A 144179-nucleotide genomic window follows, 5' to 3' on the forward strand; every position below is an offset into this window, starting at 1 on the left:
CTTTTTTTTCTTATTGAGGATTTTGGGTTATAATTTGGCGCTTTATACATATAGCACTACAACCTACAGAGATCTATGTGCTTCGGAGTAATTGTTGCTTTTGTTTATAAATTTTATAATTTTTACACCAACCAGCTTGTTACTCTAAAGCCTGTTTCAGACCGGGAGAGAGCGAGTTTGCAGCATCTGTACGATCTATGCAATCCCATAAATCCTCATAGTTTAGGATCATACGCATATACTTCCATTGACTGTAATTTGAAAGCCCATTCTACTTTTCTACAGCCCGAGCAGCAGCAGAAGTAATATTCGCAGTTCTTCTTCTAATTACAGTTTCGAATTTATATCTTCGAAAATATCACCGTTCTTATTGTATTTATTGCAGAAGGCGAAGAAATATTGCCTTCTATATTCTATGTACACATCAGCGTGTTGGACCTTACCCAAAAATAAGTTTAATAGTTGCAATCGAGCATTGCAGTGGACAATTATTGACGTGACTTGTGCGCACAAGCACAAGTACCACCGCAGTTGCAAACAGTCGGTCGGAAACAAAGAGTTCCTAAAAATTTGTTTTTAATCAAAGTTCATAGACATAGATATAGATATATGAATTAGAATAATAAGGATATACATTGCAATTTACTAACATAGTTTATAAGTTCTTTACTTAGATAATATGGATGAATCCTAATTAAATGTATAAAATTTTCAAAAGTGCAACACACAAGTTTCTTGCTCATTCTTCTTGTGATGAATCTGTGTTGCTGGAGGAATATTGCAGTGGTTGATTTGTTTTAATTGTAATAAATAAAATATCTAGAATATATTGTACACAGATTTTAATAATGACGCCACGGAATGTTCGAGAAGGAGTGCAAAATTGTATATAAAATAACATCGATGTTCTGTGCCTGACGTTCGAAATTTGAAATTTTATTTTTAAATAAAGTAAAGGGCTATTTGCGATCGCAAACACTCTGCCTTCCAAATGAGTGGCAGAATCAAAATATGACTATTCAAAAGTGCTTGTAATGAGTTTGTTTGAATAAATATTATTTCTATATGTATTTAAAAAAAAAAAATCGCTGTTGTAATCGTCATTTGAACCATGAATTACCAACTTAATACAATAAACTCTCATTATCTCAGAGAAAGCTATAGAATTCAACGGTTGAGTGAGAGATCACAAATTGTGCAACTACATACAAACTCGTCTATTCGTTTGCACAATCGTTATCCAACATAACAAATATACCGGTTGTCCGTCCATCTTGCTGTAATGATCATCTAATAAGTATTACTAGTGTCGCCTAATGCCCTAAATTTGACCTTAATTTTAATTTATTTGACCCTAATATATTAGTACTAGTTGGTAGTTTGTGTTTAGTCGAAACGTGTGAAACGTTTCGACTTGAAAAATGTAAACTTACAAGGATTATTTATAGGAGCAACACACAAGTTTCTTGCTCGTTCTTCTTGTAATGAGACAGATTTCAGATTCCGAATTTCCTGAATCCGAGCGGTGGATTAAAAAAAATGTTATGACTATTCAAAAGTGCTTAATTTGAGTTTGTTTGAATGAAGGAGCGTCGCGGCCGAGATATCTATTCTTGCGACTTGGACATAAACACGAGATGGAATCTGTTCCACACGAAAAACTTTACAGGTACATAAACAGTAGATATTGGGGGTAAGAGGATTGTTAGTAATAGTAGGGGACAGTTGACCCCATAGCTAGCAATGTACCATGTCAGGTTGACCGTCACGCATCCCATTCCCTCGTCGATAAAAAGGAGTAACAGAAATTGTTGTGTAAATAATATTAATTATTATAATAGAACTTTAATTTTGAACGCATGGTATTATTAAGTCGAAATTTTCCGAAATTCATTATTAGCGGATGATGACGTTATAAGAATGAAAATCATCAAATTGCAGCTTTTTAGTCTTTGTAATTTTATCTTAAGAGTTAATACCTCATTATAATATATCCTGATATATACTATTTTACAATCAGAGACAAAGAAATTGACAAAGTTTGAGACCATAGACTTCAAACTTGTTCACCTTTTTTTAATCAGCCAATAAAACGCTAAACCAACATTTTTTATTGTTTACAACAAAAGAATAAAAGATCACTGTATATGAAAATTAGCGATTTCGACCCACATAGTTCCATTTCACCACAAAAATCTATTAATATTTCAATTAAGTTTATTCATATATGCGCAGCCCGTGACCCAATATGCCGAAATACTTTTTTTTCTAAAACTGGTATAACTAGATACTTATTATTGTGTTGTAACGTAGAAAGCAGACGACCGTACCGGTTCCGCTGGTCATGCCCCGGGTCTTGTTTCGCGGGAAACTGTAATACACCGCTTGGTTGATAATCAAAGCTTGTCACTGACGATGCACATATACGCACGTCGCGGCGACGCGTCGCCAAGTCAAGTAAAAAAAATACGCGACCGTAAAACAAAAAATAGGATAATTATTTTATCACTTACATTAACGAAACAATAATCTTTATATACTAATATTTTGTTAATACATGATGATGATAGATGATAACAGATGATGATGATAATGGAATGGTGCTTCCGCCTGCGCTAATGATATACGCTAGCGGGGCACCAGTGGAGAATCATAAAGTGAGCATGAAATCAGATCAGTCAGCTCGTAGTGATAAATTCACCAGGAAATTATCACGTTAGTTTAGTTAAGTGGCAAACTTTAACCTGGTGGTCAGTGATAAATTCACCAGGAAATTATTACGACAGTTTAGTTAAGGGGCAAACCAACCAACCTGACATGGTACATTGTTAGCAACAGATTTACTAGTCGATATTACTAACAATCCCCTTAATCTTTATTACTTTTCACGGGTAAATAGCTGAACGAATCTCAATGAAAGGCGTGAATAGACTGTACAATGAGGACAGATATATATCTTAAGAAATAACCTGGAAGGGGCTGATTATTTGTACACACGAAGTCGCTCGCAACAGCTTGTGTGTATAAAAGATAATAATAATAATAACTCTGAAGAAACCACAGCGCCATCTAAATCTAGAAGGCATCACAGCTAACAATTTCACTTGGGAACATTTTCTTGTTTCAATACTTTTTAGGGCATACATCAATAGACTTCTTATATTTCGATCTTTATTTTTAGTAGTGAGTAAGTGGAATGCCATGCAAGCTGAGGACCCACCGGATAGAAAGTGGCAACAGTCGCTAAAAGTATGAATAGCACCACGGTCATGTTATGTGGCGTCCGTTAAAGTCTTATGTATTGGTATTGTCGAGAACTGAAGTGTCATACCTACGTACTTACTCGTTAATTTACTATATCATCATATACCATATCATCATTGGACAAAACAAGCTTTTTAATGTGCGAACAGATGAAACGGAGGCCTCCTTACCAGTGCTTAGCAATAGATAGAGTGATTTAAGAAGGTTTATATGTATAATATATGTACACCCGTGTGAAGCCGGGATGAGTAGCTAATTATAGTTATGTTAGCCGAGGTTTTCTCCATAGACTATAGTAAAGGATTTTTCAAGAAATTGGTATTAAGGTTCAAGAAGTCTGTAACGTACATGTGACTCGGCACTCCTGGTGATTCAGATGTCCTTATGTATTGGTATCGTCGAGAACTGAAGTGTCATACTTACGTACTTACCCATTAATTTTCTGCCAAATCTCATCATCGGACAAAACAAGCTGTTTAATGTCCGAACAGATGCAACGAAGGCATCCACGCAGATAACCGTTTCAAAAAATTTAGATTCCAATTTGAAGCGCGAAAATCGCGGGCACATCCGTTTGATAGCATCGTCGATGCTAGCCTTAAAAGATTAGTTAAAAGTTGAGTATTTAAAAGATAAAAACTATATGGTTTAAACAACCAGCTTTTACTAGAAGGAGGTCATCAAATAGTATAATTATCGTGTGATTATGGTTAAAAGGTTAAAGGAGTATTAAAACTTTCAGTTAAAACATAACTAATGGTATAATCAACCTACTTCAAAACAGACATCTAAATTTCACTGTATTTTCTTTGTGTATATTTTTGGAATAAATAAATTTAAACTCTATTATTATATATATATAAGAAAGTTTGTACATAAAAATGGATACAGGTGACTTACTACTCTTGTATAATATGTACTTTTCAATATTGTCCACGTATAACTAACAAACTGTCACTACTCTGCCATTGATGTAACCTCCCTGATGCCTATCAATCTAAAAAAATGGATAAATCTTCTGCCCCTTATACTATTCTATCTATTCTGGCCTATACACTATCTTTACATAGTATAAAATGAAGTTCGTTGTCTGTGCGCTTAGATTTTTTTCCTTATCAGTGTTTAGCAATAGATAGAGTGATTGAAGAAGGTTTATATGTATAATATATGCGTACTACACCCGTGCGAAGCCGGGGTGAGTAGCTAATTATAGTTAAGTTAGCTGAGGTTTTCTCCAGAGGCTATAATATAGGATTTTTCAAGAAATTGGTATTAAGGTTCAAGAGTCTGTAACGTACACGTGACTCGGCACTCCTGGTGATTCAGATGTCCTTAGGCTACGGATCGTTTACTATAACCATTTTCATATAAAAAAAATGTGTAATAAAATATATATTCAATTGAGTTGCTAGCCAGTTCTTCTCAATTGGATCTATATACTGAACTGTAAGTAGGGATAAAATTAAAATTATAATGTAAAAAATTTGACGTTCATAAGCGGCAAAAATGTCCTACATGATTAAATGATTTTTGAATTTGAATTAAATACATTGCCAGCTTTGTATCGACGGCACATCCTGAACACATCTGACCACACGCACGCGCCCACTGACCGACATTATTTACATAATTATTCTGAGTTCCGACGCAAAACTCTCTGTTACCTGCTGGCAGGTTTTTAATTCATTGATTGTCTATTATAATCGAAAAAGAAAGTTTCTAATTTTGTCTCTGTTAAATATAAAATTTCGGCTTCGTGCCGGAGGAAATTCTAAATTCAAATATTAATATACGATACGCTCATCCAGTGGCATAAAGCTTATTTTTAATTCATTATATTATGTTTTATATTATTTTGAAATTCGAAGAATCTAAGGTATCCAGTGCCATAAATTTTATTATTAATTCATCATATGCTTTATATTATTTCGAAATTCGAAAAGTCTAAGGTCAAATTTCATCTCTTGTCTATGTTAAATAAAAAAATAGACTTCTAAATTCAAATGTCTTTTGTGATCGAGTGGCATATCGCACCATTGCAACAAAATTACAAAATTGCAGTAATATTTTTATTCTTGTTATGACCAACCAGTAATATTACTGAAGACTAGTTGGCAGAACATTGACACGACACTGGATTTGAGTGCTTTCTCTTTATTAAATTCAAATTCTTTATATGTGAAGGGAACACCGAACAAAGGTCTTAGAATAAATCATTAGTCTTTTTTTGGGACACATTACTTTATGTTTCGGCTTTAAAATACACACAACCCTAAATTTCATGTCATTTTACAATTAACTCCTATTTTTTAATGGCGATATTGGTACTTTAATAAATTTCTCTTATCGGCGGTTGATAACAAGCAAAAATGTTTACCAATCTAAGTGAGCACGGGTCAGCTTGCTCATCTTGTTAATCATTAATATTATAAACGTGAAAGTTTGCTAGTACAGATGGATGTTTGTTACTCTTTCACACAAAAACTGAACGGATTTTGTTGAAACTTTACAGCAATATAGCTTATAATATCAGAATAACATATCCTTACTAATATTATAAATGTGAAAGTAGGAATGTTTGTTACGCTTTCACGTAAAAACTACTGAAACGATCACCATGAAATATTGCACACATGTTCTTAAATGTATTAGAATGAACATGAGAAACTTTTTATTAAAAAAAACAAATTAAAAAAAAAACTAAATATCTATATTTTTTACTCCAACGCCATTTAACAGCCAGTAATGAAGTTATGCGAGCGAAGCCGCAAGTAAAAGCTAATAGGCTATAAATTTCATAGGCGGATGAAACCGCAGGCACAGCTAGTGATACAATAATAAACAATACAACAGACGTCACAGTATATGTATTGTGACATCTTGAACCTATTAGTCTCGTATTACAAGTTGTCTTTGCGAAGCTTCACTCCACCAACCAATATAGATCAAATTTCGTTGACATACGGGAGGCTGTGTTTTTTGCACTAAATATGGCATTCTAAAGTATTCTAGAGGTATTTGAAGGTTTTCTGTACTGATAGGTGTATTAAGGCGGCATCTCGATGCTTTCGATGCGGGGTTTTGCTGTGAAATTCTGACTCAGTCGGCATATAAATTTAAACTGCGCCAAATTTTATAGGATTCATGCTGTGGCAGAGAGGATTTCATTTATATTTATAGATTCGCCATATAAATTTAAACTGCGCCAATTTCAATGGTGTGGCAGAGAGGGAAACTCTTAGCAGTTTTCGGGATTTGACCCGGATATAGGTTTAAGGGGTCACCACTCACCTTCATGTTATAATATATATTATAATATTCGCCATATAAATTTAAACTGCGCCAAATTCCATGGTGTGGCAGAGAGGGAAACTCTTAGCAGTTTTCGGGATTTGACCCGGGTGTAGGTTTAAGGGGTCACCACTCACCTTCATGTTATAATATGTATTATAATATTCGCCATATAAATTTAAAGTGCGCCAAATTCCATGGAGTGGCAGAGAGGGAAACTCTTAGCAGTTTTCGGGATTTGACCCGGGTGTAGGTTTAAGGGGTCAACACTCACCTTCACTGCTCGTGTTTCTCTTGCTGCCCAGCCAAATTTGGTATCCAAATTGGCCTGCTGGTGCAGCTCTTGATACATGTTCTAGTGTAGAACTTACTACAGTTTTAGATAGGCCAGGTTCTTTTAGAAGATTGTAGAGAGATCCGCTGGTATATCTCTCGCTCTTCGACCGCATATAAATTAACTACATAGCGATTTTTAGTTAATAAACAATCACGGTAACGTTTTTATACATCCATCACTTTCTAAATAGAGATGCTTATGGCCCGTGTCTATGGTTTTGGGATGCTAGCGGTGTATCTATTACTTACATGTATTGTTTCCGTAGTGGGCTATAGTAATATTACTTATGGTTGTGTCTATGGTTTTGAGATTCTAGCGGCGTATCTATTACTTACGTCTTTGACTCTATGGTTTCCGTACTCGTCTATAGTACCATTACTTACGTTCTATCTCCAAGCAAGTAGGTGGTACGCATAGAAATTGCTCTTGACAGCTCCGAGGAAAAGTTGTCGGGTTTGTTTGTCTATCCATTACCGATAACGATGTATTTATTGATAATACACCTTGGGGAATGGCTGTTTAAGTTTCAATTTTCATTGTCAAATCGTATTTAGTAATTTATGGCAGGTTGCAAGTAGAAATGAGACTATGGAGGGTATTACATTATCAAATATATCTGCATTTGTGGTCATAAATTCGAAATAGGGACGAAACGAAATTTGAATTTGACAAAATCTAACTATATTTGACAAGCTCGGCATTTTGGCAGTCTATTTGTTTGTGAGTATAGATGGATGTTTGTTACTCTTTCACGCAAAAACTACATAACGGATTTTGATGAAACTTTACAATAACATAGCTTATATATCAGAATAATTCATCAGCATTAATTTAAAAAGTTATTATGTATATTGGGCGATACATAATTATAAGTGTGATGTAGATGAAGTCGCGCGAGTCAGATAGTATATAAATTATATTAAATTTTAATAACGTTTAATTTTGTTCCTACGCCCTGTAACCCTACGTGCTCCGACCCTGGCCTAGGCCGTTCATTTAAGAGGAATGCCCGGTCAAACTAATAAACAGCATTAGATATACAACCCACGTGCGTCGAGTTAAAGTTCAATTTCCGTGTTGTTTTAATATTATACAATAGTGGTATATCCCGACTTTGCTTGGGTTAAACATAATAATAAACATCTAAACTGTGAGCGAAGGATTATATTATCGGCCTAATGTACAGTATATTAGGCTGGTAATATAATTCTGGAAAGACGGTTTTTAGACTGAAATAGTGTAATTGTAGGTATGAAAAGTAAAACATATAACAGAAGAATTATTATGTCAAAATATCGTCGATTAAATAGAAAAATGACATTTTTCAAAATTATATAAATGAATACGCCGTCTTAATCATAATCTAAATACTATTAATATGATAATATAATACTTTTGTGTAAAACTTTAAAGGATAAAATAATTTAAATAAATTAAAAAAAACTTTAAATGCTTGTCTTGTAAAAAATGTACATTATTAATACTGCCGTTTTTCTATATCAAAAGACAATAAAAAATATATATAATATATAAAAAGGTGCGTTGTGCACATAAAGTACTATTATAGTATATATAGTAATAAAATAATATATAAAGCTTTTTTTTATGTACATAAACTTTTATATTTTGTTTTAATTCTATCACCTATACACTTACATCAGCGAGTATTTTAATTAAAAATAATAACATCCCTTCAATAGCACATGATAAACTCCTCCTCATTTTTGAAAACCATTAATAACCTCTGCAACTAAAAATAGCCCTTACATATAGAAATAACGACGTGAAAGTACATGCATACCTATTCCAGAAAAGTATAGGGACCGCTATTCGATTCCCGGCTCAAGACGCGAAGGATCGATTACGAGAACTATAAAAATCGGTCAAGTGCCATTGGCTGGAACGTGTTAGGGTGCCGTATATGGATACCGTAAGTTAAGCATAGTAACACATAAGTATATACATATGTACAGTCTGTGTCAACAATTCATGACAAAACAAAGCGGTACAACAAGAAGTATACAGACCGACTCTTTAGCCATCCTGATCAATTGGCAGCACAGCTCTTAGAGCCTTCTCACACAGTCAAGAGACTGGAGACGAGGAATATGCTATAGAAAAACAGAAGTGGTGCTGACCACTTCGCCTACATAACAAGCAGCATTCAACATACCTGCTTATAGACTTGCGACTGATCGCCGATTAAAATAAAGAAAAAATATATATACATGTACAGTCAAATTCAATTCAGTCACAGTACAAATTGAATTTAATTGAATAATCTTATATCTATTTTTATAAGATAATATTTTAAAGAAATAATTACATTTGAATGTGGATATGAAGGACAGAGGAAGGCCGATACAGTGGACTGTGTGATATATAATACGACAAGAAAGAGTCAATAACGAGATGACTCCGAACATGGATAAATTGAAAATAAAAACATTACGCCGACTATAAATGAATTGGATAAGGAAGAAGCAGATGATGGTGATATTTTTTTAAGCTAACTGAATGGCATACGATCAATGATCCATGTGATGAAAGGTGACAACCGTCGGTCATAGACACGAACTATGGAATGCCAAAAACAATTTATGACACCTGCTGACACTTTGTCATGCAATTGTAACCTGTATTTTTATCCTTCATATTGGAACATAGAACAGAAAATAATTTATTCATATAAACTTAATTTAAGCACTTTTGAATAGTCAACAATTTATTTTAATCTACCGCTCATTCGGAAAGCTGTCTCATCACAAGAAGAATAAGCAAGAAACTTGTGTGTTGATCTTTTAAACAATCCTTGTAAGTTCACATTTTACAAGTCGAAACGCGTGAATATAAACTACAGCCAGCACTAATTTATTTAGGCTCAAATATAAAAACATAATAAAATTAAATCAGTCGTAGTGATAAGAACAGACCAGTCCCTACAAGCAGCACTCGTTCACGAGTTTGACGGATGATCCAGCCATCAATGCGCTCGACCATATTTTAGGGAGCCCAATGACCCGGGAACACTAACATGAGAAGCAAGCTATTTGTGGCACTAGGTAAGACAGTGCGGCATCACTGATTAGACTCATAATAAATAGGGAAGCTAAGCTTAATCCATATTTTGCATAGTGGTCTACAGTGATATTATTGGTTTTGGGCTAGACTTCATAATTATTAGAATCTGTTCAAGTGCCGGTTCCAAAGCTTTGGGAGCCATCAGTTGCCTACCATAACGCATGACCTGCGCCCCCGAGACCCTTTTGGAACGCTATATGTCGGGAAAGCAAAGCCCTTGGCTTTCGGCACTTGGGCAAACGATCCTACGAATGAAGTATATCCCAAAACCAATAATTTTACTGTACACCACTATACAAAACACGGGCAAAATTATATGGGGACTTTGACGTCATTTTTTCCTATTGAGTGAAGAAGTTCTTTTGTGCCAGTGAAGGATGTCACGAAAGTAAAATATCTGGAGACTTTATTTAAAATTTGAATTACCTGTAGTAGTTATGCAGTCTGCGTATTGACTGTAGTCAATATTGGTTGTTGTTTTAAAATTCATTCAATTCAGACAGGCAAAGGACATAAAATCATTATTGGGCTTTATCGGGACGAAGGAATAATTTGAATTTGGAATAAATCAGTATAGTTTTTTTTTTTCTATTTAATTAAGGCCAAATCGTTCTACCAAACTTACGAGTACAATCACACTTTATCAAGTTTTCTCTGAACGAAATTCACGGCAGTTCATAGTACCGCTAGGGGCCATAGCGTTGACCTTCGCGACTCGTTTACCTACCAACCTTATTGTATAAATCATAAAGGCGATTTTTTTATGACGCCCTAACGGTACATACATTACTCGGCGTTTGTGCGAATGTGAGATTTTTTGTTAGAAAACTACGAGCCGTGTAACAATGATAATGAATTTTGGTAATGGAATACAAGCTAACATTATATTGACCAGTACACACTTTAATTTACTGGCGTTTAGTGCTTAGTGTTTAGTAGAAAAAGCAAGTGGAGAGTTTGTTTAGACAAATGACGGCTGCTTGCTTGCAAATTGCAACGTACACCATTTCACGTAAAATGGAGTTTTTATAATAATGTTCTGTTTATCTTCAACATTTAATTCTTATAGTAAACAATAAGTAATTACATACTTAAACAAATAATCCCAAAAAAAAAAATCATTGTAAATCAACGCGGTACATCGAGGCAGCGTTCTTATGAATTTATAGGTTATTTAGTAGTTTGGATACAGATTAACGTTATATTGTACAATACAATGTTTGCTTGAATGTAACACCATTCTTTTTGGTTGAATTTGCATTTCGAACAATGTAAACAAACCGTTAAAATGAAACTATGCAAAACACTGATAGCAAATATGTTTGCCGTGTTAAAAAATTAGTTGTACACTTTCGAACATATTTTTTTCTAAAGTTTTTTTTTATTTGAGTAGTTTTTTTCTAGAACCTAAGCAGTTTGTTGTGTACAAACTGCTTAGGTTTTAGAAAAAAATAAATTTACATAGAGTAGTATACTTACTCCATAACAATTAATGTCATAGAGTATTGTATATTTACTCTATGAAAATAACGTATTGTATAAAAATATTTCGTTTTGTAAAAGGTCTTTGATGTATCTAAAGGAACTCCAACACCTCCGTTTTAGTTACGTGGGCGATCCTAAAATACCGACTTGTGTTGTATCAAAACTGACCATGTCCATGTAACACATGACACGGGCACCGCAGGCGCGTCTCACGTTAATTGACAGCTAACGGAAGCGACAATGAACTTGGCGGGAAGCGGGCGTTCTTAATTTAAAATTTAAACATTTTAAATAGCCGCTAGTACCGGGTATAGGAATAAAATTTATTATGCTATATTTTTTTATGTCTTTAAGGTAAAAGCACTAATGCCCGACACTGAACTAAAAGATGACACTTTCGAAAAAAATCTTTTCTATTAAGAAAACTAATCATTTAAGTAACACCACTACTGGTATTAAAGATAGCTAGGGTCATTTATGATACGTGACCAAAAGCTTGCATACATTGTCAAGCAAATTTCAAAACGGCGTCAGTTGACAACAAACAATATGAGCAGGTTGATAATAAGTGCGTAATTCTTAGCGTTTTTCTTAAGGCGACTGACTTTTAATAGGTATGATTTTGTCTTATATATATATGATTATTGGCTATTGTTGGTTTCGATATTATAAATGTATGAAATTATTGATCTATTAGAACTATTTCCTTGTTATTTTGGCTTGTTTTTTTATGAATTTGAAGTGGTGTTTACTATTAGTACCACAAATCAAACAAAACCTAAAAGATGACATGTGTGTCTTCAATTAGGGTTACATCGAACTGATTTTGTTAGCTTATTTTAATGCAAATTTAGCCTTTACGTTTTAAAACTAATGTTTATATCTGAGTTTCGTTTATTTTACACTAGTCTAACTATAAGTAGACAGTGTTAACTATTAGGGTATACTAGGTGTCAACTATTAGGTATCCATTAATTTCAAATTAAAGTTCGAGTACAATGCAAAGGGTCTGATGTTTCGATACTCCGAAGACAATATGGAAGCAGCTATATAAGAATGCAGGCGGGACGTTCCGACAGCGGAGAAGAAATTCGGAGTCCCCGAGTAACTTTGATAAACAAAGTCAAGGGAAAGACCTATTAGATGTAAAATGGGAAGAAGGTGTTACGTGACCGAAGCGGTGAAAAAATACTCGTAACATGGGCAAAAGCTATGGTCAAACAAGGGTTCCCAATACGAAAAGATAACTTACAAGATAGTGTTAAGAAAATAGTTCAAGACCTTAAGATAGTAAGATAGAATCCAAGAACGGTAGACCAGGGAAGAGATAGTACAACAGCTGTTTAAAGCGTCACCCTGACCTTATAACAAGGTAAATTTGACAGCCTCCAGAGCATCTGTAATGATATCTCAAATAAAAAATTGGTTTTAAGAAATTGGCACTTACCTAAACAGTAATATTCATACAGATATTCTTAATGCACCTCAGCGAGTTTATAACATGGACGAGACTACTTTCTTCGTGAACCCCAAAGGAATAAGGTCCTAGTATCAATAGTTTAGATTTGAATAGTTTAAAGTACTTAATATCATCATCATCATCAACCCAGCCTGGAAGACATCCACTCTGGGCAAAGGCCTCCCCAAAATGCCAAAATCGAATTACTTTTGACAAGCAATATGGCTAAATATTGATTTTCTGACAATTATATTTTCATGTTATTTGATTTGATTATATTTTGTTGCTAATTTAATAATTTTAAAGCACAGGCTGTGCTCGGTATTCATATTAAAGTATTTTTATTGATTTGTTTTGATAAAACACATAATATTAGAGTGATCTTATATATGTCTACTATTAGTTCCAATTGATGTCTATTTTTGGTGGATTTGATTTTTGATGCTGTCATCTTTTAGTGTCTACGACAAACCTAAGAAGAATATTATTCTTAGTTAAAAGTATGTTAGTTTTAAAACATCTTACATGAAAAAGTTAATTTGTAAAAGTTGCTCTAACAGTAAAAAAAATTGTAACTGTAGTTTTTTGATAAATACATTTGCATTTTTGAGAATGAAGTTTGGTTTGTCCTTAATGTGTCTAGCATTAGTGCTTTTACCTTAGTTCATTCATACTATTCATATGATTAGACGATGTTTACTACTTTGGGCCGTAACTTTGATTGTCATATCCAGTTAAATGAAAAGAAATATAGTCAAACATAGGCCTGCATAGACCCTGGGAAAAAGTTACTAAATGGACTTAACTAGGTTTTTTAGATAAATTCAGTACTTCTTAAGTCGTTATATAACGTCTCCAACAGAAACACGTCGTAACTGTTGACTATTACAATTTCATGTCAGTTTTTAACTCGATTTTTTTTTTCGGAGAGAGATCGAAACCTTTACAGCTTCACTGGACAATGGGGGGCAAGTACAGATGGCACTCCTAACCCGCGGAATGACTTATGGAGCAGCTGAAGGCCAACTCGCCCCTGACAGATACGACTTTAGTCTGAGTACACCGCTAGGGTTCGAACCTAGGCTTAGGCCGTCGTAATTTAGATCCCCGTTTGAATTGGACGGGAGATCGATCGGTGCTCTCCGAACTGACGGCAGTTTTTGTCATAAGAGTCTGTAATAGACCTACATGAGTAAAGATATTTTTATTTGATTGTTTATGACTGTATTAAATCGACATTACATTACGTTACATAGATTTTTGTCTTTGCTTGTAGACAAGCATATATAACAATTTTAAATTTATTTAAATTATTTTTCAAAGGTTTAAATGTACACAGAAATATTATATATCATTTTAAAAGTATTTAGATAATGTGATTAAAACTGCGTGGTTAATTTAATTGACTTATTATATAAAAGGAGGCAATTCTGGCTACTAATTTTGAAAAATGTCATTTTTCTATTTATTCGACGAAATGTACGTGGGTAAAATTTAATTAAGACATAATTAATAGAAAGTATATATAATAATATACGTCTACTTACAAATACAATGGATGATTGATGTGATGCATACCTGAAACAATAAATAACATGTCATCTTAAATTACTGTTGTAGTCAGTGCTGCGAAAGTATGTATGACTAGCTGTACCCACACAGTTTTAAAAAACATCACAAAGAATACTTATTAAAAAAACAAATTTTAGGCATTCCACAGAAATTTCTTGGCTAGCGGTTGCAATCTCAAGTAATGATTTTTAATTTTTTTTTCTATATTTTTCTTATTAATATTTTCTTTTTTTTCGTTTAATCCTCACCACTTAGTTAAAATGATATCAAATTACACTCTGAACTATTTGCATTATTTTTATTATACACACACCGCACACACAGTCACCAATAATATTGCTCTTTTTATTTTAATTATTATTTTCACGTACCCTCAAATGGGTTGAAGCTGAAAATCAGTGTTTTGTTCCTTGAACAATGTTCCACGCTGAGCTTCGACCTGTTTGTATTGCTACAAATCACACATAATAACACAATTTTATAAATCTTCTGTCGTATTATGTATTGTCTATTCTTATGAACATGTTGTGTGTGATTAGTAACAAACAAATAAACGATATATCTATCTACCCGCGACTTCGTCCGCGTGGATTTTATCCTTATTTATCTAAAATAAAAGTAGCCTAAGCTACTCCTTATTACATCAGCTGCTTGCCAAAAAAAGTCCCGTCAAAAGCGGCCTAGCCATTTCAGAGATTAACCGGAACACACAGACAAACAGACAGACAGACAAAAATGATATTTTGGTGTACGTACCGTATTTATTTTCATATGCATGTAGTAAAAAACGGTTATTTCAATATTACAAACAGACACGCCGATTTTATTTATAAGTATAGATGTATAGATTAGATGTCCGTTACACTATACGTTTTGTTTGTCCATGAATACGATGCAAGTTTTTTTTTTAATAGATGATAATGGAATGGCGCGATCGCCTGCGCTAACGGTTTACGCTGGCGGGGCAGTGGAGGGTGATAAGATGAGCATGGGGTCAAGTCAGTTAGCTCATTGTGGCAAATTCACTGGGAATTTATCACAATGGTGTGAAGGGGGTACCGCGTGGAGGTCAACCTGACACGATGCAAGTATACATTGACATATATATGTACAAAAGTAGAGAGGAAAGGGGATGAAGTGTAAGAGTACAACGGAATATCAGTTATATCCAAAATTAAAATTTATTATATCAAAATAAAACAAGTATTTTCAACGATGATCGACTACTACAACATATCCTCAGCGCTAAAACAAGAAGCTCAACTTCAAACATGGATTATTTCCTATAAATGATATAAATTGTTATTATTACATTTAATTTTAATTTTGGACATACTTATTATTACTTAGTGTTGGACATTTAACAATATAAATAATTATGACATTCGTTGTTAACATTTAACAAGTTATATTAACATGAATTTAAATTTGCATGCTCAAAATGCAACTGAATATGGAACTGTAAATTAATGTGTAAGAACAATGTAACCTATTCAAAGCAAATAAATAAATAAATAAACACTAGATAGACCTTACACTATAAACAATAGAAACATTAAATTTTGTATTTTAATGTAATATATTTTTTTAATTGTAATATATAAATATTACTTTAAGATTTATTTAATTTATACTAGCTGTGCCCGCGGTTTCACCTGTGATAAATTTCAATACAAAATATAGCCTACGTGTTATTCTGATGGTACTTTGACGGTACTTTTATTGTCAGGTAGCTGATGTAATAAGGAGTAACAGACTACTTTTATTTTAGAAAAATAAAGTTAAATTCCACTAAAGATTTATTATTAAACTGTGATATAATTGCTCAAATTACGGCAGTAATCATATTTATAATATCTTAGGCCAATTCACACAGCGCCACCTAGTTCCAAGCTAAGCAAAGCTTGTATTTGGGTACTAGACAACTGATATTATGCACTTTTTTGTAAATTCATACATTCGTACATATTCTCTATGTACCAATAGAAACAATTATGATCGTGAATACAAATGTTTGTACGGACGAAGTCGCGGGTACAGCTGGTAATATTATATAAAGATTGTGTAACAATTATGTACCCACTGGTATTATCGCGGGGGCAGGCGGAGAACGGAGGGGAGTGCAGGCAACGATAATAATAATAATAATAATAATAATAATAATAATAATAATAATAATAATAATAATAATAATAAAATATTATTACATTAATCCTTTAAAAATTCAATTGTGTTGTATGTAATCGTGATATTAAACTAAACGATAATAATAATAATAATAATAATAAAATAATAATAACTCTTTATTGCGCACAGACAAAGAACAATAAAGTATAATAAAAAAATTCATACATAAGGCAGTCTTATTGCTAACAGCAATTTCTTACAGACAACCTGACTATTGACAGATACTATTTACATAGGGAAGGTAAAAGCTAACTAAATGGTGCTATGTTAAAGAAAATTTTATAAATGTTGATTATCGCATGCCTCTTACTTATTATATATAAAATTCTCGTGTCACAGTTTTCGTTCCCATACTTCTCCGAAACTGCTTGACCGATTCTCATGAAATTTTGTGAGCGTATTGAGTAGGTCTGAGAATCGACCAGCATCTATTTTTCATGCCCTTAAATGTTAGGGTTAGTCCACCCCTAATTTTTTTTTTTATTTTAAGGCAAAGCATCGTTTGCCGGTTCATAATTTATATAAAAAATTAACATATATTAAAAAGAGCAACACACAAGTTTCTTGCTCATTCTTCTTGTGATAAATCTGCATTCCGAATGAGCGGTAGAATCAAAATATAGTCATATTTTGATTCAAAAGTGCTTGTAATGAGTTTATTTGAATAAAGATTATTTCTATTTCTAAAATATTTATCTATATATTAATACATGAAGTAAAAACTTTGTACCCCGTTTTACGAAAATTGCGCATACGAAGCAGAATGAAATTTCGCACACTTATATTTTACTAGATTTTACCCGCGGCTTCGCTCGCGTCAATTTTTCCTCTTAGGAGTGGAATTTATCAAAATACTTTCTTAGGGGATGCCTACGTCATAGTAGCTTTATGCATGCAAAGTCTCAGCCCGATCGGTTTAAAATTGACAAAGTTTCATACCCTATTTTATCCCTCTGGGGGTAGAATTAATCAAAATCCTTTTTTAGCCTACGTCATAACATCTACCTGCAAGCCAAATTTCAGCCCGATCCGTCCAATGGTTTGGGCTGTGCGTTGATAGATCACTACGTCTGTCACCTTTGAGTTATATATATTTAGATATATACAGATGATATATTTTTTGATTATGTATAAAAAAATACATTAAAGTAATTAAAAATTATTACAGTGTGTGTGTGTGTATATGTGTGTGTATGTGTGCACACACATATATATACATATATTATATGTACCAATGTCAAAATGTGTAAATGTAGGTATGTTCATATCAATAATGGTTGTCAATAAATGTTTCTTTACACACTACCGTATTGACACACACACTCACTCATATATCCTCTTTTATTTATCATTAAAGTCTGTGGTCTAATTAATTGAGAATAGATTAATATTGTTTGTCTTTATTAATTGTCTATATTCTTACTGAATGTCAAACATAACCATAATAATTTAATTTACCAGAATTAATTTTATTAGAAACCAATCCGAATAGAAAGTATCCAAATTTTCATATCCATAACCTTCCTGATACATACTACGCATGTATCTATCTATATCTCATCATATTGTATCTAAGAACTTTAAATACAAGCTTAAAGACAGTTAATTAGTGGCCACAATTGCTACTTTAAGCCCAAAATACTTCAAGATACAAGCTAAGAATTTTCTCTCAATTACAAATCTTATTTCTTCAGATAAAATATTTATGTCGCTGAACCGGAATGCTTATTGTAATTTGGGTCAGAGCAGTATTAGCCCGGCTAGCTCAGTCGGTAGAGCATGAGACTCTTAATCTCAGGGTCGTGGGTTCGAGCCCCACGTTGGGCGTTCTCTTTTTGTAGGTTAAAATTATATTATTAAAACATTTAGTTATTATTTTATAATAAATTATCAATTTATTTGTGAAATAGCATATTGTATATTAATATACATTTTAATTCATAAATGATGACGTATTTTATTTGTGTATTAAATTACACTTAATTTAATTTTAATTCATCTACTTCTTCCTTATCCCATTTATTTGTGGTCGGCGTAATATTTTTTTCTCTTTCATAATATTTCATCTCTGTTCGCCGGCATCTCGTTATTTACTTCCTTTCTCACCATATCATCTTTCACACAGTCCATCCATCTCTTTTTCAGCCTTCCTCTGCCCTTATAACCATCCACATTAATATGTAAATAAATTTAAATATTTATCCTTAAAAAATAATAACTCCAATTATGACAATATCTGTATGGAGGCAATATGACACAAAGACTTAGAAAAGAATCATCAAAATAATTTAGGTTTGATGACTTGCCTAACATACACATAGAAAACACAGTCATATTGAGAAACTGCATCATTTCGAAGTCGGTACAAATCTGCCGACTTACGTATTTGTAAATATAACATTAATTATTTCATGCAATAAACATTACTTACTCTATTATAATATAGAAATAGAAATAATCTTTATTCAAATAAACTCAATACAAGCACTTTTGAATAGTCATATTTTGATTCTACCACTCATTCGGAATGTAGACTCATCACAAGACGAATGAGCAAGAAACTCGTGTGTTAGTCTTTTGAATAATGTTATTTTAAATAAATAATTACATAATAACAGGTAAGAGGCATACGATACGATACGCACTCAGCGTAGCAGTTTCTATTTTGAATATCTTATATATCTCTGATTTCTTAGTGCAATCAGATAATATTGTCATCGCTGTGAATTATTTATTTAACTTTAATGCACACAATACAATATATAGTACAGTACATTTGGCGGAGTTAACACCATGCGACATTTTCTACCGGTCAACCATAGGTTACGCAGAGAATAATTATAAGTTTTTTCTACAAAAACATTGTTATCGTTCAGAAACTCTTCAATTTTATAAGCTTTTTTACAAAGCAAGTGTTTTATACAACATTTGAATCTTTTTCAGGCAGATTTAGAACAGACTCTGGTACTTTGTTGTAAAACCTTACGCAATTACCATAAATATTCCTAGACAATTCATACAGAGTTATTTAGACTCAACCATTTAGTTAAAACAGTGCTTGTGATATGGGTACTAGACAACTGACACAAATACTTACACTTTTTAAGTACATACATAATATACATATAAAACACTCAAACCAATATATTCATACTTAAGAATACAAATGTTTGTACGGTGCGACGAATCGAACCCGCGACTGTCGCAAATGAGGCGGTGTTCTAAACCGCTAGATTACTACGTCCGTAAACAAAACTCGATCATGGCGTCTGCCCGTCAGATTGCTACTATAAATACCATAAACCCATGGGGACGGGTACGGAGCACCATTTAGGGGAAAAGGGGTGACGTCACGTCTAGGCGGGAGTCGCGACGGCTAGTCTCACTGTCATTCTACTTGCGCAAGTACCGTCAACATAATATCATTTTATATAAATACTTTAGTAGAAATAGAAATAATCTATCTAAGTATAGATGTAAACAAAATTGGAGTGTCTGTTTGTAATATTGAAATAACAGTTTTTTACTACATGCATATGAATATGAATACTGTACATACACCAAAATAACATTATTTACAATTTTTGTCTGATGTAATAAAGAGTAATGCTCGGACGAAGTGCGGGTACAGCTGGTATTCAAACTAACTTAATACAAGCACTTTTAAATAGTCATATTTTTTTTTATTCTACCACTCATTCGAAATACAGACTAGACAAGGAGAATGAGCAAGAAAATTAATTATGCGTCGTTCTTTTGAATAGATTTTTTAAAAATAAATAATTACACAATAACATGTAAGAGGCATACGATAATCAACATAGAAACCGCTACGCATTCATTCTTAGTACAATCAGATAATATTGTCAGCGCTATGAATTTTATTTAAAATGTTTTCTATAAAAACATTGTTATCTCCTGAGTCTTGACTTGGAACCCGTACTATAAATCAATAGCTCAGTTTGATTATTTATATTATTTATATTGTTAATGGGTATTAAAAAGAATAATTTTATGGTAAACAAAATACTTGCACTAGCAGTGGTCACGAGCTTACTGGAGTAACAGCGATGTCAATGTAGATAGGTGGCAGTAGTTTTTTTCTTTTCTAGTTATTGTTTCAACTGAATTTCTTTTTTTTTTATGGTTTACCTATATAATACTAGCTGTGCCCGCTACTGCGTACGCGTGGTTATAAAACACTTCGCTATTATCTTTTAAATATTCCCCGTTTTTGCAAGTTTGGTGTAGCGTAATGTTATATAGCATAAAGCCTTTTTCGACAAAATAAACTATCCAAGTTGTAGTAGTTCCTGAGATTAGCGCGTTCAAACAAACAATCTCTTCAGGTTTATAAAATGAAAATCCTGTGCATGAACAACCACTGCCATGCACGTTTATCCATTATGAGGAAGTTTTAGTAATGAGTATTTATTAAAAAACATACTGTGATGTTTACATTAACTGCGTTTGAGCGAAGTCGGGGCCAGTCGCTAGATATTTTTTTCACACGCCATCTAGTCCCAAGCTAAGCAGAGCTTGTGTTAGGAGTACTACACAACTGATAATGTGTTTCAATAATTTTTTTTATAATTACATAGCAAACATCCATATTGATACAAATAATCATGCTCAAGAATATAAATGTTTGTGCCGTGCGAGGTATTGAACCTGCGACCATCGGAAGTAAATCGGAGTGCTAAACCACAAGATCACCGAGGGCGTCGAATTAATGGATTCCTCGAATATTTTTCATACCGCTACCGGTGGTGACTAACGCTGTCTGCCGTCGGGGGAGACTGCGCCATCCCCTATTTTCATACTTTTCTCGGAACGTAACAAAGTTTTGTAAACATGTTATTTATCTTCTATTTGAGTCATAGATGACTGTACCATGTTCCAGACAAGCTCAAAGCATTGTACTTGCATATAAACGACATTTTTTGCTATGAGGAAACGCCCAATGTATGTGGTTGTAGCCCACTCATGCATAAACGAAATATCTCCTTTGGAAAGTATATACTCTATCCTGGGAAGATAAAAACATAAAAACCATCGCTCCTAAGAATATCCTTCGATTCTTGTCCCTCACAGGTCTAGGTAGGGAACTATGAAAAAGAGCGAGCACAATAGATCTATACAAGTCGACGTATCACAGGTTTTAACACGTGACAATAGCCCAAAACTCCCAATAAAAGTGCGTGTGTGTGAATTATTTTTTAAATTCTTTATTGTACATTAAGAAGTATACAAAAAACAAACTAAATGCCATATGACATGCTCTGCCATTTAACCTTTACGTAGAAATAGAAAACGTTTCAGGGCGGCAGTCATGGCGGAAAAAAGTGTTTGTTACTATTTCACACAAAACTGGACGGATTCGAATGAAACACAGATAGATCATATCGTAGATGTGAATAGATGCGAACAGTGTCGCGGGGCAAAATTAATAAGAATAACAAATATTAACCATCGCTCCTAAGAATATCCTTCCATTCTCGTCCCTCACGGGTCTAGGTAGCGAACTCTGAAAAAGGGCGAGCACAATAGATCTATGTAGGTCGCAGTGCTACAGGTCCAAGCACCTGACAATAGCCCAAGTAATCCAATAAAAAAACAAATATTAATGCAGTTCCATTAATCCTGACAAACTTTTGCGTTTGTCTCATAATAATATGACTAGTTTTATTGAAGCTAATTCTGGCTCGGAAACGAACCGGTAAGCGAGTCGGCCGCTCCTTAAAGTAAATTTAGGTCAAGGTGCAAGGGTGGGACAGGTGGGATCGTTTACGGAGGGTCTTTATAGTCTTGTGTAGTTTTTTTTATTCAATGACAATGGAATTGTGCACCCGGCTGCACTAACGGTTTACACTACACGTGGTCGAGTGGAATGAGTAGTCATGCTCACTAAAATGTCCAGACATATGGCGGCGTGGTGGCGTCATTGGGTTCCCTAAAATATAATCGAGCGCAGTGATGGCTGACTCATCCGTCATACTCGTGAACGAGTGCTGCTCGTGGGGACTGGTCTGCTCTTATCACTACGACTGATTTAATCTTATTGTGTATTTATATTTTACCCTAATAAATTAGTGCTGGTTGGTAGTCTGTATTCACGCGTTTCGACTTGTAAAATGTGAATTTACAAGGATTATTTAAAAGAGCAACACACGTTTCTTGCACGTTTTTCGTGATGAGACTGCTTTCCGAATAAGCGGTAGATTAAAAAAAATGTTATGACTATTCAAAAGTGTATATAAAAAATTAAGTTTATTTGAATAAATGATTTACTATTCTATTCTATTCTACTAGCGCGGCTCTACTGGAAGATGATGAGAAGAGCATGACGTCAGATCAGTTAATTAGTTAATCTTGGCAAATTCACCACGAATTTGTCACGGACCAGCGTGGGGGTCAGACTGACAAGGTACATTGGTAGCAATGGGGTCATCAGTCCACATTAATACAATAGTTGATCATAGAATATTCTGTTACCTGTATTTATGCCACCAACAGTTCCTTCCTTAATTAGACGGCCTTCCGATGGTCGCGGGTTCGATGCACGCACGGTGAAAACATTTGCATTTATGAATATGACTGTTTGTATCGGTCTGGGTGTTTTCTATGTATATTATGTATGTATTTACAAAAAAAACAAGTATTTATATCAGTTGTCTAGTACCCATAATACAAGCTCTGCTTACCGTGGGACTAGATGGCGCTGTGATAATTTCCAGGGATATTTTTATTATTGTTATATGTTTTATTTTCACAGCGTTTGATGGGTTTTTACTCTTTGTGGCGTATGATTATCTATACATCTATACGTATAAATAAAATTGGAGTGTCTGTTTACAATATTGAAATAACAGTTTTTTACTACATGCATATGAATATAAACATGGTACTTACATCAAAATAACATTTTTTACTATTTTTGTCTGTCTGTTTGTTCCGGCTAATCTCTGAAATGGCTGGACCTATTTTAACAGGCCTTTTTTTGGCAGGTAGCAAATGTAATTAGGAGTTAAAACTTATTACAACTTATAAGAACTTAGGCTACTTTTATTTTAGATAATTTTAATTCCACGCGGACAAAGACGTGGGAACTGCTAGTTATAAATAAATAAAAATAAAAAAAGAACATAATTAGTCTATGACGTTCCTAATTTGAAATTTAGGTACATACTACATTATTTTATGCTTTAGTTGATTCATGAAATTTTATATATAGGTTATATTATCACGATTACATTAGAAGCTTTGCGTCATCATGCGTCACTTGGTAGCAACCCTCTCAGCGACCACACCCCGGCTGACCTCACCCTTATATTTATGACCTCACGATTCTTGCTTCCAATTTTTCCGATCAACCAACTTAAAAAGGGACGGTTACTGAATCTGTAAGGATTAAAATCTATACCACGGCTGGTGCAACCTAGTCGAAACGTCGAGAGGTAAATACCTTTATTTGCCATAAAATTATTCGTGTTAAGACCCGGTTAATAATTTAAATAATGTATATTACTTAAAAGTTTAAAAGTAACTAAAATATGTATGTATAAATATAAAACTATATGATGATTTATAAACGATAAGTTCCGGACTACTTGCTTGATTTATTGAGTGCTTGAGTGTGGACTAAATGCTTACTTGTGTGTACTGAAGGCAAACTGGTATGTTTGGGTGTTTCAGGGATATGGAGCGATGTAAAATGCTTATACACAGCTGTACAGTACAGGCTTTCATTTAAGAAATTACTCACAAATTACTTTTAATTGAAATCAAGTACATATTTAAATCATTATTACATAGTATAAAACAAAGTCGCTGTCGCAGTCTGTCCGTCCCTATGTATGCTTAAATCTTTAAAACTATGCAACGGATTTTGAAGCGTTTTTTTTTTAAATAGATACAAGTGATTCAAGAGGAAGGTTTATATATATAACACATGTACACCCGTGCGAAGCCGGGGCGAGTAGTTAGTAATAGATATAATAATGAATAATTTGTAATGGATAATCTCAAAACAAATACGGCTTTGGGGTCCCGATATTCGCGGGTTCGATTCCTCTCACTGTACAAACATTAGTATTAATGAGTACGATATTTCGTATTGATCTGAGAATGAGTGATTTTTATATATATTAATATGTATTTACAAAAAATGTATCTATATGTTTATATCAGTTGTCTAGTGCCCATAACACAAGCTCTGCTTAACTTGGAACTAGATGGCGCTGTGTAAATTGTTCTGAGATAGTATTATTTAAACTAATTTTACAGAAATATACACTTTGCCAACGAATAACAAAATGCATATTTTATATAGCAAAAATATATATAGGGTCCTATAAAAAAACCAAGGAGGTTCGCTTGTAAGTTTTTAATATTTAATGAACGTGAATACACCTTGTATGTTCGTATGTCCTTCATTTCACATTTACATTCAACCGCACTGTGGTTTAGTTGGTTTTAGGTACTTCAATATCTGTATAACACACTCCGCGACTCAACACAGTGGATTTATCTGATTCTACTACATATTTCTAAGTATAATATGTCCGGCGTCGGTGGTGTAGCGGTTAAACACACATTATTTCCGATGGTTGCGGGTTTGGTTCCTCGTACAGTACAAACATGTATTCATGGATATGATTGATTGTTTTTTGCCCAATTCAATATATTTTCTTATCGATTATAATGGAATGGTGCAACTCCCTGTGCTAACGGTTTATGCTGGCGGGACACCAGTGGAGTATGATGAGATGAGCATGAGGTCAGGTCAGTAGGCCAATTGTGATAAATTCACCATGAATTTATCACAATGGTCTCCAAGGGTAACTGCGTGGAGGTCTACCTGACATAAGTCATCAATCCACATTACTAACAATCACCTTTCCCCCGGGCTAAATTATTATTAACCCGAATAAAATAGAATAGAATAGAATTTATTCAAATAAATTTACATTGAAGCACTTTTGAATAGTCATCAATTTTTTTTAATCTACCGCTCATTCGGAAAGCTATCACATCACAAGAAGAACGAGCAACAAACTTGCGTGTTGCTCTTTGAAATAATTTAATTCTTACTTTACATTTTAAGTTTAAGTGTGTGAATACAAATTACCAATTAGCACTAATTCAATTAAATACTCAAATAGAAAAAATATTAAATATACGACCAACTGGTTAAACAATTAATAAAAGGTAATCAGTTATAGTGATTAGAGCAGACCAGTCCCTACAAGCAACACCCGTTTACGAGTATGACGGATGAGCCAGCCATCACTACATGCCATCCGAGATACAAATACAGCTCTTTATGACTGAACATCTGGTGCACCCGCCTGCGCTAACGGTATACGCTGGCGGGACACCAGTGGAGGATAGGAAGTAGAAAATCCGAATAGACAGTAGCGAGGAATCGAACACGCGACCAATGGAATTAAGGCTAAACCGCTAGAACACCGAATAGAATAGAATAGAAAATCATTTATTCAAATAAACTTAATTTAAGCACTTTTGAATAGTCAACATTTTTTTAAATCTACCGCTTATTCGGAAAGCTGTCTCATCACAAGAAGAATAAGCAAGAAACTTGTGTTGCTCTTTTAAATTATCCTTGTAAGTTCAAATTTTACAAGTCGAAACGTGTGAATACAAACTACCAACCAGCACTAATTTCTTTAGGCTCAAATATAAAAACACAATAAGATTAAATCAGTCGTAGTGATAAGAGCAGACCAGTCCCTACAATCAGCACTCGTTCACGAGTATGACGGATGAGGCAGCCATCACTGCGCTCGACCATATTTTAGGGAGCCCAATGACCCGGCCCACCACGCCGCCACATGTCTGGACATTTTAGTGAGCATGACTACTCATTCCACTCGACCACGTCACAGCTACAAAAATTACTATATGGTAGTTACAGTATTCGCACTTTACATGAGGATCCATGCGGCAATCAATACAAAAGCCGCTACGCTATCATAGCCGATGCAGAGAAATTAGTAAGGTATAGAAATTCCTCTACCTACTGTATCCTTAAACAGCTATAATGTAAATAACATTATAGCTCCCTCAGAAGGGACTTCATCAAAGTTGCAACGCAGTCAAATTTCCTATACACGACAAAACCAATGTTTATTTAATTTCCAATCCATAGACAAGAAACCCTAACCCTATTTGGTAGTACTGTACATGCGGAATACTAATAACCTGTCCGACTGTCCGGTTCACTAATTAGATATACACATCAGATATTGCGTCCACGTATCCTACTCGTTGACACTGCGCTTGCGCCGCGCACCTATTGTTCGCTTCTTGGAAAGTGATATAGATTTGTCAACATTGGATGCAACTGTCAGATCGCAAATCATACGACAAACGAAAGTGGCTTTTGTTTTAGTGACATGTACATATCATTACACAAATAAAGTCGCTGTCTCTGTCTGTCCGTCCCTATCTATGCTTAAATAAATAACAATAAAATTTACATATAATAATAAATAATAATAAATTTAAAACTTGGTTGGTTTTAGGTACTTCAATATCTGTATAACAAGCTCCGAGCCTCAATACAGTGTATTTATCTGATTCTACTACATATTTCTAAGTATAGTATGTCCGACCACGGTGGTGTAGCGGTTAAACACACATTATTTCCGATGACCGCGGGTTCGGTTCCTCGTACAATACAAACATGTATTCATGAAAATGATTGATTGTTTTTTTACCTACGCAACGGATTTTGAAGTGTTTTTTTTTAATAGAGTGATTCAAAAGGAAGGTTTATATGTATAATACATGTACACCCGGGCGAGGCCTGGGAGAGTAGCTAGTATATTATATTATTACGGGGAGCAAAAACTTTGTATACCGTTTTACGAGAATTGCGCGTATGGAGGAGTATGATCTGATTTTATATAAGTTGACTTGCGCTTGCACCGCGCAACGGATTTTGAATGTGTTTTTTTAAATAGTTAGAGTGATTCAAGAGGAAGGTTTATATATATAATACATGAACACCCGGCCGAAGCCGGGGCGAGTTGCTAGTCTTATATATAATATGTCTGTACATCTTATAGAGAACCATAGTGTTTTGACATGTTTCATATAAAAGTTTTATCAAACATTTTTTTATTTTGATAAAAATTTTATATGTAACATGTCAAATCTCTATGGTTCAAAAATTTTTTTTACCAAACTTAAATATACCATATTATATTAGGATAATGATGATGATGATGAAACTCCTATGGATATTAACACTTGTATTTCACTTGTATCAGAAAATATACTATTCTCCATAAGGCTGACCGTTTGTCTTCCATTCACACTATTATGCAAAACACATAAATCACTAATATAAATTCTAAGAAAATCCAGAATAATCTAAAACAAACATAGAAACTTATTACGAATCTCTACGCACGCATACAAGTAGAATACTGCGGCGTGCTTCGCGACTGCTATGAAAGTGGAAAGCGCGGACGTGACTTGTGAAACTTGAAACGTACTACACACACACGTGGCTTTGCCTGCGTTTATAACTATAAATAGCAATAATACTGTGTTTTATAATAGATTTTTCTAAAGTGGAAATACGCCAATGACGCATTAAATAAAAATAATATACTATACTAGCTGACCCGCGCAACATCGTCTGCTGCGTCACACTTACTTGACATTTATCATTATATTTCGCTCAATTTACATAATATCTTTTTACATTATAGCCTATGTATTATTCTGATGTATTATTAAATAGTATAAAATAAAATCTCTGTCGCTGTCTGTCCATCCCTATGTACCTATGCATAAATCTTTAAAAATAAGCAACGGGTTTTGAAGTGGTTTTTTTAATAGATACAGTGAGTCAATAGAAAGGTTTATATATATAATACATGTATACCCGTGCGAAGCCGGGGCAAGAGAAAAATTTTAAAATTTCGTCATATTTCGATCAGTAGTTTTTCGTGAGAAAGTGTAACAACGCGAAAGTTTGTGAGTATGGCTGGATTTGAACTTTCGCGTTTATAACATTAGTAAAGTAATATTTTTCACATATTTTATACTTAGTTATATATGAATTACCTCCTGAGGTATGTATAATGTAAATATCCGTGTTTCAGGAATGAGGAGATTGAGGAATTTCTATACCTTACTGATTTATTCTGCATCGGTGTTCTAGAGGTTAGCACACCGCCTTAATTCCGGTCGCGCGTTCAATACCTCGCTACAGTCTATTTGGAATTTCACAACTCACACAAATATTCGGATTTAGAAAATCCGAATATTTGCAGTTTTCAGCAATAGATAGAGTGATTCAAGAGGAAGGAATATATGTATAAAACGTTTGTGTTATAGTAATATATTTTTAACATTTAAGCATACATAGGGACGGACAGACAGCTACAGCGACTTTATTTTATACTTATTCTATCATTAGGATAGAGCAAATCAAACATTTGTAATACATCCGTGCGAAGCCAGGACGAGTCGCTAGTTGTAAATAAAACGACGCATTTTATCGTCATTGATCATCTCTTTCACGCATTTGTACATATAGCAGTGCATCTCGCTCTTGCACATATGACGCAATACGGTTAACTACTTTCTTTAATCTATCCGGCCAGTAATTGGCCCCAATTGGTTATTGTGGCAGATAAACCCTTTGTTTGGTTGTATGCAAAGACATAGACGTAAATTAATGTAGCAAATGCGCGTAGTTACAAAACTAAAAGTTAAAAACACATCATTTTTATTTAGAACTAGCTGTTCCCGCGCCTTCGTCCGCGTGGATTTATACTTTATTTTTCTAAAATAAACGTTGCCTAAGTTACTCCTTATTACATCAGCTCCCTCCCAAAAAAAGTCCCGTTAAAATCGGTTCAGCCATGTCAGAGATTAGCCGGAACAAACAGACCGACAAACAGACAGACAAAAATTGTAAAAAGTGGTTTTTTGGTGTATGTACCGTATTTATATTCATATGCATGTAGTAAAAAATGGTTATTTCAATATTACAAACAGACACTCCAATTTTATTTATATGTATAGATTACAATAGAGTGTTACAAACAAACAGTCATACTTTGAACTCCCTCCAATTATGCATAAGAAATAAATTAATCAATAACAAAAACATTACAAACATGCCAGGCACCCTTTTGCTTCTTCAAATATGAAATTTAAATTTGTGACAGAGTGAAAATGTTAGGAGGAGAGATTTATTCTGTTCTATTAATCTCATAAGACCTTATGATCTATCAGTCTCTATAACTTACAGATATATAAGATACCATAAGGATATATCTTATAAGGATCCATTCTCCTCCGATCGATCCCCCGTACAATTGAAACGATGATCGAAATTACGACGTCCTGAGCCGAGGTTCGAACCCTAACGGTGCCCTCAGACTAAAGTCGTATCCGTCAGGCGGGAGTTGGCCTTGAGCCGCTCCATAAGTCCATCCGGGTTTGGTGTGCCATCTGCACTATCGTTCGGTGAAGCTGTAAAGCAGCAGCTGCGGCCAACAGCATTAGAGTAGTCCGAAAAAAAAACTTGAACAATGAACGAACGAATAAATGTTTGTATACTTTGTGTGGGATTGAACCTCTACCCGTCGGAAAGTAAGGCAGTGTGCTAAACCACTAGAACGCTGGATCGTCAAATACATGGCTTTTATAAAATTGGTTTAGATAGCAGAATAGTGACATGTATTAGAGTAACTCTAAATTAATATAGTAGAGGTAACATTTATCGTTGTCTCTCGTTGTCTGTCTCGTCGTCGTAGAGGTAACGTTTCATTTCTGCCTTGTAATAGTATACTTGACCTGATTTTTAAAAGAAATATACAGCATTTTCTGACTGAATATGTAATGCCTTCGCTAACGGTATACGCTGACGGGGCACCAGTGGAGGATGATAAAATTAGCATGAAGTTAGGTTAGTTAGCCCATCTTGGCCAACGGCAATTTACCACGATGATTGCCAGGGTAAACCTAATGGAGGTCAACCTGACATGGTACATTGCCAGCAATGGGGTTATTATGCCCCATTACTAACATTTACAATCCCCTGAGAGTATTTTTTAATATCAATGAATGATAATGGAATGGTACACCCGCCTGCGCTAACGTTTATGCTAGCGGGGCACCAGTGCAGGATGATAGGATAGGCATGAAGTTAGACCAGTTAGCCCATCGCGACAAATTCACCAGGAATGAACTACGATTGTTTTTAGAAGTCATCCCAAAGAGGTGGAGGTCGACTTAAAATGGTGAATTGACAATGGGGTTAATATTCCCCGTTGTAACAACCCTTCTCCCAAAAATAGTAGAGAGAATAAGAGTCAACGATTGTTTCCAGGGGGAACAGTATGAAGGTCAACCTGAGATAGTACTAGTAGTAGTAGTAGGGGTAGGACTATTAGACCACATTACTAACAATGGGGAGGAGCCCCAAAAATAGAACAGAAAGTACGACAGTCAGGACCATACACGTCAATACAAACATAATTAACACCCCTAGTAGCCACTTGCATCTGTTAATAAAATCTATATTAAGACCAACCAACCCTCCATGGTCCGCTTGAAATTTATTTGGAAAACAAAGCTATTTCAGTTGGAACTACTGAGTTTATTTGTGTCTCAATCGCCTTGGGGTTTCGTAAATACTGCGGAATGACGGTAAAGCGGAATTGACCTAATACACCATCTATTTACCCTGCACTTATTGGCTCAAAATTTCAGGAAATCATTCGTTTTTAACGATAAAAATGGAACGGTGCACCTTTTTTTTTTTTTGCCTCCTCTACTCTAATGCAGTTGGCTGTATCTGACCTTTGACGATAATAATGGAATGGTGCACCTTATTTCTTTTTTTCCTACTCTACTCTTATGCAGTTGGCTGCAGCTGACCTTTACAGCTTCACCTGACGATAGGGGCGAGTTCAGATGGCACTCCAAATCCGCGGAACCGCGGATAGCGGAATGGAGCGGCCTACTCCCGCCTGACGGAAACGATTTTAGACTGAGGGCACCATTTGGGGTTCGAACCGCGGCTGTGGCGTCGTAACTTCGAACCCGGTTTGTATTAGACGGGGGATTGATCGGAGGGTCACCAATCACCGAGAATTAACTATGTTGGTTTTCAGGGGTCATCGCGTGGAGGTTGACATCACACGGGCATTGATAACATTGCGGCAGTGCCTGGTACTAACAATCCTCTTAACGACAATGTACCGATGTACTCGCCGTACAGGAATAGTGACTAACCGTCGTATCCTAATTGGTCCATAATTAACATAGAGATTTTACTTTTTCGCGAATTCAAAGTTTGATGTTCTACTGAACTTAATAAATTTGCAAAATGAATTAGCAACCACACAAATTTTCATGTGTTACAGATTTAGCAGCTTTCTCTACACTTCCTGTCTATTAAGGATCTAATTAGTACTATTAAATTGTAGATTGCAAGTTGAGAATGCTAATGACTTAAGCCTGCCTATTGTATTAATAATAATTTAATAAAGTTTACATAAATAAATAAATAAATTGCATAGTTAGGTAACTATGTTACTGCAAGGTAAGAATCTCTCACTATATTAATATGGTTCATTTTTAAATGGCATAACAATTGGTTATTAATAATAAATAATCAAGCACCAAATATAAGGCATGCCTTGCTATTCAATCGAAAGAAGCTCTGAAGCTTCTAGCTATTAACCCAACAATAAGACTTAATGCTACATTTACATTCAGCCGCTTCCCCTGCCGCACGCGCTGCCGAGTATTGACGAGCGACAACTGAGCGAGAGGGCTGTATGTAAAAACACGCTGCCACTCGCACACGAAAAACTGACAATCGTGGGAGCGCCAGGCAGCGCCAATGGCATGGGAAGTGTTTACACTGTCACGCTGCTCATTCTCTGCTGCTGCAATTCCCTGCGCACTCGTGCTGAGTGTAAATTGAGCATAAAAGATCAAATATCCTGGAGCTGGATGAAAGATTTCTAACTAGCTGAAACACACATGGGGACCTTGTCAAAGGATAGAGATCCTCCCACACCTACTGCCAACATTTCATCTGCTTATAGTACTAGTACCCACTGCAGATAGCCAAGTTCTAAAAGAAAAAAAGGGATTGTAGCAAAAGTACCCTAACACTAGCGGTAGAAGTTTTTTTAATGGTTTTTCAAATGTAATTGTCATGACCTAAGGAACACTGAAGAATAGTTGTGTAGCAGTGACAGCGGGACATTTTACATAATCTATAGACATAGACTATATTCACAGTAAAAAAAGTTAAAATGTATGTTCCTTCAAATAGAATGGAACAAAGTCTGATTTCATTTTTGCACATTATAATAGTTTGGTTTTTTTACTTATGTATATATATTGAATTGACTATGTAACTAATATCTTTATTTAATTAAATGATTCTTCTAAAACAGCTTTTTTTTTTTAAAGGTGTTCTTCTAATGATGAAATCCAGTTTATTGTGGAGTTGCAATTGCAACTATGTTATTTACTTTACACAGGTTTTAGTTGATTTAAACACATGATTGAATAATTTGAATGGTGCAGGATTGAGTAAATTTAATTGATGCTCAATGATATTCACTATTATTTATAAGAATTTTTTTTTTAAGATAATTCTGTCCATTTCAGTTATTGGTAATTTAGCTTTCTATAGCAGTATTTTTTTTAAATCAGTTGAATAATTCTGCATTTTTAGTTTACATTTAGTTTATTAATTTACAATGTCCCCACTTTGCTTTCCAGATACGTATTTCACACTGTGGTGAGTTCAGGAAAGGTATAGAAAATGTTTAAATTATATTTTTAATATTATTTAAAGCTGGAAAATTACAAATATTAAAAATAAAAAATCGTACACGTACCTTCATGCAAAAGATTTCAATCAATCAAGCATCCACGTTACAATAATCCATAATATAAACACAATTTTTTTTTAAATTTTAAAACACTAGCACTGACCACATTTTTAAACGTCACAATTTTTTTTTCACCGACTTAATGAAAACAATTCAAAAATTCCGTTAAATTATATTGTATAAGCGCAGGAAATAGCGAAAAATCCACAGAAGTTAGTAAACACGATGTTGCGTGAAACAACAAAATGAGAATTTGATTACAATTCACTTTTACACATTTTAACACATTTAAAATTCACAACACCAACGTTCCAGTTACAGAGAATAAAGATGAGAATGATAATAAATTTATAATGTAATAATTATACAGTGTTTATTACATTATTTGGTACTAAAACTGAATAAAATGCTGTAGGAAGGAAGAGTAAACGACAAATACACGAAAAAGTCAACAACCGTTTGACAGATTTATGACGGGAGGTGCCGAAATTGCCAATGCTGAAAATGGTAAAATGGTGTGACCATCATCTAATGACGAATTGTGCTGTTTTTGAACAGAAATCTCGTTAATTTAAAGCAATAAAATTAAAAATACTTTGTCGCTAATGTATACATAGAATAAAAATTTTTTTAGAGTGACTATGTACAACTTTCTTAATTGTATTGTACACATATATTTTTTTTAAATATTCAAATGTTTAAAATGTTATTGCTTATCATAGTAACAGCAATGAAAATTTTCCATTTTTAAAGTCGGTTAAAATATTAAGTACTATTTATATTTTATTTTGCAACGTGCTGCAAGTAAGTGTCAACAATATATATATTTTATCGAAATTTAATAATATACATTATTATGTCACCCAGTAATACATAGTCGAAAATATGAATTGAATACCTCTTTTGTACAGAATCTTATTAATTTTATAGTCACTTCGATAAAAAGAAACATCAAGATTATTTACTGAAGATAAGTTCAAGTTCTATTCCGTTACAAACAAAACGTGCTGTCAAATTATGCTGAAGAAGCTCAAAAATCTTTTATATGTACACACTGTTCATCGGACGCGACGCCATATTAATATTGGTGTTACCTGATTAATTTAAAATTATCCTTAAACTAATTTTTAAAATTATTATGTTTACATAGATTTATATACATAATTTGCTACTATATTATGTGTAATATACTAATTTAAAAAAGTTAAATTTTGAAGAAGCATAGGATTGAGTTAATTTTTACAGAAGCTGTAGGTACTGTTTTGTAGATTTATTATAACAACGGTAGTTTTCATTCAGTTTCGATACAATGCTATACATATAACTAATTCTAAGTGCTAAGTAATATTAAAATATTATTTTATTTAAAATACATTTCTGAATTTGTTTATTGTCAACATGAATTTATATTCTGTGGCTCTATCTATTGACATACGCTAGAACTAATTGCAATTTGGGTGGATTAGTGTAGATGGCATTGGTAAATAATATGTTTTATCTGTGCTTGTATAGATGGCGTTGTTAGAATTCTTATTCTATCTTATTCTGTAAATTGAAAATAATGTTGCAGCAATATGATAGGAATCATGTTGAAAATAAAATGTGAATTTAAATAAAATTTCCAAGACATTTATAATATTATATTTGAATATACTTTTAAGCTAAAACAGCTATTCCAAAGAAAAAGCAGACATATTAGATAACTTTAGCTTAATTAACTGACTAGAGAGTTAATCACAAAACAATCTTACCTATAATAATTTAATTAGTATAATAATATTATCACAGTAACATAAGTCAAAATATAATAACAATATCTTAAACCTAAACGATATAGTTCTACGAATCAATAAAAAAATTTAAAATAAATTATAAGTCAGTCCTTAATGCAATGAAAATCACATTGTATAGGAATGTAATATCAGTATGTAAGTCAAATCCATAAGCGTCAATAAAAAAAAACTGGTGTTTCAGGTGTCCATAGACTACAGTAACCGTTTACTGAAAAGCATCGCTATTTACCGGTCTAATTCTGTATTCAAACCATCCAAGAAACCTTCACCATAGAGGGGTGCGGATGACCTTTGTCAGTCCAGGAACTCATTGAAATATTCATACAAAATTTGATCCAAATTAGTGCAGCAGTATAGAAGGAATTAGGTACAAAAGAACTGGGTGTTGTTTTATACATATGTATATGTTATTATCATACGGCCTCGGTAGTCTAGCGGTTTAGAACGCACACCTCTTTACTTCCGATGGTCACGGGTTCGATTCCTCGCATGGTACCAACATTTGTATTCATAAGTATGATTGTTGTATAAGTCTGGTTGTTTTCTATGTATATTATGTATGTATTTACAAAAAAAAGTATCTATGTATTTATATCAAACACAAGCTCTGCTTATCGTGGGGCTAGATGGTGCTGTGTTAATTGTTCTGGGCTATTTATTTATTTAATCCAAATCAGTCCAGCAGTTTAGTAGATATTAGATATGTTATATCAATTAACATGAAACGTTGATTGTATAACCGTTTGTTAATTGAATACACCGTTACTTCGATAATGACATAGCATACCAATATTAATCAACAAATATAATAAATATAAAAAAGAATATAAGTAAATATCTATAACTTATTTCGTCGATTAACTAGAATTTTGTGTAACGGTTGTTTATTGCAATGACAAATAGTCTAACTGTCTACGTGCCGAAAATGTGGCTTTTATAATGAACTAACTGTTACATGCAACTCCGTCTGCATAACCTGTCAACGCTGGGAGAAGGGGAACGTTAGTTATATGGACTAATAAGCTAGTAACACATGTCAGGTTGAGCTCCACGGAGTGTCCCCTGGAAACCATCGGGATAAATTCATAGTGAATTTACCTACCATGGGTCTGACCTGACCTCATGCTCATCTTATCATCCTCCACTGATGCCCTGTCAGTGGAAACCGTTAGCGTAGGTGGGTGCACCATTCCATTATCATTCTCAAGAACGAGGAAGTTACAACCCCTATAATAAAAGGGATGAACCCTTTTATATTATCGAAATTGCTATTAATATGAAATAACATAAGAGGCATGACATCTTAGATCAGTGATTCCCAAAGTGGTCTATATCGACCCCAGGGGTCTATGACAACGGTCATCTAGTTGTTTTTAAAACTGAACTTTACTACTACATTTAGAAATTTACAAAAATTCAATACCAGGTAAGAATGAGGGGTCTACTCAAAACCGAAAACTATGGCAAGGGATCTACGATACCGAAAAGTTTGGGAACCTCTGTCTTAGATGATTAAAACCATAGATAACATAATATTACATATTAAAACTATTATTGTGGGATTTAGTCTGTCTAATGGTATAATCATAATATGATTATTTTTAGAATTTTTGCCTGCTTGGCTCTACGTGCTAATCATAGAAACAGCTTAACCAATTTAAGTGCGATTTTCACTAATATATTGTAGCAAGTTACTCTTAAAATTGAGCGTTCCTTTTATACGAAAGAGTCTAGAAATAAAGAAGTTAAACGAGTACGAAATCGAGGCTCAGCTGCTAGATAATATATGGGGTACATCCATGAATTACGTCTGACTGATTTTTTATAATTTTTTACTCCCATGTCACAACTTGTGTCATTTGTGAAGATCCCCCTCCCTAGTGTGACGTCACATATTTAGAAAATGTATTATTGTATTTTAAACATATTTTTAATAACTTAATGGATTTACATTATTTTGTTTAATTCCACTAAATTCCACTACCACTAGCATGGGTGGAACCACTAATATTCAGCATCAACCTGACCATCTGCTGGAAGCATTAAAAATTTATGGTCACACACATGCTAATGATAGGGGAATTAAATTCAATAATAAAAATCTATCATGTAATGAAATAAACTTCCGCAAAATAACATCTAATTCGATAATTTTTTTCTTTTATATTGGAACTTTCGAATATTTCTCTTATCTATAGTTGAAATTTCGTACAACTAGAATAAACTATATATTTAAGAAATAACTTAATGGATTTTATTGGAAAATGAATTTATATTATTTGTGTTTAATCCCACTACCAAATACCAAAAACATTCAGCGCGGAAACCTGACCAGCGCAGCGACTGGAAATCTGGAAGCTCTGAATATTTGTGGACTCACACATGCTAATGGTATGGGATTTATACAAAATAATATAAATACATTATGTTATAAAATACTTCCGCTAAATAACCACCTAATTCCATAAAAAAAAAATCTTCAATACTTGAAATTTTGTATAACTAGAATAAACTATATATTTAAAATAGATAATAATAATAATAATATTTTATTCAGCATCATAGTACAGAATAAAAATATTGAAAACTTAAAAACTAATATTTGGCTATGAGCTGAAAGGGCCTCCACTCAGCTGGTGCCGCAGTGTGTCATTGCAGCGCTGATTTTCAGTGGAGCCACTCGAAGAAAATAGCATTCTTGATGATGATATTATTGACTTTAAATATATAAAATGAACAGAGAGTTAAATGGATTATATTACTATATATGTAAAATGTGACGTCACGATATTTAGAATTGCCTCCCTTGTCACACTCTGTCACACTGTCGACATCTCTCTCACCCAGTGACGTAATTTATGGATTATCCCTAAAATTAAAATTAATTTAGGCAACAACCAACGCCATTAGTTTAGAGGACTTCGTGTCTTCCTCGATACCAGGGAACACTATTCCCTTCTTCGCAAGTTCTTCATATGTGATCTCACTCAGGTCCACGAAGCCCGCTTTCCTGGCTACGGCCTGAGACGCCGCAGCTGTGAACACTGTAGCTGTCAACTTGAGGTCCAGCGCTTTACAGAGAGGGATTCTGTAAAGAAAGTATAACATATATCATGACAATTCACACATCGCCATCTGGTCAAAAGCTAAGCAGAACTTGTGTTATCAGTACTAGATAACTGATATAATACGCACTTTTTTTGTCAATACATACATATTAGGAGTAAAAATGAATGAAAGTAGAGAGATGCTTGTATAAACGTTTATTATAGCAGAACACAGTGATAGAAGTAATAATAAAACAATTGTAAATATAAATATTGTAATCACAGATAATATTGTAATATAAAAACTGCCAGTAACTCTCATTGTAGGTCTACATAACATTAGGAAACACCCAGACCCATACAATCATACTCATGAATAATGTTTGTACCGTGCGAGGAATCGAACTCGCGACCATCGGAAATAATGCGGTGTTCTAAAAAGTTAGACATCGATTCCGTCAAGTATATATATAGGTACAAGTTTTATCTAAGGTAGACTAAAAAGTCCTTTGCGTGGGTACCTCACCTATTTCAGTCGCTATGCAGCTTGCTTTGTAAGGTGTGTTTCGGTTGTAGGGTGAGAGAAGGAAGTGAAATTACAGGGTACGATGGCATGGTGTTATAAGGAGTCAAGTTCCACTTTATTTGATCGACCTCCACGTACCCCACATTTCCAACCATCGTTATTAATCTCGGTGAATTCGCCACTATGCGCTAACTGAGCTAACTTCATTCTCATCATATTCCACTTGAATCCCGTCAGCGTATACCTTTATTAGTACTAAATAATAACATCATCAGGAATGGCAAAGCTTGATGGGTATCATGAACATCACATTACATGATGAAATGTTCACGTTCATTTCTATTGGTTGCTATTTTTTATGAGATGCCTTCAATCGACATGTTTGCCATTCCAATAAAAAGCTGTGAATCATTGGTTGCTAGTGCTCCATTTTAAAGTAGGTAGGTAGCTCATCTACTTACTTTAAAATCAATCATAAAGACCTATCTAATCTAATCTAAATAGTGAAAGAAGAAGTGCACATAACAATTTAATATTCAAAATCTACTTCTATCAGTCTTATCTAATTTATGTCTCTGTTTGCAATCAACTATAGTCTTCTTCCTCTCAGTGGCGACATTTCTTTTAATATGATCTATTGGAATTGAGTACCCGTAATCCAATTCACAATAATACAAGTGCTTATTCCTGTCCGCAGGATTTGGGTAATACGCTGCGTGTAAGACCTCATCTACTTCATAAATTTTCACATCAATTGTATGCTGGAATAATACTCCACTTAGAAGCATTCTTTCAATCACCCCGCACGTTACATGACCAAATTTGTTACCCCATATATTTAAAAACCTCAAGAAATAAGGCTTCTTTAATGTATTCAACAAATCGAGAATACCACGATCTGTTATATCGTTTTGTGAGACGTCTAAAGCACGAATTTTAGAAAACGGCAATCCAAAACTTAAAGCTTTTGCTCCTGTATTCTTTATAGAGTTGCCAGCTATATTTAAAAGCAATAATTGCGGTGATTCAGCCAAATATTTAGCTAGTAATTCAGCACCGTAATCTCCGATTCTATTGTATCCCAAATCCAGGTATAACAGAGACTTATTATTTCGCAAACCTCTACACAAGTACTCTACGTCGTGGGATATAAATTGGTTCTTTTGTAAATGAAGTTCTATTATAGAGTGGTTTCTATTTAAAAGATATTCTATGTGATATGCCAACCATTTTGTTTCATACGAGTAACGATTAAATAAAGGTATAATTCTACTCAAATCCAGCACTTTCAGAGTTGTGTTTGCACCGTGATCAATTCGCAGCGCTGTAGTAATATGTGCGAGACCGGATAAAGTCAAATTAGTCTCACCTAAATCACAATATTCCAAGCTTTTGTTATCTCTCAGAAATTTGGCAAAATATTCAGCGCCATTCACTCCGAAATCATTACCATTAAGTCTTAAATATTTTAATTTCACCAATGTTGCTTTGTTAGCAAGATTTAATAAGGATTCCTCAGTAATATGATTGTGCATTATGTTCAAATTTATTATGCTTGAGCGTCCTTTGATTAATAATTTTCTGAGCAATTTGAAGAAACCTTTGTCAGTTATGTTATTATAGCATAAGTCTAGCTTGGTAATTCTTCTTGGCGATCTTTTTATATAAAGGCATATGGCTCTAATATCTTTGTCGTTAATTCTTACACTGTATCTATCATAAATATATTTTCCTTTCAACATTAAAAAGCCCGTTCCATCGGAATTTCTTTCAGTAAACAAATTTAATCGAATTGAGTTTAATTCTGTACGTGGTATAGGCTTCGGAGACCCAGTTATTTTCTTTAACAATTTTTCCGTGTCGCAAATACATTTCTTCTGTTTGTATCTAGGCGATATATGAACCATATTTATCGGAATGGTCAAATTTAGGAATTAATAATTTAAATAAAAAATAAGCATGCGTACTTATTGTGACTAAAATAAGGCGATCGGGTTTGACATTTAAACTGACGAATATTTTTTATATGATTTTAATCTAATTTGATATTTGTTGCATTAAACCTTTTTGGGGTCAGATTTATCTAACAGATAAATTGCAATACCGGACCGGACTATACGTTTTTTTGACACTTGGAAACAAAGCAGCAATTTTTCAAAGTAATGTAGGAATTTGTCGATATCAAATGTCGAATGTCGAATATGTAGGGATCTTAAATTTATTTGAAAATTAAATTCTATTGTATCTATTGTATTGGAATCTTTCCTCTTTTAATATTACATTACACTTGTCTCTGTGTCTAACAGAAATTTCTTTCTCTCTTACTGAAGTCAAGGCTTCAATTCTCATTATGACACCTATATTAATAAAATAAAATTCCATTTCATCAAACAATTCCTTGGCGTATTCAATTATGTGGAAATAATCGAATGCCTGCGGCTGGCAGCGCTCAACGAATGCCGAGAGGGTATAGTTAAGGAACGCTGGGAATGCAGCCCGCCAGCTGAAATGAGACGTGATAGATTTTCCATCAATATTTACTACGTTGATGATATCCTTGTGGATTCGGGCAAAAACTATCCTAGTATAGTATAGTAGTATACTGCCAATGTGATAGTAAATGGCTACCGTAGCCTATAGACGCCTGAAACACCAGGATGTCACATGCGCTTTGCCGACCCAGAATTTGATTACCAACTTCCATTAGAATAGGTCTATGTTATGATATAGTTTTTGAATGAAATAGCAGTAAAATACTAGGTATGGGTATTAATTAAGAACATGACCTATTTGAATGAGAAATCCAATTCGAATAGGTCTAATAGTTTTGGAATGAAAGAGCAACAAATATCAGTCTTCTTTAATTTTTCGAACTATTCTAATAATTTTGGCAGGCTTTTACAACTTCACCGAACGATAGGAGGCGAGTGCAGATGGTACTCCAAACTCGCGGACTTATGGAGCGGCTGAAGGCCAACTTCCGCCTGACGTATACGACTTTAGTCTGAGGGCACCGCTAGGGGTTCGAACCTCGGCTCAGGCCGTCGTAATATCGGTCCCCGTTTGAATTGGACGGGGATCGATCGGAGGAGTTCTTTTTATAGAACTGAAATTAATTTAAGATGCGTATAAAGTTTTATCTACATTTGTAATAGTCAAAAATCATTTATTCATGTAGGACATTTTAACTGTTTGTCTACATTAAACAATAAAAATTAAAATATAATATTACAACTCATATTAAATACAGTTTCTTACAAATAAATTATAAAGAGTCATTTCACAACACTTACTGCAAAAGTCAAATGCATACAATATGGATCATATTAGATACTAAATTACTATTACCACAGATAACATAATATATTTATTATATGTAATATTATGTTATCTGTGATATTACTAAATTATTATGTGCTTGCAGACAAACCCCAATAGGAGTTTTGCAGCATAGTAGTATTATAATAATGTAAAAATTTGAAACATAAAGCTTTTTATCTATCTATCTATAATCTTACATGTAGCATTTGGAATAAAAAGTTTTGGATACTTACGAAAATAGTGACAAAGGTAATAAATATAATGTAATGTTAAAACTCACCGAGCCTCGAGTAACTCTTTACCAATCTTGCAGCCCCTCCAGTCCTCGGCCACAACGAGGCCGTACGCAGTCAGATACTTGTCCACGTTGAAGGTTGTGAAGATGTCCACACTTCGAGTCACCAGGTCCACAGCACCGAACAGTGTCGCCCACACTTTGTCCTCCGTCTGAAGCAATGTATTTTCGACTTAATTCTTAATGGTTTAAGTTTTCAATTCGACTGTAACTGATCGCTGTCTGATTGAAAGTAATTGAAAGTAAAAATTACTACTAGCTGTGCCCGCGACTTCGTCTGTATGGGATATACGACGTGTGACGAATTTTTATATGAACTTTTATTTTATTTTACGGTAATTTTTATACAAACTTTAAAATTCATATTTAATCAACAGCGTAAAAATAAGTTCCAAATGACGATACTTTCATACAGATTTTCATTTGAGAAAATTATCAATGGGGAAATGTATCTATGTAGCAGAACCCAAACCAATGATTGTTAGAATTTATGTGTGTTTGTCTGAACGTATGTGTACGTGTAACCTCAGAAACGGCTAAACACATTTGTGTGTGGTATTCATTACTGTATAGTGACAATTTCAGTCAAATTTAGTGAGTTTTATTTCAATCAGTTTACAAACATAGTAGGTTACACTAATGCGAAGTCGGGATATCAACTAGTAAACAAAGTAAATAGCACTTGTTAACTTAAACAGAACTAACTAAGCAGGAATTTAATTATCATAGAAACTAATACCAAACTAAGCCGTACTTGTACTATAGACACCTATTCACTAAATGCATATCTTGACATAGTATAAAATGAAGTTGTCTCGCTGTCTGTTAGCGTAGATCTTTTAAACTACACAATGGATTGTAATGCATTTTTAGATAGATAAATAGATAAAATCTTTATTCGTATCAAAATATTACAAACAATATAAAATATTCTAAAAACAAGTACCTACATACGTGCAAGAATATTATATGTATATAAGAAAATAATACAAAAAAGAAACACAATACACTTTAACTTCACGTAAAATTAAAACATACCGAGCAACAAATAACTGCAACACAGTTTTTATAAACTAATGTAGTTGTTTACGTTTAACATGTTATTATTAAATTTTGTTTTTGGTTTTTATAAATTCTTTAATACAAATGAACATTTAAAATATATATTTTTAGCAATAGATATGTAGAGTGATTCAAGATGAACTTTTATATTTATAATACGAGTACACACGTGCGAAACCAGGGCGGGTAGCTAGTGTATATATATATGGTATTACACAAAAAAAAATATCTGACTGTCTATTGTTCTTAGTAATCTTTGAGACGGCTGGACCGATTTTGACGAGTCTTTCACTCGCAGATAACTAATACTATAAGGAGAAACATAAACTACTGTAATTTTATAAAATTTATTTTAATAAAAAAAAGGTTAAATTTTATACGAATGAAGTCGCGTGCAACCGCTAGTATAAAGTACAACCTTGAATGGCTCCTCCTGGTCATCCTTACAGGCCACGGTCAAGGCATTCACTCCGACGATGGCAGAGCTGTCGTTGTCCTCCACGCAGACCAGAGACAATTTGTCTTTAATTGTATTTCTCCATAGCTTCTCGAGTTCCGCCATCGCTACCGGGTGCTTACGGATGCCTGTAATGCAACATTTAGGGGGAAGGGGATTGTGAGTAATGGGAACTAGTAACTCCCATTGCTAGCAATGTACCATGTTACCTCCACGAGGTTTTCCCTGGAAACCATCATGATAAAAATTCTTGTTGAATGTGTCACGATGGGCTAACTGACCTGACCTTATGCTCATCTTATCATCCCCAACTGGTGCCCCGCCAGCGTAAACCATTAGCGCAGGCGGACGCACCATTCCATTATCATATATAAAAAAAATGACACATTTTGGCGGGGAAAGGATTGTTAGTAATGATAATTAACCTAACATCTGTCTACTGTAAAATTATATAAAGTTTAAATATAATATAATATAATAGAAAGTTTAAGTTCAATGTCATATTCATAACATTAATACTAGTTTTAAAGACAAACTTGCTGTTCCCAAGTATCGTTTAGAAAAAGTCAATAGGTCTTTTATGGGAATACGTATAAAAAATTTACGATTGGAATTACCCTTAAATAAATTCAAAACATCTGTTAAATCATATTTACTGAGCATAACCTAGGTATTACTCACTAAACGATTACTTGAATGACGAGCGTGCATGGCAATAGTTGTTTATGCACGGGATTTTCAATTAATGTTAGACATAGACACCTATATAGGTAAACATTGTAAATAAATGGCTTTAAAAATAAAGATTTTCAATTGAGTTTCTTGCCAGTTCTTCTTAATTGAATCTGTATGAAAAAATGATAATATAAAGATTTGACATTCATTAGAATATCCTTCAATTCTTGTCCCCGACGGGCCTAGGTTAATCATTCTTAGGAGCGATGGATTTTATATCCACATGATATACATCTATCATGATAATTATAATAATAATCTCAGGACAATTCACACAGCGCCATCTAGACCCAAGTTAAGCTAGCTAAAACTTGTGTTATGGGTACTAGACAACTGACACAAATACATAGATTTTTTTTTTCGTAAATACATACATATCATACATAGAAAATACCCAGATCGATACAAACAATCATACTCATAAATACAAATGTTTGTGCCGTGCAAGGAATCGAACCCTCGACCATTGGAAGTAAAGCAGTGTGCTAGACTGCTAGACCACTGAGGTCGTCATCGCTCCAAAGTTCAAATCTTGTCCCCGACGGGGATAGGTATATCATTCTTAGGAGCGATGGTTTTTATATCCACAGGATATACATCTATCATTAGGAGATAAAAACCATCGCTCCAAAGAGCGATGGTTTTTATATCCACAGGATATACATCTATCATTAGGAGATAAAAACCATCGCTCCAAAGAATATCCTTCAATTCTTGTCCCTGATGTGACTAGGTTACTTTCCAATTTCGTGACTGGGCTACAACTACATAAGACGTGCATTGGGGTTTCCTCTTCCATTTGAACTTAAGACTTACCAATATACTTGCAAGGCGGTTCATCCCTAGTGAAGTACTTGATCAGCAACTGGACAGCAGGTTCGTACATGTCCTCAGTCAGATCCTGGATGCGCAGGTAGGCGGTGGTGCCTCCGCGTTGTACGGAGAAACGGCGCCATACAGTCGGGTAGGAAACCGTGGATGGACGGATGAATACCATAGCCTATATATAATTGTTATATGAACATCTTATGTTCTTATTATTCAAACTAAGTAACATCATCATCTGCTTCTTCCTTATCCCATCTACTTAGTGTCGGCGTAATATGTTTTTCTCTTCCATTCATAACTGTCTGCTTCTTCCTTATCCCATCTACTTAGGGTCGGCGTAATATGTTTTTCTCTTCCATTCATAACTGTTTACTCCCTTTCCTACCATATCATCTTTCACACAGTCCATCCATCTTTTTTTCGGCCGTCCTCTGCCCTTATTACTATCCACATTCATATGTAACACCTATCTTAAGATATTATCTTCATTCCTACGCATTACATGCCCATACCACGATAGACGATTACTTCTCAACCTGTCCGACACCGGCGCCACTTTCATACTTCCTCTAATGTATTAATTTTATATCTTATCTATTCTTGTCACACCACACATCCATCTATATACAAACTGATTCCTACACTGAAAACTTCTATTAAAAACTTTCCCTGTATAAAATCTCAGTGGGAACAAAAGAATTAAAATAAATCCAAATATATACGTATAAAAGAAAAAAGAAAACTGTGAAACAAATAAAAAGGAAATATATATACCTATATACAAACTGAGTATATAAACTAATTTATAATTGATATGGTAAACATGCTGACAGCCCGTTTGATGGTAAACTACGGACATCACGTTGAGGTTATAGGATGCAGGTGTAGGGTGCAACTTGGCAATGAAATTACAGTACATGTATGGAAGAGGATTGTTAGAAATGTAGATTAGAATAGAAATATTATTTATTCAAATAAACTTAATACAAGCAACTTTGAATAGTCACATTTTTTATTCTACCACTCATTCGGAACGCAGACTCATCACAAGCAAGAAACTTGTATGTTGCTCTTTTGAATAAATGTTATTTTAAATAAATAATTACATAAAAACAAGTAAGAGGCATACGATAATTAACATAGATACCGCTACGTACTGATTTCTAGTGCAGTCAGATAATATTATCAGTGCTATGAACTTAAGTTTTTTATGCAAGAACATTGTTTTTATTTATAAAGTTTTAAAAACTGAAGTGCTAATAATCCCAGCTAGCAATGTACCATGTCAGGTCGATCTTTACGCGGTTCCCCCTGGAAATGTTAAATTACCATTTGCAAAGATAGATTAACTGTCCTGACTTCATGCTTATATTGACATCCTCCACTGGTGCCCCGCCATGCCAGCGTAAACCGTTAGCTCAGGCGGGTGCATCATTGTATATCATCCATAAAAAAATACAGTTTAATATTACTAGAATGACAACGTATGAATAGTATCATTGTCACATGTTACACACACATATCATGACACATAAAGTGAGGTCCGTAGTGCTGTTTATGTATATAGGTTTATAAATAGAAATAAAAATGAAGTAACAGATTTCTTAAAATATTTCACCTATACAAAACTACGAGTTCATGGTTTTATTTTGTAAAAAAATTAGAGGCCTACATAATCAACAATATCAACACATAATAATGTGCGACGCAATCCTAGTTCACGCATCATAAATTACATATATATATTATATAATATTATATAATATATCTGTAATTTATTTATTTCCTTATCCCATTTAATTTTGATCTTACAATATAATATAAGTACATGACATGCATTCATCCCGTAGAGATTGGAAATATTGAAATTGATATCATAATTACAATATGTCATTAAATTTCATTAAAACATAATAATAGGTACCACAATAAAATAATATATGTCAATCAATATAATATAATAACTAAAATATATTACTATACTACTATATACTAATATAATATATTACATACTAATTACATTGACATTTATTTGAAACAATTAAACTTGATTATCGAATCAGTAACAAAAGATCGATAAATTTAATTTTCTTCTAAACATACCTGTATGTACAAAATAGGTTATATAGCAGCCTATTAAAAGATACCTTGTAGGTACAAAAATAGAAAACCTTCTCTCTTTTAAATCACAGAATAAAACAGACAAACGAAGGACTCTTAAAATACGTAGTGAATATATGTACGCTACTTAAAAAATAAATAAAAATAAATTTAAATCACTAATTATAAGACAGACAAACGAAAGACTCTTAAAATATGTACTGTATATATGTACGCTACTTAAAAAATAAATAAAAATAAATGTAAATCACTAATTATAAGTCGGATAAACGAATGATTTTAAATATACATGGAATATAGGTATGTAGGCTACTCGAAAAATTAATAAAGTGCAACACACAAGTTTCTTGCTCATTCTTCTTGATGAATGAGTCTACATTCCGAATGAGTGGTAGAATAAAAAATATGACTATTCAAAAGTGCTTCTATTAAGTTTATTGTTGAATATACTTGAAATGTTATTAAAGTGCAACATATAAGTTTCTTGCTCATTCTTCTTGTCATGATTCGACATTCCGAATGAATGGTAGAATAAAAAAAATGACTACTCAAAAGTACTTCTATTAAGTTTATTTGAATATACTGGAAATATTAATAAAGTGTAACACATAAGTTTCTTGTTCATTATTCTTGTGATGAGTCTACATTCCGAATGAGTAGTAGAATAAAAAATATGACTATTCAGAAGTGCCTCTATTAAGTTTACTTGAATAAAGACAATTTCTATTTCTAAAAATAATAGTAACTAAAAACATGATCAAAATTAAAGCCTGGTATTTATGAAATAATAATAAATAATTAAAACAGGGTCGAAATTTAAACCATTGTACTTATTAAGTCGATTACAAAAATGAAAAATCAAACACAGACAAACACATTGACAACTAACCTCGAGTTCCGTAGATTGGGACGTACAAACAGATAGGTAGTGCAGTCACCACCGGAGGCGCGATCTGAGTGAATATTCCCAGGGTGGGTTGAGTTGAGGGCACACCGCGCCCATTGTAGGGGTGCAATATACATCGGCATTGTGGAATTTAGAAGTCTTTTAACAAGTGAGCCTTGCTCAACTTATTTGCGTTATTTTTATATTTTACGATAGTGGCAAACAAGCATACGGCCCTCAAGCATGCTGTTATCTGGTGGTAAATGGTTACCGTAGCCTGTGGACGCCTGAGATACTAGGGATTTTCAAAAATGGTATATTTTTTGAAAAACCCTGTGCTGTAGTCTCGTGAGAAAATACGGATCATTCCACAATCAAAGTGTACGCGGAAGGAAGCTCCTCTGAAACCGCACTGTCCGTGACCACTTAGGTTCAAGTTATCCTATTAATACTATAAATGCGTTTATTAGTTGGATATTTTTTACTCTACCTGTTGTGGACTTCATTATTTATCAATGGCCACTAAAAAATCACTTTTATTACTTAAAAAAATATATTGTTTGTTTATTTTAATTAGTGTAAATGACATCTATCAGTCATCTAGTACCCATAGCACAAGCTCTGCTAAGCTTGGCCCTAGATGGCGCTGTGTAAATTGTCCTGGGTTATTACTTTCTTATAATAATTATTGCATTACTTAAGAGGCCTTTCACATTTTTTGGCATAAAAGTGGGGTCTTTGAGGTTCTGGTTCTAAGAAATTAAGAGTCGGATATACATTTTGATTCCTGAATTATATAGATAGATATCTAATCTAAAAAAACATTATCTAAATGTTAATTATCTCTTTATTAGTCTTCCTAATTTCTAAAATAGGTTATTCAAAAACGCTAAGAGACAGAAGTTTGGGGTATTCGTTCATTAATAAACAAACATAAATTGATATGATATCTTTACTAAAACTTGATAATTAATTTACCTGTGCGACTTCCGGTGTCTGTGATTATAGAAATGTACATCTTTAAGCATAGAACCTTAACAATGATCAATATTATTATAAAAGTGTGGTCTTTGCCAACAGAACCTTAATAATTTAATTAAACTTAAATTTTATATTGTTTGTGGTATAATTTCGACAACTACTATTTTTTAAAACACCAAATGTTTGTAGACTTAGCACGCGGTGTGCCCTCACCCTAACAAGATGCCGTCATCAGCTAATATTTTCCTCTAACGACGTTTAGCTCGGTGGCGACGCGGTGGCGACGCGACGACGACGCGGGGACGATCTGAGTTCATTATGTAATGCAATTGCAGTGGTTTCTAATTATGTAGATAGATTGTTTTATGACCTATTTTATTTACCCTCTGCGCTCCGCTGAAATCAGAGCTTTTGCGTCGGCTGCAGCAATATGCTGATCGGAGTCCTGTTTAGCAAATATTTCATAGTAGAAAAAATAGTGTATTAGTTTTTAATTATTGTTTTACTATGTTGGAGTTGCGGTGTGTACATATATATATATATGTGTTCATTCATGTATTTATACCAATATTGCCAAATGGCCCATTTGGAAATTTAATGTACGGTATGCTCAAGGGAGGCTTGTGATGTTGGCAACTGGCTTTTTGCCCAGCAGTCTACACAAATATATATTATGGGGAAAATATATTATTGAAATTAAAGTTTAAACTTTTTTGCTAAATAAATATATTATATATAATTCAAAGTTTAAACTTCATTATGTACATAAACTGGATATTTACCATGATAATATTAACGGCCTCGGTAGTCTAGCGGTTTAGTACACAGTTTTATTTACGATGGTCGCTGGTTCGATTCCTCGCACGGTACAGACTTCATAAGTATGAATGTTTGTATCGGTCTGTGTATATAATGTACTAGCAGACCCGGCCATAAAATAATATTGCGACTATAAATTGAGATGTGATCTATCATCTAAATCAAGTTGGATCAAATTATATAGAATGTGCAAAATTAATTTGCAATCGATTCAGTAGTTTAGGAGTTCATCGCGGACAAACGCGGTGACACGTAATTTTTATATACAAAAATGTATTTACAAATAGAAATATATCTATGTGTTTTTATCCGTTGTCTAGTACCCATAACACAAGCTCTGCTTAGCTTGGGACGTAAGTGGCGTTGTGTGAATTGCTCTGATATTATATTTACATTGTGGGTACATAGCTTACTTCCGCATACGCAGATTATTAATATAAAACGTGTTGATTGTTTTAGACAAACTTATAAAGCAATCAACATGTTTTATAAAAAAATGCCACCACCCAGTATAAAAAAAAATATATCATTACATAGTATAAAACAAAGTCGCTGGCGCGTTCTGTCCGTCCCTATGTATGCTTAAATCTTTAAAACTACGCAACGGATTTTGAAATTTTTTTAATAGATAGAGTGATTCTAGAGAAAGGTTTATATATAATACATGTACACCCGTGCGGAGCCGGGGCGAGTAGCTAGTAATCTATAATAGATATGCTGAAAATACGAGAATGATTCCACGTAAAAATAGTTTTGTTCTCATTGAACCGCGCTTGCGTATAAGAACAAAACCTTCAAAATGCATGTATCGGAATAATTGCATGTAAATGTGCAATGAAGAAAAATATTTTGCAGTTTCATCTAATATTATATATTTATTATCTAAGCCTGGAGTCCTAGATTTAAAAAAAAAATTATAGAGTTAAAGCTTATCTGTGAAGCAAGTAATGTAAGTTTTTGAAAAAAGAATCTTTGCCGTTCCATAATTAAAAATATAGAACATACAAATAAACGAAAGAGAAGTAAAAAAGAAATTTGAATTTCGAATATACATTTTTAAAATGGCGTAATTAATTTATATACAGCTATAAGTTTAATTACTTATACACAGGACATAATGAGAGAGTTCGTTGCGCTGAAATCTTTGTCCGTCAAAGGCGATGTACAGATTGTATTGGTTTTTATGTTTTTGTTTAGTAGGGTAAGTGGACTTAATGTCGGCTATCAAGAACAGCTCGTATGTCCTTACCTCTTTGTTTCTAATTTATTTTAAAATATATTTATTAAGTTTAAAATAATAAAAAAAAAATTGACAAAGTAAAATAAATATGGATATATATATCTTCTATTGTTATTCAACAATTTATTTATATCTTCTATTGTGTTTTTATATTTCAGCCTAAATAAATTAGTGCTGGTTGGTAGTTTGTATTCACACGTTTCGACTTGAAAAATGTGAACTTACAAGGATTATTTAAAAGAGATATTCTTGCTCGTTCTTCTTGTGATGAGACAGCTTTCCAAATAAGCGGTAGATTTAAAAAAAATTACTATTCAAAAGTGCTTAAATTAAGTTTATTTGAATAAATGATTTTCTATTCTATTCATATAAATCATTCAGTCATACTTATATCCATATTTATTTATATAAGTATGACTGAATGAATTATATGAATAACAATAGAAGATATACTACCGATAATCGTAAGAAAGTTTGTTTCAAACATCTCCATAAAGCTTCGAAGACAAAAGTTTCCTTTGTTCGACCATGCAGAAAAAATACTGCTTATAAAAAAAATATTTGTAATTATAAGGACAATTCTCATTCTCAGGATAATTGACACAGTACCATTTAGTCCAAAGCTAAGCAGAGTTTTTTTTTAAAGGATGATAATGGAAATGTTGCACCCGCCTGCGCTAACGGTGTACGCTGGCGGGTCACCAGTGGAGGATGATAGGATGAACATGAAGTCAGATCAGTTAGCCCAACGTGACAAATTCACCGGGAATATATCACGATGGTTTCCAGGGGGAACCGCGTGGAGGTCGATTTGACATGGTACATTGCTAGCGATGGGATCATTAGTCCACATTACTAACAATCCCCTTGCCCCCCAGCTAAGCAGAGATCGTGTAATGGTTGCTGGATAACTAATCTAAACATATAGATCTATACAATTTTTTTTGTTAATGTAGGCTGTACGGTCTGATGATCTTTGCTTGTTTGTAAAAAAAATATATATTTATATATATAGTTATATTTACAATTGTACTTTTTCAAATACAGATATCATATGCAAGCTGCATATGATATGGAGGAACTATTAAACAGTCGAAACGGGTTCTACGGAAGTACATAGAAGATACAGAAATATATGAATACTCTTTGTAATTACCCATTTGAATTGGAATGGGATCGATTATAATTACTATTTAAAACATACGTTAACGTAAGAAAACAGGCTAAAAACTTTGACTGCTTATAACTTTTTTTTTTTTTTTTATACCACTTAGGTGGCAAACAAGCATACGGCCCATCTGATGGTAAACGGCTACCGTAGCCTATGGACGCCTGAAACACCAGGGGTGTCACATGCGCGTTGCCGACCCTTAAGAAACCTTTAAACCCTTCTTGAAAAAAAAAAAAAAAACTTTTGGTGGTGTCAGTCTACGCTCCTTTAGGAAAGCGATCTATCGTAAAGATACATAGGTTTAACGCTCATATGTAGAAATAGGTGCATGCACCCTACAACTGGACACATGCAACGAACTTCGTACTTGGCGTGGTGCCATCTTGGCTTCCCTCCAGTACTTTTCATTTTCCAACGCTACTTGAAAACAGTTCGCTCATTGCTAGAAAACTGAACACTCGTTGGTTTTGTAGACAGAACGAGACAATACAATTGATTTCTAAACAATTTCTTATTATTATTGCAATTTTATATCAATTTTGAGGTTATAATTTGTAAACGCAAAGCGCGGGAAGAGTCTCAGTCATAAAGTATTTGTTTATTTTTTTCTAAGACAAAGGCATTGTGTTGTACAGTTCGGTGTTTACAGTGAAACGTGCTTCAATTCAAAAGGTAAGTTATTAAACGACTTATAAATACATAATTACTAAGTGCATTAATAAAATAAGTAAATTTAATGTTAATGGAACATTATCCCTGAAATAACACATTTTTATATATTTCACCACAAATATATGAGTCATGGACACAACTGAGCTGGAAAAACTAGAATCTTTATGTAATGAAATATAGTCAATAAACGATAAATAACTATAGGTATATTACATTATTAAAGTTTACATCAAAATAAAAAAACTACATACCTAATTAATTTTATTAATTGTAACTTTTACGTACAGAAAATATAAACAAAATATGCAATATTTCAATTATTTTTATACAATTATGAAATAGTTATTATTACCAAAATCTTGATTGGTTTACCACAAATCCTAAAAAAATACAAATTTAGCTGCCTAGTTAACAGTTTCATTTACTAATCACTGAAGCATAAGGAATTCTTGCGTCTTTCATTTGCTACTAAGATCGCATTTTGGGTTAATGGATTGTGAATAACGCAGATAAGGGGATATGTCGCTTGTTCAATGCGTGTCTGGAGTCGGGACGGTTTCCCAATCAGTGGAAATAAACAAAATATAGTGCTGTTGGACGAGATCGGCAAGCTCTTCGAGAGAATCTTGGCGGGCCGACTCGTCCAACACCTGTCTCAGGTAGGTCCCGATCTCAGCCCGAAGCAGTTCGGGTTCCGAGATTAGACGCGATCTCGCGTGTGCGCTCCCTCTCGGAAGAGGCGACGTCCCAGGGTGGGGTGTTGTTGGCGGTCTCTCTAGACATTAAGAACGCCTTCAACACCCTGCCCTTTGCGACTATTAGGGAGGCGCTGCAGTACCATCGCGCGCCTCCCTACATTCGGGACGTGATCGGGGCCTATCTCGAAGAATCTGCACGGGGCGGAACAGCGTTGTAGTGTCGAGGGAAATGCAACGCGGTGTTCCACAGGGATCGGTTCTGGGCCCGATCCTGTGGAACATCGGGTATGATTGGAACCTGCGAGGCGCCCTTTTAACGGGCACTGACCTCGTGTGTTACGCGGATGACACCTTGGTCACTGCCCGGGGGCGGGACCTACGGGAGGCTACCCGCTTTGCCACGAGCGTGGCGCTGGTCGTTAAGGAGGCTTGGGCTCCAGGTGGCGCTGGAGAAGACCGAGGTCCTAATGCCCAGCTGGTCGTCAGTGGCCAGAGGGTGGGGGTCAAGCCCTGTATTAGGTATTTGGGGCTTGACCTGGACAGCCGTTGGAGCTTCCGCGCTCATTTCCGGAACCTGGTCCCTCGCCTTATGGCAGCCGCCGGCGCTCTTAGCTGGCTGCTGCCAAACGTGAGGGGCCCGGGAGAAGGTTTACCTCGGCGTGGTGCGGTACGGGGCCCCCATCTGGGTGGGGGCCCTTGGTAGGAAAATGTGGCCTGCCTCAACAGGCCACACAGGGTCATGGCCATACGGGCCATAAGAGGCTACCGCACCATATCCGGGGAAGCGGCGGGTCTGCTGGCGGGGTCTCCTCCGTGGGACTTGGTAGCGGAGCTCCACGCGTCAGTGTATCACTGGCGCGCGGAGCGACGTTCCATGGGGGAGGCAACCGCTGGCCATGAGATTGGAGCGCGGAGGTCCGACTTTCGGCGGATCCTCAGGATCAGGTGGAGAGAAAGGCTGGCCAGTCCATCGGCCGGCCTGAGGACCGTCGAGGCTGTCCGTCCCATCCTCAAACGGTGGATGAATAGGAGATGGCCACTGACGTACCGCATGACGCAGATACTAACGGATGCTTCGGGCGGTATCTGTGTCATGTGGCGAGGAAGGAGCCGACGACCGGCTGCCAAGTGCGGAGGTGTTGAGGACACGGCGCAACACACGCTGGACGAATGTCCAGCGTTCGAGAGTGAGCGCCGTGTCCTCACACGAATAGTGGGGGACGATCTCTCGCTGCCGAATTTAGTTCGGAGGATGATCAGTAGCGAGAGATCGTGGCTAATAAGCTCCTTCTGCGAGGAAGTTATCTAGCGGGAAAGCTCGTCCCGCTTCCCTAGCCAGGCCTAGAGGTGGGGGCGTACCCAACTCCGCCCCCCTCTATCCCCCACTGGGGCCGGGGTGACTGCCTTGAGGGAGGCAGTCCCCCCAATCCAAAGGCCCCGGAGGTGTGCGCGTGTACCCACACGCCTCCACAATGGGGTAGGGCGAAATAGGTCGCCCTAACCACTAAACGAGATGGGGCCTGCCCTACAACATCTACAGGGCGGGCCGTCGCCGTCGGAGCTGGGGTAGAATGCACTTGCGAATCCCCTGGCTCCGGCATAGGCGCTCGTAGGTACACCGTGTGGTTTTTAGTGAGTCAAGTCTCACACACCACCTCGCCATCCCTCCGGCGAGGTGACGGTCTTTTGAAGATTTTCCACACGTTAAAAAAAAAAAAAAAAAGATAAGGGGATATGTGAATAATAACTGTTAATTTAGGGTTACCGGGCCAGAAATTTGGAAATGAGACGTAAATTTATTCTTTCATAGCATTACGTTACTTGACCTCTTATCTACATAAAATAATTTAAGTGACTACGCCTATATTTTAATTTTATTGTTTTAAAATTTATTATTCCTTCACTATACGAACCATAGACAAGTAGGTAGAATTAAGAAAATAAATTAAAAACGTGAAGATACGGTATTTATATTACAGATTAAATAGAATACAGAGAAATTTATTTAAAAATAGCGATTAGGTATAATGACCTGTTTTGCACAGAAAAATAACGATTATCTATGACAGATATTCTTCATGCATTTCCCTAAGACATTACCATGATTTGAATTGAACGCCAAAGAAAACAAATAAAAATGCGACTGACTTCATCCCCCATATTGTATTTTTTATGACGTCACATACTGCATCTGTGGTTGTTGTTTAATGTGATTTGTGCCATTAATAATCTGTAATTAATGATGAGATTGACCAGCTATCATGGAAGACGTAGATATAAAACATATGCATCTTAACACGTGTTTGGTTAAGATTGTAGGTAATTATTTTATACTATTTACGTACTATGTATTGAGCCAGAGCCTCGTGGCCAAGTAGCTTTTGATTCCTAGTAATCGACCACAAATCTTGAATTGTATCCAATCTTTAAAAACACTTTTTCTAATATTGGATATTGTCTATGGCTAGAATAAATTTATGAATAAAGGCAATTCCCTTTGTTACATGTCTATGCCTAACTTCTATGTATATCTAATAGATACTTCTATGCTGTTTTTCTTGGAAAAAAAATGTAAATAATTCCTGGACGGTTCACCGCAATGGGTGAACTAATCTAACTTCAACCCATCATCATCATTGATGTCATCTTCCACTAGGCTGCCAGTATACCTGTCTATACTATTATACATTAATCCATTAAAAACAAGTACACCTGAACAGGAAAGCGTGGCGCCACCGGTCGTCAACACTTGATGCGTAGGCGCATGATCCACGGTGATGCGCATAATGAAAACGAAAATAACACAATGTTTACAATCGTTTTATACGCATCAATGAACTGTACTCTTAGTTCTTTGGCCACTTTTATAAAAAAAAAGTACATGAGATTAATTTAAAAAGTATCGAATGAAAGCTTTTCAGCCAGTATTTTACATAGGAAAAATAAACAATTATAAATTGCGGTAGACAGTACGTTGAGGTGATAGAGTCGAAGAGTCGAGGTGTGACGTTATGTCACACATTACGGAGTGGTGATACGGATGGTGATCTCTTATCACATCACATGATGTCACACCTCATGTGACATCATGTGATAAGAGATAGGAAGGTATATATTTTAGTATTACAACTTTAATTATTATAGCCATAATATAACTTTATAAATGAAGTTTGTGTCCAGAATGAATTTCTGTGTCTTCTTACGACTACAATTGTTATTTGTCTAGTCAGTATTATTGGTACTTTATTGCTCACTAAGCTTATTTATCCCACAGTAAATAATAATATATTGTCTATATAAATAATAATGTTTACTAATAATCATGATAATCAATTTAATTAACACATATACAATGAACTACAAATATCATGGTATGAGCGTGGTTTTCCGACATTTTTCCCGCCTGCGGTCAACCGGAAATTACTCGTCTTCTCTATTTTGTTTAATATAATAGTTGATATAGTTGAATATATATCGTTAAATTTTTTTTTTTTTTTAAATAGGTTCTATGATTTAATCGCTATGTAATTTAAGCTATAAATTTTATTTAGAATAGAATAGAATAGAATAGAATAGAAATAAAAAAAAGGCCTTCGCATCCAGCCTTTTCAAATTCAAAAATCATTTATTCATGTAGGACATTTTAGCCGCTTATGAACGTCAAGTTTTTACATTATAATTTTTTTTCCCTACCGTCCAGTTCGGTATATAGATTCAATTGAGAAGAACTGGCAAGAAACTCAATTGAATTACTTTTTTTTTTAAATCCAGTTTATTTACAATGCATAGGTATTTATATAGGTGTCTATGTCTAACATAAAATGAAATCCCGAACATGAAAACTATTGCCATGCACGCTCTTAATTCAAGTAATAGGTTTTAGTATGTCGCCAGAGTATGGTCCCCGATGCCATCCTCTACATGCCCTCATTTATTTATAACCTCAGTTATTAGGGGAAGGGCATTGTCTTATCTGTAGTTATATGGACTTCCGATCCCATCGCTAGCAATGTATGGCACATTGCTATCAGAGAAAATAATCAGTAATTGAAATCATTTTAATAAATTCCTGGTGAAGTTGTCACAATGTGCCAACTGACCTGACCTCATGCATCATATCACTTTCCACTGGTGCTCCGTCAACGAAAACCTTGTGAAAAACAGGTGGGTACACCATTACATTATACATAAAAAAACCTTAGCTATTATAAAAATGTTTAATGCGTTTTCAGCAAAATTTAGTTCATATCTAATACGTTTTAGTTGTAAGCAGGCGATATGTAGTCCTTTGTACTCCCTGTCCCGTCCAGCGGTCGAAACAGTTTCAATATGGCGCGTGAAATTTATCACACCAAAAGTTATGACGTCCTTGGCACCTCTCACCTGAGGATAAAGGTGAATGCCTGATCAACAATCGGCAGATTTTGCCAAGCTAAAGAGGAAACGCCACTACACATCCTATGTGGTTGTAGCCCACTCATGCATAAACGAAATATCCTCCTTTGGAAAGTATACAATCTATCCTGAGCAGATTATTATACGTATTTTTTTTTACTAAAAATGTGACTTTTATTATATAATAGCCTATGTGTTATTCTGATGTATAGGTTATATTGATGTAAAGTTTCATCAAAATCTGTTAAGCAGTCTCTGCGTGAAAGAGCAACAAACATCCTCCATTCATATTATAAACCATCGCTTCTAAGAGTATGCTTCAACTCTTGTCCCTGACGGGTCTAGGTAGCGAACATTGAGGAGCGAGCACAATAGATCTGTGCAGGTCGCAGTCCATCTGAGAAAAGTCCAAAACCGTAAAAAATAATGCCTGGTGTCCATTGACATGGTAATCTTCATGAAGTTTGTAAAGTAAACATATATAACCCCAAGTTAAAAAATCCAGCATATTGAGAGGAAATGGACTATTAAATATGTGGACTAATGATACATTTGCTAGCAATGTACCATTTCAGGTTGACACGCGGTTCCCCTGGGAACTATCGTGATAAATTCCTGGTGAAGTTGCCACGATGGGCAAACTGACCTGACCTCATGCTCATCTTGTCATCGTCCACTGGTGCCCCGACAGCGTAAACTGTAAGCAGCTTCCTGCTGCTAAAAGTTTACGTTGTCAATTATTGTTCTTTGTAATTAATTATCATTGCGAAATGGCGGAAATCTGACTATGAGACAAAAACATAATTATAGTTGTTTGTAAATTATAAAACTTAAACGAGTCTCTGGGAAATAAAATAAGTGAAAAAAAATATATAAGCACGTGTAATTGTCATTTATAGCACAGATAACATAATATTACATAGTTATAGTATAATGAAACCTTTTATATTCTTTAATAAACCACTCGGGCTGCTATTAGCACATCAATGATTTTATTTATTTATTCTTTATTGAATAAAAAAAAATTTTGTACAACAGGCGAGCTTAATGCCGATTTTAGTTTGCAGTTTTGTATTTTGTATTTAATTTTTTAGATTGTATTCACACACTTAAACTTTAAAAAAAGTAATGTAAGAATAAAATTATTTAAAAGAGCAACACGCAATTTTCTTGCTCGTTCTTCTTGTGATGAGACAGCTTTCCGAATGAGCGGTAGATTAAAAAAAATGTGATGACTATTCAAAAGTGCTTCAATATAAATTTATTTGAATAAATTATTTTCTATTTCTATTTAGAACTTAAAAATAATTGACAATTCCTTTTAGATTATAAAAGACACATTATTAATATATTCCTTTATTATCTTCATATGTACCATGTATTTATTATTAGAGTATCCACAATACGACGCAACACGTGTTTAGTTAAGAGTGTAGATGATCTTTTTATACTTTTTACGTACTATATATTGAGCCAAAGCCTTACGATAAGTAGTTTTTATTTTTCTAATTTTCTACAATATTTTTTTTATAAAGAATTTATTAAGTTGGAAGCTTTGAGCACAAAGAAAGTAGATAAAATGTAAAAAGAGGTTTGTAGTGAAAAGTCATCCCCGAATTTCCCTCTTCAGTTCTCAGTCAAGGACGAGGTCAGAGAACTAGTCTATTTTCGGCCATTATGTTTGACCGACGCCATTTTGAGCGTCTGGTGTTTCACCTCGAGTTTACATTTTATTATTAGAGATCTGTTTATTATTAAACATGTCTTTAAAACTTAATGTAGTGGGATTTTTAAATGGAAACAAAGGTTTGTAAGTTGCGATACGCGCTTCGTTCAGTGAACTATGAATTGCCAAACTTCTGTGCATTATGTAAACATATTATACATTAAAATAGTTTTTATACTGCTAGTTTTTACATATATAGGTATAATAGGTTGATATATTGATTGACCACGAAGTAACCATACACTATTCACATAATATGTCTGTCGTTAGGTTACGATTCTAGATTGATACCAACAATTCATCGAACGTGAATTACCGGTGTTAAACTGCAATAAAAACTTAATTATGGGCACTGACTGACCTAGCAAAAGTGTCGAGAGAGTATTATGTGAGTACAGATAATAAATTAATTGATTGTCTTCACCAACGCAACGCCTCTACAAGGTCATTGCGTATAGCATCTGTCAAAGCTGCATTATATTCGTTGCTATAGCAACGCGTATCTAATTGGCATGCTCCCTAGACAGCGACCGTTATAACTTTGCATTGACGTCATGAAATTACAGACAATATAAAGTAGTGTGATTTATGTGATACACGCAATTACGTTTCCGGTGAAGTAAAGTCACATTCAAAGGAAATGTAGTTATTAGTTAAAACCGTTATCTACTTTGTAAAATAACAATAAAAGGTAGGGATGGTAGGGAAAAAAAGTTATAATGTAAAAACTTGACGTTCATAAGCGGTTAAAATGTCCTACATGATTAAATGATTTTTGAATTTGAAATTGAATTTGAATTTAACCACTTTTTATTGATAAATGGTTACAGAAAAAGAATAAAAATGAAGTATAAATTAGGTTTTGGGAGATTAGCATGCAGTCAACTTTACAGAACATTAAAGAAACAGTAAATCTATCAATTTATTAATTTAGAAATTTACCAACAATTTATAAATTACAATATAGGTACATCTTTATACACAACATATAATATGTAAATTAATGAGTTATACACATATATTGCCTGATAAAAACAACAAAATTCCTTCATCATTACATAGTATTAAACAAAGTCACTGTCGCTGTCTGTCCGTCCCTATGTACGCTTAAATCTTTAAACCTACGCAACGGATTTTTAAGTGGTTTTTTTAATAGATAGAGTGATTCAAGAGGTAGGTTTACATATATAATACGTGTGTGTGTACCCGTGCAAACTGGGGCGAGTAGCTATTAACTTATAAAATAATCTCAAATCAGAACTGTACTGTCTTCATAAAATGTACAATAATATATTCTTTGGCCATATTAATTGATATCAGATTTAACACTAAAAATTTAAAAGATCCTGCTAGAATTGTAGAAATTATTAAAGTACTTTTCAAGAAAATAATATCGCATGCAAATATCAATCACCTTTGTCTCGCGTATTTCTGATACACGGTCGATTTTCAAATTTTCAAGCTATCTTTAATATCATGAAGGGTGTATGGTATATGGTATATGGTAGATATTTTGCTCAGTATGGGGGACAAACGAGCTTGCGGTTCACCTGGTGGTAAGTGATTACCGCCGACCACGTGCACCCGCAACACCAGGGGAATTGCAAGTTCTTTTCTTGAAGGTTTCGATATCGTATCGGTTCGGAAATACCAATGCTGGAAGGCGATTCCAAAAAGTGGTTGTGCGTGCCAGTTTCTAAATAGTCACATGCAGTTTTTAAATAGTTTAATGACTGTGTAAATTGATGTGACATTTTAGTCCTCGGAAAAGATTATAGTGGTACAAAATTTCGTTAATACATGATGGAAAATTACTGATATTGATATAAAACTTTACAATGCGGTCATCCCACCCTTTGGACGACTAAAACGTTGTAACTGCCAATTTCCTATTGTAGTACATCTGCCGGTACTTATATGGACACGCCTTGAAGGTACCGAGATGGACTACTGGCACGCGCGAGCTGTTTTCACTCTTGACCTAATTGCTGTAGTATTGCGTACTATATGTTTTTTACTTCTCTGAGAATGATAGATAGTCATACTAAGATATAGATTTGATTTTTTATACTTTGTTTGTATTGAATAATCAAAAACAAGTTTTAATTAATTTTAAAAGTCGTAATTAGCAAGTACATGGGCTTTATTCCAAGCGAATCGCTTGCCCTTTATAATTTGAGAATATGGAAAGAATTATGTAGAAAAATGGCGGATAAAATAGAAAAAAGTATATAAGTCATCATCAAAAATGGTCGGAATATGTTTTTCTCTTCCATTCATTCCTGTACGCAGTCATCGCGTTATTTACTTCCTTTCTTACCATATCATCTTTCACACAGTCCATCCATCTCTTTTTCGGCCTTCCTCTGCCCTTATAACCATCCACAATCATTTGTAACATCTTTCTTAAAATATTATCCTCGTTCCTACGCATTACATGTCCATGATAGACGATTACTCTTCAACCTCTCTGACACCGGTGCCACTTTCATACTTCCTCTAATGTATTCATTCTTTATCTTATCCATTCTTGTCACACCACACATCCACCTCAACATTCTCATTTCAGTTGCATGCAGTCGTCTTTCATCCGTCGTCATAAGAATAAGTATTAAGTAATAATTTAAATCAAGTTTTATAGACTAAAAAATAATGTTAACAAAATTATAGCCGTATGTAAATTTTCCTTTCTATTTTCGCAGTAAAAATAACAAAATTTAAATATAGAACAGTCGAACTGATTCGATAACGTATTAATGTTTTTTGTCCAACAAGGTCAATTCCAAAGAAATCTCTAGACGCTACAAAATATTTACATCCTTTCTCTACTGAAATGCTAATAAAGTAGCATGTACGCGGATTTTCTTCTTTGGAACACATCCAAATAGTATGCCAGTATAAAAAGAGCCGGTGACACCCCAGTTTTTTGTGTCAAATAATAAATCGCGTGTGTCTTTCTGGGTTGGCTGTTTAAATAGGCCGTTGACCTTGATCGATTCAAATTGTGCATAGAGGGCGCCACGTGGTGTTATTGTTTACAAACAGTTGAGTGTCTTATTGTCTATTGGTTTATATCACGGGACCGGATTGTGTAACTGCGTCGCAATACATAGGTGTTAACATATCATCATTCTTATTCCAAAAAAAGTATAATAAATCCTCCTTCAATAACTGCATGTAGCATAACTGCATTATTACAAAGTGTTAAATATTATAGTCTATTTTAGAATAATTTAGAATAAGTGTGTTACGAGTGCATACACCCTAGATCAAGCTTGTTTGCCATTTCAATCATCAGCACTGAAATTATAAAAAGAAAAGATTTGTATTTTTCTATGTTTGTAATTAATAAACTCAAATCTGCAGTTGTTTCGTCGCGAACTTTCTACATTAATTTTATGGTTAGTTTTTTTAGACCCTCAATATCGATGTTTATTACTCGAAACGCATAGCAATATGCTACATCGGTAGATTTGAGCTTATGATGAACTGGATTTCAAAAGCCTTTCACCATTACAATGCTACCCTTTATAATGTATCCATTAGTCAGATAGGCTATATTTATTATAATAAAAAATAACAGAATCCCTATTAAAACTTCAATAATATAACCGATTGTAAAAAAACATTTAGGTACTCTACGTTTATAAAAAAAAACCGGCCGGGACGGGCCGTTGGTATAATTGTCTATGACAAATTATTATCATAATAGTTGTCAAAAACTGATCTCAATCAAACAGTCAATAAATAATGCTACACAATACTGGTATCCTTTCACTCTGTAATTAAAAATAATGTTCTCATTAGCTCCTGCGTAATCAATGGAAAAACTCGTGATTAAAACCATAGATAATATACTATTTCAACAAACAATATGACGTTTAATGATACGTAGCTATTTAATTCGTAAAAAGAACAGACAAAAATGGCGGCCGTCCAACGCGTGTCATTGCCACGCCGCGCCGGATTGAAAACACGCAATCAGTTTTCTTAGAAGTATGAAACGGAAAATAAAAGTTCTCTTTGTTCAATGTCATTTTTGTTTTTCGTATAAAATCCACACGTGAAGACGGCCAATTCCTAACCTATCATACAATACTCAGCTTAATCCTTAGAGACAACCAGGTTGTAATGTTATGCCTCGGTTTCCTCTCGGTTTTGAACGGTTTTTTAAAACGTTTAACGTCAGAAGCTTCTAGCTTCTTCAGAAGGAAAAGGAGAAAGACTTTGCCCTTCATTTCGAATCCCCTATTGAGTACTTTGACAGCTGTTCAGGGCTTTTTGCTTAGATTTAACTTAATTGATTATATATTAACACAAAATTGATTTGAAATCAATTTTATGTTTTACACAATATCCCGGAAAGTAGTGTTAGAAACAGAAGAGTTGAAAATGACATTTATTTCGTCTACAGTCTAGCTTCATCTTCCAATTAGGAAGACTACCAATTTTCTCTAATAAAATATAAAAAAGACCTACTTATTTACTATATGTAATACTATATGTATATAAGATTTTTTGCAGAGCTTTATGCAATTGCGTCCTTGTTTGAATCTCCAAAAATTAATTGCAATTGCATTTCCCTTATTTCAATATTAATTTGATTTGCACTTTAAAATACATAATTTAAATAAATATTTAAAACATTAGCAAAGGAGAAATTATCTCTAAAAGAGTCTTCCAGTCACCTCAAAACAGCGTGACACAGGAGATGATGAGTGGGTTACAGAAGTGCTGCATATAATAATTGTAAAAAAGACAAAAGTCAAATAATGAATTAAAAAATGAAGGAACTAAAACAAGACTTTTAAGTATAAAGTATAATACAAATTTTTAACTAGGCTAATAGCTGTTGACTTGCAAGATTTCGAAGTCCATAAAGCCATTTTATAGTGATGTAGAAGTGTGAGACAGCTAGATATTACGATAAAAATTATTATCAACAATGGTTGATGAGTAGCTTCCTGAGGTGCGTTTAATGGCTACTATAATTTCTTCATAACTTCCACAAAAAATATTTTTTGGCTCTGAGTGTAGGCGATTCTGTACTCTTCTCTACGGTTTGTATACTCTGTGACGCGCCATTATTTATTCCGTAGATGCATAAAACTATAACATTGCACTAAAACTGTGTTTGATTTATTATGTAACATTATTTACATCTAATAGCAACGAGACATCTGTAACATTATTGGGCAAATTGCCCGCCACAACACGACCCCAATGGGCAAAAATATTATTAAAATTTAGCGCGTAGAATTTTTCCCAACCTATATTTCCTTTGCGTAATAGTTTATCTACGTTGTTTTCTAAATTTGTTATTGATTTATTTAATGGCGGAAGACATTTTGTAAGCAACGCGAGTTCGCGTGTACCGAACTGCGCGGGAAATGGAAATAGCCGATGAAATATTATTAAATTAATGTTGCTATACGCACTTTATTTTTTTTATTAGGAAGTATGTTAAGGAAATATTTTGATACAATATTATGTTATCTGTGTTAGAACTACTTAGACGCATCACATCACATATCACAGACAGGACACAATAATAGTTAAATATGTAAATTAATACAAAAGATTAATAACTAGCTAATCCCGCGACTTCGTCCGCATGGAATTTAACTTTATTTTTCTAAAATAAAAGTTGCCTAAGTTACTCCTTATTACATCAGCTACCTGTATCAAACAGACCGACAGACAGACAGACAAAAATTGTAAAAAGTGTTTTTTGGTATATGTACCGTATTTATATTTATAGGCATGTAGTAAAAAATTATTATTTCAATATTACAAACAGGCACTCCAATTTTTTATAGATTTATATGAATAGATTATAGATTAGTGAATTCGCGTAGGTTCAAACGTTCATGACGCCCAAGAGGTCGTGAGTTCAAATCTGGTGGACACAAAAAGAATCTAACCAATTTTCTAAGGTTCAACATTGATACAATCCGAAATAATCCTGAGATAACAGTCGTTTAAATGAATTTTAGATTATTAATAAGAAAGTTTTATACATTCGTTACAAATCTATAGACTTTTAATTGTAGGTATATATATAATTAAAAACATAAGTTTCTGACAGTGAGTGTGGAGGTTAATGTCCTCTCTAATTAGAGATACTATTTAAGAGGATTGCTTCAGAAAACCTATTACTCACTTTTCACCGCAGTCATCAAACAATTTGGCACAAAAATGTATCTCGCTATTAGTTAAACTTGCTTCTAATTGTTTAGTCCAGGAACAGTGTGATTGTATATAGTAGTCTCAATGGTCTAGCGGTTTAAGCATATCGCTTTACTTCAGATAGTCACGGGTTCGATTCCTCGCACGGTGCAAACATGAGTATGATGGTTTGTATCGGTCTGGGTGTTTCTATGTATATATAAAAGAAATGTGGCGTGCTATACTGCTATAAGACCACAGATTTCCTAATGAGTTGTCAGAATTAAAAGAAAATAATTATTACTCGCGACTTCACTTGCTTTTTACGGATAAAATATAGTTTATGTTCATTCTGCGGGTGCTGCTTGTAGGGACTGGTCTGCTCTAATCACTATGACTGATTTCCTCTTATTAATTGTTTAATTAGTTGGTTATATATTCAATATTTTTTCTATTTGAGTATTTAATTGAATTAGTGCTAATTGGTGGTTTGTATTCACACACTTAAACTTAAAAATGTAAAGTAAATTAAAATTATTTAAAAGAGCAACACGCAAGTTTCTTGCTCGTTCTTCTTGTGATGAGACAGCTTTCCGAACGAGCGGTAGATAAAAAAAATGTAATGACTGTTCAAAAGTGCTTCAATGTAAGTTTATTTGAATAAATGATTTTCTATTCTATCTATCACGAAAAGTATTCTGAGGAATTGTTCTGATTACCTACTACAAGCTGCAGATATTCACAAACGTACTACCCACCAGAAACTAAAATACCATCCTGATCTCCTGGCTGACTGGTGGTCCTCTACCGTGCGTTTTCCAGAAACTTTTTGTTACGCACAAACACATTGTGGAATCACATTATAGTAAGTGTTTTTACGAACCAATATGATATTGAAAGTTTCATGAAAAGATACCATACGACGGGCCGCAAACTAGTTGGCCCCTATGCCATATAAAAAAATCTCCACTGATTCAATGGTAATATAAAATCTATCTGCATTACTCGTGAAAAGGTAATCGACAGACGGACATACTTTTGCAAAGAAATAGAAATAGAAATAATCTTTATTCAAATAAACTTAATATAAGCACTTTTGAATAGTCAAGTTTTTTTATTCTACCGCTCATTCGGAATGCAGACTCATCACAAGAAGAATGAGCAAGAAATTTGTGTGTGAGCAACACACAAATTCCAAAATAAATATTGATTTACTTAAAGATGTCTGTTGTTCTTGATTATTAAAGATTTTTGTATATTTATTTATTTTATTTTATTTATATAACTTCAATGCACAAAATACCAAGGTAAAAGTACATATGGCGGACTTAACACCATGCGGCGTTATCTACCAGGCAACCATGAGTGGTGCAGAGAAAGATTTTTGGCGGTGCACTAATATAGATGAGAAATGTCAAAAAAAAGATATATATATAAATATAAAGCAAAATATTTTAAATATAAATTTCAATAAAAATTAATAATAATAATAAACATACATAAATAAATGTATAAATATAAACATAGATATATAAATATTATATATAAATAAATACACAATACATAATTATATCCATACGAAATTAAATTACATAGGGGACTTTAGCAGGTATTGAAATCATCTACTTACAGTATGAAACAATGTAAGAATCATTGTAGAATCATTGATTCCGCTTAAAAAAAGAACTATATTTAGACAGTGCGGTAACTTTTAAATCTGCGAATGACGTCTGCCAAAGAACCATTCATCATCGTGTCATCATTGTAATAAGCTTAATAGCTTACTCGACACCGGTAACATGTCTAAACAGAATTGACGAGTTGTAGAAAATTTAGTACAATATCTTTTTAAAGTTGATAACATTTTGTACATACAACTTATACATATATCAATGAAATACTCGATTTTCACCAAACAAAATGACCTATGTACACATCTTTAGCTCAGTTGGATGAATAATCTTGATCAACGAACGATAGCTTGTTACAATCAACAAGCTATTACTCGACACCGGTAACATGTCTAAACAGAATTGACGAGTTGAAGCAGTAATAAATAATCTTTATTCAAATAAACTTAATATAAAAGTAGTTATTTTTAAACTTCCTAATGAAGTTAATACGGTTCTTAACACTGTCATATTCGTCTCCATACAAAACGTGCTAATTCATCATCTGCTTCTTTCTTATCCTATTTATTTAGTCGGCGTAATATGTTTTTCTCTTCCATTTATCCCGGTTCGCAGTCATACTCCCTTTCTTATCATCTTTCACACAGTCCATCCATCTCTTTTTTGGCCTTCCTCTTCCCTTATAACCATCCACATTTATATGTAACCTTTCTTAAAATATTATCCTCGTTCCTACGCATTACATGTCCATACCATGATAGACGATTACTCTTCAACCTCTCTGACACCGGTGCCACTTTCATACTTCCTCTGAAGATGTTACATTCATATGTAACATCTTCCTTAAAATGTTATTTATCTCTTAAAAACGTGCTAATTCAGCGAGTTAATAAAATATTGTAGAAAATTTACAATCTTTTTTCTTTTTAAACTTGATAAAAGTTTGTACATACACATCAATGAAATACTCGATTTTCATCAAACAATATGACCTACACATCTTCAGCTCAGTTGGATGAACAATCAATCAACGAATGATGGCGACACACAGCACTCACGATATCAGTACACTTATTGACTGTTTCATTCTTTTTTATGATGTGTTTATTTTTATTTTGTAGGTACTTGTTAATCATAGTTTAATCCTCATTACAGGATACTCAGCTGATCAGATCTAGATCTTTGTAGAAAATTTTTTTGTACCGATATAGTTGTGCTTTATTCTCATAACCCTGAGAATGAAAGTAAATAGAAGCATATTGATTTCCTATTCCGTTGTAATACTAACTATTTATCAAGTCTAATTAATGTTGTTTCAGTTACAATGCCTTCTGAAGTAATCTCGGAGAAGTCCCTCCAGAGGGAGCTAGCTGACTCCATCATTCGTATGGTACCTCTTGACGAAATACGAATACTACTGGCTTGTGGGGCTAAGGTAAACTTCAAATTGAAAAGTCTGGTAACCTCCTAAACTCCTGGGCTAAAATTATAGTCTTTTTTTATGTTATGGAAAAATCTTCAAAAGACCATCCCTCCATCCGAGGTGGGATGGGATGTTGCGTGGGATTCTTGCACATTAAAAGACCACACGGTGTACCTACGAGCGCCATTGCTATAGTCGGGAGGTTGGGTAGCATTCTACTTCGGCAGGCCTCATCTCGTTGTTAGGGAGATCTATTTAGTTCTACTGAATATTGGAAACATATGGGTGTAATACTACGACCTACATAGATCTATTGTGTTTGCCCTTTTTCGGTGTTCGCACCCTAGACCTGTCAGGGACAAGAATTGAAGGATATTTTTAGGAGCGATGGTTTTTGTCTCCTTAAGGTAGTGATTAAGTGAATTTTGAAGGATTCGTTAATTCAGTTAATTAAGTGAGTCCGTCAAATCAAATAGATGTAATGATATAATGAGGTTTCAGGTAAACGAGCCAGTTACTCAAGGACTCCGGCCGCTGCATTACGCCATCTGGCAGCGATACCTGGAGGCCACCAGGCTGTTACTGGTCAGGGGGTGTGACGTCAACGCCAGGGATGACTGTGGGTATAGCGCTCTCCATCTGTCTGCTGAACACGGGTCAGTATCTATACATTGTAGACTAGTTGTGCCTGCGACTCTGTCCACGCGGAATGATCTTGGATAGCATTTTGGAAAAAATCTGCTTTTGACGAATGAAATAAACAAAACAATGACCCAATGAAATCTAATCTATAAAAGTCAAAGAAAAAAGTTCATTGTGTTGTTCATCAGTATCAGTTTTTCATGTTAGTAATTATTGTTCTATCACAATAAAACTGTATTGGGATTTAACAATAATTACTGACAGGAAAAACTGATTGGCATGGGCAAACAGTGGGCATTTTCTAATACATTGATTGGACTGTATTTATCTTATTATTATGTTTTTTCTCTCACCAGTTACACAGAACTGGTCAAGTTGCTGCTGGAGAGTGGCGCTGCTGTGGATTACAGGCCTGACACTGGCGAGGAGTTTCCGAGGACTACGCTGTGCGATGAACCTCTGAGATTGGCTATTAGGAACAAACATTATGTAAGTTTTTTTATTATATATACCTATTACTAATATTTACATAACCTAATTGTACAACTAAGAACCTAAAATTAAATATATATATATATATATTCAATACTGACTGTAATGCATGTTGGTTCCAACATTTGTATTAATGAGTAAGATTTTTATAATAATAATATAAGAATATCTGAGGGCGATTCACACAGCGCCATCTAGTTCCAAGCTAAGTATAACTTGATTTATAGGTACTAGACAACTGATATGAATGCTTAGAGACTGCCTCGGTGGTCTCGCGGTTTAGCACACCGCCATACTCTCCGATGGTCGCAGGTTGGATTCCTCGTATGGTACAAACATTTATATTCATGAGTATGATTATTTGTATTGATCTAGATGTTTTTTATATATTATATGTATGTATTTACAAAAAAAAATAATCTATGTATTTTTATCAGTTGTCTAGAACACATAACACAAGCTTTGCTTTACTTGGGACTAGATGGCGTTGTGTGAATTGTCTAGGATTATTATGATATACATTTGTACTACCAATTGATACCTATGTATCATATATACATATAATAAATAAATAGAACTATGTGTAAGGTAATAAATTCTTGAAACCTATACAGGAAGTGGCTCGTCTTCTGCTCGAGCATGGTGCGGACCCCAACAAGCGGTACTTCTTCGGCTCCGAGATCAACCTGGTTTCCGACCCTGAGTACTTAGAGCTGCTGCTCACATTTGGAGCCAATCCTGACTCAAGGGATCGAGCTGGTCTAACCCCGCTTATGAAGGCAGCTAGACAACGAAAGGTGAGTGTAACAGATCTTTATTATGTACATTATAAGAAAAAAGAAGAAGAAGAATGGGATAGAAGATACTGGGGTCTATTAGTCCCTATTCGAATTACAGGCGGAGGAAAGTACCAACTTAAATTAAATCTTTATATATAAAAATTACATGTCACGTTGCTTGTCCGCGATGGACTCCTAAACTATTGAACCGATTGCAAATTTGATTTGCACGTTGTGTGCAATTCGATCCAACTTGAAAGATAGGATAGCTTACATCTCAATTTATAGTTTCAATATTATTTTATTGAAGAACCTTAGCTATAACAACGCGTGGCCGGGTCTGATGGTCTTTTATAAAAATTGAGGGTTTATTCCGCAGAATATGACATAGTGCAACAATACATAATATAAAAACTATGGGTCATTTCCAACTTTAAAGCTTTCTTTGCTATTAATAATTTGGTTGCCAATTCAGTTAAAGGATTTTCTTCATGTTCATCGTATCATCCTCCACTGGTGCCTCGCCAGCGTAAACTGTTAGCGCAGGCGGGTGCAACAAACTTTAATTAGATACTAAAAAAAATTCACCAATTCCATTATAGAAAAAAAAATTATATGTTATGATTTGTAATGGCTTTCTCATATTAATGTTTAATATATATTCATATATATTTTTAATAATAAGTATTAGTAGGTATTTGTATTGTATTATGTACAGCAGCCAACAGAATATCAGCGCTGCAGATTTATCTGTAGCTTTATTTGGTTGCCTTTTCACATTTTCGACACATAAAGTCACCTCCATATCTTTTAATTTTTCTTGTATTTTTTCTGTACCTCTTGTATGCTACGTTTACAATTATACAGACCTAATTGGCGACTATAGAGTTTTATTTGTCTATCTTTGTTTTATTGGGTTGTTTGGGCTATTGTCAAGCGCATGGATCTGTAGCACTGCGACCAGTATAGATCTATTGTGCTCGCCCTTTTCAAAGTGCACTACCCAAACCTAGAGAGTAGAGAGGTAGAGTAGAGTCAGGGATAAGAATTGAAGGATATTCTTAGAAGCGATGGTTTTTATCTCCTCAGGAAAGAGTGTAAACTTTCCAAAGGAGATATAATGTTTATGCATGAGTGGGCTACCACATAGGATGTGTAGTGGCGTTTCCTCTTCAGTTTGGCAAAAATTGCAGATTTCTATCTATCTATTTAACTTAATAATATATTCCTTATCGTTGTGTCAGGGTATGGATGCAGTTCTGCTGCTGATCAGCTACGGTGCTGATGTGAACGCGATGGCGGATGCCAGGAACGACTACCGGACTGTGATGCATTATGCTGTACTTAGCGGTAAGTTCTTTAAATAGAAATAGAAATAATCTTTATTCAAATAAACTTAATATAAGCATTTTTGAATAGTCACATTTTTCATTCTACCGCTCATTCGTAACGCAGACCCATCACACAAAGAATGAGCATTAAAACTTGTGTGTTGCTCTTTTAAATAAATATCTATTATTTTAATTAAAGATTTATTTTGAATTAAAGACCTCTGCTTCATGTGGTACGTACATTGCATTGGGATTCCTACTAATAATTGAATTCCAAAAAGGGGATTGTTAGTAATGTGGAGTAATAATCCAGCCAGCATTGTACCATGTCAGTTTGACCTCCACTTTCCCCTTGAAACCCTCGTGATTAATTTCTCGTGAATTCGTCACGATGCGGTGACCTGACCTCACAATCATCTTATCAAACTCCACTGGTGCCCCGCCAGCGTAAACCGTTAGTGCAGGCGAGTGCACCATTCCACTATCCTTTAAAGGAGCTCTGGTTGTTGTTATGGGCGAGTTTTCTTCTTATTTCCTCGTACTACACGATTTAAGGCCACAGACTAATTCAACATATAGATACAAAATCCCGTGTGAATGTTATTGTTACGCTATCATGCAAAAAGTAATTAATGTATTTTAATTAATCTTTACATTATTTAACTTATTTTTTAGCAAAAAGTAATTAATGTATTTTAATTAATCTTTACATTATTTAACTTATTTTTTAGGCCAATATATAATCCGCATTAAAAAGTAGCCTATGTACTTTCTCAGGGTCTAGACTATCTGTGTACCAAATATCATTTAAATCGGTTCAGTAGTTTTGACGTGAAAGCACGACAGACAAATAGTTAATTTCGTATTTATAATTAATAAGGAAGTAAGGATATGGTATAAGATTTCAAATACCTAAATATAGATAGAGCATTAATAAAAGAGAAATTAAAATAATTCCATGTATACTCATAAATAATTATTTTTCTTCTATCTTTCCACATAATAGACTATCACCTTCTCCCTCTAACATCAGAACACCTATCGTATTCCAGGTAGCACAGAGGTAGTGAACCTGATGATAAAGCAAGGCGCCCGCGTCAACTACGAATGTCCAGAACTGAGCAAGCCCAGTCCCCTAGACCTGGCCATCTTGAAGGGAGACGTCCCAATGGTGCAGATGCTGTTAGCAGCTGGTAACGTATACTTGCTACACTTAAAAACATGCAAAATCACAATATTATTATATTTGAATTAAACATAAATATAGATATTTATATATTATATGATGGCCTCGGTGGTCTAGCGGTTAAGCACAGCGCCTTAATTCCTATGGTCGCAGGTTCGATTAATCGCACGGTACAAACATTTATATTCATGAGTATGATTTTTTTTATCGGTCTGGATGTTTTCTATGTATAATATGTATGTATTTACGAAGAAAAAATATATCTATATATTTATATCAGTAGTCTAATACTCATAATACAAGCTCTGCTTACCGTGGGACTAGATGGCGCTGTGTGAATTGTCCTGAGATTATTATTATATTTAAGTATTAAGTATTTACTAATGTATACAAAATATAATATAATATATGTGTATTTATATAGTCGTAATTTAGCATCCCCTCCAGAGGAGCACATTAAACAATTAAAATTTTTCCCGTATCAAATCGCGGCTGAAGTAGTTAATATCAACATCCAATGAAGAGTTGAAACAAATAAAATTTATAAAAAAATTGCTACACCTAATGTTTTGTATAAACATCCATTCGAAAAATATACAAATGAAGAAATTCTCAATTCAATTGTGATGTTTTTTTTTCGTTTGACAGAGTTTATTTCCGTTTTTGATTTCGCATTAATTTTGTAAATATTGAATTTAGCTTAATATATTATGCCAAGTTGGTCCATTGCATTCTTTTGTGACATAAAAGATGTAGAACTATCTTTTATCAGAAGAATCATACACGCAACCTGTGCGTGATTCTTTTTTTACGTCGAAGGTTTTCTTTTCGAATTTGAGTGATTTTTGAATTTGAATGATTGCGGCAGGTGCCCAGGTGAATGCGTCGAGTTCAGTGATCGGGTCTCCACTGCACGTGGCCTGCTCCGATAACATCTCCTGCCGGGATGAAATAGTTAAAGTGAGTCATTTTATTTATCTTAATCTAATAATATTACTAGCTGACAGTTGTAGCAAAGGTTGTTTTGTCATATGAATTAATATCGCTATTAAAAAATAGGGGTTGGTGATAGAAGAGTGAAAAATTAGGATTGAATATATTTTTAATGGCACGTTATAAAAAAATAAAAAAAAATTGTCGAAAAAATGGAAAAAAAATTTTTTGTTAGTCACCCATAACACTTAGGGGTATAAAAATTTGTTAAAAACCTATTCTATAATTTACTGAATATACATATAAAATTTCATCAAAATTGGTAAAGCCGTTTCGCAGGTGTATAAACACGAAACCTGTGATACGAGAATTTTATATATTATATTTATATTTCTCCACCACGTGGGCTCGTGGCACGTGGGCACCACATGGGCATGTTAGGCTAGAAGCAAGTATATATTACGTCGGTTAAATAGAAAAATGGCAGTATTCAAAATGTACATTTTTAACAAGACAATAACTAAAAGTTTAAATTGTTTTTCCTTTAAAGTTTTAAATATACATAAAAGTATTATATATAATTTTAAAAGTATTTAGATAATGATTAAGACTGCGTGGTTAATTTAATTGACTTATATAAAAGGAGGCAATTCTAGCTTCTAATTTTGAAAAATGTCATTTTTCTATTTAATATATAATATTTTCCAGATCCTTCTAGAAAGTGGAGCCGACCCTAACCTCAAGGTTTACAACGATGAAGACGCGACGCAGCTGCGGCCAGCTCTTGCTGAGTACTTGGCCAGCAATCCGGAGCCCAGCGCGGAGATTGTAGCCATGCTGCTCAGATATGGAGCCAGGGTAAGGAAACTACTACTAGGAAGGAAGTCACACTATTATGAGTAACTAATTCATAAATGGAATATTTTTTATTTTTTTTATTGGTTAACTAGCTGTGCCCGCGGGTTCGGCCGCGATAAAATTCAATATAAAATATAGCCTATGTGTTATTCTGATGCATAAGCTTTATTACTGTGAACTTACACCAATATCCTGGTAGAGAACTCAGACTGGTAGAGAACTCTCTTAGATTTATATTTAGGTATCAAAGTTTGAATAAAAACTTTCGTCTTGGGACACTGTAAAGGCCAGCCACGGCCAACAGCAATAAAATAGTTCTCGCACAGATAACATAATCTTACATAGTTCTAGCTTGGCTGGCTACACTAGTACCGTCGGCTCTACACGTACAACGGCCCAAATGAGAGGCTAAGTGCACAAAATTGAGTGCAACTTACATTACATTATTAGTTCGATAAAAATAGTTTCTTGTCAAAATAATATCTTAATACTGAAAATAATTTATTCCTTTATTATTCTAGGTCATCATGAAAACTCAATTTCGCGATCCGGACGGCATCCTCAACCATCTCCAGAACGTCACCGCTGAACAATACCAGCACATCTTCTATCTTCTTCTAGAGGCAACAGAAGCTTTCGATCTGTGCATGATAAAAAGAAATAGCGTCTTAACTCCTACTCAAAAACAGGCCTTAACTCAACGTGCTATGTTACCAATTCCCTTAATTGCACAATGTAGAGTATTTCTTCGTAAATATTTTAGTACTTCTCTAATCGATGTTGTTGATAAATTGGAAGTACCTAAAACTTTACACCGTTATCTTCTGTTCGAATGCAGTTAAGAATTTTCTTCAAACATAACGGATTCATCAATTATTGGCAGAATGTACGTAGTTCCTTTGCTTCGGCAATAAAAAAAGGAAAACAGACTAGTGTTGCTAGTCCCAAATGATTTACCCTATTTATGGAAAATCAGTGGACTAAGGATTGGTATAAGTATTTTATAATCTGGCATGTAACTTTTCGTGTAAATTCGGCTGGAGACATTATATATACCCCGGCCGATGTTTATGTTATCTTAGAAGGTATTTGAAAGATGTAGAATCAATTGTACTGAAGTTTATATTTAGTAAGTCGATGAGAAAACCTGGTCTCAATATATTATATATAAAACGAACTATATTTAGTATTTTAGTTTATAATTAAGTATAATGCATATTCTTTAACTATTAAGCTAGCATTATCCCTCTTCTAGCGAGAGATTTATTCTCAGTGATAGGTTTATTTGTTAAGATAATGATGAATACATTATATTGTCATTAACATGTAGCATTTTCTGATGTAATAAAATATAGTAAAAGAAATAAAAATAGAGATTAGACAAACTATTCCTTAACTATATCTCAAATAGAGATATCTTATGAATATTATGTTTATTATTAGTCGACAATTTCAAATTGTCTAAAAGATTATTATAAAAAAAATATAGAAAAGATATTTTTATTGTTTTACTAATTTCCAATCAATTGAAACTAAATTTAATTTTATCCAAGGCGGAATTTTATTTCTATTATGTGTATAACTTATCTAAGCCTCAATATCTATTTTCCCGTCAAATGATTTGCTTCCTCAGTGTTTGAAATTAAAGGGAAGGAGTCTTGGACTTCATATTTGATATAATTTACAATATCATGGATTCTGTTTCTGAGCAGGTATCGTTGTCCTAAATTGTTTAATTAATATAACCCCTGTAGCCTACCGGTAGTAGGTAGTGAGGTTTGGTGTTCGACATTCGGTCAGACCAAATAAGATTTTTTAATTTGGCTATTGTTTTCTTCTTTGAAATACAGTTTGAAACAGGCAGCTTTAAATTACGTTAAAACTTACTCGTATTTAAAACAAGAAATATAAGCAACTGTGTCATAAATTCTGGGTTATTTTACATCCTAATATTCGGATATTTAGTTTGATACACACGGTATACTAGCATCAAGCAATAGTTCTGATCGTGTGACGTTTATGATTATAAAAATATTATGTCGCATCTTGTATTACTTTGATATTGCTTGAAAACTATGTGATACGTTGTGATATATTTATAGTATTAAGTGTTGTTTGTACGGTGATTCCTCATGGAGATATATTATAATAACCATGAGACCGTATTTTGTAATCCAAATAAATGTGTGAAATATTCAGTATATTTATTTTATTTCTTTAATTTCCCTTCAGCAGTTCTATATTTGATGACCATGATGATGCCCGAATAAGTTTGAATCCAAATGTTAAATTTTACCGCAATATGAGATCTGACTCTATTTGCTGTTTGGAGAAAAATGACATATTATGTACAAGTCGTACATTCAATTAATGCTAACATATTTGTTATGTTAGTTTATTTATTAAAAAATAGTATTTGGTATTATTTACTCGTATTATTACCAAATACGAGTAAATAATAGGTACTTTATGTCAAGGTGCAGGACCAAGGTGCTAACAGAAAGACGTTTTGATTGAGACTGTTTAATAAAGGAACATGCAATACAGTACCCACATAATATTCATAATACAATTACCCACATCCCCCTTATCAAAATAAATGAAGTATGTATGTATAAAAATTTACACAATCTATATTTATATATACCTTTTGACGCTTACTTATATATTATATTAATAATTATTTCAACATAATAAAATTAAGACATATTTATATTTGTAATTTTGTATTTACAATGTAAAATAATAGAGTAGTTTATATCCATATTTCACTACATATATATATATTTTATTTTTTATTATTATATAAATTTATTTTTAAATTCATCTTTATTCTTACCAATCACAATTACATAAACACAACTGATGGAAGAAATTAAATATTAATAATATACAATCTTTATAACTTAATTAACACATATTAGTGCCATTGGCTATTTAAATTTTCAACATTGATGAATACATATACAATTACAATCTCTACTTGATGCTTATAATTTTGTTTTAATGGAATTTAATGTTATGACATTGATTAGTAAACAATGTTGCTTAGTTATACATATATATTTAAATGTCATTACATTCTACATTATTTATTTATATTGCCATTTAATTGCATTCATTTTATATCAATTTACATTTTATTAGTCTTAAAAATCATTTATACAAAAACAAAATATCATTTCACTAGCATGCAATTTATTATATTTTATTTGAAATTACAGTTTTTCATTCAGGTTCATAGTATGTATGTAGTTTGTTGTGTAGTAGGTCTATGCACCTGCTCAGCTGTCAGGAATTATCCACCAATCAGGGCGTCTCACTTCCCTGCCATAACGTGTAAAATGACCATTAATATTTACATTGGAATTATTTTCATTGTTGTAGTCACTGGCTTGATTTGATAACGTGGTTGCTGGAGTGTGCGAACTGTAACTATCATCATAACGATTTGACGAGTACAAGGGTAATGAGTCATCGACTCGCTGATCACTGTCGCTAATAATATGTCTTCTATTGCGTCTAACAATATCCCCTGATAACATTCGCACAACGTAGGACCGTATACCTGCAATATCTATTATTGTGCCCGGTTCCCATTGTTTCTGCATTCTAATTTTAACCTTTTGACCTACACTTAAAGGTTTTAAATTCCTACATCCATGACGATCATAATACATTTTTTGCATATTTTGACGGGCTCTCAACTTAGTATCTATATTTCTATGTATTTTAGGTCTCAGCAATTCTGGTGAACTAGGTAATATACTACGTAATTTTCTATTATACAGTAACTCAGCCGGCGAAGGAATTTCGAAACTTATAGGCGTATTTAAATATTCTAACAATGCTAAATTAAAATCAGCGTGATCATGACTTGTCTTTTTCATTATATTTTTAATAGTTTGAATGGACCTTTCAACTTGGCCATTAGACTGTGGATATCTTGGCGACGAAGTGACATGCTGAAAATTCCAATTACGAGAAAAATTTTTAAAAATACTAGATGAAAACTCAGGACCGTTGTCGGACATTACAATCTCCGGAATACCATGCCTACAAAATATTAATTTTAAATTTTCAATAACATCATTTGACTTCAGAGAATTCAACTTCGCCACTTCTATAAATTTACTATAATAATCTACTACTAATAAATATAATTTTGAATTGAAATGGAATACATCGACACCTACTTTACTCCACGCTCTGGAGGGCAATTCATGCGGAATTAAAGGTTGTTTGGCGTTCTGTTTTTTATACGTCAAACAGGATTGGCAATTTGATAAATAATCTGCTAATTGAGCACTCATGTTAGGCCAATACATAATTTCTCGTGCGCGCATTTTACATTTTGCTACACCCATGTGACCGACATGTATTTTTTTTATCATCTCCCTACGCATACATTTTGGAATTACGACTTTATTTTCTTTCCAAATAATACCAAATGATACAGTAAGCTCAAATCGAATATCCCAATAAGGTTTTAACACGTTACTCAGTACCTGATGTTTATGTTCTGGCCATCCCTCTCTTATTAGTTTTATTAATTCTTGTAGTTCATTATCAGATTTAGTGCATTTTTGTATTTGCAAAAAATGAGTGTCTGTCAATGGGTTGCTGGCAGACACTGCACACACTTGCGCTTGCAAGTCCAAGTAATCACTGCGCTGTGTAACGCGCGCCCCGTCACTCGGTGCTACTGCACGCGATAGTGTATCCGCTATATATAGATACTTACCCGGCTTATAGACAAGATTGAATGAATAAGGTTGTAAACGTAACAACATCCGTTGCAAACGTGCGGGGGTACTATACAGAGGTTTATTAATTATGCTTACTAGCGGCTTGTGATCTGTTTCTATAGTTACATCTGATCTACCGTATATATATGTATAGAATTTTTCGCAAGCATACAAACAAGCATACAACTCTTTTTCTATTTGTGCGTATGATTGTTCCGCTTTGGTTAGAGATTTTGATGCATAACATACCGGTAAATTGTTTTGCAATAGACACGCGCCCAAACCATTTTTACTGGCGTCTACAGATATAGTGACTGGCTTATTTAAATTATAATATTGTAGTACAGGTGGTCGAATTAAACACTGTTTAATATTGCTGAAACACTGTTCATGTCTGTCGTCCCAGTGCCACACAATTTCTTTCTTCAGTAATTCGCGTAACAGTGACGTTTTCTCCGATAAATTAGGGATAAAATTACCTACATAAGTGACCAACCCCAAAAATCGCTCAATGTCTTTTCTATTTTTAGGAGTAGGCATATTTTTTATCGCCTTAATATGATCATCATCAGGATACACACCATTTTTAGCTATTTTATGTCCCAAATATTTTATTTCTGTTAGTCCTATTTTACATTTTTTTCTATTTAATTTTATGTTTATATCACGACACCGCTGCAATACCTTTTCTAAACGTATATCATGAACTTCCTTGGTTTCCCCATAAACTAATAAATCGTCAACGAACAAAATAACACCTTCTATATCATCAAAGTGATTATAAAGTCTATTGTGGAATATCTCACTCGCTGAAGAGATACCAAACGGCATCCGTAAGAACTTATACCTACCGAATGGTGTATTAAACGTGCATAGATCGGTACTGTCCTCGTGTAACATGACTTGCCAAAAACTTTGCTTAGCATCCAAAGTGGTAAAAAATTTTGCACCACATAAATTTGACGTAATTTCCTCAAACGTGGGTAACTTAAAATGCTCCCGCCTAATCGCCTTATTTAAATCTCGGGGATCTAAACAGATGCGTAGATCTCCACTGGCTTTTTTGACAACAGTCATACTGTTGACCCAATCAGTGGGCCCCTCCACCTTCGCTATTATACCATCGTTCACCATTTCTAATAAAGTATTTTTAACATTTTCTTTGAGGGCTATTGGTAATTTTCTAGGCGCATGTACCACAGGACTAATATTTTTATGTAATTTTATTTTGTATTTACCGGGTAAACAGCCCAATCCAGTGAATACATCCAAATATTTATTTAAAATTTTGTTATTACTATCCTCTGTACTTACGGACATAATTCGTTTTATTAATTGTAATTCCTCACATGAATTCCTGCCTAAAATAGCCGAAGAATCAACATCAACAATAATGAACTTTAAAATATAGTTATTCTGTTTATGAGTTACTTTATAATAACATTTACCAATAACTTTAATGCTGTCACCAGAATATGCCTGTAATTTAATTTTCGTACTCGTCAAATCGCTTTTGTTTGTACTTAATTTGGATAATAATTTTAACGGAATAACGTTTACGTCTGCACCTGTATCTAACTTAAAATCAACCAGCTGACCTCTGATATATAATTTTACTAACCAATCACTACTAAATGAACTTGTTTTAAGGTTATGAATTACCTGATCGGTGGAATCCTCCTCCAGCACCTCAAATATTCTACACATTCTTGAGAAATGATTCATGCGGCTACACTTGTTACACTTCTGTCCATATGCAGGGCATTTGTACCTATTATGGATGCGACCACATCTATTACACTCACTGTTCGACGAAAACCGATTCGTTTTCACGCCATGAGATGAAGTCGGTACGTGACCCGACCTACGATCTGAAGGAATCCGCCGTACACCCCGGTTGGCTCTGGTTCTTGAAGATCCACGATTTATCCAGTGAATATCAGTCCGTTCCCTCCAATGTTCGTTATTATTATTCTTCACATCATGTACATGATATTCAGGATTTTTCGTTTCAATATGCTCAGCTTGCGCATGTGAAACTTCCGCCAATCTACATATGTCTACCGCCTTTTCTAATGTTAAATTATATTCACGCAATAATCTTTCTCTCATTGCTGCATCTTTTATTCCACATATTAATCTATCGCGTACAAGATCGCTACATAAATCTTTGAATTCACACTTAGCCGCCATTTTATTCAATTCAAAAACATATTGCGTAACCGTCTCCGTATCTTGCTGGTTCCGAGTGAAAAATCTATGTCGCTCTATTGTTAAATTCTTCTTAGGTAAAAAGAAATCATCAAATTTTTGAATCACCTCCTCAATAGTCTTGAATGTTTCTGTGAACTGGTCGTATATCTCACGACATTTTTCTCCAATTATATGCAACAAAATATTAATCTGTACCTTTTTTTCTTTTTTCGATAATTCACAAGCTTCGAAGTATATTAAAAATGATTTTTTCCACTTCTCCCATTCTCTGCTTAAATTTCCAGATGTGACATTTACAAGGTCATTTTCAAAAAGAAACGGTTGTGGTGGTTGTAAAACAGATTCCATTTTGCACGTAATTATTATCTTTTTTCTTCTTCTCCAATTGTATGTATATACTTTCAAAATACACTTTTACTAATTTTATTTATATATATATATATTATTTTAATACCGGCTGCGCCATGTCAAGGTGCAGGACCAAGGTGCTAACAGAAAGACGTTTTGATTGAGACTGTTTAATAAAGGAACATGCAATACAGTACCCACATAATATTCATAATACAATTACCCACACTTTAGTACTTATTATTTACTCGTATTTGGTTCTATACTACTTTTCATATATGTATTCTACTAAAATACGTGTATATAAAATTTAACTAGATAAAGTAGGTACATATTTCTTTAATGAGGGGCATGACATGTACCGAAGACTTAAACAGGCATCCTGATGCCCATTGCCCCAAATTAGATCAAGTTCGTGAAAAAAAAATGATCAATTTCGTGAACCCATTTAATCAAACAAAAAAAAATTAATGTAGAATGCATTAGTACATTGGAAAATAGTAACGTTCTATAAAGACTGTTAGTACCATAGATTTCTTATTAACAATATGATTTATTGTTTACAAAATTTGGGGGTACGACCACACGGAAATTGGGCAACACTAAAGTGTCAGTTTTATGTAAGTCAAAATATTAAATGTCAATACCACATCACTCAATGGTCATTCATGGCTGTATACGTAGAGATCCCTATGCATTTCGCAAAGGAATAACAGAAAACAAAAATCCATGATCATTCGTTCAAATCAAAATTGCTCGTGTCATTGTTATCCTATATCAACATAAAGTTAAAAATTTTCTATTTACACTTTTCTATTAATTACTACTAAAAAAAATGGCAGATAAACAAAAACTAGATCTCGGATTATTAGAAGAAGATGATGAATTCGAAGAATTTCCCGCGGAAAGTTAGTTTTCTTTCACGATTGTGTCGTCTCACCAATTTTGTTTTAGTTTTACAATTGTTATTTGTATTTTAGATTGGGGCACAGAGGACGCCGATGACGAGGATGTCTCCGTGTGGGAAGATAATTGGGAGGATGATATCGTTCAAGATGATTTCAACCAACAATTGAGGTTAGAAATATTTTTTCCTATTCAGTAGTGAACAATAAAAAATACTAGTTTAACGCTGTCAGATCGCCCTGTATGAGGTCCTCCTGAAGTGTTATGAATTCTTGGTATATAGCCTTCAGTGGGATATCTGACCTGATTTGTTGTTCATTTTATCCTGCACTAATGCCCTACTAGCATATACAATTGGAGTACGTGGGTGGACTATTTTGACACTACTGTAGCATTGCCATAGTGAGTGTGGTGACCACAAAGACAATATAATTATTCTCTACTAGCTATTCAATGCGACTTTATCCATGTGGAATTGAACTATTTACTATTATTGATTATTATTATAAATAAAATTTCTAAAGTAATAGTAATCTAAGTTACATCTTAAAACTTTAGTTATTTGTAACTGCCATTTTACAAACAGACAAACAAATTTGAAAATATTTTTTTAGGTATGTATAATATAGATTTTCATATATATTTAGTGAACTTACAAACAGCAATTTTATTTATTTGTAATAGATAATGATAGTACTTACATATATAATATGGACAAATATTGTTATATGTATCAAGTTGTTGGAAATAAAAAAAATATTAATAAATTTTCATTTTCTTCCATATAATAACAAAGAAATTAGGTGATATAGAGACTTAGCCTACAAAATGTATTTTTATGCCAAATCTACCATACCCATCTGATGGTAAATGGTTGCAATAGCCTGTGAAAGTCTGAAACACCGGGGTCGCCACATACACATCGTCTTAATATCATATAATAGCAATGTATGGCTGCAAGATAATGCTGTTCATGTATGCAGGCTACAGTTGCCAGTTACCATCAGCTCTTTTGCTATTTGCTTTATATAAAAATGTTTTTCTTTGTTTCAGACAACAACTCGAACAGCTGAAGGAGCAAAATAAAGCATAAGAAATGTTTGCAATTAACTTAAGTTTTAGCACATAAGATCATTTTTTAATAAAAGTAATAAGTATTTAAAATTGTGGGTTATAATTTTATAATAGACCAGATAGATAGATAAGAATTTTTATTTGATGGCCTTAGTGGATTACAGTGGTTTAGCACACTGCCTTACTTCTGATAGTCGCGGATTTGGTTCCTCGCACGGCATAAATATTTATATTCATGAGTATGATTGTTTGTATCGGTCTGGGTACTTTATATGTATCTATTATTATTATTTACGAAAAAATGTGTTAACATGTTATTAAAAATGTATTAACATATAATTATGTATTAAATTTAGTATATAAGTAGTAGTAGTAGTAGATGTATTTGTATCAGTTGTGTAGTACTCATAACACAAGCCCTGCTTAGCTTGGGACTAGATGGCGCTGTGTGAATTGTCCAGGTATATTGTTATTGTTTCTCTGAAGCGACGATGCATGAAATATGTCACAGACTTGATGATGTAGTGTCCGTTTATGTAGGTGATTGTTACTACTTACCATCCACCATATGGACCAAACAGTTTAATTGGTATAATGGATCTATGAACCAGTTTATGCAATTTAGATAAGTCCATAAATTTAATAAATTTAATTTTAATAAAATTACAAAGTACTGGCATTCAATAAAGTATTCCCCAAATTCCCATGCTATCAGGAGATTCATGCAAAAAGCTTTATAGTTCATATGCCTGCAGACAATAAATAGCACAATGTTTTTTTCTTAATCGTAGCGTGCGTATAGTGACGCATTATAACGGCGCCAAAACTGCGTAGCGTCGATATATTACAACAGTTTTGTTTTATTTAAATAGTTTAACGAATACCCTACACATAACAGATACAATTACAAAAGTCCTAATTTCATGAAAATAATGAAATATCTCTGAACACGGATTTATCCAAAAATACGCGATTTTTGCTAATTATGTGAAAAAATTGTGAGTAGTAAATCAAATAACGCTAAAAATCGCATGATTTGCACAAAAGAAAACGCAGAATTTCTACATCTTTCATCGTCTATGGAGGTCACGAAAAATTGGGTATATATAAATAGAAAAACATAACTATAAGAAAATGAATGATTTATTACTCTTACACCTAATTAACTAACAAAAACAATCAGTCTCAAGATTCTTATCTGAGCATATCACAATTGAGAGCAATACTTTTGAATACATCATTCTATTTTTATGACATTAAACGTTTGTTAACTTCAAGGATCATATGGGGGGGGGGATATACAAAATAGGGTTATATATATACAATTCTATCCTGACTCCCATGACCAGTCTTAAAACGGTAGCACATACAAGGATAGTCATTTCGTTAGCCCTCAGGTTGCCAAAATACTTTTCGATAAAGACGAGTTTAGTTGCGACATCGTCTCCCTTCCAAAACTGTATGTAGTAACCAATTGAGAGTCCATCATAATGTTAGTTTACTAACCTAACAACTAATCGGATGTGTATGGCCACCCTAATAATTGACAGAACAGCGACTCTATCGCTTGTCGTTCCATTAACTGCTACTGCAACACTTATTTGTGATTGAAATATTAAGTGATACTGCTAACATAACGATTAACCGGATGTATATGGCCACCCTAAAATGACACAACAGCGACTTTATCGCTTGTTCCATTAACAGCTACTACAAAACTTATTTGTGATGGATACATTAAGTGACGGAGAACAGCGACTCTACCGCTATAGTCGTTCTATTAATACGCCACTAACAATTGTAATAGTTACATTATACAAGACATTTTTAATAGTTACATTACATAAGACAATTGTAATGGTTCCATCAAGCAGTGATATCTGTGTGTCAACGACAGACCACGATGCAAATACAGGAAATGGCTTTTTTTTCGGGATTTTGTTCACCAGTTTAGCATAACTTTCATAGACATAATTTCATACATACTTATATAATTGGTCCACATTTACCAACAAAAACAAAGCTTATATAAATTATCACTATATTAAATTTGAATTGATGGTAAAGTAACGATACAGAGATACACAGTTATTTTAGCATAGGGACAACAAGCTTGCGGCTCACCTGATGGTAAGTGATTATCGCCGCCCATGAACACCCGTAACACTAGGAGAATTGCAAGTGTGTATGCTGATGCCTTTTAAGAAGGAATAAGCTCTTTTTTTTAAGGTTTCAATATCGTATCGGTTCGGAAATACCATCGCTGGAAAGTTCTTTTACTACATAGTTATTGTGTTCATTCATTACAATAAATACAAAAATTAAAACTGAATGAATTCAGTTAAAAAATCTGCACGTGAAAGTGCAAATAACAGTTGTATCTCAGTATTTGGGATAGCGTATTTGCTGCTTTTAAGTGTGATCAAAATTGATACAATTAACAACGCATCCTATTTGTTGCTTCCCCTTAAGAAAAATTCTATCTAACGATCTTCGATTTTCTAGAAGAATCTTGTATACTAATTATAAAAAAACGCATGTTCATGTTGCTAACAGTAAATAATAAAACCTACTATATATATACTATCCTACTATAATCTAAATGATTGTATTAATAATAGAAATATACATGGCAGTGGCTAACAATAGGGTCGCTAGTGTAACATACTACGGGACCTGGGGGCCCCGGGCAATTTGAACATGGATCGTTCTAGAAGTTGATGTTTGGTGTTCCTGTTGTACCAAATTGATATTCTTCATTCGTTTCTGTTGGTGCAGCGGCCGCGTCGTCTTGTTCCGCGAAATATGTATCCAAAATGTGTAAGGTTTTCTTATATACCTGTAACGTGGAAAATATATATTTATATACACTCGCGAGCAAAAGTATGAAATCACTTGCTTTGAATTGATTCCGGGCGATCTTGAGTACTTAAAAACTAGTTAAGAATAATAAAAATGATACCATTTGGAAGGTTGAACTGTTAGCTTTAAATTGATATCAAAGTCATTTAAATCACACCAGTATTTAAGAAGCTATCCCAGATTATGTACTAGCGACCACTTCCAGCTTCATACGGATGCATACAAATCTTTGAATTTCTCGGCTTCTTCTATACTATAACACGCATGTATTATATATATAAACCTTCCTCTTGAATCACTACCTATTGCCGAAAACTGCATTAAATCCGTTGCGTGATTTTTTATTTTTTTAAAAGATATAAGCGAAGAGACTGCGACAGCGACTTTGTTTTATATGTAAAGAAAATTAAAGACACAGTAAATGACTCTAGACACTGAAAATAGTGTGAAACTAAACTTTGCAGTAATTTCTATCCATATAACAACATATATAATAATAAAAATGTAATCAATTGCCATATGTACCTAGAAGATATATAAGAAAAATATTGTACAACTTTATTAGTTAGGTTAGCTACTGTTCTACCACTATTTTATTGACACTTTATACAGTTAAATACTCTGAAATGTCTTTAAAAACAATCTTAAAGATTTACCGATTCGTTTTCGTGTTGCTGCAACGCTTCTAATTGATCCAAAGCCCCTATCTCTTCTAATCTTATACACAGAGGCTCCACTTGTCCAAATTTTGCGGCGGCCTGCAATAAAGTTATAACAACATAACATACCGTGACCTTTATTTATACAGAAATATTCTGAACAGTAGACCAACAACCTGATGGTAAGTGGTAAACATCACCTATATACATAAATGGTACATCAGACATCACAAACTACACTTTCTATTAATCTAAATATATATAACTCAAAGGTGAATGACATAGTGATCTATCAACGCACAGCCTAAACCACTGGACGAATCGGGCTGAAATTTGGCATGCTGGTAGATGTTATGACGTAGGCATCCGCTAAGAAAGGATTTTGATTAATTCTACCCCCAAGGGGATAAATTAGGGGATGAAAGCTTGCTGTTCATATAATTGTCTATTAATGTATTGTTATTAATACTCGCCCCGGCTTCGCACGGGTGTACATGTAGTACATATATAGTCCTTCCTCTTGAATCACTCCATGTATTAAAATAGAACTGTTTCAAAATCCATTGCGTTTTAAAGATTTATGCATACATAGGGACGGACAGACAGCGACTTTGTTTTATACTATGTAATGATAATTCAAATTTCGCGTTTCAATTACGAAGGTATTCAAATACAAATATATATTATACTTCAAAATGTGACATCATGAGATTTAAGACTCCCACCTCTTGTCACACACACTTTGTCCCTCTCACTCGTCCTCCAAGTGTGACGTAATTTGCAGATGTCCACTTTGAAGCTCACCTGCAGTAAGTTGGTGAGACCATCCAGTACAACGGTGACAGCGCGGTGGTCGGGCGAACTCAATAGATAGCAGTACGGTTGTAGGAACCCGGCCGCAAGTAGAGCGTCCAGCTGCTGAGGACTTCCACCTAGGCACAAGTTGGTAATCGCCCATGCGGCTTCTTTCTGGCATCTGAGAATATTGTGGTTCTATATTAGTTATTCCGTTAGACTGTAGAAAGTATTTTGAATAAACTATTTTTTTTATATACTAGCTGTGCTTGCGACTTTGTCGGCGTGGATTAGTAACATTGGTGAGCATAAAGTAGTTAATAATCTAACCCAACAAGTCATAAAAAAAAGTTTCAAAATTCTTGCTTTAAAAATGACAATACTTTTGTACAACCTTTCATCTCTCCTTTCAACTCCAAAAAGGGGGGAAAGGGGATTGTTTGTAATGGGAACTAGTAAATCCCATTGCTAGCAATGTATCATATTAGGTTGATCTCCACGCGGTTCCCCTGGAAGCCATCGTGATAAATTCTTGGTGAATGGGTCATGATAGGCTAACTGACCTGACCTCATGCTAATCTTTTTCTTCTTATTCTCACTGGTGCCCCACTAACGTAAACAGTTAGCGCAGGCGGGTGCACCATTCCATTATCATCCATAAAAAAAACACCAAAAAGGGTTATTAACCCTTTTTCAGGATCTGGGTTTATCTGTGTACCAATTTTCATTTAAATCAGGTATAGTATTAGTTTTGGCGTGAAAGCGAGACAGACAGACAGAATTACTTTTGCATGCATAATATTTGGTATTTTAGTTTTAGTACTCACTTGATATCATCGAAAGACAGCACATGTAACAAATGATTCAGGATTCCCTTATCGATCGCCTGCTGTATCTGTTCATTGGTGCCAGCTAGGATGTTTGAGATAGCCCAAGCCGCTTCCTTCATGAGGGATGGCTTCCCGCAGTGGAGTAGCGTGGCGATGTGATCCAGGCAGCCGGCTTGTAGGCAACGGTCCGTCTAAAGGGGAAGGAGATTATTAGGAGGTCAATTGCGCCATTTCTGACTATAGAAAAAATATAAATTTTAATGTCTGGAAGAGATTACGTCAGCGATAAGAAAAAAAAAATAATCTAAATATATATAACAAAAAGGTGACTGACATAGTGATCTATCAACGCACAGCCCAAACTACTGGACCGATCGGGCTGAAATTTGGCATGCAGGTAGATGTTATGACGTAGACATCCGCTAAGAAAGGATTTTGATTAATTCTACTCCCAAGGGGATGAAATAGGGGAAAAGTTTGTATGAAACTTCGTCAATTTTAAACCGATCGGGCTGAGACTTTGCTTGCATATAGCTACTATGACGTAGGCTAAGAAAGGATTTTAATAAATTCCACCCCTAAAGGAACAAATTAACGCGAGCGAAGCCGCGAGCAAAAGCTAGTAATAACTATATGTTTGAAAATATTATGTGGAAGTTAAAGCTATAATAAAGAGTCTGTAATTTTGAATTTGAATCGAGGTCTATAAATTACGCTAAAGCTTATGACAGTAATAATGCTAAGACTAAAACATACTGTCACATGATAACGTGATCTTCATAGTGCTGTTTATGTATTTAGGCAACAGTTAGATTACATCACAAAAAAAAAAAAAAAGTCATCAACTTGTGCGAAAATATATATAACCTCAGCAACGGGGTAACTGTTCATCACAGTGAGCATGTTCCCCACAGATCTGAGGGCGGGGGTCCTGACGGCGGGGGACTTGTGACCCAGCAGGGAGACGAGGCGGACCAGCAGGTTAGGGGTGCTTTGTACAGACTCTATCCTCTCGTTGGGCCCGTCTGTTAGGTATGACAGTGCCCAGCATGAATCCGCTAGAATCAATATAAGGATATCATTGTTATTGTAAATGTTAGTTTGAATGATCATGTTTTGGACTTTGTTGATAAGACTTCTTTTCTTGGTATTGTAATAGATAATAAATTGCAGTGGGGACCACATATATTAAACCGAGCTCGGCTTCTTTTGCTATCAGAAAAATTAGACAGTTAACTGATACTGCAACAGCGAAGCTAGTGTATTTTAGTTACTTCCATAGTATAATGTCGTATGGTATTATATTGTGGGGCAAGGATGATGTAGAATCAATTTTTATATTACAAAAAAGAGCAGTTCGTTCAATATATAATTTACTTGTCGCGAACGAGAGAACGCTTTAAAGAAACAGCTTACTGTTCCCTCTCAATATATATATGAAAATATAATGTTTGTAAAAACTTAAATTTATTTACAAAGAATAGTCACTTACACGGTTTTAATAAAGGAATAAAAATAAATTAAATATGCCTAGTTTTCGTCTCAAAAAAGTAAGTACATCTTTCATGGGACATTGTGTACGTTTTTATAATAAATTGCCCGATAATGTTTTGAATTTAAATGAAGGGAAATTTAAGATACATGTAAAAAATACACTTTGCGCTAAAGCTTATTATAAAATAAACGACTACTTGAATGACTACAATGCGTGGACTTAATTACTTACTTATTTTAACTTTGAACTTAATTATTTTAACATTTGTTAAGGTATATAACTTTCTCATTGACATAGATAATGTAATAAACACTAAAGAAACTTATCCTAAATTTAGTAATGACATATTGTAATTTAAATATTGTAATGGAGTGAAAACATGATTGGTACAGTTTATGCTGTAAATAATATAAATGAAATAAATGAAAAAACTACGCTATAAAGTTCAAACTTGTGGTCCATACCTGTTCATCGGATCCCTCTAATATGGTTGAGTGCAATGATTGGCTCATCCGTCATATCGTGAGGGCTGCTTGTGGGGACTGGTCTGTTCAGGTTGCGAACACTGATTAGATTTTTTGATTTTTTTGATTTTTTTTTATATAGCATATGCTGGTGGTCACTCTATTCTCCCAAATTTGAATTTAAATGAAATAGTATTATTATAAATATGTACAATATTAAAAAAAAAAAAAATACGAGCTGAGTTTCTTGTCAGTCCTCATCTTGAAATCATTCCGAACTGACGGTAGATTTGACATATCATAAGAGTCTGTAATAGACCTACATGAATAAAGATATTTTGAATTTTGAATTTTTGAATTGTAAGATTTAAATATAAATTAATAATAATATTTCAGAGAAATTCACACAGCGCCATCTAGTCCCAAGCTAAGCAGCGTGTGCTATGGGTACTAGACAACTGATACATACTGATACTTTTTTTTTGGTAAATGCATACATGATATACATAGAAAATAAACAGACCGATACAAACAATCATACTCATGAATTGAAATATTTGTGCCGTGCGCGGAATCGAACCCGCGACCTTCGGAAGTAAAGCTGTAAATATAAGTAATATTATAGCATCACGACTATAATATCCCAGGGGGTAATCAGAGGTAGTGTCCAATGTAAGGAATAAACAAAACTATGTATACAACTTGCCTAACATGAAATCTAGAGCCATATATTTAGCTAGATATTTTTATTTTAATTTAAAAATAAAATAATATATACATATATGTCGCATCAGGAGTGGTATCATGATCCGTCATCATAGGTGGGCAGCATTGAGATTAATGATGAAGAATATAAAAAAAATACATACAAATCTAAATTTTCACATATCTACCACTATCCCCTTTTTTAATAACGATTTTAATTTATATAATAGAAAATAATTTGGCAAAACAACGTTTGTGGGGTCAGGTAGCATATATGTATATATGTGTCACAAAAACAAAGTCTGTGTCCAGTTGCGGCCTTAGAAGTCTAGGACTAAAACAGTTCAATCAGCACCTGACTAGGAAACAATACTCACCCAATATATCTTGATCGGTTACTTCCAGCAAGTCGGATATATATGGAAGAGCTGGAGAGACCATATCAAATTTCACTAGAGGATTCTTATTCCTGGAATAAGAGAAATACATATTATTTTACATTTAGTGATATATCAGCTGAATTTGATATTAAAATCTTGTTTTTTATATTAGAAATGAGAAAGTTTGTGAATATTTTAATCTTTCAGACAAAAGGTACTGAACGGATTTTGATGAAACTTTACAGTAATATAGCTTATACATCAAAATAACACAAATTTGTACAAAGTTTATCTAGGTTTAACTTGAGTGTATGAAATTAAAAAACACCCTAACTGGTACAAAAAATCATGCTCATGAATACAAATAGTGACCATCAGTAGTGTCGCTAGGAAGGTGGTGTGCTAAACCGTTAGACCACTGAGACTAAACCTAGGCTGAAGTAAATGATATGGTCGGCAGCGCGTACATGATATCCTTGTTAATTTCAGGTGTCCATAGGCTAAGGTAACTGTTTACCATCAGATGGGCTAAATGCTTGTTTATGTATGTAGATGTTGTAGTACAAGAAAAAGGAAACAGAAGTGAGGGATTTTCTAAAAGTAAAAAATCCCCACACGGCGGACCGCAGCTGTCTGCGCGGTATGTGCATGCACACAGTGGTACAGTTACCTGCACAGATTACTGTACGCCCACACGGTGGTCTGCAGCGGTCTGGGCGGTGTGTGCTTGCCCACAGTGGTACAGTTACCTGCACAGATGGCTGTACGCCCACACGGCGGTCCGCAGCGGTCTAGGCGGTGTGTGCATGCACACAGTGGTACAGTTACCTGCACAGATTACTGTACGCCTACACGGCGGTCCGCAGCGGTCTGGGTGGTGTGTGCATGCACACAGTGGTACAGTTACCTGCACAGATGGCTGTACGCCCACACGGCGGTCCGCAGCGGTCTAGGCGGTGTGTGCATGCACACAGTGGTACAGTTACCTGCACAGATGGCTGTACGCCCACACGGCGGTCCGCAGCGGTCTAGGCGGTGTGTGCATGCACACAGTGGTACAGTTACCTGCACAGATGGCTGTACGCCCACACGGCGGTCCGCAGCGGTCAGGCGCTGGGTGGAGGCGCCCTGTGGTAACCCGTGTTGCACAGATGGCTGTACGCCCACACGGCGGTCCGCAGCGGTCTAGGCGGTGTGTGCATGCACACAGTGGTACAGTTACCTGCACAGATGGCTGTACGCCCACACGGCGGTCCGCAGCGGTCTAGGCGGTGTGTGCATGCACACAGTTGTACAGTTACCTGCACAGATGGCTGAACGCCCACACGGCGGTCCGCAGCGGTCTAGGCGGTGTGTGCATGCACACAGTGGTACAGTTACCTGCACAGATTACTGTACGCCTACACGGCGGTCCGCAGCGGTCTGGGTGGTGTGTGCATGCACACAGTGGTACAGTTACCTGCACAGATTGCTGTACGCCCACACGGCGGTCCGCAGCGGTCTGGGCAGTGTGTGCATGCACACAGTGGTACAGTTACCTGCACAGATTGCTGTACGCCTACACGGCGGTCCGCAGCGGTCTGGGCAGTGTGTGCATGCACACAGTGGTACAGTTACCTGCACAGATTACTGTACGCCCACACGGTGGTCTGCAACGGTCTGGGCGGTGTGTGCATGCACACAGAGGTACAGTTACCTGCACAGGTTGCTGTAGGCCCACACGGCGGTCCGCAGCTGGCTGGGCGGCGTGTGCGGTCGCAGCAGCTTCAGTAGCGCGGGCAGCGCGCGGTGTTCCAGCACGGCGTCCCGGGGCCCGGCCCCGTCGCCCGCGATGTTGCCCAGCGCCCACGCACTCTGCTCGCCCACCGCTCCACCGCGTTCCAGCAGCGACACCAGCGGTGGGATCGCGCCGGCCTGCATAAGTTACGGAATTATCGGTTAATAAGTCTCTCCAGTGGCCCTTGATGATGTGGAATTGATCCCACATATGTGACACTTATTATGGTGAACTCAGGTAAATAAAACCAGAATCTATACTCATCCTGACGTTACCCATTATTGCTAATGAATGTTAGACCTCTTAGAGCTTAAAATTAATTAATTTTTTATATGTTAAAACTAAAAATATGAAACTACTAGCTAAATGGCAAACATAGTATTCCCATATAAATTATTTCTGAATAGCCTACCTATCTATGGCCATAAATACTATATCTGTTCTCAGACCTAACAAAAAATTATATTCTAATTATTAATATAATTATAACTTACATCGATAACAGCCATGGTGTGGTCGTGGGTGCCTGATGCTATGTTGGTTAAAGCCCAAGCAGCTTCAAACTGGAGGTCGGTACTGTAAATCGTAACAAATAATTCAGTAACTAAATTACTTCTGAGTCGATAAAACCTAGTGATTTTCATGTAAATGACAAATATTCATGGCAATTCATGCACAGGATTTTTACTTAATGTAAGTAAGTCATAGACGCCTGCAAGAGTACACATTGTAAATAAAATGGCTTCTAAAAAAAAAGAATTCGGTTGAGTTTCGTGCCAGTTCTTCTCAATTAAATCTATATACTGTACTGGAAGGTAGGTGAAAAAATATTATGTTCATAAGCAGCTAAAACCTACATGAATAAATGGTTTTTAATTTTATTAAGCAATGGTTACCATGTACCATCACCTTCAGCTTATTTGTTATTATAGTTGCATAAAAGAAAATGTGGGGAAGAGATATTCCCTGAAGAGAGTCATAAACAGTTTATTCACCAGTCATCTCTGTCCAACGCAGCAATCAAAGGCTTGATAACACCAGCATCCACCATCAATGAGATCGGAGGGTTCTGCTCCCTCGACAGCATACGGCGGGCCGCACGTGCTGCTGCTGTCTGCACAGCTAGATCCTGAGACTTTAGACCTGCATAGACAATGAGAAAGAAATTTGAGTTATCATAAAGTACAAGATATACTATGACCCTCCTCTCCTTGTGATACAATTTATTTTCACATTCCTTTCTATTACAATTTATTGCACCAATATGACTTTGAATAGGACATGAATAAAATTAAAGAACTAAAAATAAAACTAAGTACAAGAGGCGGTCTTATCGCTAATGAACCTTTAACAATCTTTGAAATGAGGATCCCCTTCATTAAGAGTTTGAGCTATTGCTAGCTATTTACGCCAATAGACGACCTCAGTAGTCTAGTAGTCTAGCATACCCCTTTACGACCGATGGACGTGGGTTTGATTCCTCGTACGGCACAAACAATTGTATTCATGAGTATGATTGCTTGTATCAGTCTGGGTGTTTTCTATATATAATATGTATGTATTTACAAAATAAAAATATCTATGTATGTGTATCAGTTATCTAGTACCCATAACATAAGCTTTGGCTAGCTTATCTTGGATCTAGATGGCGCTGTGTGAATTGTCCTGAGATTATTATTATTATAGCAATGCAACCTATGGAAATTTATGCCTTGTTTCAGACCTTGCTACTTAGGTATTCAGAGAACTATCACTTTAATATCATGATCTTTCATATTTAATATGTAATGCTGAACAATATTTACTTAAAAGAACATCACACTAAGTATCTCGCTTGTGTTTGTTATGAGTTTGCTTTTCCAATGAGCAGTAGAAAAAAATATATTAGCTTATATTAAGTTCAATTTAAATAATTTCTATTTCAAAACTCATCAGGGATAAGAATTTAAGAATATTCTTTGAGGTGACAGTTTTTATCTCCTCAGGTTGGTGTATTTTCCAAAGGAGATATTTCCTTTATACATGTGTGGGCTACAATAACTTAAGATGTGTAGTGGCATATACTTTTAGAGCAAAGCAGGTAAATCATTCTCCATTATTCTCCATAAAGAATATATAATTATGAATATTACCTTTTACAATCTCTCCTGGAGTTTGCTGCTTCTCACCATCCTGAGGTGCCTCTCCTGCTTCAGGAGAGAGTGCCCTCCGCTTGAGCAGCTGTTCATCACGAGCTTGCTTCCTAAGGGCAACACTGAGCTCTGCCCTCTTGCGACGCAGATCCTGATTAACAAATGTATGATTGAAAAGGATGTTACAGTGATCAGGGGTATAATAAAAATGGATATGGAATAAATTCCAGTACAGACTTTTTGCATACAATTGCATCTAGTACAGGACTTAAAATATACTAATATTATAAATGAGAGCTCACTATAGCATGGGAATTAGTAATAGACAAAAACAAATATAGGCTAGGAATTAATAATGAATTCAATTGAGATTGAGAGGTATACTAAAGAGGTCTAGGTCTACAGTAAATTCTATACTGGAATTTGTATCTAAGGCTGCACAAGCAGGATCCTACCAGATTTGGCTGAGCAGGGAGAGATGGAAGGTGAGCATTGACATGTCATCAAGAGTTCTTTATTGGACAGACAGCGACAGCAACTTTGATTTATACTGAGTAATGATGTAACATTAAATCATTTAAATTTTACATTGCTTCATCTGCATTAAAACTTTTGGGAAGAGCTTTTTTGTATGTTCTAAATGTTTATTTAATTAACTTAGTCTGTCATAAACAACAAACATAAAAAAATGCTGAGTCAAATTCGAAATAGGCAACATTTTTGCATTGGTACAGGAAATTATGCATAAACTCCCAAGTAATTAACAGAACTAGCAATACCAGTGTATTAAAGGATCTTTCATAATTTCATGTTCATTTATTAGTAAGTAACAGTTCCCATGGTTTACCCTGCATGAAATTTATAGCCCATATATTATTCTGATGCATAAGCTATACTGTAAAGTTTCATCAAAATATGTTACCATACTCACAAACTCTCACATTTTGAGTATTAATAACACTAATACTAGATATTTATGTTTTTTTTCTACTAACTGTGTGGGTACATTCTTTTGTAGACATTATACATATATATGCATCAACATTTACTTATCTAATCGATTAATTTACAACAGATGTAGGAAATATTACTAAGTGAAAATTACAGTTGAAATAGAAAAATACATTTCGACGCTTATAATACTGTGATACACGTGCGTGAGTTTGTATAGAAGATTTTTTTAAATGTTCTATTATGCTTTTTGCTAAGTATTTTACGTTTCATGAGTATTAACATTGACTTTCGCCTTCATATGCCCTTTGACGGCCTGTGTATATCAAGACAAAAACTAAACCAGTGTGGAATATCGTATAATAATAATAATAATAATGTGGCTGAAATCAACTACCCTTCAGTAAGGTCGTGTTCCTTTCACTTCATTTTTTTAATCGATGGATTTTGGCAATCGCAAGTTAAAATATAAATAAAAAAAGGGAATATCTTAACAATGCGATTACATACAAGTAGTTTATAAGCATATTAATAAAAAGGAATGACGGTGGGGAATATTATAAAAACTTAAGTTATTTTTAAGTAATATATTTGTTATTTTGGCTCAGATTGTTTTTAAATATTACAAAAATGCTTTTAAATACACATACAATATTAATTTATCGTATTCGAAATTTCAAATTTCGAACAATATATTTTTATTTTTACTCACTGTCGTTCCATGACCAGCATTTTTGTAAGCAGCAAGTCTTGAATTATGAGTTTCTCTATCTGCCATTGCGAATAAATTAATGAAATTACTAAAAAATAAAAGCAACTATACAACTAATTTCGGCAAAGTATGAAATTTTAAACAGAATTTTCAAAGTGCAACGGATAAAAGGAATGAATGAAATAAGCAGTCGCGTCACATGGAACACTGAAATCAATCGTATCGTTCACTACTCACTCATTGAGTGTTGCATGTACTAGCAATATATTTTAATACCTTTTAAAATAATTCATGCAATATTGTATTTTTTTCCAACATTTTCTATATGTATCCACATTTACGTTGTTATTAAACGTGATTATGTCAGGTTATAAATTAAACGAAATATTTTACTCAAATATATTCAAAGAAATTTGTATAATACAAACAATTCAATTACACAGAAACACCAAAGGCAAGAACGATTGACAGAAAATGGAAATAGATTATATATTTTCTTGAAATTTTGTTATGCTATTATGACGTTTAAATGTGACATTTGTCCTTGCTAACTATAAATGTCATTATTTATATTAAGAAGTACTTTGTTAGATAAAAAAAAGAATGAACGAAATTAGAATTCTAGAATTCTATATATTTTTATGGCAATTATTTTTATTTTTATTATGTACTTAGTTATGTCGACTGCCGTTATTTTACAATATATTCGATGAAATTGTACAATCGATTAAAATGCATTGATATTAATTGTATCAATTGATGTAGCTGTACAGCCACACAAATGATATATAAATAAATATAATAAAGTTTCATTCGTCTGATTTACTATCATAATTCTTTATTAATCTTTTTTTTTGTTATAATCAAATATGATTTTTTTAATTTTCTACTGACTTGCTTCTTTAATTAAATATTAAATTAATTTTAAAATATAACATCAAATACTAAGTACCTAATTAAGTAGTAAATTTATGACAGTCCTTTGTTGTGCTCAATTGTGCTATTCCTTTCAAAATGATAGTTGTCTAGGGTATTCGCCTGGCCAGGCTACTTGAAATACTCATAATTAAAATTATTTGTAATTTATTTCAAGATTTTTCCTTTATTCACATTTCTAATTTAAAAATGTTTCAAAATTGACCAATAGTTTTATTTTTCTCTAATACTTTAACTTATAGTTCTCGTAGTAGGTAATTATTCCGATTCAGAACAAGAATATTTCCAGTCTGACTCCATTATTAATCAAACTGCATTGCGACTGTTGGAGTCATCGAATTAATGCAGCTGAGATGAACATCTGAAAAAATAGTACTGAATAAAATAAGAAGAAGTAGGAGGTGACCTCACGACAGATATTGAGTAGTGGGATGGGCTTAACATGCGCAAAGACGTTTTATAGAGAAATAACGTAACATTATACTATAATTAACCTATGCCATGACCGACACTTTCATCTGACGAATTCACATACGAAACGTTCGTAAATTAATGTTATTAAAACAAGTTTAAAGACCATCAAGAACATGTAATTACGCAAAACGTTACGCTGCTGGGCGTGACATCACAAATCAGTCCGGTCGGGTTGAAGACAACACGACGATTCCCCATCCTTGTTTCTCGTTTGGTTTTAGATAGAGAGGCGACTGGCTAGCAGGCCGGCGCTGATCGTATTCTGTCGAGGGTGTCGCCATTTTCATTTTGACGAATATTGACAGCACGGCAGACAGACAGCGGCGCGGCGGTCGACGCAGCGTCTGCGAGACTATTTTTATTTTGATTGTGATTCATTTTACGAGCAGACTTCGCTAGCCTAATGCATTGTGTATCAGTTTGTAATCAAATTTAGACAAACTGAACATTTAGAAGTGCTAAATGATACATACATATATGAAAAACGTAGATTTTTGGTGCTAACCTCTTCCTTTTTTACTAGTGTTTTTGAGAGACTGCAATCTGATTGTGATCGATATGTGCAAGATGTACTACAGATGACTCTGCAACATTGTCCAACCTTGTGTTGTTTTCTTCTGGTAAGTGTATACAGATATTAGTGTTAGAGTTTTACAAATAATATTAATATGAATGCGATTTAGTCACGAATCTTTCCTATTTATAAGTTGTTATTTTGAGATGACGGACGAACGTAAGGAGATTTAAATTTAGCTTGTCGACGATATTTACTGTGCAAAATGACACTCGCCCTTTGTTGCGGTAGCTCCAGTTTGTTTACGAACTGTCACGGGCAGTACACGGCTCAAGATATATTGCCTGGGTTGGCGACTATGCGTGGGCTCGTTGCGCATTCAAATAGTTTTCTTATTCGTAGGGATTAAGGTCTGAATTCATGTAACATATGCGACGATAACGGCCCGTAGAATTAATTTATCACACGCCGCGCTTGACAAGTTGAAAACATAAATTCGACCTTGGCGCTCCACGTGGTTTTAGTCACTGCGTTTTCTTCTTTCACAGGTTTGATTTTTAGGTCATAATCGAATTATCGATTTTCTGGAATCTGATTAAGTTTTGATTCTGGCAGCACTTAAAATTATGAAAAAAAAAAACTATAAATGAATGAAAGTGAATGTAATTAGGTAAAAATAGCAACTTTATTTTTAAAATAAAAATAACAGTGACATATTAATAAAAAAAAAATCTTTTCTATTTTTAACCTTGTATTATATTATTAAAAAATAATTTATAGAAATATCAATATTCCTTGTTATGGATATTTAAAAAATTCTTACCTATTAGTATTTTTGGGTAAATATAAGTGTACAGTTTATTTTTTTACTCGTTGTTTTGTATCAAGTCTTTAATTTTTTAAAGAAATATTTTTAGTATCATTTATTTTACTGACGTCTTTAATTATTTGTAAAAAAATGCACCAATTTCAATTTTTACTATATTGTGAAATCACTTTGATTTCACAATATAGTAAAAATTGAAATTGGTGTAATGGTAATCTTAAAATAGGGGTTGAAAATTTGTTTTTCGATTTAAACTTACTATTAATTTTAAGCAGTCTAAATTCCTGGCATCACTTAAGAGCAAACATTTATTTATGTAACCCATATTTCTTATTATAAATGTGAAAGTCTGTATATCTGTTTGGTATCTTTTCACTATTAAACTGCTGAATAGATTTTAATGCAATTTGAAATGAAGATTGATTACATAAGTAGGATAGACATAGGCTTTTATGTTTCACAAATTAATCAGAAAGGGGTGGAATAGGGGGTGGAAGTTTGTGCAGACAAAGTTGGGGGTAACAGCTAGTGTAATATAAATTAGGATTTGCTTGGTTTAACTTATTCAATATTCTCTTATCTGTGGCTTTTGTTGATGTTATACTTATGTATATTTTATACTCTGTATTGATACATGGTGTAATCTGTGGTCACTCAGATTTTGTATTTGATTGTGAATAAAATAAATGTTGTCTGTACAACACAAAATGTAATGTGCGTGTTCAGACAAATGTAGTATTATTAAATTATTTATCAGAGATCGGCTTTTATTAACAGGCCTTCTGTAACAGGCTTCCTTGGCAGGTACAGAAACACAAGTGGTTAAGTTGAGTGTCGATGTATGTTGGTAAGGCACCTCCAGTATATTAAACTTTCACCTTGCTCACTAGTCCGGGAAATGCTTGGAGTTTCTCTCTCGGCCACATGATAGACCTCGCTCTAATTGGTATTACATATTTTCAGCCCTATGACTGCCTGTTTCTTGAAGGGTTTTTGTGGTTCCTCAAGAAGTCGAAACATCCCATCAATATTGTTAAGAGCTAGTTGAAAACATGTTTTATTTTTATCAAATTTAAACTCAAAATCATTCATTCACATTGAACCTTACCGTCTCTTGTGTATGTCATATCTTTCACAACTATACCCGACTATACCCCAGTTTGGCTAGCCACTTGAGCTGAGAAAAACTGGCAAGTAACTCAACTGGTACGTTTTTCAGTTTTATTCTTTGATCTTATTTTGATGGAGTGATCTTCACACTCTTCGTTTTAATTGCTTGTTAGCACTGTTCATTCCAAATTCAAAAGTGTTTCAATGTAAGTTTACTTGCATAAATAATTTTCATTCCAAATTCAAAAGTCCTTCATTTAAATGATTTTCATTCAAATTCAAATTCAATTTAAGTGCATAAATAATTTTCAATTTAAGTTTACTTGCATAAATGATTATCATTCCAAATTCAAAAGTGCTTCAATGTAAGTTTACTTACATAAATTATTTTTTATTCTATTCTATTCTTAATGATTAAATCTTATGGAATGGAATGACAAGTAAATTAATAATAATAAAGCCTTTATTCAGATCATAGATATTTTTTTACATGTACATTTTCTTCTATATCCAACATATATATCTGTTATCTATATCTGTTTGGTAACAAGTATAGATCTCCTCCAAATGTCTCTATTGTTAGCAAATCTTGCTCAAGTATCACCTGCCACATCTTGGAAATCATCTATCCATCTTCTGTACTGTCTTCCTCTACTTCTTTTCGTATCTTTTGTCTTCTAAAAAAAAAGAAAAACATGAAGTAAATGAATACAATACATTTCAATGCATAGACTAAATTGAGTTTGAGACTTTTTTTTTATGAACAAGTCTCAGACACTATCTAGGACGCGGTTATGATACTCTTATGAAAAAAGCCTGCCGGCTAATATTAAACTTATTGATATGCGAACTTTCTAATTTATAGCTCGTCTATCACCTTTTAAACGTAATTTATGCATTAAATCATTATATTGCTCGGTATAAATTTGCTAAATGCAAATTATTATTCAAGTGTTGCCCTAATTATATCTATTTATATAATTTTGTTTTAATACTAGGATTTTTCATTGATTTGTTCGCTCGATATCCTTTACGGGTACGTATTTTCGAAAATATTTTTCCTTTATATTATTTACTAGCTACTCGCCCTGACTTCGCACGGGTGTACCTTAATTATATATATAAACATTTCTCTAGAATCACTATTACTTATTATAGAACACTAAAAAACTGTTTTAAAATCTGTTGCGTAGTTTTAAAGATTTAAGCATACATAGGGACAGACAGCGACAGCGACTTTATTTTATACTATGTAATAATAATGATTAGCTGCGTCCGCGATTTTGTCCGCGTGGAATTGTGATCTTGGCTAGCATTTTTAATTATTTAGGCTGATTATTTTACAAATAAATAAAGCCAAATATATAGATTTAGTCCTTCTAGATAGCTTTAAAAAATTTTAATGTCATGTTATTTATATTTAATGAACAGCCTAAAAAATGAGTGTCACAGTTTTAGTTCTAAAAAAAAATGATAACTTGTCACCTTGTCACAGTTTTAGTTCTAAAATGACAATACTCCCCCTTCAAGATAACCCTTTTTTCTTGTCATTTCAATTTCAAATTAAAATCGTTTCGGCAACTTGTCACCTTGTCTCCCTACTCTACCTCTCCCCCTTCAACCCCTTACAACCCTTTTTTCATAGACTATCTGTATACCAAATTTCATTTTAAAATCGTTTCAGTAGTTTTGACGTGTAAGTGCGACAGACAGAATTTCGCATTTGTAATATTAATAAGTATTGCTGACAAAATTGGAGTCGTGTCATATCAACATTCAAAGAGAAATATTAAAAACGGTTAGTAATCACTAGTAATATCTAAGATATTATTATACTGTTTTTGAGGCATTAAGCTCACAAAATTGTACAATTTTATAAGTGCAATTGAAATTGAAATTCAAAATATTATTCTTATATCTTATAAATTTTATTCATGTACGTCTATTACAATCTCCTATGATATGTCATATCTACCGTCAGTCAGTTCGGAATGATTTCGAGATGAGAACTGACAAGAAACTTAGTTTGTATTATTTTCAAATAAATGTTGTACATGTTTACAATAATACAGATTCATTTATAAATTCAAATTCGGGAGAATAGAGTGACCACTCAGCATATGCTATTGCAAAAGTAAATAGTCTAATCGGTGTTCGTAACCCAAACAGACTAGTCCCCACACACAGCACCCGTCATAAGTGTTACGGAATAAGAATAAAGAATATATAAAAAAAAAATATATATATAGGAAGACTTAATTAATATATAAGTGAACACTACAGTACGTTTTATCGTCCAATTAACCAAGAGCTCTATGTATAACGAGATTTCATACAATTGGAGTGTCAATTTGTATATTATGTTCCACTCTACTGATTCCAACTAAACATGCACTTATGAATGCAGTATTTAACATGAGCAATGAGCCAATGAATACTTAATTATAAAATTTCAATAAATTCCATTCAACAGTTTTCTCGTTATGATGTAATAAACAGACAACAGTTTAATTCGGTTTCTTTTTAAGCTAGTGCTATTTTATATAATTAAAAGACAAACTGACCGGCCCAAAAAAGTCCTATTTTATGTATTTGGAAGACAAAGTGATCAATTGATGGTAAGCGTCACTATATACGTGTACAGCTATACGAATATCAGGTTATCATGTTACGTTCATCTTACTTGTTATGGGTTACTTATTATGCTTATTCCAGAGTCCTCTTATCCTGTAATTTCAAAAATTTTTCACGTTTCAACTAAACCACAGATTACAAAGGAAGTTGCTTTGCGGCTGAAGTAGGGGAGACTGTGGTACCCACGCAAATGACTACGGTCTATACCTGGGTAAAACTCTCTACTCTCCCTTTTATCAGTTATGTAATTTCGACTTTTTGTATAATAAATACGGTATATTTTTGAAAAAACCGTCGGTCCACTCAGGAATCAAATTCAGAATCAATTATCCTATATTGCATTTTTTTATACTCTTCAATTAAACACGAGTAACGTAATAAATTTATAGTTCTTAGTCAATCTCTATAATTTACCACGAAATATAAACTGACATTGTTACCTCTACTCGTTTTTGTCTTTATCGCATTTCTTCTTTTGATAGTTTTGTACAAAAATGAATTGAATTGGAATCGTTATTGCTGAAGCACTGACTGAAGGCATTTTGTATTATTTTTAATAATAATCTTAGCACTGTCCCACTTTATGCGGAGACGGTTCTCCTAATTTTTCGGTGCCAAGATAATCTTTCCTGGGGTCGGGCAATTTTTCCGCAGGGACAACATTGCTCATACATGCTTGTTCCACCAGGTGGCTGGAGGACGTCCTCTACCTCTTTTGCGTTCAGGTAATCTAAGGCATTTTGACCACGTCCACTGTTTACTTAAAAGAAATAAAAAAAAAAGAAATGATGCAAGAGGTTCATTTCCTAAATTACGTATTAATTAACTGAAACAGTAGATCCTCACACTGCGTATTCAAGGCAAAAAATGATCCTTCATACTAAAACGATTCAGTCGTCGCTTTGTTGTTATCCCTTTCGCTAATTTCATCTATATGAAGATAACAGAGCGACAGAATTAATTTCGCATTCAAATTATAATATTATAAAAGTAAACTGTCATATGTATGCGCTTGAAATACTTAATAATATTTTAATATGATCGCAATCTCTCAAGCAATATTTACCAAGTGTAAAGACAGACAAGAAATTATTAGACACATTCCATCCAGATTGCACTCTCAAGAATATTTCTGCTCTGCGCTTTCCCGCGAAAAAAGTGCTTTGACAGCGAAAAAGGCGGGAACGGTGGCCATTACGGACAAGTGACGCCTTGGCCGGCCGAATAATTGGCGTACCAGAGTTATGGACAGATTTTAATAACGTTAAACCACGAGTTATGGGTTTTGGGCAGAGACAACAGTCTTGATTTATTATTGACCTGATGCTGTAATGAAAACGCACAACTGCGTTGGCAGGGAACATAACAATGGATATTAATTCATATTTGTTTATTTTCCCGCAAATTATCTTGACACAAACAATGCCAGATACTCGTAAAGTGTAATGCTAACTGCTAATTAAAGTCAATTTAGTTCAATAGCTTGAACTTTATCATTTATTTGGCAGTTGTAGTGAATTCAGAGTTGATACAAGAAATACAATAATTAATACCTATGCATGGCCATACAAAATTCATCCATAATCATATAGACGGCCTTGGTAGTCAAGCGGTTTAGCACACCTCTTTATTTTCGATGGTCGCGGCTTCGATTCCTCACACAGTACAATCATTTGTATTTATGAGTATGATTGTTTATATCGATCTGGGTGTTTTCTATGTATATTATTTATGTATTTATATCAGTTGCTTACCACCATAACACACGATCTGTTTACCGTGGGACTAGATGGCGCTGTGTTAATTGCCCAAGATTATTTATTTATTAATATTTCTCGATTAAAGGGCTGAATGGATCTTAATGAAATTTAACATGAATATAGATTGTATCACGAGAAAGGTTCAGGATATAGTTGTCTCAAGAACAGCAGAAAAATAGTGGGTAAAAGCTAGGAACTCATAAAACTCTTGTTCAAATAAGCCAGGGATGTTGTTTAGTTTGCTTGACGCCAAAGGTATAAAGAAAGCATCAGGATACTATACAAGAGGCAAAGGCTGCGTTACGGTGAAATTAAAACTTCTCCCAACGAGAAAACGGCAAGAGGGGATGGGAAAGGTGGGTGTTTAGGGTTCCGTCCGATTCTGTGCATTATTTATTAACTACCTGTTCCTCGATTTGTATTTTTACTATATTATTAGTATTATATTAGAGTTAGAGCTAGCTGGTTAGAGAGTAGTATATTAGAGTATTATATATAATAACTATCAGACCCCGCAAACGTTTTGCCATATAAATTAAAATAGATTTTAAAAAATAGGTGTTGGTGATAGAAGGGTGAAATTTTAGTGATGTATGTATTTAATTAACATTAAATTTTGTCCAAAATCATAAATGTTAGCGGTGGACAACCCTTATCACATCGACGTATGAAAAATAGATAGTAGTCGATTCTTAGACCTACTGAATATACATATACATATAAAATTTCATAAAAATCGGTCGAGCCGTTTCGTAAACTAATATTATGACACGAGAATTTTACCTATATGTTATATATGTATTATGTTATTCATCACACTGCAGAATACATAGCAATTAGCTACTATTTAATTACATGGTATAGAATCTTACCGTACTATTATATCGGACTAGCTGACCCGCGCAACTTCTATCTGCATTACACTTACTTGACATTTATTATTATATTTCGCCCAATTTACATACCTTTTTACATTATAGCCTATGTATTCTGATGTATAAGCTATATTACTGTAAAGTTTTATCAAAATCCGTTAAATAGTTTTTGCATGAATTATAGGATTAGAAATAATCTTTATTTAAATAAACTTAATATAAGCACTTTTGTAGTCACATTTTTTTTTATTCTACCGCTCATTCGGAATGCAGACTCATCACAAGGAGAATATATATCCTTGTGATGAGTAATTAATAAACATTCAACTATCCATAAATAAACGTTTATAATATTAGTAAAAAAGATGTCGCAAATTATTGGGAAATGGAGATCTCGTTACTTTCAGTTTCAATAATATCGAAAAAGTCAAATCAGTTCCTTCTATTGGAAAGTTTATGTTCAAACTGAAGTTGATAAAATTTCAAATGAAAGTCGGTTTGTCTTATATTTCATAATCTAGGGCGATAAATATAATTTTCGTGAAACGATAGCTGTATGTTCAAAATTCCTTTGTTTCACTAACATAATAACACCGCACAGAACCCTATGGTGTCTCTTTTGCCAACTTCCGCATACCATATCGCACCGGAAGCGTCCCACAGTTTCGAAATTCAAATTTGAAATTGGATCGGGATGCTGACGCGGCACAACGAGGGCGGGTGAAGCTTTGTTTGTGAATGCTTAGCTTTTTACGTACCATAGATTACGGTAGCCAGAGGTAGCCAGTGATAACTTTTTGTTTTAGAGTTTGGGACTAAGGAAACACTGCAAATGAGGTTTTTGTTTTCACAATAAATAAATGTGATAAGGTAACTTCATTATTATAAATCGAAGTGTAGATTTTTAATTAATATTTTTATTTCTGTGTTCATATTAATAAATTTTTTAATATGCACGTATCATTGAAATTGGTGATTAATAAGACTGTTATTTTATTGTACAGTTAACATTTTACTGAAAGTGATTAATTGATATATAGCTATAGAACTAGCTTCTGACTGCGAGTTCGTCCGCATTATCGTATTAGTCGGCGTGGTATGGGCTTTTATTTTGCTTTCCGTTTATTGCACCGGTGTATTTGTACTTTATTCCCTTAGTTGCCTTTTATGACAACTTGGGGACGAAAACGAATTCTGTTGCCTGCAATATTCTTTCTTCGTCACCTGATGTCAGTTGTAACTTTGTAATGAGGTAATAGTAACAGACGCTTAATAACAAACAACATCATTACATAGTATAAAACAAAGTTGCTATCGCTGTCTGTCCGTCCCTATGTGTGTTTAAATCTTTAATACTACGCAACGGATTTTGAAGCGGTTTTTTTAATAGATAGAGTGAATCAAGAGGAAAGTTTATATGTACAATACTTGTACACCCCTGCGAAGCCGGGACGGGGGTAGCTAGTTAACTTATAAGAAAATGAGAAATTGACTTTTAAGCATCATTAAAAATTGTTACTGGCCAGTAAAAAAAAAGGGGTTTACACTTTTAATTTTTTCACATTTTATTTTTTTAAATCAAAATTCGATTTTCAAATGTGACAACGAAATTTATCATCGTACTTGCTCAATGCCTGACTCTACACATTACCAACGCGTTAGTTTGTCATTTACTTTTGTCTCTGGTTTAAAATCTTACTATTTAGAAACTGACGACGAATACTTAACTTCTGCTATGAAACTGGTATGAATGAACGAGCATACCAGCGAGGAAGCACTAGTTTAACATAAATATGACAAGAAGCGATCGTGCGCCCCGATATGTTATTCGGGGTGGCAACTCAATATTTGAGCAGATGTGCTTTCGGGGCGGAGAGCGAAAATGTTGTTTTTATGCGACCTACATGGAAATGTTCGGAGTAAGGTTGTTGTGGTATCGATATTTTCGAATATCGATAATAGATTTATTTCATTGAACGACGCGATATATATATGTACATATATCGTGTCGTTAAATGAAAAAACTTACGAATTTAATAGAACGACTTCACTTGTTATAAGTGTAAGTAAAGCGAATATAGATACAAGTAATGCTGTGAGCGTTGTGGCGATGTTGCTTTTAATACCTAAATTATAATAAAATTATGTTTTGGGTCCAATAAATAGGATAAGAAAGAAGCAGATGATGATACTGGCTTCTAACAGCATTTATCTTTTAACAGCTCCGACTTATTTTATTTGGGTTTCTTTATTTATCCTTCTTTCACTTCATATTTTTAAATATCAATGTTGTATCGATAAAAATTAAACATCGACACTGTCCCTTCACTATTCACATTCCTCCCTATGCATCGATGCTGTACAATACACAATTTTGTTTTTTTTTAGTATTAACCCGCTCAACTATTATGTGAACACTTGGTTGATACTAAAGTATAGGCGATTATTGATTACTTGATAGTAAGTCTCTTCATTACATAGTACAAAACAAAGTTGCTGTCGCTGTCTGTCCCTATGTATGCATAAATCTTTAAAACTACGCAATGGATTTTGAAGCGGGTTTTTTTAAATAAATAGAGCGATTAAAGAGGAAGGTTTATATGTATAATGTATGTACACCCGGGTGAAGCCAGGGCGAGTAGCTAGTATAATATACTACACTCAGGGGGAAAGGGATCGTTAGTAATGTGAACTAACAATTCCATAGCTAGCAATGTACAAAGTCAAGTTGACCTCCACGTGGAATTTGATATGATGGGCTAACTGAGCTCACCTCATGCTCATCTTATCATCTTCCACTGGTGCCCCGTCAGCGTAAACCGTTAGCGCAGGCGGGTGCATCATTCCATTTTCATCCCTTAAATAAATATACTAAACTGGGGATCGTTAGTAATGTCAACTAACAATTCCATAGCTAGCAATGTACCAAGTCAAGTTGACCTCCACGTGGTTCCCTCAGGAAACCATCGTGATAAATTCTTGATGAATTTGTTACCATGGGCTAACCGAGCTGACCTCATGCTCATCTTATCATCTTCCACTGGTGCCCCGTCAGCGTAAACCGTGTGCATCATTCCATTTTCATCCCTTAAATAAATATACTAAACTAGGGATTGTTAGTAATGTGAACTAACTACTCCATAGCTAGCAATGTACCAAGTCAAGTGATGCCCCCTGGAAACCATCGTGATAAATTACATGTAAATATCTCACGATGGGCTCATCATGCTCATCTTATCATCTACTGTCATTCACTGGTGCCCCGCCAGCATCATTACTTTATCATAGCTAAAAAAATATACTAGACTCTGCGTAATATATCAGACCATAGCTATACGTTAACAACATTATTAATTTTTTTTAATATACCGTATATTTTCCTTTCCTTGTCTTCTTCATCTTCTTTTTCCTTCTCATACCGGTGGTGCCTTCACTACTTGCTTTCTGTGACTGTAGTAGTATTTGCTTCTATATATCTGCAGTGACAAATTTTCGCTTGGTGTTTTATTCTTTATAAAATGGATTTTTAATGTACAGTAGTGTTATAGAGAGAGCCAAGTTGGAATTGAAAGAGTAAGAAAGATTTTGTATGCAGCAAGGTGGGGTTAAACAATATACTGCACGACATTTCATTGAAAAAATAATTTTTAAAAGACGCAGTGGTTCCACAGATTATCTACTGTATACAAAGCCATAAATTTCAATTTTCTTTTTAATATTCTGTATCTGTGGTAAATCAATAATATTGATTTAGTATAATTAATACTTAATTATATTTAAAATTAAATTATTTTAGATAATACTACTTTACACGTAATGCCACTATAATAATTACATAGTATAAAACAAAGTCGCTGTCGCTGTCTGTCCGTCCCTATGTATGCTTAAATCTTTAAAACTATGCAACGAATTTTGAAACTGTTTTTTTAATAGATAGAGTGATTCAAGAGGTAGGTTTACATGTATAATACATGTACACCCGTGCGAAGCCGGGGCGAATAGCTAGTTATCGATAATAAACACCTGAAAACATCGACATTTCCACTCCCTACACAACAACCATTTCCGCTGGATACAAAATTTTGTTTCTTAATACAAACCTGCTCAATTATTTAACAAATATTACCATAAATTGCAAAGGGTCAGACGGGTCTGCAGACGCTGAAGAGAATTCGGGTTTGACCCGTTCCAGTGATGAGTTTTCAGTACTGTAAGGTTTCAGTCGACTGACTACGATAGGGAATAGCATATTTTTAATGTAATTAGGGTTCAGTCAATTGCGTATACATCTTTAAGAATATATTTAAGAATTTGTGCGGTGACTGTTTACTATGAATAATTTCATTCAATGTAACGATATTTTGCATGCATGAGATTTTAAGTAATGTAATCTCAAAAGATTTGTGTGACTTATCCGATATAAGTCTTATCTGAAGTGTCTTTATTTGAATTCGGTAATATTTGGAACTATCGTAATAAATTTTTTTTTGAGAAACCATTTATAAAAAAAACCTAATTCTGATGTACGACACTTTGCATGCAAGAGATTTTAAGTGAGTTGTCAAAATATTTTGGTTACTTATCCGCTATATATAACACATATAAAAGCACATTTAATGCTTTATTTGAATTTTAATATTTGGAACTAACGTATTAATTTTTTTTTTCGAAACATAAAAGCCTAAACTGGCTTTTATGTTTCGAAAAAAAAATTAATTAATTTACAATTTAATTTACAATGTATATATATATATATATATATATAGGTGTCTATGTCTAACATTCAATGAAAATTCAGTGCATGAGCAACTATTGCCATGCACACTTGTCGTTCAAGTAATTGTTTAGTGAGTAATAGGCTTTGCTCAGTAAATATGATTTAACAGATGTTTTGAATTTATTTAAGGGTAATTCCAACATATCTTTTGGTATCTTCCGAAGATATCTCGCACGGTACAAACATTTGTATTCGTGAGTATGATTGTCTGCATCGGTTTTATCCCCTCCGATCGATCCTCCGTCCAATTCAAACAGGGATCGATATTACGACGGCCTGAGCCGAGGTTCAAACCCCTAGTGGTGCCCTCAGACTAAAGTCGTATCCGTCAGGCAGGAGTTGGCATTCAGCCGTTCCATAAGTCCTTCCGCGGGTTTGGAGTGCCTTCTGCACTTGTCCCCTAACGTCCGGTGAAGCTGTAAAGGCCAGCTGCGGCTAACAGCATTAGAGTAGTCCGAAAAAAAAAGGGTGTTTTCTATGTATTTATAGTATACTAGCTGTACCCGCGATTTCGTCCGCGTGGAATTTAACTTTATTTTTCTAGAGCAAACGATTTTTTCTAAAATAAAAGTAGCCCAAGTTACTCCTTATTACATTAGCTACCTACCAATAAAAGGTCCGTCAAAATCGGTATAGCCATTTCAGAGATTAGCCGGGACAAACAAACAGACAGACAAAAATGATTATGGAAAGTTCGTTGATTGAGTTAATTTTTGAAAAAGAACGTAATTCGTCTTCGATTCTCTTGTAAGACATATGAGTGAATTATCTTGTAGGACATATAATTAGTGTATGTACAAGTTCATGATTATTGAAAGTTCATTGAGTTAATTTTGGCCATTCCTTTTTGCAGTTGTTATCGTCATGTTTCGCGTGAATTAAGTCCCAAATATGGGTCTCGATTGTGCTAAATTTGGAAACGGGAACCGGTTTTTAACCGACTCCAAAAAGGAGGCGGGTATGTAGGTACTTCTTTAGAATCTGTTAACCAGTTTTGATATGTGCAAATGTACATGTGGTATCCCACTTAAGCATGTAGCTTCAGTTAAAATTACGTGTTAATATTCTGAATAATTGTGTGAAGAAAGTAGATAAATTTGTTTTTTAAAAATTGCCAGTAGATTTTCAGTAAGATGTGACTACGTTACAGGAGGGTGCGATGTTGCTGGCAGCTTGTTCACTATTCTTTTTATAAATGTTTATATTGTTTTGATATGTCATTTTTACATTGTGAGCCATCTTAGGAAATATACAGATATTTCCCAAGATTAAATTGAATAGTTGTATAGTGACAAGTGACATCCCGCACCGTCACAAATGTCTCAAAACTAGTCCAAATTTTAAATTAATATTGTTAGATACTTTTGAAAAAGAATAGAGATAAGTGAGGAAAAGAGTTGTTTGTGTTTTTAGAACCAAATCCCAAAAAACGAAAATTATTTATGGCCAGTATGATACAGATAGGTGAAACGAGGACTAAACAAAGACGTACCATGGTATTATTTTGCCTTTTTAGCCAAAAAAACTAAAGTTGTTTCTGGCCAGTAACAACATTTATTCTATTTTCAAACGTTTCAACGAAATTTCTTCGCCATGCTTCCTCAATGCCTAACTCTCCGCGTCATCATTTAATCAAAGACAACTCAGCGGGCTGCTGTTCAAACATATATTATTAACACAATTATACAGTTTTACACCTTTTAAGTATCTTTCGTTTTAAACTACTAAGTGCCTGTAATGGATTCTAAAGCAGTTGGTTAATTGAATGGTTTGAAGCATAAGAGAAAGCGATTTTTGCATTTATCCTTAACGAAATTACATTTAGGATTTGTATTTATTTTCTTATGGATATGGATATAATGGTATGGCGCATTCGCCTGCGCTAACGGTTTACGCTGTCGGGGCACCAGTGGAGGAAGATAAAATGAGCATGAGGTCAGGTCAAACCCATCGTGGCAAAAGCACCATGAATTTATTACGATAGTTTCCAGGGGAATCACATGGAGGTCCATCTGACATGGTACATTGCTAGCAATAGTGGGGTTATTAGTCCACATTACTATCAGCCCCCTCTCCTCAATTTGTATATATTTAATGAATGCATGTGAAATGGTTTGATAAAGCACGACGAACTTATTTATGGATAATATTATTGAAAGAAAAAATTAAGGAAAGAGAGGAGGACCAAGACAGCTATAGCAGATTAAGCAAAAGTTGGAGTTGTATCAACAACTGTAGAAATTGGTGGAAAATGGGAAGAGCTCCACCGAAAAGAAATTATTAATGAATTTAGACTTTGCGGCTCTTAAATTATGAATGAATGGGGTACCCGAATGGTGTACCCGTGTATACTAATGATATTGCCAAGACATCAGGAGATTGCAGGATGATGGAGTTAGGTTAATTATTCCATCGTGGTCATGATTAGGAATCGACCATGACGGATCCAGAGGTAACAATGGATCTAACAAAGAGTTTTACTTGTTAATGAAGTTTGTGAAACTTCTCGCTTTGAGGGCGTGATACTCGCCCTCGGTAGTCTAGAGGTGTAGAACACCTCTTTACTATAGATGGTAGGGTTTGATTCCTCGCACGTTACAAGCATCTGTATGCATATAGATCATATAATTGTTTGTATTAGTCTGGGTGTTTTCTGTGTAGTAAGTATGTACATACAATATATAAATACACAGCGCAACCTAGTCCCAAGCTAAGCAGAGCTTGTGCGCACATACCACTCTACTTAAATTGGGACTAGATTACACTGATACATTTTTTTGCAAACTTACATAAAAGCAAATATTTATGTCTTTCTATGTTAATCTTTTAATATTCATAATATTAGTTCTAATTATCATGGAATTAGACTGTATAGCGCTGTAGTTATTTGCCCTGGCTATAAAATAATAATAAAGAAAAAAGTTATTATTAAAAAAATTACAAAATATACATTTAGACTTCTTTGTAAAGCCTTTCATGTTACATGTTAAGCGTCGGTTATAACTTTCTATCACAGACTGGCAGAGGTTGTTTATCATACCAAACATATAAAAAATTCTATTGGCGTGTTATTTTTTTTAATTATTTATTTACGAGGCACAGGCACTAACCTTGCACCAACTGATATTTGATTTTACTCATTGATTAACGCAACTATGCCAGTATGAACTAGTTAATGTTTGTACAACTAACCAGTTTCATGAGCGGAAGTTTTGTAAACATGCTTTGTTACAGCAAACACTATAGTCGGGTCCAGAACGAATCTAACAAAACCAAAAGCAACCAGCTTAATATTGTCTGCCGTTGCGGATTGTGAGCGGCCATTGAATATTTTTTTTTGATGGCAACATAGAATATAATAAAAATATATTTCTTTTATTACATTCAATGTTGTACTTATTATAATATTTTTTATGTAATTAAAAAAGTTATATATTTACAAAAAATCAATATATTTATAAACGAGAAATAATTCAACTTTTCTTATTGATTTTTTTATTTGCAACATTAATTGTAAAAAATATATCAATACCGAAATGGCAAGTAATAACTGTTGCAAGAAAAAATCAACTAAAACTATCTAAGTAGTTATTATAACTAAAACTTCTAAACTCACCTCTATCATTGCAGTAGGTTATCCGAATGAGCTGTAGAATAAAAAAATATATATGACTACTCAAAAGTGCTTATATTAAGTTTATTTGAATAAAGTCTATTTCTATTTCTGTCACTTTCTTTAAGACTAATTAATTCGCGCAACTTCGTCTGCATTACTTAAGTTACAGAAGCTCTTAAAAGAATTCAATTTTCTTCGTTCTTGCAACATTTTTATTGATACTTCATTCTTATTGGTTGCAACATGATATTATATAGTCTATATATATACTTTCTCAATAATAAGCTGTCCAGCACTATAATGTTTTTTGGAGTTCCCGTGATTAGTGTGTTTAAACGAACAAAAAAACAAACTCATCAACTTTATTATATGCATACATACTTATGTATGGATTAGGATATTAGACCAAGGACCAAACAGTTTATTAGATGTTATTAATAGCAAATACTTATAAAAGATGTGAAAGGAATTGTTAGTAATGTGGACTAATATCACATATTTCTATTTTAATTCTATTCTATTCTATCTTAAAGGCTGACTGGGAGAATCCTATAGCATTAAGTCCACCTTTTGTACCAATTTTAGTGGTCAATAAAGCAAATAAATAAATAACACCATTGCTAGCAATGAATGTGGCAGTTTGAACTCCACGCGGTTCCCCCTGGAATCCATTGTGGTAAATTGCCATTTATTTGGTATCTTGGCAAATGATTGAGATGACTTTATGCTTCTGTTATCAACTTTCACTGATGCCCCGCCAGCGTATACCGTAAGCGCAGGCGGGTGCATTCCATTATCATCCTTAAAAACACTTATAATATTTATGAAAGACAATATGTAGGTAGTTACAGTATATTCTTCTACTTCACGACTCTCATCTCAGATGGGGTAGTCAGAGGAGTTGTAAACCGTCTGTGTTATGATAAAGGTAACACTCGAAATGCTTACATTTTGCGGTGTATATAGTATTCAAAGAACTGAGGGTGAACCTAGATGTTATGATAAACTTGACACTCCAAATGCTCAGATTTCGCGGAGCACGGGGAGCACGAGCAGAGGGTGAACTTGTTATGTCTGGGATTAATTTGTTTATTTATCGATATTGGCATCGGAGAGTTTGTTTTTCGCTAGATTTGGAATTGACAATCTTTGGGGTTGAAGGCGTGTGGTAAACGACTAGATTATGAAGTATTATAGTGATAGTGATTCTCTTATGGATGATGCTGGAATGGTGCACTCGCTAGCTAACGGTTTACGCTAGCGAGGCAGCAATGGATGATGATAAGATGACCATGACGTCAGGTCAGTTTGACCATCGTGCTAAATTCACCATGAATTTATCACAATGGTTTCCAGGGGGAATCGCATGGACGTCAACCCCATTGCTAGCAATGGGGTTATCAGTCAACATTATTAACAATTCCCATCCCCCATATATGTATATCGGTATATGCATCAAAGTTTGGTTTCCGTTAGATTTGGAATTAACAACCTTTGGTGTTGAAGGCGGGTTTTTGGGGTTGAAAACGACTAGGTCACGAAGTAACTAAACCATTTTGTTTATTAGTATTCGAGTTTGATATGAATATAATATCTGCACACGAATTGACGGCACATAATTTCTTTTTGCGAAAGTATTTGCAATGCATCCATTGTTTTTAAGTTGGGAATAGACAATATTTCTACTTAAGCATCCAAACTGTATTTGAATCACGCACGACCTTTCCACGCTACTCAGTTATTGCCGATTTATGCAAAATATTTGATTTGTAAACGTGTACGTTGCTAACATACTAGTTCACCGATTTATTCCTATGTCTATGGTAAAGCTATCCTCCAACATATTTATACTAGCTGTGCCCGCAGTTTCATTCGCGTGAAATCTATAGCCTATATGTTATTCTGATGTATAAGCTATATTACTGTAAAGTTTCATCAAATTATTTCAGTAGTTTTGGCGTGATAGAGATTGAGAAATTTCCCGTTTATGATATTAATAATATAGACTAACAAAGTACCCCGGCTTCGCACAGGCCCAATATTTGTTTAACTTTTAAACTGCTTTACACTCGCGTTAAAGATAAGGATTTATAAAAACACCAAATATTGCATTATTTTAGTAGAAGGTTATAGTGAGTTAACTACAGGTTATGGCACCGGAGATTAACCCGAACAAACGGACATAAATCTTTATTTATATTTAGTATAGATTTAGGGCCAGACAACTGACATATACACTGTCCTCCGTTATATATATGCATATATATATAGACTCTAGTCTGGTTTTAAATACAGTACTAATTTACTATCTTTCAAATCAAATGAAAAAATAATATTATTCTTATAGCACATTCTAGTAAATGGACTTCTAGTTTTTCTATTCTTATTTTTTAACGTACCGTTCAGTTCAGTCTATGCTTCAATTGTGAAGAACTGGCAAGAAATTCAACAGAATTTCTTTTTCAACCGATTAAAAATAAATTGAGGAGGGTTGTTACTCTATACCTCCGGCATTTACAAATCGATTTGAAAAATAAAAACTGCAATAGATTGAAAGCACATGATTCGAATCTGCCGCATTATTCCTGTGTCTATGGAAAAGCTGTCCTCTGCTGATGCCTATGTGTAGTATAGCGGTTGTCTGGCCATAGACAAGTAGATATAGACTATACATATTACCAGAGGTTAAATATAAGGCAATTGGAATAAATTCTCGTTTCATTTATATTGTAACTAGCTAATCGCCCCAGCTTCGCACGAGTGTACATGTATTATATATATAAACCTTCCTCTTGAATCACTCTATCAATTAAAAAGAACCGCTTCAAAATTTCTTTGCGTAGTTTAAATTAAGTATACATAGGGACGGACAGACAGCGTCAGCGACTTTGTTTTATACTATGTAATGATTAGTATTTTGCGATAGGAATCGTGTACTTTTTAAGAGTGTACGTTTTACGTTTTTATAAATAGCTAGCTGACAGTTGTAGCAAACATTTTTTTGCCATATAAATTAACATCGCTATTAAAAAATAGGGGTTGGTGATAGATTGCAGAAAATTTAGGGTATTTTAGGGTATGTATTTTTAATTTATTGGACAATATTTTATATATATATATATTTTTATAATATGACATTATAAAAAAAAAAATATATAAAAAAAATTGTCCAATAAATAAAAAATAAATATTAAGAGTCGATATCCCTTATCATTTAGGGATATAAAAAATAGATACTAGCTGATTCTCACACCTACTGAATATGCATATAAAATTTCATAAAAATCTGTCAAGCTGTTTCGGAGGAGTATGGTAACTGACATTATGACACGAGAGTTTTATAAGTGTATAAGATAGCCTAAGTATCTTTACAAATTAGTGTCTTTTAAAAAAAAACATTTTATATTTTCAACTAGTAATGTCGTAAAAATAATAAGATATCTACTTCGCCATTCGACAGGGTGTAAATCAGAGACAAAAAAATATTTTTTCATTCTGGCAACACCGTTTTGAGAAATTGAACTAATTGAGCGGGGCAAAGCGAGCACTCGAACCGCGGAACGTGTTGACTAAAAAGGTAAAACAGGAGTTTTCGTTTTAATTATCACTCGAGAGTTGGTCCACTCTATGCTTTTTGAATGCGAAAAGATTTTTAACGATCAACTATACTTACTATACTTTTATTTATTTTATTTTTACACTTTTGTGCGCCAGTTACAGAAAATATTAATTATTATAAAAATATGTATTACAATGACGAGTGCAAAAGGCGGCCTTATCGCTAAGCAATCTCTTACAACCTTTGTAGGTTTTAGTACTCTCTAACGATTTGAAATAGGAAATGCTGCAGAGTGCAGGCGAGTTCCAACAGTGTTCTGAAGGCAATTGTTAATAAAATAAACTGTCCCATTCTAAGATATTTTTGTCCCACCCAATATTTGTTAAAAGTTACGTTTTTATATTATATTATTTTATTTTTATTTGTATTTTATATTATCCCTTTCAGACCTGAATAATTTTTTTTCATCCGTTGGATGAAACTTATCAACTTATCAATTCCATGTGTCAAAAGTATAAAAAGTAAATAATAGTATTAAAAAAAAATTGCATTAAACTTTTCAAAACAAATTAGTAGTATTAAATTGAGTAGTTTATATAATTATAATTATTATTTTATATAACAAATAAATACAATCGTTTTCATCCGGAGATTATAAAATCGTTTCCAATTATATTTTATGTCTACAGTTGTGCACGCCCACTTTTGAAAGAGTTATACCACTAATATAGAATAAGTTATGTTATGAAGTTGTTACTAACAAAATGAACCATGTTGTCTAAAAAATAAATTAATATTATTATTACGTAACTGTTGATTCTTTTTTTAGTAATAAATAAATATCATATATTAAGGAATTTATTTGCGTTTACCGATCTATTTCCACACTTGTATTAGGAGAACGGGTATATACGGGTATATTTTTTGTGTAGTATGATTTGACATGTTTTTATATAGATACTAGCTGATCCTGCAAACGTTGTTTTGCTATATAAATTAAAATCGCTATTAAAAAATAGAAGTTGATGGTAGAAAGGTGAAAATTTAGAGTTGTATGCATTCTTTAATGCAACATTATAAAAAAAATGAAATGACAGACAGACAGACAGAGTTACTTTCACATTTATAATATTAGTAAGGAGTAAGGATAATAGAATTTGAAAAAAAAAACTTAATGTGCTATCGTATTGTGGTATATGTACTTGCTATTACTGGATAGTGTTTAATTTATAATAAAAACAATATAAGGATATCATCTACTGCATAATTCACATTGCACCAAGATGGGATCTCTAAATGTCTGTTTTCATAGACGACCGAAGTGTGATACCCAATGCGCTAAGGAAGGGACTGTGTCGATATTTAATTTTATCGAGCAATTCATATAAATTGTATACATAATTTAAAGTCGTAAATGTGGTGCCTTTTAAGTTGTGGAACTACTGTTTTTATTTCGGACTACTCTAATGCTGTTGGCTGCAGCTGGCCTTTACAGTGTATCCGTGGAAGGACTTATGGAGCGGCTGATGGCCAACTCTCGCCTGACGCCAGACCCTTAGCGGTGCCTTCAGACTAAATTTGTATACTTTAGTCACCGGCACAGGCACCGGTTCGAACCTCTGCTCAGGCCGTCGTAATTTTGATCCCCGTTTGTATTGGACGAGGGATCGATCGGAGGGGCACACCTCTAGGTATATAAACAAACCTTGTTCTGAGATACAACCATATAAAGAAATTATATATTACATACTTTAATATTTATCTTTACTAAAAATATGAATATCAAAGTTTAAAGGCAATATCTACTATGTTCCAGTCGCGTTTTAAAATTGTAGATAAAAATTAGTTTACCAGACCAAGTTCAAAATTGAATATAGAACTATGGAATATCTTACGAAAATGTAGTTATTATTTATATTGTATACCTACCTGTATCATATAATATAGTGTAAGACTGAATAGGATTATGTTTTAGTGTGGAATATTGAACTCGCTCCTGGCCGAAAATAAGCAGTAAAAAATAAATTCTCATCGACAAATACAACACTAAAGCGCGGTAAATGCAGATAAGACGGCCATTTGAATGCGACCCGCGTTCGATCCGGCCCGCGCATTCGAATTTTGAATATTTACAATACACGTATCCATAGACACGCGGAGCGCTGAAAAGTCGCCGCGTGCCGTGCGATTTATTGAAACGCAGTTTTGTTAAAGTTTGTAATATGGCGACCTGACGCGAATACGCGGGAAAATTAATTTTGAATTACTTTTTCTCGGAATACTAAATCATACTGGGTATCGTGCTTAATATAATGTCATTGTTCAGTAAAATATAATTACTATGGGATTTAGTTCAATAACTTTTCTCTACACTTCTTTGAAAACTGAATTAGACGGCGTATCGTGTCTAATTTCTTTACTTAGTGTTAATTAACTAGTGATGGAATTTAGTTCAAGATCAATCAACAAGTTATTAGATGATGATAATATAATGATTTGTAAATAAGCACTATTTATTCAGTTCTTTTGCTTACGTTTATAATGTAAGAACTGTTGTGTCTTAGCATGTCAAAAAACGATATATTATAGATAAATAAGAACATATTTGTAGCTTCAGTACACACATATAAGTTCAGTTACAACGTTACAAAATTCAGAATAATATAAATTATAAAATAACAAGAAAACAAATAACGGTATGGGGCATGACAGGAATCACTGGTGTGATGATGATGATGATGATGATGATGACATGATGACGATGCTTCTGTTAAGTATAAGACGTTTTTATGGCATATCTAAATAATAATGGACAAACGAGCTTGCCATTCATCTGATAAGTAATTACCTCCTCCCATAAGTACCCGTGATACCAGAGGAATCGCAAGTTCGTTGCCGGCCCTAAGAAGGAATAAGCTCATTTCTTGAAGGTTTCGATATTGTATCAGTTCGTAAATTACTATTGCTGGAAGGCGATTCCATGAAGTGGTTGTGCGTGGCAAATAGTTTCTGGAAAAACTCGGTGGAGGACATTAAATCAAAATCAAAACATCTTTTTTTTCATGTAGGTCTATTACAGACTCTTATGATAAGTCAAATCTACCGTCAGTTTTCGAGGTGAGAAGAACTGACAAGAAACTAATCTCGTATTACTTTCAAATTATCTAGATGATCAGGATGATATTTTAGGTTAGGTTTCTTAAGGGTCGGCAACGCGCATCTGACACCCCTGGTGTTTCAGGCGTCCATAGGCTACGGTAACCGTTTACCATCAGATGGGCCGTATGTATGTTTGCCACCTAAGTGGCATAAAAAAAAGTTTTTGGCGGGTAGTTGATGGTGAAATTCAGCAGCTGGTATTCATCCGATCAATTTTTTAGAACAGTCCACATTCCTCCTCTCTCTCTGGTTGTCCTCCATTCTATTTACAAGAACAACTACAGTATCATCACTATAGAAGTCTGCATAGCCTTGAGTGTTTTATATTTTGTCTGTAATATGCGAATTCAACTCCTATTTTGGAAATGCGAGTCGTAATAATACATTTGTATTCATGCAACGATAGGTTTGACTTAATTTTGTGTTTGATGATGTCATTGTATCTAAAAACTGTTGTAAGTTTAAAATACTAAATAGTAACCCCTTATACAGAGCGTCGTGGCCTACTGGTCTACTGTCCCCATCTGGACCCAAAATTCAAGTGACTGTGGCCGATTATAAAGGAAATTTGGGTTTATATACTTATATTTTTGATTCGCGATGGTGGAACTACGAAGACAGCGTTGGGTTGGTTGGAAGAGATATCTTTCAGCCCATATACCCAATCTCATAAGCACACCCTAGTTCATATTAGTTTTATAAATACTTTAAAATATTAAATATTAGAAAAATATTAATAACTAGCTTTTGCCCGCGGCTTCGCTCGCGTTAATTTATTCTCTTAAGGGGGTCTTCCTATGTGACGGCCTGTTTTTTAGGGATATTTTTTAAATATTTAGAGCTTCAAGTTTTTTATCATTTATTAACACATATTTGGACAGTATAAATATAAAATTTCAGCTAAAAATATTCAGTCAAACTAGAGTTACAGCGCTCTGAACACCCCCGCCTCGAAAAAAAGAGCTCCCACTTCCTCCACGATTCCGGCTGATCGGCTTATCTGAAAAAAAAAAAAAACGGCGTTTTAATTTGTAGGCTTAAAAGCACGGAATGACCTATAATCAAATGAATATAAAAAAATTGGATTTTTGATAGACATTTGAAATAAAAGTTGCAAATTAGGCGTTTTTTTTTTGTTTTTTGCTATAAAAAAATCGAAGTTTTGAAAATTTTCGATTGATAATAGTTCATTCCATGCGTTTACATATATTGAGTGTGCCCTGTAAATTTCAAGTAATTCGGTCCAGCCGTTTAAAATTAGGTTTGAAAAACACACGTTTAAAGTTTCAAGTCCATAAAAACTATTAAAATATCAACTCTCAATCGGCGATGCCTGGTCCATATTCCTTCCTCTTCCTCGTGAAACTCTTTTAAAGCAGATTTTAGTCAATCCTGGCTTGTTTAACGACATCACTTACGCGCCGCTCAGAGCGTAAGATTCGCTTTTCATCCCGTTTCTCAACATACGCTTGGGCTTCACGACCAACAGGGCATCCCATAATCGACATAACTTTTAAAATACCTTGAAAACCTTCATTAAAGATAATAACTGCTAAGTAGCTAGCAATTTCAACAACTTTGGGACCAGAATGAAGATGTTTAGGAGCGAAAGTCCAAATCAAAGAATTCAAAGATTCGTTATTGTTTTGTGTCTCTGCTCCTAAACAACGAATTAATAATTCGTCTTTCGATAAATCTTCGAAAACCGGTTTGATAGCTTCTTGGACTTGCGGAATTAGAGGTGGTTTATCGTGATGAAATTGGTCCAGTTCATTATTAGCTTCAGCCTTACGCCATTTACACCAACTGTCTTCGCCTTCTGGACAAAATTGATGTTGAGGGTTTTCATCAGAAGAACATTTGTGATAGTACGTTGCCCAAACTTCCTTTCTCATATCTTCAAGCGAATCTGGATGGCGTACGCTAATCATTTTGTAATTTCTTGGATAACTTTATCAGTAAGTTTATATATACGTGTCTAAACTTGTATAAACAAATATATTAATAAAAGGGAGGCCAGGTATAAAGCCGACGGTACACATAGGCCCGGTCTCTAACTGCCAACTCACCGCTCCGAACCGCTCTTTCTTTTACCTGCTGTATCTTTAAAACGACTTCGAATTTTCTAAAATCGCTTTACTACCGTATTCTAGACATGTTAAGGGAGCAATTTATGAAAAAAAAAATCGATTTTTTCAACCCATCACATAGGAAGACCCCCTTAAGGGTGAAATTTATCAAAAGTCTTTCTTAGGAGATGCCTACGTCATAGTAGCTTTATGCATACAAAGTCTCAGCACGATCGGTTTAAAATTAACAAAATTTTATATAAACTTTCATCTTTTATTTTATTCCTTTGGGGGTAGAAGTAATCAAAATCCTTTCTTAGCGGATGCCTACGTCATAACATCTACCTGCATGCCAAATTTCAGCCCGATCCATCCAGTGGTTTGGGCTGTGCGTTGATAGAGAGAGAGAGAGAGAGAGAGAGAGAGAGAGAGCTACATTATTTTTTCAATATTAATGTAGTAATAGAGTAAGTCGAGTAGAGGTGAAAGTAAATATTTACGCCAAAATTTCGATTGATAATTTCGCGCTTGGGTGAGCGGTCTCTGAATAGAGATAGAATGCTGAAGAATATCTATGTCGTAATTTCATTGCGGGACCCAATAAAGTACAAGTAAAATCATAATACATACATACAATACATTTCTTTATCCGGACCAAGAGAAGCTGATAACTCGCGTTACATTTTTTGTGACTTATTAAGTGAATAGAAATAAGGAAATTGTTTGTCTTCCCTTTCTTATAAGATAATCAGTGCGTAATTACCCCCACACGATTTGGTCGAATGAGGAAAAAAAGCATTTTCCCGTTTCGACCTTCGAATTAGAATTTCTTCATTTGCCAACAGAGATGTGTTCACGTGTTTTGGTCCCCGGTACGGAAAAACAGGTAGACTTTCTTCGAAGACATCTGTGTGGCTGGGGCTATGGCTGTCTCATCTTTTGTTATACTAGCTGTGCACGCGGTTTCCGCCGTTAAATTTAAATAAAAAATATAGCCTCTATATTATTCTGATATGGTAAGAAAGGAAGTAAATAACGCGATGACTGCGAACAGGGATGAATGGAAGCGAAAAACATATTACGCCGACCCCAAATAAATGGGATAAGGAAGAAGCAGATGATGATGATGATGATTATTCTGATGCATAAGCTATATTCTTGTAAAGTTTCATCAAAATCCTGTCAGTAGTTTTTGCTTGAAAGAGTAACAAACATCCGTACTTACAAACTTTCGCATTTATAATATTAACTGGCTACTTGCCCCGGCTTCATGTATTCTCCCGGTACATGTATTATATATATAAACGTTCCTCTTAAATCACTCTATCTATTAAAAAAATCGCTTCAAAACCCGTTGCGTACTTTTAAAGATTTAAGCATACGGACGGACAGACAGCGACAGCGACTTTTTTTATTATGCTATGCTATCTTTTGTTATATTATGCTATGGTATATTTTATATTATATAAAGACATAGTTAATAATTAAATAAAGGTAATTAATTTGTTTTTGTACTATTCCCTTTTTCGTACTAATATAATGTTGTTGGCCGCAGCTGGATTTTACAGCCCGGCCGAACGATAGGGGGCGAGTGAAGTTAACACTCCAAACCTGCGGAAGGACTTACGGAGCGGCTGAAAGCCAACTCTTGGCTGAGGGATACGACTGTAATCTCAGAGTAGCTCTAAGAGTTCGAACCTCGAGTTAGACCGTCGTAATTAATTTCGATCCCCGTTTCAATAAGAGGGGGATCTATCAGAGAGGTATCTGTATTATCTGTATGTACATGTCTTGACGTTTCGACTAGGTTTCATTAGCCGTGGTCATTGTTGGAAACTATTTTATATATCTTTTTTATTGTCTATATTTTTTATAATATTATATTGTTTTTATATGACATTAGTCAATTCAATACAAAAATATTCTTCAACTATAACGGTGCCGTTTTACTTTTGCTCGTCATCTTGGTCTCCATCCTTCACAGTCATAAACTGACTTGCTGACTACCATAAAAATAATTATGTTCAAATCCGTTATATTAATAACTAGCTACTCTCCCTGGCGTCGCATGGGTGTACATGTATTATATATATAAACCTTCCTCTTGAATCACTTTATCTATTAAAAGAAACTGCTTCAAAATCCGTTGCGTAGTTTTAAACATTTAAGCATACATAGTGACGAACAGACAGCGACAGCGACTTTGTTTTATACTATGTAATGATATGTACTAAACGCGAAAGTTTCAAAATTAATATAACACTTAGCATTTACTAAGGTATCATAACTGGTACTTTGGTAGATGTATGACGGCCACGGTGGTTTAGTATTATACCACTTTACTTCCGATGGTCTTGGGTTCAATTCTACGCACGGCACAAACATTTGTATTCATGTGTATGATTGTCTCTATCAGTCTAGGTGTTTGCTATATATAATATATATGTATTTACGAAAAATAACGATGGATTTGCATCAATTATCTAGTACTATGGGTACTAAATAATTGATGCAAATCCATCGTAAGATAAGCTTTAGCTAACTTAACTTGGGCCTAGATGGCGCTGTGAGAATTGTCCTGAGATTATTTCGGAAAGGCAAAGGCAACAATGATGACGTGATATCCATCATACTGTTCATGTCTAGGCGATGGTTGCCACTTGGATTCTGTTGGGCCGTTAATTTGATTTGACATTCCAGTTACGTAAAAAAGAGGCGTGTTAGAAGTTTGTAGAATGTGTGACTCTGTATGCAGCATCGTAACTCCTAAAACGGGCGGAATATCTTTGTTGATTCCACAAACAGGCTACCTATTACAGTGTTTTTAGGATTCTGTACCAAAAGGTAAAATGGAATCTGTATCGTGTGACTTTGAACATCCGTCCGTCAAGCACTATTTTTTTTTAATTTGAAACTGCTTTGAGAGCTTACACAGACACTATTCTTATATTTTTTATAGAAAAAAAAATATTTTTGAATGTATAACTTTGACACTATATGATACAATGAAACATATAAAAACCTTTTAAACGTATGTTTTTTATAAAACATTGGCTATATCATAGGTGTACTCATAGCGTGATCTTACCTCACTTAGATCTAGATGTAGTATGATTATTTTAATCTATTCAAAATAAATAAAATTGATGTGTCTAGTTATAATTTGAAATGAACAGCTTTTCACTACAGGTATATAGTAAGTATATACGGTACTTACATAGAAAAAATAATAAAAAATAACTGCCTGTCTTTGTGTTTATTGGTTCTTGCTAATCTCTAAAACAGCTGAATCGATGGTTAATACACAGATAGGTAATATAATAAAGAGTAGGTTGAGCTCCTTTAATTTAAAAAAATGATTACACTTTATTAAAAAAAAAACAAATTAAATACCACATAGATGAAGTCGCGGTTAACAGTTAGTTATTTGTAACAAAATTATAAAATTACTTATTTGTATACTTATGTATTTGTTGATAAACTAATTATGTAAGTATTAATATATGAATAATAACTATGAAAATTAATATATGTATGAAATATATATATTAAAATTAACTTAATAATAACTAGAATATGGGAGAGGGGATTGCCTGTAATGTGGACTAATGATCCTATTGTTAGCAATGTACTTACTATGTCAGGTTGACCTCCACGCGGTTTCCCTGGAAACCATCGTAATAAATTCCTGACGAATTTGCCACGATGGGCTATTGACCTGACGTGAAGTGAAGTGACGATGATAAAAACACCAGTGAAGGATGATAAGATGAGCATGTGACGTCATGCTCATCTTATCATCCTTCACTGGTGCCCCGCCAGCGTTACATTATCAAATTAGTTTGTATAAAGCTTGTGTTTCCTTGTATATACATATTAAAGTCATAAAAACAAGAAAGAAACGAAATTTGATATGTGTAAGTTACTGTTAACATATACATATAAAAAAAAGATATTGTAAAACTTTATACTAATAACTAAAAAATACCTAAGGACAATATTACATTATCAAATTAGTTTGTATAAAGCTTGTGTTTCCTTGTATATACATATTAAAGTCATAAAAACAAGAAAGAAACGAAAATTGATATGTGCAAGTTACTAATAACATATACATATAAAAAAAAGATATTGTAAAACTTTATACTAATATCTAAAAAATACCTAAGGACAATATTATATTATCAAATTAGTTTGTATATAACTTGTGTTTCCTTGTATATACATAATAATGTCATAAAAACAAGAAAGAAACGAAAATTGATATGTGTAAATTACTGTTAACATATACATATAAAAAAAAGATATTGTTAAACTTTATACTAATAACTTTATAACTATGCCTGTCTTGAACAAAACACAATATAATGTAATGTTATATAGAACTTAAATGATATAGGGACGATTGAAATTGTAACATAGTTAACTTTTTTTGTACAAAAAAAACTTCGTGAATAATCTCTTCATGCTGCTCAAACTAACACAATTTTCATTTCAGGTATATAAAAATATTGTAAATTATTAATAATTAGATTAAAACCCGGCTTCGCTCGGGTGAAATGTGGGTAGATATTTCTGTAGTCATCGGTACTTATGGAATATTAAAAGTAAGCAAAGCATAGATTTGTAAAGCTTCCTTCATTGTGTTTAATAAATATAGTAAATAAAAAATGCAAAAGTTTTTATACAAATTATATTTATATTTTTTTGTAAAACTTTAAGTTATTTATTTTTTTATCATAAAAAAGTGACAAAAACAATATTTTCGCGAAACGTCAATGATCAAAGAAAATGCTAGTGAAATGAAAAGATGGCGACTGCGGTTTGTTTGTCAGTGTCATTAAAATTTAACGAAATACTCCATAATCCGAATTTTGCGGATATATGTTGTCGACTCGAAATCAATATTTTTTTATGTTTTGTTATTCACATAAGGTTTCGTTCGAGTCTACCTTACCCCTTGACGAAATTATTAATATAGATTGTAACTGGAGCGGGAACTCAATTACTATTAATAAAAATCTTTAATAATAGTAATGAATTATATTTCCCAAAAGGTCTCACAGCGAAGAAAAAGTCAATAGTGACATAAAAAACAGATATCCAAAGTACAAATTTATAAAAAGAATGGTGGATAAGCTGCCAGCAAAAATAATAGTATACCTATAGTAAAAGTACCATACTGATAATGTAATAAACCCTTCACACATGATTTATATACACGTTCAAGAAAAACGAAAGCTCGAAATTTAAAAATCGTTGAAAAAAACGCATAATCAATTCTTACTAACCCAAACAAGCAATACTAAAACCATCTGTTCCCCACATTAGACCTCTTTTAAATTCATCACACACAAAATTAATTCGAACATAAAAACCTTAAATGCTAGTGAACCAAAGAAAACAGGGTATCTTATATCAATCTACTGGCAACACTTGTGATGAATGCCCTTTCTCGGCGCGTTTGGCTTTTAATATCTCTTTTTATTGCCCCTCGGAGTTGTGCGCGAGTTATGACTGTGTTGCCAAGTTATTTACCCTTGTTTCGCGGTGATTTCGGTTGTTTTGCACAAGTTTTAGTGTTTATTGGTTTGTCGTGAGCTATAATATAAATATTATTATTTAAACCTGCTTGTTTGGAAGATATTATATGTGTTAACAAAGTTGTTATTCGACGTTGAGACTAACGTAGACTACTTTAGCGATCTCTGCAGTAATTGTAAATGGATTTTGATTATTCTTTTTATCTTTAGTTTATTAATGTATATGTTTCATATTAATTAATATTAATCAGATTAATAGTCAGTTTCTATACCCATTAAAATTTCCCTTCACATCAATATTTTAGAAAATAAACAAATATTTACATTTATCTTCAATTTAAATTACTATTAAATTAAACATAAATTTAAATATTTACATTTATGTTTAATTTAAGTTACTATTAAATTAAACATAAATTTAAATATTTGTTTATTTTCTAAAATATTGATGTTAAGGGAAATTTCAATGGGTATAGAAACTGACTATTAATCTGATTTAAGGTGGATATGTCAGCGCTTGTCGATATATGACCAACACTAACATTATAATTATAATAATCGAAATAGGTATAATTCTGTGTATGACAATGACACACTGCGGCATCAGCTGAGTGGAGCCCTTTCAGCTCATAGCCAAAATTTGCTTTTAAGTTTTCTATATTTTTACTCTTTAATGATGCTGAATAAGTTATTATTATTATAATTTTGCGGAAGTCCATTTCATTACGTAATGGATTTATATTGGTTTGTTTAAATCCGCTACCATTAGCATGTGTGAGGCCAGAAATGTTGAGTGCGGAAACCTGACCACCGCTACTGGATGCGGTATGTGACGCCAATGGTACATGTGGTACCATTCTGGACATTATGATGCCTCCATACAAACTGCTTGTACCCTTGTAGAAGCAGTTTGTGTTTTGTAGGGGAAAAGGGGATTGTTAGTAATGTGAATTGATGATCTTATTGCTAGCGATGTACCATGTCAGGTTGACCTACACGCGGTTCCTTCTGGAAACCATCGTGATAAATTCTTGGCGAATTTGAAACGATGGGCTAACTGATCTGACCTCATCTTCGTCATCCTCCACTGGTGCCCCGCCACTGTAAACCGTTAGCGCAGGCGGGTGCACCATTACATTATCTATACATCAATACATCTATACATACATACATATAATTAAAAATGAAGTATTTGTTTGTGAAATTGAAACAACCATTTTTTACTACATGCATCTGAATATAAATACGGCACATACACCAAAATAACTTTTTGTCGCTCTGACTGTTTGTTCCGGCTAATCTCTGAAATGGCTGGACTGATTTTGACGGGACTTTTTTGGCAGGTAGCTGATGTAATAAGGAGTAACCTAGGCTACTTTTATTTTAGAAAAATAAAGTTAAATTCCACCCGGACTAAGTTGCGGGGGTATAGCTAGTCATACATAAAAAAACTGCTTGTTGGTACAAAGTTTGATAACAGACCGATACAAATAACTCATGAATTCGAATATTTCATCCATTAAACCGATTACTACTAACCCTTTAGTGATAAGGATTTGTGATTCCATTGACCATTCAGATGGGCTTCCACGTACTCCCTTTTGTTGTTCTTTGTTGACCATTTGTGATGATGTTCCAGATGAGGCGTCGGAGTTGGTGATCGCGTCGGTATGCAAGGCGGCGCCGCGCCTACAGCCGATGCCGACCAGGCGCAATTCGAGGCGGACAAGCGAGCCGTGTATAAGTAAGATTCTCAGCTATACTAATATTATATTCATCTAAAATGACAACAGTAAAACGAGGCGTGCCACAAGGTTCAATTCTGGGACCTATTTTATTTGTTTTATTTATTAATGACTTAGCAGATTTCATCACACATTCTACTAATGATGCTAGTGTAGTTATGTTCGCAGATGACACAAATGCTATCGTTTCTGCTGAAAGTTTACATGAACTGACTGAGAAGACGAATCACTTACTTTCCATTTTCGATACTTGGTTTTCTGCGAATAATTTAATACTTAACATAGACAAAACACATGCATTGTTATTCAAAAGTACAGCGAAAGTTAAGGACACCATAGATATTGTTGTAAATGGTAGAAGAATTGATCTGGCTTTCAGATTTTTGGGAGTTGTTGGATGAATATTTGAACTGGAAACGTGAACTTAACTCAATGGAAAATAGTATCAGTTCTATGCTATGCACTTAGAAGTCTCAGAGATGACCTTACTGTTGATCAGTTGAAACTGTTTATTATGCTTAGTGGAATCAAAACTTAGATATAGTATAAAGTTCTGGGGCAATAGTTATAAATACAATATAAATAAGGCGTTTATATTACAAAAAAAGAGCTATTAGGACTATTGTCCGTATACCACAAGTGCAATCCTGTAAGCAATATTTTAAAGAATACAGAATTTTGACTGTACCATGCTTATACATATTGGTGCTATTAACAGATTTTGTAAAAAGTATTGTTGGTAGTGAGACCAGGGAGAATCGAGACATAAGAGAAAATACTCGCAGAATGGATTACCCTAACATTATAAAACCTACCCTTAATATTGTGAAGCATGGTGAGGGTTTGTAAGGCTTTACAACTCTTTGCCCAACAGTTTAAAGAAAATACATAATTGGAAGCTTTTTAGGAGGAGGTTGCGTTGTTTTCTGTTGGAGCAATCATTTTACAGTGTTGATGAATTTCTTAGCAGCAAAAATTGTATAATTTCAAACACAATATAAATTGTTACTGAATAAATAAATATCAAATATCAAATATAACGCTGAAGAGTTTGTTTGTTTGTTTGAATTCGCTAATCTCAGGAACTACGGGTTCGAATTGAAAAATGATTTTTGTGTTGGATAATCCATTTGTCGAGGAAAGCTTTAAGCTATATAACATTACGCTACGACCAATACGAGCGGAGCTGCAATGAAAATGTTGCAAAAGGTGGGGAAATGAACCCCAGACGAAGTTGCGCGGGGGCAGCAGATATTTGATTTGATTAAATTTCAATGTGTATTTATATTTCATGAATTTGCTTAGATTAGATTTAAATCTTTATTTATATCCATCTGTATTTATATTCCAGACACCCCCTTTTCCCACTACTGGCATTACTGCTGGAGCGATGCGAGCAGGCGACGGCGGGGGCAGAGCCCCCTGCGGCGGACGCCTTCGGGGCCGACCTCCAGGCCTTCGTGCAGCACCAGCGCCGGGACCGTAGGCCGTTCCTGGTCGACGATCCTGAGATAGATGGACTTATGATTAAGAGCATTCAGGTAGTAAAATAGACTCATTTTTTGTAGATAGAATGAGGGAAGGAGAAGATCAAGACTCAGATATGTCAAGCAGATCAAGGAAAGAACTAGAGTCGTGGTTGGTTATTTTTATAGGATAAGCGACAAACAATCTTACTGTTCACTTGATTAGGTGTTTAGAACAATATCTATAGTATCTTTAACATTAACTGTATTTTATAAATGCATGCATTTTATTTATATTAAGTATTAAATTATTTGCAGAAGATCATATATCGAAAACGGAAAATAGGAAAGAAATTCGTCATTTCAATCAGTTCATGTAAACTTTCTGCTGAAACGATCGCATTAGAGTTACTTGCGAAAATAAACTGACAGTATTGATTGATTTAAAATCCGCAAAATCCTTAATACATAAAATAAACAAAATAGGTCCTAGAATTGAACCTTGTGGCACATCTCATTTTACTGCTGTCTTTTAGATGAAGAACTAATTTCACAATTATTTTCTATATTCCTAATTTTTACGTATTGTCGTCGATTTTGTAGATAACATCTAAATAATTTAAACACCCAGTTTTCTCAATTAGAAAATATGATCAATATTATCAAAAGCCGAAGTTAGATCCAGAAAGAGCGCTACGACTTTTTTCTTGAGATTTATTACATTTAATAGGTCATGTTTTTAATATCGTTCTTTCCAGGTGTTGAGGATTCATCTGCTGGAATTGGAGAAAGTGCAAGAGTTGTGCCGCGACTTCTGCGGACGTTACATCGCCTGTCTCAAGACTAAGATGCAGAGTGAGAATCTGCTCAGGACTGACTATTCAGGAGGTAGTGCTCTTCATTCATATAGGATCTTGGTTTTAGCACACTGCCTTCTTTATTTCGCCCTACTAAATCGGCCATTGACAAGGACATTGGTCTTTTTTTATACCTTTTCTTTACAGCAATAAAAGGGAATAATATTTTTATTGTTCCCTTTTTTGCTGTTGGACAATTAAACAACGCAACTAAATCTAAAGCTAAGCAGAGCTTGTGTTATGGGTACGAGACTACTGATCGAAATACTTAACATAGATATATTTTTTGATACTTACATTAATATATAGAAACCAGCCAGACCGATACAATCAAACACACCCGTGAATACAAATCTACGTACCGTGTAAGATATCGAACCCGCGACCATCGGAAGCAAAGCGGTGGGCTAATCCACTCCGAAGTGGCGGTAGATTTGACATATCATAAGAGTCTGTAATAAATAATATATCTGTATAGAATAGTCTGAATTTTACATACGTTCTCAAAATCACCGACATCATTTGGTGAGATATTCAAATTAAAAGAAGAAGAAGAAGAATAAAGATATTTAGATTTGATTTAAAGCACTGATGTATCTGTTCTTTGCAGGTGGTGTGGAGAGTAACAATAACCTGTCAGGGTCGTTGGAGGACCACTCCAGCACTTCCAACTCACCACAATATCAGGTATGAAATGTATGTTACATTCATTATTATTACAATTACATATCTATATCAATAAAACAAATATATTTTATACTAGCTGTACCCGCGACTTCGTCCGCGTGGAATTTAGGTTTATTTTTCTAAAATAAAAGTAGCCTAAGTTACTCCTTATTACATCAGCTATCTGCCAAAAAGTCACGTTAAAATCGGTCCAGCCATTTCAGAGATTAGCCGGAACAAACAGACCGACAGACAGACATACAAAAATTTTAAAAAGTAGATTTTTGGTGCATGGACCGTTTTTATATTCATATGCATGTAGTAAAACACGGTTATTTCAAAATTACAAACAGACACTCCAATTTTATTTATATGTATAGATAACAAGCACACAGATTGGTTAGTACAAAGTCTGTCAGTAGTGTAATATTGTTGCGATGTTGTGGACAGCAGCCGGCGGCGGCGCCGGGGGTGCCGGGTCCGTTCCCGGCGGTGTTCCCGCACACCGACCTGCCGTACCCCGCGCCCGCGCCCGCGCCACCCACCCTCCGGGATCAGAGTACGCTCACACATTTTTTAATATATTTGGAATGGTAGCGTGATGTATACTTATCACTTCACCGCTGTAGTTTTAAGTATGATGTGATGAGATATTTTGTTTTTTTTTTATAATGGAATGGTGCAGCCTGCGCTAAGGGTTCACGCTGCCGGGGCACTAGTGGAGGATGATAACTTGAATATGAGGTTAGGTCATTTTAGCCCATCGTGACAGATTTACCTGAAGTTGATCACGATGGTTTGGTTTTGGTGACGGGGAACCGCGTGGAGGTCAACCTGACATGGTATATTGCTAGCAATAGGGATTACTAGTTCTCTCCTTCCCCCTGTGATGACATATTAGTTTTCTGTACTAAATATACAATGTGTAATACGAATATACATTACGAGGAATCGAACCCGCGATCATCCGAAGTTAATGCTAGACCATCTAGGCCGTCAATAAACCATGTACACACTATCGAATAAAATAAGTCCTTCCGATAGTCATGGTTTCGATTCCTCGCACAGTACAAATATTTGTATTCATGAGTATGATTGTTTGTATTGGTCAGGTTGTTTCCTATGTATATTATGTATGTATTTATAAAAAAAATGTATTTAAGTGTTTTTATCAGTTGTCTAGCACCTATAACATAAGCTCTACTTAGCTTGGGACTAGATGGCGCTGTGTGAATTGTCCTATTATTATTATTATCAAATTGCTAACATATCTAAATTTGATTACTTTTGCTATGTAATTTAGGAGAAAGCTTATGCATGACAGTATATTACGACCTAAAATATATAATAAGTTACCTAAATTCTTTAAGAACCTTCCCAATAATGTTTTAATAAAAATTTTTAATCTATATTTTTTTAATAAATTAAAAAAATATAAATTAAAGAGGTTGTTGATTGACAAATGTTATTATAGTATATAGAATTTTTTGGATGATCAATTTGACGAAATGTATTATTAGTTTTATATTATAGTACATATATTTAAGTTATAGTTTTTGTATTATTATGACATCATTCTTTTTTAGTATTGTTTATCATTTAAATTTAATATTTTATTGTAGCATTTAAGTGTATTGTATGCCATCTAGGTTAAACATGTCGGACAAAATCCTTCTATATGTATATCATCTCCTTATGTAATCTCGCATGTCTTACAAATAAATAATCTTGATACATTATTTAAATTATTAACCGGGTCTTAACACGAATAATTTTTTGGCAAATAAAGGTATATACCCGAATAATTTTATGGCAAATAAAACCTCTCTCGAATTTTAGAGTACTAAAATACTAAATATCTTTATTTGCCATAACATTATTCGTGTTAAGACCGGGTAAATAATATAAATAATGTATATTAAACACAAAAGTAAAAAAAAAAATGATCTTGAATCAATGAATGAAGAGATATGGATGGACTGTGTGATATCATCTTTCACACAGTCCATCCATATCTCTTTCGGCCTTCAAGTTTCAAGATTCTATATTTGATTTGATAAGAAAGGAAGTAAATAATGGAATGACTGCGAACAGGGATGAATGGAAGATAAAAACATATTACGCCGACCATAAATAAATGTGATAAGGAAGAAGCAAATGATGATTTTACTATGTAATTGAACTATTTGTTATAATTCCAGCTTCACTGGTTGTTCAAGGTTCAACGCCGATCAGCCAGATAGGTGCCGCCTTGCTGTCTACCGACTCCTACACTGGTGAGTGTCTCAGTTTAATAATAGGTACTAGTGACTGTCACAGTATAATAATAGGTACTAGTGAGTGTCACAGTATAATATTAGGTACTAGTGAGTGTCACAATATAATAATAGGTACTAGTGAGCGTCACAGTATAATACTGAACAGTAGTGAGGTCACAGTATAATAATAGGTACTAGTGAACGTCACAGTATAATACTATACACTAGTGAGTGTCACAGTATAATACTGAACAATAGTGAGGTCACAGTATAATACTGGACACTAGGGAGTATCACAGTATAATAATACGCACTAGTGAGTGTCACAGTATAAAGTATTATACTATGATATTACACTGGTGAGTGTCACAGTATAATAATAGCAAACAGATATAGTCATCATAACTAAAACTCATTAGATTATTAAAAAATGGTTCACATGTAAGAAATTTTTGAAAATTTATATGAAATGGGAGTTAAAAAATATTAACGTAATAAATTAACTAAAATTATAAGGTAATCTTGTACATTGCAAAATCACGGACATCTGATTATGATGCAAAACCATAATTGTAGATTTATTGATAATAATTTATAAATCTTAGACGTGTTTTTGGAAAATAAAAACTTTGCGTGAAAGAGCGTATGTGTACAGTTACATTTTAATTAGACCTGACTTCCAGAAGGCGGAAAGTCAAGATCATTGGTCAGTGAATATATCTATTTTTTTTCTCTACTTTTTTTATCAACATTTCACTTGTGACTACATATACTGTAATATGTTGTATTATAGGGACAAACTCGAACAATTCGTGTTCATCCGTGTCCGGATCCCCGCCGCCCGAGGACGAATGTGATGACGCGGGCGGCAAGCGTGGAGTCCTGCCCCGACACGCTACGCAAGTCATGCGCGCGTGGCTGTTTCAACATTTGGTCGTGAGTAGCCTGCTTTACTACCCTAATATTCCAGCACTTGGTCGTGACTGCCCCGCTTTAGAGTGAGAATATTCCAGAATACTAATATTGACGGTCTCGGTGGTCTAGAGTTTAGTATGTGGTGCTGCGGCTACACGCTAAGCAAGTCATGTACGCGTGGCTTGTTCAACATCTGGTCGTGAGTAGCCCGTTTTACTGCTGTAATATTCCAGCACTTGGTCGTGACTGCCCCGCTTTATGGAGGGAATGTTCCAGAATACTAATTTTGACGGCCTGGGTGAACTAGCGTTATAGCATAAAGCGCTGTTTTACTACCCAAAAATACCATCGCTGGTCGTGACTGCCCCGCTTTATAATGGGAATATTCCAGAATACTAATATTCACGATTGATGTTAGCACGAGGCTTTAACTTCCGAAGGTCGCAGGTTCTCATCCTCGTACGGTACAGACTATTAAACTCATGATTATATATATTATGTATGTATTCACAAAAATATATCCTTGCTCCCTACTTAATATTATAAATGCGAAAGTAACTCTGTCTGTCTGTCTCGCTTTCGCGCCAAAACTACTGAACCGATTTGAATGTAATGATATCTGGTACACAGATAGTCTAGATCCTGAGAAAGGACGCAGGCTACTTTTTAATGCGAAACAAGGGTTGTAAGGGGCTGAAAGGGAAGATGAATATTTGTATGGAAATATTGTCATTTTTAAAGCTAGAAGGTTGAAACTTATTTTTTAATCTGTTGATTAAATATAAATAAATATGAAAGCTAGAACCATGAAACTTTTTTCTTTGGCTTTTTTTGGTTAGATGTATTGAATATTTTTCTCCATTCGGTCAAGATTACTATAACATGTGGACGAAGTGGACGAAGGACGCGGGCACAGCTAGTCTAAAAATATATCTTAGTTGTCCATAACACACGCTTTGCTTATAGTGGGACTAGATGGCGCTATGTCAATTGTCCAGGGTTATTTATTTATTTATAGTCTAGTACCCATAACACAGCAAGCTTATCTTGTGACTAGATGGCGCTGTGTTAATTGTCCAGGGTTAAATATTTATTTATTTATATTGCAGCATCCGTACCCAACAGAAGAGGAGAAGCGTACCCTGGCAGCCCAGACGCGGCTGACATTGTTACAAGTTAACAACTGGTTCATAAACGCTCGCCGGCGTATTCTGCAGCCAATGCTCGACTGTGCTGATAAACCAGGTTAATATAATAATGTAGTCAATAGATACACAACAACGGCCCGAATGAGAGGCTAATTGTGGGGAATGGAGACCACATTGCAATCAGTAGAATACACATAGAATTTTCTATTCTAATCAATAGATTTTTCTTAACTGACCTTGCAAACGTTGTTTTGCTATATAAATTAAAAATAGGGGTTGGTGATTGCTGAAAATTTAGGGTTTAAATATTTTTTAATGCCATAGATATTATAATAAAATAAAAAGATAATTTTTACTATCTGACCTCGCTAACGTTGTTTTGCCATTTACATTTAAATCGCTATTAAAATGTAGGGTTGTTGGTAGTAGACTGAAAATGTAGGGTTGTATGTATGTATTTTTAATGCAAAAATAAAAAATTATAAAAACATACTAAAAAAAATGTTTGGACAACTTTTATCACTTAGGGTTGAATGAAAAATAGATATTAGCCAATTCTCAGACCTACTGAATATGCGTATAAAATTTCATAAGAATCAGTCAAGAGTCGGAGTATGGTAACTAACATTGTGACACGAGAATTTTATATATAAGATATATTTATTCTTTATTGGACTGTTTAAAATAAATGTACAATTGGCGAGCTTAATGCCATATAAGCTGTTTTAAGTTAATGTTTTTGTAATTAAGGATTTCTGATTCCTGCGACACAAGCCCTGAGCTTAGTGCAGGGATGGCTGTTAATTGTCTTGTCTACGACCATTGATGTAATGTGTACAAAATAAATAAATAAAAAAAATATATATATAGCATTTTCTACTAGCTAACCATTGGGTAAAAACAGAAAGGGGTTGAAGAGGAGTAGGGAAAAGAGGCATATTTTTACTATTTACCTAACTTATACTATTTAGTAACAATTTCAATGTAAATTCAATTTCATTTCAAATTAAACAATTAAATTTCATTAAACAAAAACAAAAATCGCAATCAGAAAGTGTATTATAAGTGGACGTGATATTTATATAGAGTATAGATACCAAAAGTGTTTTAAGACTAGCAACCATAGACATCGCCTTTTTATTTCTTTTTTGTTTTCAGGTGGAAAGAAAAGTAAAAATGGGTCGTCAATAAGTAAGAGGTACTGGCCAGACGCTCTCTCCAATCCGCAGTTTACTGCAGGTATTTAAACGTTTTTTGTTTACACGTTTTATACGCGCAGATAAGTATAAGAAAAACTATTATTTTCAGAAAACATAAATGTAATTGATAAGGTACGGGTTGTCTTTATTCAGTTATATTTTGTGCCAGTTCTTCTCAATAGAATCTGTATATTGAACGGTAGGTAAAAATATTATCTTTTGTAAAGTTAGACGGCCTTAGTGATCTAGCGGTTTAGAACACTGCTTTATTTCTGAAGATTCCGGGTTCGATATATCGCACGGTACAAACATTTGTATGCATGACTATAAATGTTTGTATTTATGTATATTATGTATTTACAAAAAAATAAGTATTTCTATCAATTTATTAGTACTCATATCACGAGCTCTGCTTAGCATAGGACTAGATGCCGCTGTACTGTCCCGGATAATTGTTATAAAATAAATATGATCTATTTGTTTTTTTTTATTTGGTCCAGTCCCCACATTGTGTAATACAACATAAAATTCCCAGGTCTTCTGTCGTCATCAGAGGATGAAGACCAAGACGGCGAACAGTCTGCGGACGAGCACGAGTCACAGACAGAGGAGCACACCAGTGAACATAACAATTTTCCGCCATTACAACAAACTATGCAGTAAACATAAGTATACTTCCATACCGCACATATTATGTATATTTAATCTGAAGCTAATTACATAAATCCTTAGCTATTTATACACAAAAACATCCACGTTATTTAATTGTAAGCAATAAAAATAATGGGCGGCCATTTTGTGTAGTCTTATGATATATTCAAAATGGCCGACAGTATTGCGTCAGCTATTACTTTCATGGTACCATTGAATACATTCGCATGACAACAAATTCCACGTTTCGGTGCAAACTAATTAGATTTTAAGTCATCAGATGACTCAATGAAAAAGCAAAAAAATGTCTTCGGATATTTTAAATATGGGACGATAATATTTACAATTTGTTCCTGCCATTTTCCTGTTAATAAAATATGCAGTGTGTCGAATAAGAGTTACAAAGTTACGTTCGTTATTTATGCCGTAATTTTTTTAATTTTTTTTTAGTTATATGAAATTATTTGATTTTTGAATACATATTTAAGGAAATGAATGACACACTTTCCTTGTGCTTAAGTATTCTTCTACAATTTTCGTTTTATTATAAATAAACAAAGTATTTTTTTGGCTCTATTTATCATTTAAAGGAACGGCAAAGGGAACTGCGCCCATACAGCCATTAAACAAAGTATTAAAGAAAAGTATTTCGACAGCTGTCACAAAAATATTTTATTAAAAAGACAATAGGTAAATGTCAGTATACCATAGAGTAATATGTAGTGATATAAAACTGATTGAATAGTGGATACTGATTAAATTCCAATACGTAATTTCAACTTAAATATATATTGCATAATATTGTATTGTTTTGGTGGAAGTAATAAAAATCATGTTCAATACATTTTTTCATGCGATTGAAAATAAATTGACGACTCGGAAGTATTTTGGGTGATTTTTTTTTAACGGAAATACCCATATTAAAAATAAAAAATAAATATCGATTTCCGGTAAAAAAAAATCCAATTCGAAATTGGAATATATAACGTAATTTTCTGTCATCTGAAATAAGCACTGACAAGTAATATAACATAATTCAGTATTAAATTTGTACTATACTAAATCTGTGCTTAATAAGAAAATGTATCAACTAAATATGAAACGAAAAAACTTGTTCTAATGCAATATTGATGCAATTATTGGATATAAAATATTAGTAATCACTATTCTGTCCGATAGAACCGAGTATACGTAAAATATTACCTCACTATTTTAAATTATTTTTAAAACTACCACATTTCTAAGTGGCTGGATGAATTCGAATTGCTCATTTGGTGGATTTAACTGAATTCGTCGACTGAACTCTAAATTTTTTTTCTGAGAAGCAAAGATTATACAGCCTTTTTTCTGGAGAAAGGAAAGACAATATACAGCCACATCTATATTTTTTTTATTTCACGCTTGTGTAATATAACCATTTTGCTATAGTACGTTATGTGCCTTCTAATGACACACCAAGCATAATATTTATGCTTAAACAATTATTTTCTTTCATTTTTCTGCATTTTACTATTTAATTTTTGTATTTTTTTAAAGAGTACGCAAGACGTTTAGTATATTATTTAGTTTTTTTTTAAATAAAGCAAAGTATGTTTTGGATAATACATATTGCTAATTATTAAATTGTTACGAGATTAAATTCGCATATTAATATATTTATTCTTTTTCCATACTGTGTAACTCCAAATAATTTTGACTTTCGGAAAAATTCAGTGAGTTTCTTTTTTTCTTTCAGTTGTTAAAATAGTGCAACTATTTATTAATCTTTTCAGTAGATACATATTTTCTTTTCATTTGATGTTTGTGCAGTTTAAAAAGATGGATTTTAATGCTCATTATATCTAAGTAATAAATAGTCATAATAAATAATCCCATAAAACTATATTATATGAAATATAACAAGTACCTAATAATTCTCGTGGTTATATCGGTATTCATTTAAAATATATTTATTCCATAAATGGTATTTGTCAATTTTTACACCGGTTGTGAGTAAAAATAGTTTTCTTTAATGATTTCCTTTCCGCCGACTGAATCCTAAAGAAATAGTGTAAGAATATTTTTTACCACGGAAAAAAACTATAATACCGTCCATAGACAAGAATTGTATTTATTTAAATTGTAAAAAAAATAAGTTTTAATATACTCATTGTAATTATTATTTTTAAAAATTTCATTTTAATGTGCAGCCATACTAGTGTTTAGATTTAGGTGAATTCTCAAAGAGAATGAAGAGGCAGGTGCAGAAATAATGGCTAATAACGGTTTTATATATGTGTATAAACGTTTTTTGTGGCTGTCTCTTTATTCTTTTTGATTTCTGAAACGATTATACGACATAAATATACGATTCATGTAAGAAAAACAATTCGATTCAAAATTGTATACGCAGAAATAAAACGTAATTTTTGTTCTAAATTTAAGTGTAAATTTTTAATCAGCGCGATGGAAGAGTGTTTGTATGTGTTGTATGTAGATTTGGGGAAAAGAGACGGCATGTTTCAAGAGAGCGAGAAGGTTAGTCTTACGTAATTTGATAGCTGCCTAAATGGAATGGTCTAGATTATG

At 34.0% G+C, this 144179-nt stretch overlaps 6 protein-coding genes and 1 non-coding gene across 7 annotated transcripts; 3 read left to right on the forward strand and 4 right to left on the reverse strand.

Moving 5' to 3' along the window:
- Positions 1-18430: 18430 nt before the first annotated feature.
- On the forward strand, positions 18431-18503 carry Trnak-cuu (transfer RNA lysine (anticodon CUU)). The gene has a single exon. It is a non-coding gene; the product is annotated as a tRNA-Lys (tRNA).
- Positions 18504-38264: 19761 nt separating this feature from the next.
- Positions 38265-45819, reverse strand: LOC131842332 (uncharacterized). Its single transcript, XM_059190871.1, has 4 exons — positions 45639-45819; positions 44049-44215; positions 42554-42720; positions 38265-38467 (listed from the first exon to the last, which is right to left on the reverse strand). The coding sequence occupies exons 1-4, from the start codon at positions 45817-45819 to the stop codon at positions 38266-38268; spliced, it is 717 nt and encodes a 238-aa protein (XP_059046854.1). The 3' UTR covers position 38265.
- On the reverse strand, positions 39483-40942 carry LOC131842331 (leucine-rich repeat-containing protein 34-like). Its single transcript, XM_059190870.1, has one exon. It carries the CDS (start codon positions 40857-40859, stop codon positions 39489-39491), a length of 1371 nt encoding a protein of 456 aa, XP_059046853.1. The 5' UTR covers positions 40860-40942; the 3' UTR covers positions 39483-39488.
- Positions 45820-53294: 7475 nt separating the features above from the next.
- Positions 53295-77988, forward strand: LOC131842282 (ankyrin-3-like). Its single transcript, XM_059190818.1, has 10 exons — positions 53295-53540; positions 69478-69593; positions 70083-70237; positions 70580-70712; positions 71330-71512; positions 72739-72844; positions 73878-74018; positions 74880-74971; positions 75653-75802; positions 76324-77988. Exons 2-10 carry the CDS (start codon positions 69483-69485, stop codon positions 76642-76644), a joined length of 1392 nt encoding a protein of 463 aa, XP_059046801.1. The 5' UTR covers positions 53295-53540; positions 69478-69482; the 3' UTR covers positions 76645-77988.
- A 2426-nt stretch (positions 77989-80414) lies between these two features.
- Positions 80415-83149, reverse strand: LOC131842315 (uncharacterized). Its single transcript, XM_059190855.1, has 4 exons — positions 82213-83149; positions 81235-82029; positions 80800-81003; positions 80415-80504 (listed from the first exon to the last, which is right to left on the reverse strand). Exons 1-4 carry the CDS (start codon positions 83110-83112, stop codon positions 80415-80417), a joined length of 1989 nt encoding a protein of 662 aa, XP_059046838.1. The 5' UTR covers positions 83113-83149.
- A 4318-nt stretch (positions 83150-87467) lies between these two features.
- On the reverse strand, positions 87468-99019 carry LOC131842280 (importin subunit alpha-1-like). The gene is made up of 11 exons (XM_059190816.1): positions 98855-99019; positions 97192-97342; positions 96055-96202; positions 95554-95635; positions 94979-95196; positions 93280-93371; positions 91106-91296; positions 90236-90429; positions 89418-89589; positions 88611-88712; positions 87468-87931 (listed from the first exon to the last, which is right to left on the reverse strand). The coding sequence occupies exons 1-11, from the start codon at positions 98918-98920 to the stop codon at positions 87803-87805; spliced, it is 1545 nt and encodes a 514-aa protein (XP_059046799.1). The 5' UTR covers positions 98921-99019; the 3' UTR covers positions 87468-87802.
- Positions 99020-100794: 1775 nt separating this feature from the next.
- On the forward strand, positions 100795-143140 carry LOC131842283 (homeobox protein PKNOX2-like). Its single transcript, XM_059190819.1, has 11 exons — positions 100795-100884; positions 132346-132450; positions 133803-133992; positions 134676-134805; positions 135385-135461; positions 135894-135999; positions 137642-137716; positions 138492-138634; positions 139723-139858; positions 140920-141000; positions 141496-143140. The coding sequence occupies exons 2-11, from the start codon at positions 132377-132379 to the stop codon at positions 141621-141623; spliced, it is 1140 nt and encodes a 379-aa protein (XP_059046802.1). The 5' UTR covers positions 100795-100884; positions 132346-132376; the 3' UTR covers positions 141624-143140.
- Positions 143141-144179: the final 1039 nt, after the last annotated feature.

This window comes from Achroia grisella, unplaced genomic scaffold, assembly GCF_030625045.1.
Source record: "Achroia grisella isolate CSIRO2021 unplaced genomic scaffold, CSIRO_AGI_Agris_v1 utg2156, whole genome shotgun sequence".
Taxonomy (NCBI): domain Eukaryota; kingdom Metazoa; phylum Arthropoda; class Insecta; order Lepidoptera; family Pyralidae; genus Achroia; species Achroia grisella.

What these genes read in the sequence shown, in the direction of transcription:
- LOC131842283 (XM_059190819.1), top strand. Translation starts at nt 132,377, where the DNA reads ATGCAAGGCGGCGCCGCGCCTACAGCCGATGCCGACCAGGCGCAATTC. An exon ending in CGACTGTGCTGATAAACCAG is followed by an intron (nt 139,859 to 140,919) that starts GTTAATATAATA and finishes TTTTGTTTTCAG; the next exon opens with GTGGAAAGAAAAGTAAAAAT. An exon ending in CAATCCGCAGTTTACTGCAG is followed by an intron (nt 141,001 to 141,495) that starts GTATTTAAACGT and finishes TAAAATTCCCAG; the next exon opens with GTCTTCTGTCGTCATCAGAG.
- LOC131842282 (XM_059190818.1), top strand. Translation starts at nt 69,483, where the DNA reads ATGCCTTCTGAAGTAATCTCGGAGAAGTCCCTCCAGAGGGAGCTAGCT. An exon ending in GCAGATGCTGTTAGCAGCTG is followed by an intron (nt 74,019 to 74,879) that starts GTAACGTATACT and finishes TGATTGCGGCAG; the next exon opens with GTGCCCAGGTGAATGCGTCG. An exon ending in TGCTCAGATATGGAGCCAGG is followed by an intron (nt 75,803 to 76,323) that starts GTAAGGAAACTA and finishes TTATTATTCTAG; the next exon opens with GTCATCATGAAAACTCAATT.
- LOC131842280 (XM_059190816.1), bottom strand. Translation starts at nt 98,920, where the DNA reads ATGGCAGATAGAGAAACTCATAATTCAAGACTTGCTGCTTACAAAAAT. An exon ending in GCGTTGGACAGAGATGACTG is followed by an intron (nt 95,636 to 96,054) that starts GTGAATAAACTG and finishes TACGATTTACAG; the next exon opens with TACCGACCTCCAGTTTGAAG. An exon ending in ACACCATGGCTGTTATCGAT is followed by an intron (nt 95,197 to 95,553) that starts GTAAGTTATAAT and finishes TAACTTATGCAG; the next exon opens with GCCGGCGCGATCCCACCGCT.
- LOC131842315 (XM_059190855.1), bottom strand. Translation starts at nt 83,112, where the DNA reads ATGGAATCTGTTTTACAACCACCACAACCGTTTCTTTTTGAAAATGAC. An exon ending in AGGAGGATTCCACCGATCAG is followed by an intron (nt 82,030 to 82,212) that starts GTAATTCATAAC and finishes ATTAAATTACAG; the next exon opens with GCATATTCTGGTGACAGCAT. An exon ending in TATTGCAAAACAATTTACCG is followed by an intron (nt 80,505 to 80,799) that starts GTATGTTATGCA and finishes CGCGTGCAGTAG; the next exon opens with CACCGAGTGACGGGGCGCGC.
- LOC131842331 (XM_059190870.1), bottom strand. Translation starts at nt 40,859, where the DNA reads ATGGTTCATATATCGCCTAGATACAAACAGAAGAAATGTATTTGCGAC.
- LOC131842332 (XM_059190871.1), bottom strand. Translation starts at nt 45,819, where the DNA reads ATGGTATTCATCCGTCCATCCACGGTTTCCTACCCGACTGTATGGCGC. An exon ending in ACCAGGAGGAGCCATTCAAG is followed by an intron (nt 42,721 to 44,048) that starts GTTGTACTTTAT and finishes ACATTGCTTCAG; the next exon opens with ACGGAGGACAAAGTGTGGGC. An exon ending in AAAGAGTTACTCGAGGCTCG is followed by an intron (nt 38,468 to 42,553) that starts GTGAGTTTTAAC and finishes CTTTCTTTACAG; the next exon opens with AATCCCTCTCTGTAAAGCGC.